We start from the raw sequence: 144,179 nt of genomic DNA on the forward strand, positions 1-144,179 counted from the left end.
GCAATCACAACTTTAGGTGGTCACAAGAATTAATTAGACGATAATGTATGTGGCAAAATCTATTAGCTCTAGTTGCCTACAAAATATAATCTTCTCCGAGTGTCAATAGTAATACTTTAGCTAACCACTATAAGTAATTTGATGTGTATGTCAAAATAAATACCTACCTACTTGAGCTGAACACAAAAAGTAACCATCTAATCTGAGAAACAAGAGAAATAAATATTCTTTAGCCGAACACCAAAGTAATTTGATCTCAAGTAGAAGCAATATGGGATGACAACATGGAATAGATTACTTTTGATGACTTCTACTTACACATGACTGATTTAAAGCGTTAAGAACAGTCTTTTACTGCTTGGAAGTCATAGAACCTTATTTCAGTAGACTATAACTGTTAAAAACATTAAAACTCGTCTTTGCTAAATAACTGAATAAAAATTTATCCAACCATAGTATTTTGTATTGATAAAAGTTGCCCTTGATTTGAATAGGTATGGTTAGAGAAATCCATAATCTTTAAAAATGTTTGTATTCCAAACTGTTAAAGAAATAAATTTGAGCTTTTCGAATTTACAGTCTAATTATTTCTTCATTAATTCTTTCTATTTTACTCTGGAAAGATGCTTGTTGGCTAGGCCCAGCGCACACGGTGTGACTGTTTTACAACAACTGTTGCAAACCAGTTGCGTCTGGAACCAGTTTGCAACTGAAACAAAACTTCTGTCCGCACACGGTGTGACTGTTTTACAACTACAGTTGCGTCTATTGTGCAATCAGTGGAGTGCAAATTTAGTGCAGTTACGTTGTTTTAAGGCCTTAAGTGCGCTTACTACATCGGACTCAGACGAAGAAGACGTTATTAGCTATTATCAATACCGAAGACAGCGAAGGGTACTGAGAGAGCATTGGGTTGACCCTTATTTGAGCAAGAATGTTAGTACTGTACTAGGCTGTTTGTAGCAGCTAGAGGTATTCAGATAGGAAATTTAAATTATAAACACTAAAAACACTATACGGCCGTCAAAATTTCACCAAAATACCACAAAAACACCCCGTGGTCTCGTGCAACTGAAGTCTGCAACGCAACTGCAACGTCGAGCCCACGGTTGTATGTGACTGGTTTCAAACTTTTTTTGAAATCGCATACAACCAGTTACGTCGTGTGCGCCTCCCCATTGCAATACATTACCGAGGTCTCAAAACAGTTGCACACGCAACTGGTTTGCAACGAAAGTTGTAAAACAGTCACACCGTGTGTGCTGGGCCTTAGGCAACCATGCTGCCATATTTCCTTGTTTAATTCAAACATCAAACCTCTAACAGTTGAGAATGTCTCTTAACCCTTTTGAGTTTCACAGGCAGATGTATCAGCCATCATCAAACTTTCACTTAACTATACAGGGTGTTTTTTTAACAACTTGCATCTTTATTTATGTAAAAACCGCAATAGATAGAAAAATGCAGTTTGCGGGAATCATCTATTGACGTAGGGGGCCCAATTTTTTTTTAATTCAACGTTACATTTACATTCCCCCCTTTCCCCCCTGCCCCCAACTTACTTTTTTTAAATAGCAAGTTGCCCCTTGTGACATATCAAATGAAAGAGCATAAAAAAAGAAAATGTGTGATGAAAAAAAAATTAAAATCAATAAAATTAAAATCTAAATTAAAATCAATCGCATAAAGTTAGTGAGACTCACAAATTTATGAACCAATTTTAATTTTTTTTTCACTAAATATCTTTCTTGGGTGAACATTTTGGTGACTAACTAGGACACTACACTGAGTAAAATTAAAGCGGCCAGCGACACCAAGAACGGACTGAACTGCTCCTGCTGTCTTGCTCCTGGTGGAGTTGTGTGTAAATACGTTTGTCTAAAGATTATGCAGACAATTATGATGAAGACATTTTTTCAAAATGGGTAGCCTCCGGATTATCGAGATACAATTAAAGTGGTTTAAATACCTGTAATGTCGACAATCCCAAGTGGTTGTGAAACAACTAGTTTCGGCTCATAACGGAGCCATCTTCAGGTTTTCCAAGGACATTATCACTTCTTCCGAAGGTCGTCAAAGTTCACAAATAATTTACATACATTAAAAACATTTAAAACACGTAATACGCATGCCTAGGCCTAAGCCTATGTCTAGACGTAAACTCCCGCCGGTCACGTCGTTAAAGCTAGGCCTAGGCATGCGTATTACGTGTTTTTAAATGTTTTTAATGTATGTAAATTATTTGTGAACTTTGACGACCTTCGGAAGAAGTGATAATGTCCTTGGAAAACCTGAAGATGGCTCCGTTATGAGCCGAAACTAGTTGTTTCACAACCACTTGGGATTGTCGACATTACAGGTATTTAAACCACTTTAATGATGAAGACGTTTAAAATTAATTTAAAAATTATTTAATTGTATTTCTCCTTGCAAAGGTGATCTGGATGATAGGAATTTAGATAGTTGGAGTCCTGATAGATTCAGTTTGGAAATAAGAGTTAATGTAAAACAAAACATTATAAAATATTTAGAACATATATGCGTAGGATATCAAGGGTCACAAATTAGACAAATATTTAATGTAACTTTACTGTAAATATGTCTTCTTAGATAAAAATGTTTTATATACAATATATTCAATTAAAGTTTATTAATGAGTACAAATGAATGGTGGTGACTTGGTGGCAGCCAAAGATATCTGGAGAGACTACTTTATGGCTGAATTAAAAATGGAGTTGCTCTTTTGGGAGTTGCAGATGACACAGCTGACCTGTAAATGGGAGGAAACTATAAAATGTCATTGATGAGTTGAGCAACTTTTGGGATACTTCAGAATGTCATCATGACGTCATAAAATAGTGCAACTATCGATCAATATAAACCAGATGGGCGGTTGTAGTCGTACTCGTAAGTTGTTTTTGTTTTGTCAAACGATTGAAAGAAGCAGTTTGTGGTTCGCCCGTTGGTTGCTGATACTGCTATTGCTGTGTAGATTGTATCGGAATAACTATAAACCTATCTATGGCACGGAATTCCCATGCAATATTCAGTAAAATTGATAGAACTTTTTAAGTCTAACAAATGTCTTTAACATAAAATATTTGAAAACTGGCTGAACTTAATCATCCAATCACCAACTGAATGGACTTACTTCAGGTCAAGTGTTTTTCAATGTTATTAAGTGGCTGGTAACCGCACTGAATTGGTGTATTGAGCTTTGTCAGTACTGACAATAGTAGCCTATACATTTGTGAAAATTGTTTCAGTCGGCTATTAGTTGCAGCAGGGTACACTAACCTACAGCACTTAGTTTAAATGGTTCAAAAAAGAGTTCTAATTGTCTAAAAACTTAGGTCTATCGTTATATTAAGTTATATCGTTAAGGCAAATGCCAGAATAGTTTTTCAAAAAGGTTACTTTACTTGAAAAATAACATAGGCAAATCGTCCTGGTATTTAAAAATCTGCAATAAAATCCCATTTTTGGGAAACTAGTATTTTGTTCCCAAATAGGCCTTAAGTATAAAAAAACTATGGACTTTTTTATAAGTTTTAGGTCTTTCCTATTGCTCTATTTCCTAAAGTGAAGAAGTGAAGAACTTCTTATAAACTTTATCCAATCTTTTGGCCACTACCTCTGTCATAGCCTAGGTCTATAATAAAAAATAATTTGTAATTACATTTTAACTAGTGGCTTGTAGGGGCAATAGCCCCTATATATATATTCTAGTAAATATTTTGTACAAATTATTAGTCTCGTGGGTTACCCTACCTTGAATTATCGTTTAAAATTTTTGTATATTATAATATGTATAAAAGTTATTACATACCTGCATAATGCAATTTTTTGATGTCTGTTCTGTTTAAAATATAGATTCCAAAGGACTGTTCATGTAGTGTGTTAATAATACAAACTTTCTAATCATTATATACATCTAAGGAAGATTTTCAATAATAATCTTCATGACTATTAATTAAATATTTATCAATTCCTTTGAATATAGACAAATTCACTTAAATAAAACACATAGAGATAATGTCATCCTCCAAATTGTATAATGCTAATTATAACAAAATCTCTCTGAAAACAACAGAGTATAGTATCCATTTTAATCGAACCCTTGGTCTTTATTTTGTTCTAGTACTATTTTAACATCATCTGGCAACTTTAACCGGCTAAAAGCTACATAAAGTTGACCATGGGTAAACACGGGTTTTTTTCAAATAAATGCCAACTTTTTGAAGGTTTGGCCTTGCGCTTTATTTATAGTAATATCGAAAGCTAATCGCAATAGGAATTGAATTCCTAAACTTAAACGGCATATTAGGATCTTTTGATGTTAGTTTTATTTTTGGCATGAAAAATATGTTCCCTTTGCCTACTCCAGTAATTACTTCTAACTTTACACTTTTTTCAGACATACCTAACACAACTAATCTTATTCCATTAACTAATCCAGACCCTGGAAAAAGTCTATATTTCAGCTTTATAATAGTATACATATTACAGTACATATTACCATATGATTTAAATTAAATAAACCACATGTTTTTAAGTAACCAAAGCAGACATGACCTGGATTCCCATGTTATTTAAATGTAAATTATTTTATTACGTAACGACCTTTTGGTGCATAATTAAGAAAAATGAATAATTTTCCCCAAAACTTCATGCCCAGACCTTTAAAATGAGACCTCTCCCAGCTTTCTACGGCCTCCCGTTCGCTCACAATTTCATTGTAAAATTTTGGGCTTACGGAATTAGATATATAGATTAAAATTAGCTAATTTAGTTATAACACAATCAAAAACAAAATTAGCCTATAACGTCAGAATCCATAGCTATAACCTGCATGCACATAACTTCCAAATTAATTATCATAGAATGATTCTCAATATTATTTATTTCCTTAGAAATAACAAAAGTTTTTAAACTCATAAAGGTCACTTAATAACTTAATGGTGTTTTGAAGGAACTAAACATTTCAAGTAGGCCTACATAGGGGGTTATATTTGACTTTAACCTTCCATCGGGCGCATCACGGAACTTACCTCTGGGTCACTACATTTTTTGTTTTAAAAACGGGTCGCCGAAAGACTGCCCCCCGGAAAACTACCCCCCCAAGCAGGTTCCTACGTCATATTGACGTCAGAGACCGGGGGGGGGGGGGCAGTTTTCCAGTCACGGACACTCAAATTTAGTTGCCAAACAGTTCTAATCTAACCTAACTTAACCAACCAAACTTGTTGTAACATTTCGAAAATCTGTTTTATATTCACCACATGCCTTTTCTATTATCCAACGGAATTACTCAAATTAAAATTAAAATTACATAGCATGGTTTGTCTAGGGGGGATAGTATTCCAGTCGCGGACACGACTTCCATATTGGTTAGTTAGCAGATTTTGTGACGTCACGTTTCACCTGGGGGGGTAGTTTTCCGGGGGATAGTATTCCGCATCCCCTTAAAAACCATAGTTTGCGTGTTGATTTTTTTCAGTTATCCTTGTATAAAATTATTTGTTTTCATAAGACCGTACGTGTTTTAATCTCATACACTAGTACAGTACAATTTCTTTCCAAGAGCTCTTTAGACCATAGTTTTTTTTATGCCATACACTATTGCAATTTTTTTCTAATTTTATACGATAGTTCTGTAAGCCTTTAGGTACAATACCTCCCCCGCAGCAAACCTGCAGAATAAGCGAATTTCTATTCACCTGATTGGATTTACACTAAAATGTCTCCTTAAAAATATCACATTTATTCTCTACTTAAATAGAACTAGAGTCTAGTTTAACGAGTACTTAGGTTTGCTGTAACAGAGAGGGTAAGTGTTTTTTTTTTTTTTAATGTTAATAGTTTAGTATGAAATAAATGCATTTTCCAAAGTCGATCAACATATCAAGCAAACTACAACAGTTTACTTATCCTCCATAAAAATAACCTGGGAGTATTAAATTTACAATTTTTTGGAGTTTTCATTGTAACTATTAGGCGCATAATAACGCTTCAATATACTAAATTATTTGTTTTTAAGCTCTACAAAATGGTTTGGAAAGAAATTGCTAAATTTTATGTTTTTTGCATAAAACCCACCATAAACCCCCGTTCCCATAGCCCGATCATGCTGGTTAGTGAACTTTTTTCGAATACGAACGGGGGTCTTATAGTAGGTAGTCAGTTGAAACCTTATTGTATAAAGAACAGCAGTTGGTTTGCATATTTTCAGATGTGCTGGCAAAACTATTATATATAAACCTAATATAATGACATATAAAGGAAAAGCAAAACGTATATCCGCTATGTAAAGAAAAAAAATCAAAAAGACACAGTAACCTTATTTAGTTAATAATTCTTCATTCAGGTGGAAAAAAGTCACATCGCGAGAGTTTTACAATCGATAATCCTGCGGCGATACGATAGTCAAGTGACGTCATGATCACATCCTGAGGTACCCCAAAAGTTGCTCCCCCAATGAGGAAGGCTGGCGGATACTTGCACACATATTTGTTTCTCCTATGATTTGTTTGGATTATTTTTAAAACAGTAAACCATGACTAATCTAAATATAGTTGACTTTGATAATCAGACAATTAATTGTGGTGTCAAGAGTGTTTCCCATTACAAAAAACTTACCAAAACAAAAAATGCAGTACTGATCAACCTAAAACCTAAAAAGGTCAATTGATCTAGATAATTACCAACCCCTGGACACAGCTGTAACAAGTAAGCCTGAATAACATTAAGAGTAACCTCTATTAGCCTACCATAAGTTTAAATGTACCTAAACTCACTTGCAACATATGCTGAACTGACAATCAAGCAAAACATAGTGTGTATATGACATGGTTCTTCATATCATATACTGTGTACTTATGAAACCCTACTGACAACCCCAATTACAAATCTGTGGGACTGCAGTTTTAACACAATTTTAGTTTTAGAATTGAGCATAGATTGGCCATGACATATTTAAGGAAGTGTTGGATTACCTAATGTGGCAGATTCTCAACGTCTGGTGTATTTATGAATGTAGTCTTTTGAGCTGTTGACATTCTGGTAGTGGAAAATCATTTATCTACAACTACGATAAATAAATTCACATATAAGTACCGATATGTTTGTTTACAATTTCTTATACGCAAATTTACCACTTACCACAACTTGTAAGGGAGGAAGACACTCCTCATGGAACAGATGATGACAGTAGAATATCACTATGTTGTTAGTCTGACTAGTGTCTGCAAAAGGACCATATTACTAAATTATGTAAAATCAACAATACTTGGAGTGGTTTTAAACAATAGCTGATTCTAAAAAGTAATCAGGTCATATTTTGGTCTAAAAATGCTAACTGTTCATAACACTGCAAGTTCATTTGCTTAGTATTTGCATAAAAAACATATTTCATGGCCCTCCAAACTTGATTTCACATATTAATAAACTAAATAAAAGGTTTATTTATCACACAAAATAAAAAAATAAAAATAAAAAAACTGAGTGAGATTATTATTGAACTAGTGAATAAGACAAAACTCACCTTTAACAATTATCTTTCTATGACAAGCTCCACAGAAGTAGTCATCTGCAAAAAAATATTCATCAGGCTCCTAACATTTTGTTCATCTGTTCAAGAACCAATGAAATTAAGTCCTTTTCAAAATCAAACTTAATTTTAATCAGTTTTCTTCAAGGAAATGCTCCAGGCCAGGATTTTGAACTGTAGAACACAGGATAGCTAATTAGAAGTACAAGTAGGCCAGAACTTTATCAAGTGTAGAGAGAGAGTTTGTTAAGTTAAATCAGGTACAAGGGTCGGTAATGGGTTTAAACCATAACAGTGAAGAAATCAATGTTTATTGATAAAACATTAAATCTAAAAAATACTGAAATAACTTCAAATGTTGAAAACTCCTGTATTTAAATTTAAGCACGGTTTAGATTATAACCAAGTATTGGATGTTTGTTATTCATAGGTTAAGTTTGGTTTTGAGACAAGTTTTTTTTAAGGTGGTGCAAGGTGCAAGCCTTTTTAAGTTTAGGATGTGATGGTTTCAAGATAGAATATGTAACAACACAGTCAGTATCAACATTTGTATAAATTGTTTATCAAGAGTAACACAACCAGAGTTAACTTACAACTATCTATTTGAGCATAACTCAATAAAAATAACTGTGGTGGGTGAGGACCAACAGTTGACATCTCGGCTGGGTTCTATGAGAGATGCAACTAAAATAAGGCGTTCTGTTCAAGCTTGGTGGTGGTTATCTCTAGAAACTTGTGTTAAAATACAAAGGTTTTTGTGTTCATAAGATGAGGAACAACATGATAAATAGGCTAGTTTAGTTACTGAATGGGAGCATAATGGGTTAGTTCTCTTTGCCATAAACAATACAATTCATCACATGTCAAAGACTCACCGTCAATAAGTACTCCGCGTTGCTGCATAGAGACAAGGCGTTCATGTAAGTTGAAATAGTCAGAAACTAATATTTTCTTACAACCTTCTTGTACTGACACCTAGAAAAAATAGATGAATTTAAGGATAAATAGAGAATTTCAGGGCTGAAATCAAAAGAAGATTAACAGTTCCGTTGAACTTACCTTTGATATTTATCATCAAGTTTGAAATTCACGGCTGTTCTAGATTAACAAACTTTGCAGGAAGTAAAAAATAATATATGAATTGTTGGTTAATAAAACAAAATTATAAACTCTTATAACTCACCAAAAAGGCATACCGAGTCTATGAAGGAAATTGTTTTAAATTGGACCAACAACAATTTAAAAAAGGTTGGCGGCCTCTTTTAACCTTGCATTTGCCTGTCGACATCGGCTATTGACCTATGCCTGGATTGTATCCAGCAAAGCCAGGGGTGAGCCGGTACAGTACAAGGGTGAACTCTACTGATAAAAAGTACCCATAGCAGCAGTGAACAGGATCCAAACCCCAAGACATTGCTGCCTTTGGGCCTGATGTCCGTGACGCTACCAACTCACATAATCATTTAACTCAATCATATCAACTAGTATAATGGTTTAAATACTAGGGATGGACGGGTCGGAAAATTATTTGGAAAAAAATATTCCTGATTTTTGGGACGGGATTACATTTGATTCGGGAATCTTTTGGGACGGGATTTGATCTGATTGTCGGCGATCTTGCCGCTATGGCGCCATGACCGCTAGTCATTTTGACGATTGCGGCGTGACCATGGAGTCATACCGACGATCCCGCCATGACCGCGGAGTCATACCGACAATCACGCCGTGACCGCAGAGTCATTTCGACAATTGCACCTTGACTGCGAGTCGCAAGTTTCTATACCTGTAAATTTTTACCCATTTTTGATTTTATAGATCAGAGCCACAAACGGTAAAAATTGATTTTGTTTGTCTTTTTTGGTAACTGCAATACTCAAGACTTTTTTTTTTAGTCACAGGAAAATATCCTGTCCTGGAAATCAGGAAGGAAATAAAAATCCTGTCCCGTCCCGTCCTGAACTAAAAATTCAATCCCATCCATCCCTATTAAATACCTTCAGTCACCAGTTCAAATTATGTCGGCTGGTGCAACCTAGGTTTCGGCACGAAGTTGTACCATCATCAGGCCCAGGGCTGGTTTAACCCATACGCGAACTACGCGGTCGCATATGGCGCCACAAAAAAGTGGCGCCAACGGGACAAAATTTTTTTCAGAAGACAAAATTGGAAACACGTTTACTGACAAGTGAACAACTAAATTTTGTTTTTTTTTTGCTCAGAGTTCAAGTATCCAAAGCACCACACCAAAGGAATTTATTCTGTTTTGTACCAACAGCACCTGAAAAATGCGTTCAATTCAAATGTAAAGCACTTCAACTCAAGGACACTTTGCACTTTACAAAGGACACACTTTGTAACTTACTTCTTAATTTGACAACTGCTCTGCATGAAAAATGTTTGACTCTTCCAATACATTTATAATATGTCTACTGGAAATAAACATGTCTTATGTCTTATGTCTTAAGGACTCAAGGCATTGATTTGCACTATTTACAGTTTCGATTTGTAGTGAGCTGACGCTCGGCAGTGTACAGCGCGGCGCCTGTGGGTTTCATTTCTTGACTCATGCTCGAGATAAGCGCGCAGCGCCACTTGTCACAGCAAGAAACTTCCCCCTCCCTTCTTTCCCTTATTACTCACCCCTGTTATTCATTGTAATAGGCTTTATAAAAACGGTACTTTCCTGTTAAAGGGAACATTTCATTATTATTGATGATTTTTTTCTCGATATATCGATATTAACAAATTGAAACATATCAGCTGACAACTACAATAAATATTGTTCAGTATCAACAAACAATAATGAAATGAAACTGTTATAAAAAAAACCTAACATAACTAACCAAACTTGCTGTGTAACATTTAAAAATTCTGTGTTTAACTTGCCTTTTCTATTATCAAACGGAATTTTTAAATGGTACAGGAAGTTTGGTTGGTTATGTAAGGTTAGCTTAGAACAGTTTCATTTCTTAATCCATATAATCGAGTATTTTAGCCTAAACAAGATCAGTTGTCTATTTTTAATGGATCGGAAAACATAAAAAATATCGATATATCGAGAAAAAAATCATCGATAATAATGAATGTTCCTTTTAACAGGAAAGTACCATAAAAACTTATATCGTATCCAAGTAATCCTGTGAAAATTGACTTCACATTTAGAAATAAATTGTTAACTTTGGGTTTTGCTAAAGTGTACATATGATAAGTAAAAGTGTAAAACTGTTAAATTTTTGTGAATAATAAACAGTAGTTGAAAAAAAGTCTTTTATTGCAAGTATTCTTCTAACCTAAACTTATAAAATAGTGCTTCCCAAAATTTTTGGGGAAACAATTTTACAAATCAAATAGGGTTAAGTTATGTTCATGGGTGATGGGGTGGGGGGGAATTCTAGGTGGCGCTGATTCGGGTGTTTGCTTAACTATGAAAAATTCCTAGAACCGGCCCTGAGCGGGCCAGTTTGAAATATTCAGTCCAATGGAGATCACTTGGTTAAAACTACTAACAGTTCACGACACAAACATATATACATTTAAACAATGGTACCGGTATTTACAGAAAGACGACAACATTTTGGTAGGTTCACCGGCCCCGACAGGTGACATCCAAGCCATAACTAGAATGATGGTAAACTTAAACTTCTAGAACGATCTAACTAGTTGTGGCTTGATATGGATAGGCAGACGGATGGATTCCTGTGTGTGTGTTGCCAGTTGCCACGTTTGATAACATGGGGAGCAAATTTTAGTCCATCTGTCTCTGTGTACCCCTGCCTTAAGTCACCTAATAGGTTCAAAACATCATATTTTTAAAATTTCAAACATTATAACAAACACTTTGAAATACCTGTAAGTTATAGTCTTGCATAAGTTTTACAAGAGAATTCTTCAGACCAGGAATGGCAAGACTGTTGTCTATCCTTTGAACTAGAAGACGAGGGTCTATATAAGTTCCGATTCGCTGGAGTAAAAACGTTATGAAATCTGTAAATGAAAAATAAAAAAAACATTACACAACAATATTACCAAGTTTAAGGCAGGTCTACACGCAAGGATTTACCATACGTTTTACCAAATCGGGAATAAATGTTATATTTTTAAGTATGGTTAGACACTTTATGGTCGCCATTTCAAAGAAAAGTATAAAAGTTATTAAGTATTTCAGTGTAAATCCAATCAGTCAAATGGAAATTTGCTTAGTCTGCAGGTTTGCTGCGGCGGGGGTATTTTGTTTAAATATTTGTTTTTGTTGTTTGTTTACAACATTTTACAAGTAAGGACACTTTAAGCCCTAAGCCTATTTTGATATTTTTCTCTGTTAATATACTTTTGTAGGTTATATCCTTTTATGTCTTTTACAATATATTAGTTTTAATCGTCATTTCCATATTTAACTAAATAAAAACAAAAAAAGAAAAATGTGTGTCCTCCTTCTCTATACTAATGTCAAAAGTAGCAAAACAGGTGTTGTGTGCAATCCCTACTAAACTCAATAATGCTGTCAACTCCTATCCAAGCCATACACCGTTTATTTAAGGTGGGCCTCTTGCGCCAGCAAAGCATTATTGACACATTATTAACAGCATGAACATTGTAGAGCTTAGTATGTATTGCAAATGTACGGGATTTGAATCTGTGCATGTAGAAATACCTCAACGCTACACTTGTCAGTAGGGATGGACGGGATTGAATTTTTAGTTCGGGACGGGACGGGACGGGATTTTTTTCTGTGCATAAAAAAAAGTACTGTACTGCAGTTACCAAAAAAGACATACGAAATCAATTTTTACCGTTTGTGGCACTGATCTATAAAAACCAAAAAATGGGTAACAATTTACAGGTACCTATAGAAACTTGTGACTCGCGGGTCACGGGGTGATCGTCTGAATGACTCACGGTCATGGCGCGATCGTCGTCATGACTCGCGGTCACGGCGCGATCGTCGTCATGACTCGCGGTCACGGCACGATCGTCGGTATGACTCGCGGTCACGGCACGATCGTCGGTATGACTCGCGGTCACGGCGCGATCGTCGGTATGACTCCGCGGTCACGGGGTTAACGTCGGTATGACTCCACGGTCACGGCGCGATCGTCGTCATGACTCGCGGTCACGGCGAGATTGTCGTCATGACTCGCGGTCACGGGGTTATCGTCGGTATGACTCCACGGTCACGGCGCGATCGTCGTCATGACTCGCGGTCACGGCGCGATCGTCGGTAGAACTCCGCGGTCACGGCACGATCGTCGGTATGACTCGCGGTCACGGCGCGATCGTTGGTAGGACTCCGCGGTCACGGCGCGATCGTCGGTATGACTCGCGGTCACGGCGCGGTCGTCGGTAGGACTCCGCGGTCACGGCGTAATCGTCGAAATGACTTCGTCTCCTGCGTTCGCGGACCTATCGCTCGCAATAACGGCGTTATCGGCACTCGCGAAGTGGAAAAGTCGCCGACGATCGGACCAAATCCCGTCCCGAAAAATTCCCGAGTCAAATGTAATCCCGTCCCGATAATCGGGAATATTTTTTTCCCGAAAAATTCCCGAAATTTCGGGACCCGTCCATCCCTACTTGTCAGTGTAACGCCTTAGCCAACTGAGCTACTATGCCACCAATACCACAGTCAGCCGAATGCTACTAGTGCAGCTACAGTACGCTCTTGATTATCCGAGCCCTGGTTATCCGCAGTCGTTTGAGGTCTGTATATATGTACGTATACGTATATATTGTATTTTGACTGTAGTAAATGTATATATTTATACAACAAAAGGTTTAAGTTACCTTGTTACCTGTATCCGTCAAGTGATCCTCAATTGTAGTTGTTTGACTACAACTGTTTCGTGTTTATAAACACATCTTCAGGTCAATGTTGCATTGATTTATCCCAACATTGACCTGAAGATGTGTTTATAAACACAAAACAGCTGTAGTCAAGCAACTACAATCGAGGATCACTTGAAGGATACAGGTAATTTAAACCTTTTGTTGTAAAAATCAGTGATCCAAAGGTTATACCATAAAAATAGATATTTATGTTTGTCTCTTTAGGGTTAATAACAATTTTAATGATTTTAAACTTAGAAGAGATGGCCACCACCACAACACAAGGCACAAGTGGCAGATAGAAAACCGGACAGAACTAACAATAAAATTGGCTTCAGTTGTTCCATAAGGATGGGAAATCTACTAAGGGACTATGTTTTATCTATGGCAGTAGTGGACAAAGTTCTGTATTGAAAACAAATTTAAGTGAACAAAATACAACTTTGTACGACAACTGTAGACAAAGTTTTTTCCCACTTATGAAGACTACAGTACCAGGTCGCTTGAGAGAGCAGTTGATGAGGTCCTCCCAGAGATCAGGGTCGTCATGTTCCTTACAGAAGCTTATGGCTTGCTCTATATCTCCCAGCTGTTGTGTGATGAGCTCCAGAGCTTCCTTGGTATTGCCTATCCTCCCTACAGAACACCAAGTAAGAGATACATTTTCAAACAATATGAAGTGGTTTCAGTCTATATATTCAGAGTTATTGATGTAGTATGAGGTGTGGCTATAAAAAAACGAGACTTGTTTTCTACGAGACAAACGGTGTGAGCAGAAAGGCCAAACACCATATTGCTTCATAAGGAAATTTCAGAGTCAAGTTTTGGCTTCGTGGAGATTATACTATATAGGGCCACTTCCACAAATCTACCTTGTTTGCGAAGTATTCAAGTTTTGAAGAATCAAGTCTTAAAAAAGTTACAATCAACACAGTTGTTTTAATGAACGTAAGAAAACTGTGAGAGCTGACGGATATAGACAGGACAAATTGTTTGCTTTTTCACAGAATAGTTTTGTAGACCAATAAAACCTTGCATCATTATATCATGTTTACTCTATACATCTGTGTTGGATTGACTGTAAGGCAAGTGATTGGATAGTCAGTTACCTAGCAAGTAGACCATTTCCGGGTAGAAGCAGCGATCCTTGCAGATGGTCAGTGCCTCCTGTATTGGATAGTGGTCACTGCGGCGCAGCAACGCCAGCAGTTTTTCTCTGGCAAAGTCTGCGTACAGACTGACAAGTAGCCCATGGTACTTCCTACCTGCAGATCTTATATCCTTCCTCTGGTCCAGGGCATCCAAGTACTAGGACAAATTCACTTCGCATTGTTAACACTTAGTGGTTATAGTAATACAATATATTTTTTTTTAATTTGTCGGGCTTGTAGTTGCATTAGATTGAAAACAAAAATTTTTCAATGAGTCCTGTTAAAAGGTAGAATTCCGCATTTCTCATTACTAAGCGGTTGTAGTAACAGGATAGGATAAATTAAATTTCATATTGAGCAAATGGCATGCATGTAACTGCATTTTATGGCAAGAATTCCAAGTAACTCAACTGGTATTAGGGCAATAAATAGTTTTAAAGACCTGTTAAAAGATACTGTTGAAAAGTCTAAGGTTTTAAGATTTTAATTCAAACTAATGAATCTATTGTTATATGTAAATTTAATCAAACTATTAAAGACATTTTGAGGTAAAACATAAGTGAAGAATGGAAAACGGTGCGATAAAAATACATGTGATTTTCTAACGTTACATTTAATATTTAGAAGCACTTAAGTGTTAAATGGCCAAATGCATGTACAAAGTCCATTTTTTAACACGTTCGCTACTGATGCGACGCCGCGGTCATTGCCACAGACCGAGGTATACATTTGAATCTTACGCATAGACCGGCTGTCACTTGGTTAACAGTACACACGGGCGAAAACCTGTAAAACAGCAATCATTTACATTGTAATACGCTACAATCGTGTTTGTAAATAATTTATTCTTGTTTTTTTGTATTTTGTATAACCTTTTATAATGTTACATATTTGCGACGCCCAGTCTTCAGCGAAGACAATAGTAAAAATTATCATAGTTTTCTTGAAATAGACCAAACGTCGCATATATGCGACAGTCCATTTTTGTTTGTGTTTTGAGGTGAAAGTAAGTAAACAAAATAGATTATTCAAGAACAGTTATAAAACTGAACAAATATAAAAGCTACATAGGATAATGCAGCATACATACTGCATACATACATACAGTAATGCAGAAAAGTAAAGACCAGTTTTTTCAACTATCATTATGACGTCACCAATCATCATATACACAGACCGAGCGACGCAGTTGTGCGTCAGACATCTCTGTAGACCACTGCAGGGAATTCAGTGCCTTCAAATAGACCGTTACAAAGATATAAGCATTTTAATAACATTATAACCCCTACGCAAATATGCGACGGCAGTCTATTTTAATGTGACTAGCCGTCGCATATATGCGACGACAGTCTATGAGTGGAAACCGGCCGTCGCATATGTGCGTCGCTGGTCCATGTGAATGGAAAATTTCGTACTATTGCAGTAGCGAACGTGTTAAAAACCAAATTTAATCTTTCATCAAATGGTATTTGGGTCACAGCACAAGAGAAAAATAATTATTTTGGACCAATTAAAACCCATCCTCACTTATAAATTTTTAGCAAGTTTAAAAACAAAGGCCACAAGTAAGTACCTGATAAAGCCTCTGTTTGTTGTGTTGGAGTCGCTTGACCACAACATCAGGTGTTACATGGTCCAACAACAACGCTACAGTCTGGTCTGCATCTAGCTCCATCAGATCCTCTATCATACTGTGGATGACACTGTATAAACTGTGTTTGGCAATCAACTCAAACACCCCTCTGTGCTTCAGCCTACACAAAACACAACACTACTGTAATTCTGTGTCTAGCTCCATCAGGTCCTCTATCATACTGTGGATGGTACTGTATGAACTGTGTTTGACAATCAACTCAAACACCCCTCTGTGCTTCAGCCTACACAAAACACAACACTACTGTAATTCTGTGTCTAGCTCCATCAGGTCCTCTATTATACTGTGGATGACACTGTATAAACTGTGTTTGACAATCAACTCAAACACCCCTCTGTGCTTCAGCCTACACAAAACACAACACTACTGTAATACTGTGTCTAGCTCCATCAGATCCTCTATCATACTGTGGATGACACTGTATAAACTGTGTTTGACAATCAACTCAAACACCCCTCTGTGCTTCAGCCTACACAAAGCATAACACAACTGTAATACTGTGTCTAGCTCCATCAGGTCCTCTATCATACTGTGGATGACACTGTATAAACTGTGTTTGACAATCAACTCAAACACCCCTCTGTGCTTCAGCCTACACAAAACACAACACTACTGTAATTCTGTGTCTAGCTCCATCAGGTCCTCTATCATACTGTGGATGGTACTGTATGAACTGTGTTTGACAATCAACTCAAACACCCCTCTGTGCTTCAGCCTACACAAAACACAGCACTACTGTAATACTGTGTCTAGCTCCATCAGGTCCTCTATCATACTGTGGATGACACTGTATAAACTGTGTTTGGCAATCAACTCAAACACCTCTCTGTGCTTCAGCCTACACAAAACACAGCACTACTGTAATACTGTGTCTAGCTCCATCAGTTCCTCTATCATACTGTGGATGACACTGTATAAACTGTGTTTGGCAATCAACTCAAACACCTCTCTGTGCTTCAGCCTACACAAAACACAGCACTACTGTAATACTGTGTCTAGCTCCATCAGTTCAAACCTACTCTGGCCTAGAGCCCAGAAGAATACCAAACAGTAAACAGTTTATTTTAGTAAGTACAAAGCTACAAAAGGCATCTCACTCCTTTTTGTAAACACATCTTTCACTCATATTCAGATTCAAATTAGTCGCGTTGTGTCTCCATTGCCGTATTGATTCCCCAATATACTGTCAGGGCTAGCGAGAGCCCTCACTTACCACGGCTGAGCTATCTTGGACCACCTATTTTGCTAAATTATTATTTAATTTTTTTCACCATACAATATACAAGACAAGGCTTATAAAATATAAACTGATTGATTTATATACACTTGAGATTAATATAAATTGTTTTTAATAATCACTTTTAATATTGACTTAAGCATCCAGTGACTGACTGACAGCTAAAACAAAACATGCAGTAGTTTACCGTGCATCAGCGAATATCAATCGTCTATCAGTAGTTGTGCACCACAGTGTGCCAGCCCGTCAGCCGTGGTCATGTCCAGCCACCTCCGTGTCGTTTTGTTATACGAATAACAATACATTTCTAAAATGCCTGCTGGTTTGATTAATTCACACACTTTCATTTGCAACTTTATTCAAGTCAAAAATTAAATTAATACTTAGTGAACTGGAAAACCATACTAAACTTTTTAACTTTAGCAGATTATAAGCATCTTACATCTGACCGGGCCGGGCCCTCTTTGGAGCCCTGGACCCCAGGGCTCTGGCCCCCCTGCTCCACCCTCTAGCCGGCCCTGTATGCTGTAGTGACATCTCTAAAAGTCAATTATGAATGAGATAGGCCTAATGACAAATTAATGCATGGGAGGGATTTTTTGGTACTCACTTGAGGTACATCTGTAGGGACTTGTCATATTTCTTGTCGTAAGAGTACAACAATGCCAAGGCCTCCAGCAGGGTGGACTTGAAGTCTGATTGGTTGACCACCAACAGATGTTCCAGGGTGGCATTGACGACTGCAGGCAACTTGTACAGTGTCGGCGGCCATTCCTTGATCTTCTCCAAAAAACCCTACACATTTAAACAGAAACTAATAGAACCGCCAACCGGTAGGCAATTGATTCCAAATGTCTAAATTTCCTATACAAATTTTATTGTGCTCCACTAGAACTTGAGTTCTGATTAAGGTAAGCAAAGTTAAGGTATGTTTTGTGATTAAGATCCTGTAAAACAGCATGTTTTTAAAATAGTTAAGAATTTAAAACACAGTCCCATAAAGGTGGCAACCGAAAACAACCAGTTTGGATTTACTAGCTAACTCATAATTAGTACTTAAGTTGCACAGTACCCTATGCCAGTGTCATTTACAACCCTTTTGGTGAACTATAGTACTCATTAGCTTCTATAGTTTGCGTAACTATACATTGCCTTTTTCATGTTGATGTGGCACTACTTTCAGACATTAAGTGATGCATACCTGACAACCGGAGCGATAGCTAATAGCCAAGCCGCTAGCCAGGCAGTCAGCACAATGATATAGTTAATAATTTTAAAGTTTTCGTCAAGAAGTTGAATTTATGTACTTCAGTGGCATGGTGTTCTAAATGTATTGTCCATATGAGAATGAAGAGAAAAATCTATCTATATATTAATTACGTAAGCCGATTCTTTGCGTCAAAATTGTGGGCGACTGGGAAGTCATAGAACGACGGGAGAGGGCTAAAATTAAAGGTCTCAACCCCGTGACGGTGGGAAAAATAGTTAAATTCCCAAAAGTTTAACACAAAATTAGATATAACGTAAAATATTCTCCATAAGAATAGCATTAGAAGCCATTTACTGCTGATTTTTGTTTACTTCAATACAGCTGATCGTGATTTATCACTAAGCCGGCACGCAATATTGACATTTGGATGACTTAATTGCCAGTCAATTCTGCAATTTAGGCTACTGTATACTATATAAAACTAGGGATTACGTTACCTATAATAATCAAGACTTTTTAGTTACGTATTAGAAAGTTGAAATAAATTATTTTACTGTGAAACCTTTCAAATTTGTGTATTTTTAAGCGTATGATAAGTAGTAGAATCATGGGAGCTGGCTCAAATCAAAAGAATTGAACGTAGAATATTGAATGAACTTTCTAATTTGAAGATAATTTTGTGTGTTGAAGGAATGTTTAACATGAAATTACCACATTGACTAAATAATTAACGATTCAAGATTAAAAGGTCAACTTCTGCTTTGTTTTTTTTAAAACAGTAGCCGTTGAGGTTATTCCACTTCATGCAAAATATTGATTAAACACTACAATAAATCTCAAATTAAAAATGTTAGTAGATTTACAAAGAAAGTGTAGATTAAATCTTGAACATATAAAACATATGTTCAAGATTTAATCTACACTTTCTTTGTAAATCTACTAACCTTTTTAATTTGAGATTTATTGTAGTGTTTAATCAATATTTTGCATGAAGTGGAATAACCTCAACGGCTACTCTTAGAAAATAACATGGGAATAAAGATGAAATAGGTTCGTACAAGCAATATATTTGTTAATTAATAATTTAATTCTATGACAGGTTCCATTGGGTGGAAAAACAATGTTGTTTGGATGAGATTTTAAACAGGTACTGTTACTGTTGCTCTAAGAAAAAACAAAAAAAAAAAGGTTTAAACAATATAGCATAGCATGAATAGTATATATGGTAAAGAGAGCATCCGTACATAACAGTAAAACCTAGAGATAGTTTCCATTTCTTTACGTTTCTTAAACTAACTAAAAATATGCAAGACAATGCTGATGAAAAGTAGGCTAATTACGTTAAGCCATTGGTTTCGATAACTGTGTAATGTAACCCTAACCAGTCGCAAAAGAGTTAGGAATCAGTCGATGATTAGGCCTATTTTGATAAAATATAGTCAAACGCATCTTTAAGAGGAATACCACCACATAAACTTACACTAATTGTTTTTTTTTTTTTTTATGTTGACCAGAAACAGATCTAGGGTTAAGTTTGGTCAATGGGATGCCTTCACTTTACACCAATTTTGTTAAACCTTTACAAAAGGAGCATAAACTTAGAAATATTAACTGGGAAGAGATGCTAAATAAGCGGTTTTGACCTAGAACTAAGCTTACCTCAACATACATTTATTTGCCTTTTCATATTTGACGAATACAATTCCAAAAATTCCAATCAGGGAAGCCATTTTTGGCATTTTTACCACCATTAACCACAAGACCAAAGCTACCTTAATAAACCAGTATTTATTTACAATCATTCTGAGTTTGTTAAATATTAGAATAATTTGTTTTACATTTGAGCTTTTTAGGGACTAATGTCCTCACAAGCCACTAGTGTAATATTATATGCCTTAGTTTTATTTTTTTCCCCAAGACGTGGCGTGGCGTTTTTCCAATTCAGCACTTTTTGGTCAACATTATGCCAATTTCTTTTGTACTGTAATATACTATGGAATACTTAAAGCAAGAAACCTGAGGGTCCATTTTGAGAAATTCATAAAGAACCATCTCGTAGATGTAGGGGTCGAGGCAGTTGCTATGGATAGGCAGGTAAGGACTGACTGTGCGTAGCTGGTGAACTCTGGCAAACTTAAACACCTCCTCCTCCCATAGTCTCTTGTTTGTACCTTAAACAAACATTTAATGTTAGGTTTAGATGTGTAGAAAAAATACCTCTCAAATAATGCAGGTAATGAGAACTGTTATTAAAGAAGGCAAAAACTTTGATCCTGACATAATCTAAAACCTCTCCTGCGGTCATGAAGACGCAATTGTCTTCTCCCTCGGTTACTCGTTTTTTGCGATTATGGCCAAATCTTGCACATCTTCCGCAGTCTTGTAGACATCATCATTGTCTCTCACAGTCACAGAAATATCATCATCGTTTTCGGTGATCACAGCAAAATGTCAATTGGGGTTAACATATCGCTCGGTCCCATATACATCATTATTGTCTCCTGCGGTCATGGAAATGGAAACATCGTCATAATTTTTTTTTTCATAATTTTTCTGTGATGGCAGCAAAATCTTGAAAATTTTCCGCAGTCTTGTAGACATAATTTTGTCTCCCACAGAAAATCATAATGAACTTCGTGATCCCAGCAAAAGCGTGAATTTTTCAACTGTAAAAACTTATCAGACGCGTTCTGCGATCCCAATAGTAATAACTTGGGCTATTTCCTGTAAAATACCCCATATTTTGGTAAAATCCAAATATCCGAAAGTAAGTATGATCCCAATTGATTCGGATAGTTGAAGTTCTACTGTATTTCAAGATGGACACAACTAAGTTTTTTTATTTACCCAGGTATGAATGAAATATGAGTGAGGTGCCTTATTTGGCTTTGTTACTAAGATCAGATGCTACTTAAGCTAAGATTGTTTATTATAAGCCCAATAAGCAAGGACAGTTAGGTCCAGTGTCGAACAATTAAAAAAGTTAATGACTTTTATCAGGATCAAACCACAGACTTTCCGATTATTAGGGGTGCACTATAACTACTCTAACTACTATAACTACTTTTAGCTACCAAGGTAAAAATGAATTCCATTGGAAAGGGATAGAGAGCTAGCATATGTAACAAATAAGAGTCAAGGGACTAATAAGATAACACAATAGCCTATAAGGTAAAGGTCAAATAACACCTATATTTCGTTTCAACATAGGACTTCATCAAATACAAAAACTTATGAATCAACTCTAAGAATAAGTTTTATATTTTAGGACAATAAATTGTTATGTGATGTTACCATATTTATTTGTATCTATTAGCCCTAGACTTTATTTTTCTCACGAAAGCTAGCTGAACTACAGGGTGGCCCAAAATAAGGTACTCATAATTTCACGCCTCACGGCAATTAATTATTATTTATTAGTTGTACAAACTTACTCTATCGTAAAACTAAGATTCCACCATTGACACATTCCATTCGTCTTTGCATGTTTTTAACCATTCCTGAACATTGTTGTGGAGTGATGTTCATTAAAACAGAAGTTAAATTATAATAAGCAGTCCAGTTTTGATAAGAACCTTTTTTGGGCCGACCTTCAAAAAAAAAAAAAAAAAAAACTCCTTAATTAGGCACATAACTTTCCTTAAAAGTACCAATCATCAGATTCTTTAAAATGGACTATGAGACGAAAGATAACTATCATATACTATTATATATTGTGATTATGGTTTCACGTACATTAAACAGACTAAATTTGCACACAATGAGCTTCATTAAGTCTCACAAAGCTTGATGTGTTTTCATGGTGTGAGATGGTGTCTGATAGTTACCCAGGATGTTCTGGCACAACTGGGCAGCTTTCTCATATTCCTCCAGCAACAACAGATGATCCAGATAAGCTTGTCCAATGCTCAGCTTGGTGTAGCGTTGGACTTCCTTCTCGTTGCTCTCAACTGCTACCATTGCCTCCTCAAACTTCCTGTAAGCATTTTCAAGCTATACAATACTGTTAGCTAGGTAGCTGAGTGTAATAGTGTTTGCCTACTAATCAAAGTTTTGATCCTCAGAATGTCAGCAGATTAAATTAAATTAAATTGTTCAAAACTAAGGTGAGCTGTCTTTGATTGTTGCGCTTTTAAATAATGGTACATATGGTCTTAGTCAGTAAAAAGCTGCTCAGGGCATCTCATTCCATCCACTCGCCTTCCATTCATATTTTGCGTTAAAATACATCCAGGCGTGTCTCAATACTGATTTTGTAATAGTTGGTGATATTATTCAAGCCAAAAGCGGCTTTGAACCATAAAAAATCTATAAACTTTATGAGAATTGAGCCAGCAGTAAATTTAATTATCAGGTGAGCATCCATGCAATTTTCTTGCTACACTTCATCAAAGTGTAAGAAAATTATTTTGTGTTTTTTACAAATCTTGTAATGTGTTTCTTAAATATTCTAACAAAATAAAAGGAAATTAGACATTGAGTTAGGAAAGAAAATTTTTTGTCTAGTGGAAATACAAGCTTTTATGAGACACTATATTTGCCAAATTTCACAAAATTGGATCAATGGTGTGGCTTTAGTCTCTGTATACATAACTGACAAACACAAACATACATACTCAGGGAGACATCACTCTTAAAACCGCAATAAATATTTCCAACATAAACTCAAACTCAGTGGCGGCTGGTAGGTTAAAGTAGTATATATCGAGGGAAGGATAAATGTTTAAAAAATTGAGTTATTTAACACGTTCACTGCAGGCGTATCCGATCGGATACGGGCCGAGCGGGTGTTAGGGTGCTACCGTAATCGATAGGATACGCTCGGCAATGCCTTTAGTTTATTTTCGTTTTTGCTCTAGTGTCGCTCGTAGGTGGACCTATACCACGTTAGTGTGTAGTGTGTGGCTTGCTTTTTATTGTGGTGTAGGTTGGTAGTAAATTTTCCCGTAAAATCCCCATCTGGCAAGCTTAAAAATCAACTTTTTGTCCCGTCTTTCTACCTCCAATTGGCAATACAATGGGACCGGCTAGGTTCCAAGCAGTGCTGCTATCGTTTGGTGTTTTAGCGAACTACGTTGACTCTCGTCGTAAGACATCACTGCACGTTATTTGCTATTTGTGAGACCAAAATTTGAAAGTTAATCACCCGGCAATCGGGTTATTTCGACGCTGCGGGCTGCGCCACACTGGGGCTTCGCCTGCCATTTGATGGGCCGCACCGAACGTGTTAAATATCAGTTTAGGCCCCTTTTAGCAAATTTCCCATATAGGGAATAAACTATTACAGTAGTACTCATGGTAAGACCTGGACCTGGGACCGATATAATTTTTCGTTTTGAAGTCCCTAGAGGCCAAAAACGCCATCCATTCAAATTCATATATATATATGTGTGTCCGTTAGCGCGATAACTCGAGCAAAAATGATTCAATTTAGATGAAATTTGGTACAAACATGTAAACCTACGTTTAAATGAACTTGTTCGCGAAGCAGCATAATTGGACCATGGGAACGAGGGTTTATGGGGCGTTTTATGGGGTAAAAATGGGTTTTTCCCATTTTTGACCCTAAAAACAAAAAAAGTTGCAATTTCTTTTTAAAGAATTTTTAGAGCTTAAAAAAAGAAACAATTTAGTATATTTAAGCTCTGTTGTATGCCTAACGGTCACGGAGAAAATTAAAAAATAATGTTATTTAAAATTCCCATGTTATTCCTATGGAGAAAATGAAAACTGTTGTAGTTTACTTGTTTATTATGTTGATTATATTGGTTGTTGTTTATATGTTGATAAAATTTGGCAAATTTATTTATTTCATCCTATAGGCCCTACTGTTGACGTATGGTCAAAAAACACTTTTTACCTTCCCGGTATCAGCAAACCTAAGCACTCCTTAAATCTAATGTTTTTTTTAAATAATTGGGAATAAATATGTCTTATTTATGGAAATATTGTAGTAATAATGTAATCAGACAAGTTGAAATTCGCTTAGTCTGCAGGTTTGCTGCGGCGGGGGTATTTGGATATAGACTGTTTTATTTATACTGTTATTGTTTTCATCGTCTCTTTGTTTATAATTGTCCTCACCAGTTGCATACTTTGCAGAAAGATTTTTAATAGAATTCATAATTCATTAGCATTACTGAACAACACATCTAGAGAAACAATAGTTGTTACATTAACTAACACCTCGAATACCGGAGGTATGATGAACATAACCTCTACAAATCACTAACTACTGCATTTCACTTATTTGACAGATATTGACAGTCGACAGATTGTAGCGCTCACCGCTTGTTGTGGCAATACAGTAGTTAAAACTACTTTTTCGACAGAGTCCCAAACGCCCTATACTTATTGCATTAAAGCCTGACGCAGTGCTATGATTGGTCCAATTTTTCCATGCAGTTTATATGGAAGTTCGGACTCATATCTACTAAATCCCAGTGTACTACCTGTTGCAAAAACATGCTGCTTCCATTATCACCTATCCTAAAAACATTCACCCTGCTAATGTTTATGTATATTCAAATGGAGGAATAAAAATTATATTTATATGTTTATTATTATTAATCTTACTATTGTCTAGAAAATATAGGAGGACTCCGTCCCAGTATCCTTATGGACCAGCCGCCACTGCTCAAATCTTGACAAAATACTTTCTTCAAAGGGAAGAGAAAGTAATAAACAAACGTAATGTGACAGATATTTAAGCCTGCATACCAGTGGTCCATAAGCCAGCTGATTCTGTCGTCTGCGTCGACTGGCGTCGCCACGACCACATCTTTGGGACACATCACCAGATAGCAATTCTCTTCCACCAGACATTCTAAGTCAGGCCAGTTTAGTTAGTTAGTTATAAACTTTTGAGTTCTCAATAAGTAGTACTCAATAATGAGAATCAAGTATTATTCCAGTACACATTCTCTTAACTGACTCTCACAGGACCCAGGTTGGATGGTTGGATAACTTCAAAGGTTGTGAATGGGGGAACTATGTACACAAGTAAAATGCAGGAGAAATAAATTTACAGTGGAGTCCCGATAATCCGAACTTTGGTAATCCGAAAGTCCGCTTAATCCGAAACCGAAAAAGAATTTTTTAATTTTTTTTGTGAATTTTTTTCAGTAGGGCTACGTGCTGTCACTTATCGGGGAAAGTCAAAACTACTAGCACACCATCGCGTGATGACATTAATGCAATTTATTGTAGACACAAAAAGTGATGACCCAGTGCGTGCTGTCACATATTGGGAAAAGCCGAGACTGTAGTACTGTCTTGTAACGACAGTTAGTTGTACCGCCTTGAAGTATTCTGTAGCGGTCGGGCGAGGTAGACTTGTTGTATAGACTATTTTAGTTAACATTTTGCTTGAGGGAGCGAGCTGGTCTAGTGGTTAGAGCATGGGGCTTTGGCCCCAGAGGTACCAGGTTCAAATCCCGCCAAATCACAAATGGATTTTCATTTTATCTAAGTGATAATGCCGCAACCCCAAGTCTAGCCTAATGTAAAAAATGAAATGTGAAAAACAATCCCGGGCTCGTGCCTAACGTCATAGGAAAAATTTTTTTTTAACATTTAGGCGAGCTTAATCTGAAATATTCGGTAATCCTAAATGGGCCCAGTCCTAACCATTTCGGACTATTGGGACTCTACTGTATAATTGATGATGTTGAAATGAACAACTCAGCTGCATGGTGTTTGGTTTTACAACGTTCAGGATGGAGTACAGGAACTACAGAGTTCAGGAACTTTTACTAAATGTCCGTTAAAAAATCTTCTAGCTATAACTGACCAAGAAAATAGTCGTTGCAGGTATACTCCGTGTAACCACGCAGGCTAAGATTGTCAGTACACACTGAGCCGTAGTCCCCAGGTCTAGGCTCCAGCACATGTAGCTGTGGCCGCTGGGCTCCGTCGTCTGCACGCCAGTAACCCAGCACAACCAGCTGACTATCCAGAGGTCCCACACCACAGATCAAGAAGTCCGTTTGGAATGACAGCACTGCGGTTGCAAACATTCTAGATTAAATTTAAGCTTTTTTTATGAAGTTTCCTTGTATTCTACCACATGTAGGCTACACTCCTCTGTATCTAGTCTCTAAACACCCAGTGAATGTGTTAAAGACAAAACATATTCTTAATATCTTTAAGTATAATAGGTAGTGGCGGTCAAAACCAGAAAATTCAAATCCAAACCTCAAAACCAAAACCAACTAAAAATACCCCCGCCTCGGCAAACCTGCAGACTGTAAACGACGAAAAATAATAATAATAACAATTATAAATCGTCAGAACTTGTATTTCTTCCCTATAAAATGTTTTATGTGTTGTGTCCTTAACATAGTGGGTTTGATATGTGTTTGTTAATGTGCTTCATAGTATTATGATCGTTTCCTAACAAAGCCTTAGCCTAATTGAAATCCTGGGTTTTGTCCATCATTACATAATTAATTCTAACACCAATATCATAACTTATTATGCCATATCTTTTTCCACTATGCGATATGGCATTGAGTTATGGGGCTCAACATAATATGCCTCAACTATTTTTAAGATTCAAAAGAAGTTTTAAGAATTTTATCATTCACACACAAATAAATATCATGTAAACCGCTTTATTAAACAAACCTATGTAATTTTAACAATACCTTTACTTTACATTTATAAAATTCTTGTATACTCCAAGAGTAATCCGCAATTATTTATAAACAATCAATTTATTCATCAATACCCAACACGTTCAAAAAATAATTTGCAGTATCAAAGACATCAGCTATGACTTTACCAAAGATCGCCATACCACATGGGTCTGAGGCTTAAAAACAGTCTAGAGTTTGTGTGTTTCTTCGTGACGCCTGGGTGTGAGGGGCTGTAGTGGCAAGTAGGGGGAGCCGAGAGCGAGAGGGGAAGTTGACATTATCTTCCTATTCTGCTACTAGTCTGAATAGACACATGTTAGTATTTTTCGGAGTTCGGACCGCGTTGCGGAGGCGGTTCAGGTTGCTCGCATGAGTTGTGTAGATCATATTAATGTAGGCTAATTAAGGGTTCCAAAACAAAAATGAGTATTTTCAATAAATATATAATTTTTTCCTCATTAAGAGAAATATGAAAATGTGCCTAAAGATGGATTATTTGGTATCTGCACGTTTACCAAGTGTAGAAAGTGTCGTCGAAGTACTAAGCCGGGTTTAGTCTTAGCTTGCCAAACACATTGCTGGTGAGTTAATATGCTTTTTAAAACTCTGTAAGGTTTATTTCACACTAATACAGAATTAAAACTCTGCCTATCATAGATAGTGAAGTTATAACTAAGATTAGCTTTCAAACATATAACCTTAGTTAGGGATTGTAGGCTTTACCTTGGGTTAGGCCAGACAACTAAAAAGGCTAGTTACCCCCCCCCCCCCACTTCCCCTCAAAATAGGCACGTTACAGTATATAAAATCCTATTGTTACTATTCCATTTCATACTTTGCCTAAAAGATTCAGGTATTGAATACTTTGGCAGTAACATGTTGGTATCATTGAACATTAAACCCAAATATTTATTTGTCTATTTACCTACCGATCTCAACCACAAACTGAGGCCAGTCTGGAGTGAGAGCCATCTCCGTGTGAGTGCGACGTCGCACATTCAGTATCCTGACGGTGTCTACCCAGCCTACCAGCAGAGTGGTGGCGTCCTTCCAGCAGAGGTTGCACCGAGACTTCTCACCTTCAAAACTGTTAACAATAAGGCATAGTTTAAGGCAGCTGGTGTCTCCAAAATTTTTTACGCAAGGGCCAGATTGTAAAATCTTGGTGGCCAGGCAGGCAAAAATTCCAAATAGGCATTCAGTTATTCTTGTATTGGTAAAAAAATTCCTTCATATGGATCATTCCAAAACTTAAAACAATACCCATTATTACTAATCAAACAAATATTTTATTTTTTTAATGTATGACAATACATAAAAAAATCTATATTGTTAAAAAAACCGTACCGTACAAAAACCCCTTGCAGGAACGTGAGCCGTAGCTTGGAGACGCCTGGTTTAAGGAATCAGTGTTTGGTACAGTACAGTTCTACAAACTCTGATAAGTGTCTGCTAAGTTCGCTTAGTTCAAATAATAAGACAATGTACTGAGTGACTTCTCAGTTCTGTATCACAGATTCATATAACTAACACCAATGCAGGGTTATGTGGAACTTACGTTATAATGTTTTTGGGACTGACAAGAAATCTAGGTTGCCGGGTTAATATACGGTGCAGGACTTTACTGTACTAAAAAGACGCAACACTCAAGTCAAGATGTAAATTCCCACCCGTAAAGCTATAAATTCTTTTCATGTGAGTTGAGTATTTCTTTTATTAATGCATGTCAAATATGACGACCTTCAGAAGACGTGATTTTTCCGACCCTATGATGCGTAATGATTGTTTTGTATAGACCAAAACTAGTTGCCACCACAAGTGGCATCAAATAGGATTACCAATAATACATGTATTTAACTACTTATAGTGTTTAATATAACATTAATTTTGGCTGTAAGCTAAATCAAATCAATCATTCAATCCTACTGCAAATTCAGGGTTGCCACCAAAGTGAAATAAAAAAATTCATGCATAATTCAAGGTTTTCATTGGTAGTTTTGAAAAATTCATGGGGTATATGCTCGCACAATTTCACCATAAAAGAGTGTTGCCTAGTTCAGAATTGTACATTAATTTATCGACAATATATAGTTTTGTGTGCTACTATCAAATAAAACACATTTCATGTGTTTATTTTAGAGTTAAAAATAAGAATTTAATATAATTTATCCAGTCTAAAAAAGTAAAATCACAGAAGAAAAAGGATTAATAAAAATCTTGTGTGTGATAATAAGATGTAATTATTAAAAAAAAATTGAAACATCTGATTTAACAACATCATAGGCCTAATGATAAATTCAAACGTTAGAAGAAATAATAAATAAAAAAATAAGTCGGATTGGTAGTTAGGTCTAGGCCTAACCTAAAAAACATTGCATCCAAACATAAAAGGTTTAACTTAGTTAATCCAGCAATGGCCTAGAACTTCACTGTCTAAACATCAAATTAAGATAATAGGCTACTATAAAAACAAATGTTAAGAACATGATCAAGAAATGGTTAACTTGGTAATGAATGGGCCATATCTAGGCCTACTAAAACGCACATGCAATTTATTACTTTATACTGTAACACAGTAGGCTAGCCTACATTGTAATCCAAAACTGAATCTTGGCTAAGTTAGGCCTGAACCAACTTTTATTTATTGAGAAGATTAAAGGTTACCGACTGACTGATAAAAACACTCTAAAAAGGTAAGATTATGTAAATAAATATTTAGTTAAAGCTAAGAACGAAACAAAAGTAATGGAATGTATGTAAGTTTAGACATAGGCTAACTTACATTAAGTAATAAAAAAATAATTAATTACATTACAGAAAAGGTTAAAATAAACTTAGTTAGGAGGATGTTTCTTCAGATTGGATCAGTTTATATATTATTATTTGCCTACACAGGTTTAAATCACAGTTAAAACAATTATTTAATTAAATTTACATCTCATTAAAAACTTAGTTAGATTCGTATTGACTGAAAACACCTAGTTATATGCTTCAACAAAACATTTACATTTAAGTTACCTTCCTCAGAACGAAATCACCATTTTTCAGCACAACATTGACTTCTTGCAACTTAGGCCTAAATAAATAAACTTAATCTCACGTTGTAACACATTTACTCAACACTGACAGTAGTTTGAAATGACGACATATTTGACCAAAACAAACACAGAAGACGATTAAGTTCCAGCCGGCGCAAGCCATTTTGACCTTTATGGCAAGGCAAGGTACTTCTTATTTTAACGTTGTAAAGTATCGGAAGTATAATATATCAGTAATAAAAAATATTTAATCTGAACACTTGTTCCACTGAGTGTTGGGTAATCAATTATAAGAAGCACAAAACTGAATCACGAGTGCAACAAGTGATCTTACTGTCCAGTGTCCACCACCGGTCCACCACTACTTCAATCAAACTTCAAACGTTTGACTCGTTTCTAAGTTTCAGATCAGTTTAAAACTTTTAGGTTATGGTTACTCTGTATTTCATTCCACACAAACACTAGAGTAGAGAGTAGAGAATGAGAGCGAGCATCAATTCCGATTGTCGATGTTTTCGAAACATCGATGTCTTTTCTATCGATGTTCGAAGTTATTTGTTTACATCGATGGTAGATTACCGAACCGATGATTTGGTTTGTTACATCGGTCTTTTAGGCCAACAAAAGTAATGAAATATGAAATATTGATGTTTTCCGGAACTGAATTGTATTGGTTTTAGGTTAATTGGCTGTTACAGTGCAGAGAACAGACAACAGACGAGAAACTCGGAACAAACATCGATGTGATCGATGTTTTAGCTCCGAAAGCATCGATTTTATCGGTAGATCGGTACTCGCACAGACAATAACTCGGTGGTAGAGATGGGCGTTATAACATAACAGGAATAACAGGATGAATAACAGTGTTGCGGCCACGGCAACGTTATCGCGGCAACACGTTGCAGAGAACTCCCTGTTATTATAATACCGTATCTATCTACACAATGTTGCAGGAAAGCCGCGCGACAACGAAAACGAAAACATGCATTGCCATTAGTGCCGTTGCCGCAACGCTACCAGAGCAAGAGCAACGATAACTTCTGAAACGAACTAGAATAACGCATCCTGTCTGGACAACGCGGCAACGCCCGACTCCCGACTACAACTGAAAACTGAACTGATCAACCGACAATGATAACTGAACGCCGCAACAGCAACACCGACCGGCGGACAACGGTTTATAGCGGCAACGAGTTGGCAATCGTTATTGAAATAACAGGTTGCCGCAATACGTTATTGGGCAGCTGCGTTATCGTTATAACCGTTGCCGGAAAACAACGATAATTCCCATCTCTAGACTACTCGGCTGACGTCGGTTGCGATCGGATTTGACCTTGAACTACGCAATCGTTTCTGTTCGTGCCATGGCAACAAAACTTTTTATCTCGACACTCCCACTTTGACGTTTTATCTCGGTGTTCATTTCGAGAATGGTTTTAATACGGAGTATTTGATTCAGCACATTTAGGGGTTTTGGCTGAATTGTTAATAATGATTTTGAGAATTCATGGTCCAATGACGAAATTCACGCATAATTCACGCACTTTTTCATGGTCACCTAAATTCACGCATAATTCACGCTTTTCAAGGTTTTCATGGCTGGTGGCAACCCTGAAATTTGACTGAACAGTTGAGGATAACAGTGATTGACTGACTTGGTAGACTTGGTCCACTTGACAAGTCCAAGAGAGCACTTGTTGGTGATGTCGTAGACTCGCACGCCCTGCTGTGTGGCCCATGCGATGTGTTGTCCCGCCTCACTCCACCGTACGTTCTGCACTCCCCCCTCCACTCCCATGTCAAACAACACGGTCGAGCGGATCCGAGAGAGGAACGTCTTCTCGTGCAGGACTAAGCGCTCGTCACCTGACGACATTCAAACCTCACTTTCACTCTGAGCTTGGAACCAACTATTTATACCAATATTTTCCTCAACTTTACTTGCCCAAGGGATGTGTCATTAATATTTTTGCCAATTTATTTGGTGTCCCCTCATGTTAAAGACACAAAAATCCAAATTATATTTAGTGAAATATAAGTGGACTGTATACACACACAAACAGTAAGAAGGTCAAGTAACAAAGGTCTGAACTGACGTGCATCTCGCAAATAATTGACCCATTCTGTAAACTTCCGCTGTTCAATAGGTTTTTTATGTGGACTTATTCAGTTAATCTCTGCTATAGACAGGTTAACTACACATGCTGCACACCTGACCTAGCCAAAACAGCATTCAGACCCTCCAATCTCCAGCTTTGGCTGAATTTATGAACTGTCACGCGTATGTTTTAGGTATCCACCTAATGATGGGATCAGCATCCACATCCCCAAACCTCCTGAAAACTTCTTTATACTAATCGCGATGTAAAATGTTAACAATAATCCCTTATGCTCACCAGTGACAAATCTACGTCCAGTCCCTGGCTTGGAGTAGTTGGGGTCGATAGCTACACACTTGACTAGTCTGCCTAACATGAGTGTCTGGTTGTGTTCTGAAGTGTAGAAACCATGGACCAGCACCTGGGACAAGCACATAAACATGCTAAAACTGATTCATAAAAACAGCACATAAATAGATTGCTTTTCAGCTGAATCCATAAGAGTATATTTTTGACATACATTTTTATAGGCAAAAATTCACTTAAATGGATTGGTAGGAATGCAGTTAATTGGGATACAACATGCACAGTACACAGTGCCATCATTGTGGGAAACGAAACATTACATTTTTGCATAGAACGTTTGGTGTACCTCAAGACAGCTGTCTTGGACCGATATTGTTTACTTTATATGTGAAAAGAAAGCATTGCACTGTTAATATGTATGTTGATGCCAGCCAGATGCAATTTTATAGCTACCCTAACTAGTACAGTTACGTAGGCGATATTATTAATTTCATAAATGATGATCTATGTGCTACATTAAATCATAGGTTCTTTTCTGACCATACCAATAATTGTTATTAGACTTCAGCTTAGGTTTTCAATAATCAATTATTAATTATTTGAGATAAGGACTAGTTGGTTAGTTATGGTTAAATCATCCTGATAAATCACATGTTTGTTGTAATACCGTTGAATAGAACTTGATGCTAGTTCTTAAAAGAAGAGTAAACCAAAAACCTTTTAACACTAAAAACATTTGAATTAATATATCCATGTATATTGTAAGAATTAAATAGAAAAACCGAATGAAAAAGAATTAAGGAAATAAAATAAACCTCCAAGTAGGGTGATTTTAAGATTTTTGTTTGAATTTAAAATTCATTTGGAATTTAAGCTTAAGTTATAAATGTACATGACAATCCAAGATCAATATAACGTTCAGTATATGGAAGAAACACATAAAAAAAACTTAAAAAATTGCATAGGCCACAAACCAATGACAATCTTAAAAGAAACAAAGAAAAGTAATTATTGACCTTGCCATCGTCTGAGCAGCTGGCTATAAAGTCTCCGTTGACATCGACGCTAATCATGTTGACAGAGACAGTGTGAGCGTTGAACCCCTGAGAAGCATTGTCTTTATATCGTACACTGTTGCCTTGGTGGTCTAGCATGTAAATCCAACCGAATTGTGTTCCGATACAGATAAACTGAAAATCAACCAATAAAATTTTATTCAAATTAAAGATTATTGCTGACATCCTTCACTTATAAGAAAAATTGAAGATTCACTATAAAGTGAATGTCCTTTGAACAATGTAAACTGAGTATCACCCAAAAGAATTTCAAACAATCAATTTTAGCTAAGTATAAACTAGGTAGCCTATGGGTAAAAACTTGAAAACAGGACAATTGCTGTCCCCAGCTATTTATACCTCTTCTGCTATCTATTCCTGCTCCAAATAGTTTTAAAATAATTTATTATACATTCCTTCGAATAAATATGTTTATGTTTCTAGATTTTAATACCATGTAGTAAAGAAAAGTGTGTTTGAAAAGTTGCAAAATGGGTATATTTAGTAAAAAAACCCTGTCCCCTAGGTTAGAAGTTGGATCCATAAGCTTATATTTTCAGTGATATTAAGGCAATAAATTTTAAGTATTTGGTTTGAATTAATTTATAGTGTTAAAATATTGACAAAAATTACCAAACAGGCTTTTTAATGAAATTATACTGGCAATAACGATCGTTAAAAGTCGCGTCCCTGGCCGTGAATGTAATGCTGGGTTCGAGGGTCGGAACCAGTTCTCGTCAGGTCTTTCAACCCTATTGACTACGGGCGGATCGATATTTTGGCCTCTCTCAGTTCGTTGTTGACTGTGGGTGAAGTAGGTGAGGCGTAATGTTATGCCAGGCTTTCCGGTTTATTCGGAAAGTCTTTATTTAAAATCCGTTTTGTAAGAGTTAAGTTTTTGTGTAATGGTCGGTACTGGTAATAAATGTTACAATAAGGCAAATAACTGATTTAAAACTAAGAAAATATACGTCAAACGCATACTTAACCAAACTTATGGCCAGCAAAGGGGACCATGGCCTCTATGTTCCATTTTAGTAAATGACGAGAGTGATGCTAATGTCGGTCACTGTAATTTGGGTCACAAAATCTGAGGATCTGATGTGTGACCTACATTACTTTTGGTGAATTGTGTGACCCAAATTACTTCTCTTATGAGTTTTCAATGTAGAGAATTATTTGTTGGTAACCCACAATATGATTGAAAATTATTCCTGTTTACTTTCTTTACTTGACCTATTCTGATGATGGGCGGGATTGTACAACAATGTGGGCGGCAAATAGATTTTGATGGAATCTTGTACAGAGACCCTAAGTTGTATTTTTAATGACTTTTTTAATAGCTATGTTAATTCATCAATTATGCCTCAGCTAGCTCAAAATGATAGTTTGCATGGGGGTGAGGCTTGTCCAAGCTTTCAGTGTCCTCCAACGGCTAAATTTAAATTGAATGCTGTATGTGATAATGATATATTAAGTATTCTAAACTCTTTCGATAATACTGTAAACTATCAACCGGTTACGATTAAATACCTATGACAGTATTAAAATATGCTGGCAAACAATTGGTCAAACCACTTGTTCATAATAATAAATTCCTCTTTCTTGAGTGGAATTTTCCCTGAAAAATTAAAAGTTACCAAAGTTAGTCCTCCCTATAAAAATGGAGATCCAAAAAATATAACAAATTATCGACCATTATCTTTACTGTCATCATTTTCTAAATTATATGAAAAAGTTGTTTATAAAAAATTAGTAACTTATCTAGAAGAAAACCATTTGCATGATGATGAACAACATGGATTCAGACCAGGTAGATCTGTTATAACTGCAGCAGTAGATTTTATTGATTCAATAATAAACTCAGTGGATAAAGGGAATAAAACAGTACGCATATTTTTGGACCTGACTAAGGCTTTTGACAGTGTCTCACACCAGCTTCTTTTGGGGAAGATCCGAGATTTGGGTGCCGACAGTAGGTCATTGAAGTGGTTTCGATCCTATTTAACTCAGAGATCTCAGTATGTTGAAATGAAGCAATTAAAAAATAACGTTTTTTCAACCTCCTGCTCAAAGTTATCTACTATTCAACATGGGGTCCCACAGGGTTCGATTTTGGGACCTGTTTTATTTCTTTGTTACATCAAAGGAATGCCCGGGTCATTTCAAAACAATATATCTAATAAAATAAGTTTGTATGTAGACGATGCAAGTTTAAAAGAAAGCAGTACATCTGTTTCCGGTTTGGAATTTAACTCTTTGAATTGCCTAAAAACAATAGATGCTTTCTTAAACTATCATCAATTACTTTTAAATTCCAGTAAAACCAACTTTATAGTATTTTTAACAGGTAAACAAAAAAATCCAATTGATCCAGTGATTAATTTTAAAAATTCTAATCTTAATCAAGTTACTACAACTAAATTTTTGGGCTTAGTAGTTGATGATAATCTTTCATGGAACTCCCATGTTGACCATGTTGTCAGCAAAATCACATTTGGAATTTATGCAATTTAGCCTATAGAATGTCTAAATTTTGTTCAGCAGATATTTTGAAAAAGCTTTATTTTGCTATCATTGAATCCCCAATATCATTTGGCATAAGTGTTTATGGTGCAACATCAAAGAAAAATTTAGATAGAATTTTAATTTTGCAGAAAAGAGTGATAAGACTAATGTTAAATTTAAACTGGGATGTTTCCGTACGTGATCATTTCTTAGCCATGGGTATAATGACTGTGTACGGCATTTATGTTTTCCCGTTCTTTTAACTCAAAATCTTTTGTCTGAAAGTATGTTACCTAACAAGGGGATAACCATGAATATGGCACCCGGCATAGAAACAAAATTGCTGTTGGTGCCGATAGATTGGAATTTTATAACAAAAAACCGTCATGTGCTGGAAGAAAATTTTTGGAAGGGCTACCAGAGTGGTTGAGGAAAATTGAGGATTGTAAAAAATTTCAAAACCCAGCTTAAAATATACTTAACACAAAAAGTACTGTATAATTTTGATGAACTGTACAGCTGATATTATGTTGTAAGTTTAAGTAGGCTAGTTAAAGAATTTTGACGCCATTCAATGTACATACTTGTATGATTTATGAATAAAGTAATTTTCAATTCAATTCAATACAATTCAATTCAAGTTCAGGGGCAAGCCACAACAATGAGTAAAGTAAAATTACGTTGTTTGGACCACAACAACGTATATTGCATATGTGATGCAATACAAAATGTATATCCAGCTACAACAGTCCTCCATCCACATGCTTAACTAGATGACCCTAAGGGGGGAGGTTACACCCGGGGGTTTGGGGGGTGTGGAATACCCCTCAGAGAAGGGGTGGGAGGTCATTTAAACCTTTGAAAATTAGCCACTGCCTCCATCTACTGTTTATTGTCATTAGACAACTTGCCATTCTAAATTCTGCCACCAGTCTTCTCTAAGTTATGAGGGAGAAAATTATTCAAACCTCAAGGTTGAAATTGAAGCATTAAAAAAGAAATTAACTAAGAAGTGTACCTACATATTTAACTCACCTTAGGATGAACAGCAATACAGCTTGCAGCATCTTTCTTAAGTATATTAACAAGATCATTTGTCATTCTCATATATTTCAATTTCGGCTCAATTTCCTCCGACTGTACGCTTTCCCTATCACAGCTGTTGTCTTTTTCATTCTACAATCCCAAAACAAGATGAATTAAGTGGTAATATGGCATCTCCTCACAAAGTCAAGCAGTTTAGTGTGGGACCACACTACAGAAAGGCTGGATTGTGATCTTCAATGTAGTGTAACAAAATACTTACCAAGGGATCAATTTTTTCTTTGCAGGGGGAACCCATTTTTTCCCAGACGATATTCCTTTATTCAGCAGTAAATGCTCAGAAACCAACTTGTCAAGATTATAGGAAAATTTAACAGTTTATTTATCATTGCTTCTAGGATTTATTTTTAACAGTATAAATAGGATTAAATACCTTGAACCTTCAATCCTAGTTTAGTCTTGGGCAACTAGTTTTGAAACAACAGTATCATTTTTGAGCCTCTCATCTTCATAAAAATGATTGAAACACATTGACGTTGTCAATAGACACAAAATTTAACATACACAAACACAGATAAATTATGAACAAAAACAAATGTGATTTCAGCCATGAGAAGTACAATGCTGAACATCGATGTTTCTAAAACATCAACTATTGATGATCATTCCTTGTTGGGCACAGTGACCATAACTAATTTATTATTGTTAACTTAAGTTAGTATTAGGCCTACTATCTTAGTAGGCCTACTTATATTATTTATAATAAACATTATATTACTGTAAAGTGGCTATACCGATGGGGAATCAATAAATAAATTAAAATAATAGGAAATAAAGTTTAAATAGCCTAGACATAAAGGCTAGTCCTTAAATATTTAAAAAAAATAAATGGTTGAAAACAAGACAACTATGTACGAGGACCAAAATAGAGTGAAAATTTGAGTCATTTGAATCAAGTAGAAAAAACCCCTTTAGGATGGATTAGGCCTTTTGTCTTGACTAATTTGAGTCACACACAACAGCTGTAAGCTCTACAAACTAACTGCCACTGCCATAATTAAACAAACTAGCCAATGATGAGCCAATTCCATTTCAGTTTAGTGAATGTCTTATTTCAATTAATGTGTTTTATAACACTGAAGAGTGACTTACATTTTCATTCTCTGGTTTTATTGCTGATTCCATTTATAAAAGAAATCCTCAAATAACAATATTATCAACTGGAGAAAAACCTGTGATTCATTGGGAAAATGTACAACAACCAAAACATAACCTGACTTATGATGAGCAGTATTTTGACATTACCTACTAAAACGACATTACTCTATACTGTACTGAGTGAGTACTGAACTGAACTGAGAACTAACAGACTGACAGTGCCAGTGCCTCCACTACAAACAAAACAACGGGTCTGACTTAGGGGAGGTACGAATGAGGCATTTAGTTCAAAACTCCTCCGTGAACAGCGCTGTAGTAGAGAGCACTTTGGCAATGAAGGTTTACTAATCGCAAAAATAGTTCTGTTCATAAAATAAAATTATAAATGTCTCAAATTCAATTTTATTATTTTTTAATTATAAAATTTAACTATCATAACCTAACCGAACTAACCAAACTTGCTGATAAAGAAATAATATAACAAAAGTTTAGTAATCGGAAAAATAATTCTGTTTATTAAATAAAACTAGAATTTGCTCAATTAAAATTTTGTAATCTAATATATAAAATTCTCGTGTCACAGTGTTTGTCTGCAAACTCCTCCGGAACGACTTCACCGATCGTTATGAAATTTGGTGTGTAAATTCTGTAGGTATGCGAATCGGACGTAAACTATTTCCCGTTTCGAAATTCTTAAAAGGGCTCCGCCCCAGTGGCTCTGGAGTTTCCCATGTTAACCTTGTGAGAAATGGAATTAATGAATCTTAACAGCTGTTTCAATTAAACAAGTTGGTTCTGTTCTATGATGTTCAATAGCATTAAAGTTACAAGTATTACCAACAGGGTGCAGCACTATTATTTCTTTTACATTTATGACAACAGCTAATTTGCAACCAAAAGGTGAGTGAGCGTAGCGAACGAACTTCAACCTGGAGGCGAGTTAGCGTAGCGAACGAGCTAACCTGAAGGCAAGTGAGCGCAGCGAACGAGCTCCAATCCAAAGGTGAGTGAGCGTAGCGAACGAGCTCCAACCCAAAGGTGAGTGAGCGTAGCGAACGAACTTCAACCTGGAGGCGAGTTAGCGTAGCGAACGAGCTAACCTGAAGGCAAGTGAGCGCAGCGAACGAGCTCCAACCTAAAGGTGAGTGAGCGTAGCGAACGAGCTCCAACCCAAAGGTGAGTGAGCGTAGCGAACGAACTTCAACCAGGACGTGATTGAGCGATGCGAACGAGATCATCTTGAAAATTAAACGTAACGGTACTTTCTTTCCATCGGTCTGTCTTAGGGGAAACCTATAACTTAGGCGATACGAAGTTCGCCGGGTCAGCTAGTGACTTAATAATAAAATTAAACTGTAATAACCGAACCAAACCAACCAAACTTGCTGATAATAAAAAATTCTTGGACAAAAAGTTAATGCCACCAGCAGGATTCGAACCCGGGACCTACAGTATATCAGCCCGGCACGCTAACCACTAGACCACCGAGGCCGCTGGCTACCGATCGTTTTGTTACGGTAATGGCGTTCCCTCAGCTAATAAGAAGCCCACAGCTGTCGTCGTAGCCTCTTCTATACCTCCCCTGAGTAAATACCACAAAACAACCAACCGTGACCGTGTCTCAATCTCAATCTCAAAGATTATACTTTGAGCTTCTTGATCAGCATTGTATGTGTTTTACCGAAAGTAAATAAAAGATATGTCTCAAAGATTTTAGATCCATATAATATGAATCCCAAGTACCCATAAACTTTTGAGAAAACTACAAGTCACACCCCCATAAACCATATACTTAAAATGTTCGTCATGACGAGAAACCTTGCGCAAAACTGTCCATTCATTAACTGCCCTATAATGTCGTCATTTCTTTCTAAAGGTAACTTTCCATATACCTAGAGTTAAAAATACATCAGCTGTAAAGGCCGGATCATAGTTCTAGGTGTCTGGCTGACGCATGCATAATAACGAATTTGCATTTAATCATATGTTAGCCCAAGTTTTGACAGATGGGGAATTAACACAGCAAATTAATGCGCATGCGTCAGCCAGACACCTAGAACTATGGTCCAGCCTTTACTTATTTGTTACTTTCTCCCCCTATACCATAGTATATGGAGAAAGTATTGTTTTCGTCAAAATTTTTGAGATTTGAGTGGATATATCCGTTTTGGGCCCTCCCTGAGCCCAAAAAAGTGGTTTTCGAACTTATGTCTGTCTGTGTCTGTGGGTCTGGATGTGTACAGAGCTACAGACCACACCTGTAGTCCGATTTTGATGAAATTTGGTGTGTAGGGTTCTATTCCATTATAATTATCTCCAGGCGTTTTTTTTTTCATTTTTTTTCAAATTTTGATTTTTAATTGGGATTTTCCCATAAAGCCCATAAAATAACGGAAAAATCAACATTTCTGAAAAATGGCCCGAACGATTTTGATTAAAATTTAGTTGTAGCCCATTAAATTCTGAACAAAATCCAATGCTACGTTTTGGTTACTGCGTTATCCACCACCATTATACACCACGGACAAGTTGTCGTTTTAAAGAAAGGAGATCTTGACAGAGGTTCTAGATACATTATAAAAAGGTCATTTTGTAGCCGTAATGTGGAAGTCTTTAAATATCTTTTGTAACGTGAACAATGGAGTGATGTATTTAGTGCCACCACAATAGACGCAAAGATGGAAACTTTTATATCCACGGTAAAGTTTGCTTTTGACCTGGAATTTCCAGAAAGGAAAATAAAACTAAAGAGCAAAAATAAATCGTCCACTTACAGGGTACCTAGCTCTCGTGGAGCTAGAAATGAGTAATCTGATGAGACGGTGGCACCTTACTCGAGACTTGGATGGATATCACGAGGAGACACAGCATTATTTATTTGTCACTGAAGAAGGAGATACAGGTCCATTATAAGGCGTACCAAGTCATCGACTGTTCTTGACAGACTTAACCTTTCTTCAAATACACTGTAAATCGAAAACGGCTTGGCAAATTATAAACGAGCACAGGAACACAGAGAGATCACCAGGGTTGACTGTCAAGTGCGTCAAAAATAAAGATGGCTTAAGAGATCCAAAGTTGGTTTCAGATCTGTTCTTGTCAACGTACACAACGCACACAATAAATCAGAAGCCAGAGTGATGGTTGATGACCCCCAAATCAGACATTCTACATATGTAGCGTCATCTTTTTTTCCTTACTCGTATCATCAACTGAAGTGGCTGATGTAATAAGATTCTTAAAATCAAAGTCATCCAGACTGTTCCTGTATCCATAAAAATGACACGTTGTTTTCAAATCAGTTTGGTTTCATGAAGAATAAATCCACGGTTGATGCAATGTTTGATTTAACCAACAGAACAGTTGAATCCTTGGATAAAAGGAGAATCCGCTGCAGGTATTTTCTTTGATCTTCCGAAGGCATTTTTTGACAGTGTTTCTCGAAAAACTCGAAGAGATTGGTGTTAGAGGGGTGGCCAACAAATGGGTTCGCTCCTTTTTAGCTGCACGTCGTCAGACCGTTAAATTTTCGTTCGAAAAATGTGGGATATTGAAGAAATGTAGCTATATTGTCAAATTAAGGCAGGTGTACCCCAGGTTCAATTTTAGGTCCCTTTTATCTTGTTAAATTATATTCCAAAAAGCGTGTCTGATGCTGAGATATTTTTATTTTCTGATGACATATCGTTTGTTAAATATAAAATGTCGGAAGAACTTGGAGATTAAAGCGGTTCTTCAGTCCAATGCCGCTCTTCAATGGGTTTTAGACAATAATCTAATTTTATTGTAAATAAAAAAAGACTAGTTTAGTTGATTTTACGATTTCATCTCACCTTTCCGAGGAAATTAGTTTGCACGTAGATGACATGGTGGTCGAGTCAGATCGTTATGTCAAATGTCTAGGCATTTCCATCAATAGGAATCTGAACTATTTCTCACTGATTGTGTGACTCCGAAGTTAGGATTTTCACTTTGTTCTTCGCAGACTTTTAAAATTTATGAGCAGACATGTTTTGCTAACTGTATGTTTTGCCCTCGTCTAACCACATTTGTCCTATGCCATTGGCGTTTGGGGATCCGAAAACGTCAAAAACTTTAGGATGTAAGAAAGCCACAGAGTCTTAGGTCATCTCAAGCTAATACAATCACGCAAGCGCTTTTTTCTGAAACGGGTCTTCTCACTTTTCCGTGTATTTATATTTTTCATACACACTGCTTTAAGAAAAACTCTGAACTTAATCAAACAAGATCTATTAATACTTTGAACATTCCCAGACATAAAACGTCATTTTAAAACAATTAAATGTATTATAATTCGCTCATTTTTTATTGCCCTCCCAAATGTTCTCTAGTGAAATGGACTTTCGTAAATTTAAGAGACAGCTTAAAGAGTGTTTAATTTGTAATTGTTTTTATAGTATTAAGGATTTGATTTGTTAGGGGAAACAATGAAACATTTTTTTGTATACTTATTGTGACGCTTGCCAATACCTGTATTTGAGTTTAATGGCAATAAAACATAATTTAATTTCAGATGCTATTTACCATAAGAAATAACTCAATAACTCATTTATTCAGCTAGATTAACATTACAAAATGCATTAAAAGAGAGTACTTTTATTTACCCCACGAAAGTAGACAGTTCCCCCATCGTTTGATATTGAAATTTACATGGGGTGTCCAAATAAGTCATCGTTTTTAGATATTAACATTTCAACTAAATTTGAAGTTTAAATTTATTAGATCACATAAATTACGGTTTGACTAATACCATAGGAGCATTTTTCTATGGTTCTATGCACAAAAGTAGTAGCTATATCAAATTATGATAAAACTACATTTTTATATAATAACATCCTTTTTCATTTTGGTTAGTTTTCATCTAGACTTAGCAGCCCTTGAGTTTCGCATTCGCGGTAAATCTCTTATTCTCAACTCAACTCAAACTCAAACTACAAAAACGAAACTACTCAAAGTCAAAACAAAACCTATTACCTAAAGTTTAGTGAAGTGAGAAGTGAAGTGCAAGTGATTCAGTCATTCAGTGATTGATTGGGATTTCTGCTAAAACTGTTTATGCCGTCTCTGTCGGATTATTATTATTACCTTTCTGATAAGTGAATAAGTTACTTCAAAATGTGATTCACAAGTGACTTAATTTGTAGGCTAATATGTTGTGTTAGTCAAATTCGTTTCATAGGGCTTAGCTTATTTGTTAGGCCTAGCCTACCGAATTTTTTTGCAAGTTTTAGTAATCCTTGCCCTTGTGTTTGTTAGCTGAAAAGTTAATAACTTAAGTGGCAGTTTGTGTTAGTCCATGTTGTAGCCTTATTATTGGGCCTATTAAGTTAATAGGCCTATCTCTGTTAATTCCATTTCCCTTTGTTAACTGGAATAAATAGAGTAACTTAATATTTATAGGCCTATTCAATCAAAATGTACAAGCGGAGGACAAAATCTGGGAGTTTGGGGATTGTTAGGATGGTTTCTAAGACCCAACAAAATGTACCAGACTCAGAGGAGGCTAAAAATAATGTTTCATCTTCGCATTCAAACAAAGAAACTTCTAAAGCAATCATTACGAATGACGATCCATCGTTGTCCATGGATAAAGATAGTAATAGAAAGCGCCAGGTAAAAACCCCTGAACCTGAAGACTCTGATGAAGTTTTATCAGATTCAGAACCGTCTCCCAAGAAGACTCGTAGATTTTTTAATAGTACCTCTACTGTTTTGAGGGATCATACACTTTCCAATAAGCTGAACCAATCAAAAGTTGAAAGTTCTGCTTCAAAAACACCTAGTCCTACGCATAAGCGCAAATGTTCTGAAAAGCAATTAAGATCAATTGATCCTGCTGACACCATTAGTAAAACAACCAAAGTTAACAAAAAACTCACTCAAGTGCCACTAAATTCGAGTAACAATTATAATAGAACAGCAAAGGAAACAAAAAACCCCACATCATCAATCTTTATTGCAAATGATGAACATAAAACCAAGGCTCACGAAAAATTGAAAGAAGACTTGAGAAAGGATCGAAAACTATCATATTTAGAAGAGGTATTTGAACAAGCAGGATTAATACTATCTGATGGCTCTTCTGCCAACGTATTAAGTGAGTAAAAGTCAATTACTTTCCTCAATAAAGTCAATTAATTGTCAATTACAATGTGTGTGGGCAAGACCCAATATGTAGCCTACAGGATAGCATTTAATTTGTGTTTAAATGTTCAAACTCTGATAAGAGATTTGAGTACCGGTACCTTGAATGGTCACATTTTGCTCTTCAATAACCAAACTATAAGAGATGAAGGATATTTCAAGTAATACATTTTCAGATAATTTCATCCTGAAAATTAGGTTTACCTTTGACCATTTTTAAACCCTTTTAAATTCAGTTTTAATAATTAAAAAGATTCCCTTTAACAGCATTGTTTACTTAGGCTACTTCACAGCCTTGCCTTTTTTACTTTACAACAATAGTAACGGAGCGAGGTTCAAGGATTGAAAGAAAAAAAGCAAAATTGTAATCTTTAAAACGCCAACTTCAGCTGTTGAGACCAATTCAATTGTTCATGAGTGGTGTCCATTAAGTGGTTGGTACAATGAGTCATTGCATCATTATCAGTGTGGCAATGAGAGGTTATAAACGAAAACATAGCCTAACCTCTTTTAGAAGTTAAAGTACTGATTACTGGTAAAAAACAGTTAAGTAGGTACCTGAAGTAAGTAGTGCTCACAACTCGCTTAAATAGTCACTGAATGTGTGCTCATAGCCTATAGTTAACTGGACCCAGCTGTCCTTGATCACGAGGGATTATAATAATTGATCATAGTTTAATAACCACATTATCTTAGTCAGTATTAAAGCTGTCTTCTCATTGTTTCAACATTTAAATTCATTGTTAAGCTCCTGAGCTGTAGATAAACTGTAGGCCTACTTATGTCAATAGCTCAAAATAGGCCTACTGGATGGTGAATTTCAGAACATGTTTCGACACAACTGGACGAGTACAGGCCTAAAGTCGCGCCGAGGGTTGGGGACACACTCTCTGTCTGTGTTCAACTGTATGCTCGTCCAAGCAGGCCTGCAACGTCGCCATACGTGTTTTAATAACAAACCAATTTTTGTTTTAATGTCTAAATGTTGTGTCGTTTTACGTGTTTTATGTGTTAATTTACTGAACTATGAGGAAGCCATTTGGTGGGACACACTTCACTAGTAGGCTACTCAGCTGATGATGAGCAGGTTCAGTTGTGTTGAAACATGTTCTGAAATTCACCATCCAGTATTTTTCGCTATTGACATAACTTAAGTAATATTTCTTACAATAATTGACCCAACAGTCATCTTTGTCTTAAAAATACACACCCTGATGAGTCTGCATCATAAGAATGTGGTGAGTCAGCACCCTAGTGACTGTACCAACTTGCCACTAGCTCAACTAAAATACACGCACAGTCCCGAGGCCTATGTGGACGGGCAAATGAAGGTCAAAAGAGGTTGGCCAATCTCTTAAAATTTATCTCTTTAAAGCTTTTGATTAGTTTTAGAAAACACCTTCCAACCCCCTCCCCCCTTCAATGACATAATTCCCCAATTGATGCTGTTGATGAAGTGTCCATTCTTATTCCATCATCTGATACCAACATATTTAAATACTGTTTAACTTAGGCATTTTATTTTAACTTACGAATTGTGATTTTCAGGCCTACTTACAGTGTTAATAAGAAATTTGTTCTGTTTTAATTTCTCAAATTTTTATTTCTACCAGGAACAGATCAAGCAGTTTTTGTCAGAGACATTAAGAATGCTATCTGTAGCAATGAGGAGGAATCAAAAAGAAACGTGAAACAAATTATGAAAGATTTAGAAGAATATTGTTCTGATGACAAATGTTTGAAATATGCCATTTCCTCTACAGAGGTAAGTGTTTAAGATTTTCATTCACATTATTTTACATACGTAGGAGCACAGAAAACGTACTACTATACCCAGAATGCCAACCGCATGGTAAAAAGCATTAAGCGGTTTGAGAGAGCTTTGCCTGTCAATCCGTAGGCAGCGCCACCAGCGTTGCCATGCAATAGCATAGCAACGCTGGTGGCGCTGCCTACGGATTGACAGGCAAAGCTCTCTCAAACCGCTTAATGCTTTTTACCATGAGGTTGGCATTCTGGGTTATAGTAGTACGTTTTCTGTGGTAGGAGTTAAAAGATTAAAATCTTGTAATTTTGAATGTAACATTAGACCAGATTTTTAAACTGCTGTTCAAAGAATTAAGCTATAAAATTAAATGTAAGAGATTATTTTTTGTCTTCATACTACTTTTGGAGACACACACACCTTTTAAGGTAGGCCAATTCCTGAGCGTCTCTCAGTAGAATTAAACTATTTTACAGAGTAACTCAGGTCAAAATACTAACTTAAAATAAAATACAACTATTATACTGTAATAAAAGACATTGTGTGAATAAATACAAATATTAGCCTAAATATTACTGTAGCCTATTGAGGATTTTTAAGAGGATTAGAAAAAAGTAGTTTTAGGTAACTAAAACCATTATTATTGAACCCATCTAAACATTACACATACCGTACATGCAATAATAACAACTAAGCTTTACTAATGCTCAAAGATTTACAAATTTTACTTAGGTACCTAACTTAGTTAGTAGTTAGTAAAAGGTAAAGGTTATCATCAACATTTTTTGATTCATCATTTCTTAAGGCTACAGTATAGACCTCTATCATTTGCCATGTTAAAAACCTAGCACTTGACTTTGATTTGACCAGTTTTGATTTTTGCAGACAGCCGAGGATTGCGATGTCTCTCGTGGAGCAACACAGGACAGTGTCATGCGGCTCCTATTGCACATTGATTGCTTACAAGCTCCAGTCACTGAGCTACTGCTTATGGATAAACTTGCCAAATTCATAATGGATGAACCCAGGTAACTTTATAACTGAAACCTTTGGCCATTATAGATACAGGCTACCACAACTATTCAAAATATTTAGTGAGTTTCTTAGGTACTCAAGTCAAGTCTGCATTCACCGTGCAGCACATCTCTTATGAGAGATAGTTGTGTCATTAACATAACATCAGATTTATTTTCACGTGGGTTGTGTTAACAACTGTACTCACAACCCTCATGAAAGTGCTAAAGTACATACCGGTAGTAGTCTACTTATTAACTGTACTAGATTCAAGATTGCAATTTAATTTAATCAAAATTAGTACAAAATTAGTTAAAAGTTATAGAGTGTTTTACGGGTCCCGATGTTTTTACGCCGGCTAGAGTTATTGACAATCAAAATTAATTAAGTAAAAGACAATCATACAATAATTGTTTTAAATATTTTCTAATCAACATACTTATCAATCCACTTCCTATTTCATGATGAAATTGACTTTATAATAAAAAAAAATCTAAAACAGTTGTCCGCTCTTTTATTTGAATGACTCCATATATGCCTTGTTTTTAATACTTTGCTTCTGTTTTCAGTGGTGACCTAGCCGTAATCACTTGGGTTAGAATGATCCTTCAGTGCTTTAGATTCTTGGAAAGGATGAATAACGGAAAAGCAGTAAATGATCAGCTTCTAGAGATTGTTCTTGTTTCAACTGACACTTTGGTTTGTACATCTTAGTTTTGAATACAGTAGAAGTTCCAGTAGTGGTACTGTTAGAAGTTCTTTGAATCATACTCAAGAGTGGATTGATTAAGTCCTCCAACTCTGATAAGTTTATTTTGATCAAGAAACGGAGTGAAATTGCGGAGATTACTCAACTTATTGAAGGACCAATAATGTTGATGATAGATTGTAAGATTGATAAGATTTACTCAATAAAAGAGATGAAAAACAATAGATGGTTTATGAACAATATAATAAAACATATGATTTGTGCACAAAAGGCAGGCAGTATATAGTATTCAGAGAACTTCTAACAGGTACGGATATGGATTTCTTTCTGCTCTTCTTTAAGGTTCACATGAGCGACAGATCTAGCTGCCAAGCTGTGACTATACTGAACTGCATGTCAGAGTGAGGCAGAACCAGGGTTGAACCAGTCAACCGCACTAATAGTCTTATCCCTTGAGTCTATTGTGCGTTCTTGGAGCTGCTCGGGCAGCCGGTGACCTGGCCAGTGAGTCATACTTCCAGCTCCACTATCTCTGAGCAATATTTCTTAATTGAAGAAAATGTACAAATCTGATCGTATAAATGGATGTATTTTAGTCTACTGATCATTTTGATACCAAATTTGAAGCTATTTTTTGTTATTATCTAATATTGTGCCTTATTTTATAAGGGTCATAAAAAATCATATATTCCTATCAAATTTGGTATCAAAATAATCAGTAGATTAAAATACATCTATTAATACCATCAGATGTGTATATTATTTTCTTAAATTAAGAAATATTGCTCAGAGATAGTGGAGCTAGAAGTATGACTCACTGGCCAGGTCACCGGCTGCCCGAGCAGCTCCAAGAACGCACAATGGACTCAAGGGATAAGACTATTAGTGCGGTTTACTGGTGCACCCCTGGTTCTGCCTCACTCTGGCATGCAGTTCAGTATAGAATAATTGCCGCGGCTTGGTGACATACCATTTCACACAAGTGATAACTGATAACTCCACTGACTAGATCGCAGGCATAATAAACTAATGAGCATTGATAACTGATGTTTTTTATACATTATTGTCAGGTTGTACTGGTCTTACTTCAGACAGTTCAAACATTCAACAACCTTAATTTTTGTTTGAAATATTTTTCAGATTCAACAAGAAGTGATCCTGTCCCTGCCAGACATCATACAAGATACAGAACATCATTATACAGCTTTGGAGTTGAGGTAGAACCTTTTAATTTTTCTAATAACTTTAATTTTTCTTTAGTGTAACTTGACATTTATTTTATACAGTAAACCCTCATTAATTCGTCGTCTACAATTTCAAAACAATATGGTTGTGATTCTTTATGAGCCATTATATTTGAGTTTTTACAGTGTATTTTAAAAGTGTGTGACTAAACTACAGTTTTAAATTATAGGTAAAGTATCTTTATCCAAGTGAAGTTATAAAATTTCAAAAAGCTTTTAAAATTGTACAGCTAAAAGGACTTATAAAAATACTCACATTTCTCCTAGCCAATAGCACATGTTTTAAACACCAACCAAATATATTGTTGAAAAGGACACTGGGAGCACAATCTTTTAACTTTCATTATTATTTACCAGTTATCAATAATTTTACAACTTGACCACTGTTTTAAAATGAATAAAAATGGCTAATTACAAAGTAAAGAACTTAATCACATCAAGATAAACAGGAAACAACTTACAGACTACTTGACACAAACAGTATTTTCCTGTTTGGATCCCCACCCTACCCCCTGCCCACCTGATACATCTGACCCAAAGCGTATTTGCAGCTGACCAGCTTATCACCAAGCAAGACCTGACCTTTGGAGCAATAACAATATTGGAGCAACAAACCCAGATATTACACCTGTTGAGATCATATTTGTGAAGAATATAATATTTTATCTGTTTACACATTGAAGAGATTCATTATCATTATCATAATCATTCATTCATTATTATCTTCGTTATATATTTTCATACCTGTCATACTTTTATTTTAACCAATGCATGTTTTGTTTACGACTTATATTTTTGTTGTATAGAAAAACATTGTCTTGACTACAAAGATGGAGTTTAAAATTGAGGAATCAAAAAGTGGAAAGGATAATCTCATTTTTAACAATTATAAATATAGACAAAATTATGTGGCGAAAAATGGTGATTTGACATGGCGTTGCCTTGGAAGAAACTGTAATGCAGTTATTAAAACTGACTCAGCTAAGTCAGCAATTATTGCATCTAACATTAAACACTCTGGGCCTCATCCTGTCACTATGAGATCACTGTTATCTCCAAAAACCTCATCTACCCAGGAGTCCCCTGCCCGTATAGTATCTAATGAAAAGAATTTCTTCGAGACATCCACTCCTCAGTTTTTCATTACACCATCTGAGTCCCCCCTGGATATTACTGATAAATCACAAGAATTAGCATCCCCTACAGTTTTGGAATTACAAGGAAAAAACATGCATTTAGTTAAACAAAATGAAACTTTAAAAGAGCAATTAAAATGTGTGCTTGATCACTCCATTGAGTCGGATACTCGTCTGATGAAATACACAAATGAGATTTTTCCCGTCCCAGACTATCTTCCGAAAAAAATAGTACCAGATATGACAGATTTTTCTGTACAGTGTGTACCTGATACATCTGAATATGCAACTTCAACCGATGATCTTGTTTCACATGTGCAAGAGAGTATAAAAAATAGCGAATCGAAGGGAGCCCAAACTGACAGTCTGTTGCTAAATAAAACAATGATTATGACAGAGTTATTAGGCACCAACTGGCTCTCAGATCTGTCTCTCCAACCATACTTCGATATGCTAAGTAATAAATTCCTAATTCCAAACTCATGTATTATAATAAACCCGTTGATAGTGCATGCGGTAAAGAATAGCCAAGACTTTCATACTTTTTTAGATCCTCTAAAAGTTACAGAAAGAAAGATAACTATCATGCCAATAAATGACTCGGAGGAAGTAAGTAGAGAAGGCAGTGGATCACACTGGAGTGTTTTGATCTTCGACAGAGATGAAAATAAATTTTACCATGCAGACTCTCTTGGTAACTACAATCTTCATTCAGCAAAAAAAGTTGCTCAGAGACTGTCAGAGTATGTGGGTGGTAAAGCACCAACAGCTAGCTTTCTGTCATTAAAAAGCCCACAACAGCCTAATAGTTATGATTGTGGTATCTACTGTTGTTGGGTTGTTGAGTCAATAGTAAATGACGTAGTTACTACTGGATTCTTGAACATTAATTCCATTCAGAATAAGAAGCTGACAGAACAGGAAGTAATTCAAAAGCGTGCACAATTAGCATATATTCTTCTTAGCCCCTCAACAGTTAGTGACAAATTACTTTTTTCTCTAATGATTCAGAAGGACACAAAATTAAATACCTTGGTCATTGAAAAAAGCAACACAGAAATCAAAAATGCTTTGTCGCAAAATAGCTGGACTCAAGTACAAACTAAATCAAAACATCTCAGTTTCGAAACAAACCATAATCCTACTTTACCTATAAAAAACAGATATGATATCCTCCATACACTTGAACAAGAAAATAAAACTCCAATGAACTGTACACAGAAGCCCACTGTCCCTCCTGCTAACATGAAGAGAAGAAGAAATCATGAGAGTACACTAGGAAAGCAAAATACCCTACAATATGTAAATAAAGCACACAACACAAAAACCACGATATCTGAAACTGATATTTGCCCAAATGTCAAAACAACACTTTGTGCAGACAGCCAGGGTAAACATATAGCCTGGAAAATTCAAAAATTCAGTTCTGAAAAAATAAATACTTTTGGCTATGTCAGAGCTAACACCACTCTTCTACAAGTACTCGAGTCAACTACTATTGATAAAGACAACCCTCTGATTATATTAGGGGGCACCAATGATAGTCTGAACGGCACCTTACCAACTTTGTATAAAGAACTAGAAGAAAAATTACAATCAGTCTGCAAACATAGGCCAGTTTTCCTTTGTACAATCCCTATTAGATATGACAAAGCACAAAATGATCCGGACAACTTAGATATACTGCTAATGAATAAATATTTTAGAGAGTTGAGTTACAAAATGGACAATCTCTCTGTAATAGATCTGGATGATTTTCGGCGCTTCCATTTTACAACGCACGGACTGCACCTTAATGGCCGTGGCAAGTCAAAAATTGCGTTTCTCATAATAAATGCCCTAAAAAATTGGTATCACGGAGATAAAAAACTACCAATGGTTCCTGGAGATCCCACAGCAGAACCACAGCAACCACAGCAGAATGCAACTTCATATTCAGCACCACCTTGTCTACCAAATTCTGACAATGCAGTTTCAATCACTAGTGATCCTACAATTAAACTACTGGAAGCAGACATGACAAATGTTATTAAAGATCATATAAATAATAAGGACATAGTTTTCGCCCATTGCATATCAGCTGATCTTGATCACGACAAAAATATGAGTGCTGGAGTGGCGGTTCCGTTCAAGGAGCTTTTTGGGAAGCCAACAACTGCTGACTACTGCAACTCAAACTTAACGCTACAAAAACATAAAAGTGGAGCTAGTGTATTTGGTTTGGTTACAAAGTCAAAATTCTACGGAAAACCCAGCGACACCAATTATGAGCTCTATAATAAAGCATTTCAGCAGTTGATACAAGAATTTAAAAAACAAAATTTCAAGACCCTCATCTGTTCTCCATGGGGATGCTCAAGAGACCGTGTCTTACCACAACACTTTGCAAAATATATAGTTGAATTCCAAAGCTCCACTGCTGCATCAGTTATTATTGTCATCTCAAAGAAGTACATTTCAAGTAAACAGAAGAACACAAAGCCATATTCTGAGTTTGTAAGGAACCTCACACAGGCCATTGCAACGGAATCATTTCACCATAAAACCAACAAATCATCCGAGACTCAGTCTGTGAACAAAACATCCTCTGCATCATTCCCTCTGAACCCGAAGCAGGCACAACCTCAACCACGGACTGTTACAGAAGGAAGAATATCGACGCAGGACAACCAGCAACAAGACAAGGGTGATCTACTCAACACTACAGCATACCAGGTGACTCAACTTACTTCCTCGACCTCTGACTCCGCAACACAGTGTAGTGAAAATTCAAATAAGGCCTCTAGTGGTGATGAAAAAAGTGAAGATTTTGTAAATAGTATACTAAGTGGTAGAATAGCTGGTCACAACAACAATTTTTTACAGAATATAAAGCCTCAACTGATAGCTCGATAAACAAAATTCTTAATAACCATCCTAAAATAAATGACATCCCAAGTTGTGATAGAAATGATCTCATGTTGTTACACATTAATATAAGATCAATTCAAAACAAATTAAATGAGCTGCAATATTGTTTGGATATGTTAAACTGCTCCATATTATGTGTTAATGAGCACTGGTTGAAAGATTTTAATGTTGACTTGTCTGTTCCCTTTAATTTTAGGTTAGCAGTTGCTTACTGTAGAGTTAACACAATTAGAGGAGGCACTGCCATATATTTAAAAAAAAGCTTAGATTTGGAATATGAAACAATTGATTTAAGTAAAATTTGTATTGAAACAGTTTTTGAAGCATGTGGAATAATCTTAAAACAGTATAGAACTATAATTATTTCTGTATATAGGATTCCAGCTACTAGTGAAGAAATGTTTATTGATAAGTTTGAATGTATGTTATTGGAACTATCAAAATACAAACACTGTAAAATAATTATCACAGGAGACATAAATTTTGACATTAGAGAAAAGAAAAAAAATGTAAATGAGTTTTTAAATATGTTAAAGTCATTTAATTGTTGTTGTCACAACTCAAAACCGACTAGATATGAAGCATGTCTAGACAATATAATTAGTAACTTAACAAACACAGACTTTACTTTTGATTGTATTAACTTAGGTCTATCTGATCATGATGGATTATGGTTAAAGATGAGTAGTTTTTTCAATAAGAGCAGGAAAGAGGTTAAATTTCGTATATTAAGTGACAAAGCTATTAATTCATTTCAAAATGATTTAAATATGGTTGACTGGTCATATGAATTGTATCCCTTTAATAATAATATAAATGCATGTTTTGATTATTTTATTAACAATTTAAAATTAATTTTTGAATCAAACTGTCCCATTGTTACTAAAATAAACAATAAAGACAATATCAAGCAAGCATCTCAACATAGCTCTAAGTGGTACACTGATCGCCTCCAAAGGATAAGAATAATGCTTTTAATATATAAGGACAAGTCTCACTTGAGTGAACAAAATAGATTAAATTATTTAAGACTGAGAAAAATGTATAGACATGAAATAAAATTGTCTAAGCGCAAGGTTAATGATGAGTACATTGCAAATTCAAAAAATAAAGTTAGGGCTGCTTGGAATGTAATAAAGAATGAAATCAATGATTCTAAGATGGAAAATTCTGTTCCAGTTGATATAAATGTTTTAAATTATAGTTTTGTAAATTCTGCTTGTTTACCACTGAATAATAACAGTTCACTTAACAGACAAAGTGCAAGGGACCCTATTGCTCTACTCTCAGCTTCAAGAAAGGTTGATACTAAATTCCAATGGTCACCAATCTCCCAATTAAATATTATAGAGTCCATTAATAGACTAAGTAGTTCTAAGGCTGAAGACTATTATGGCTTCTCCAATTATGTAATCAAAAAGATAGGCCCTCTTTTGATATATCCACTTACCATTCTATATAATATGATGATTGAACAAGAAATTTTTCCAGAATGTCTTAAAATATCAGTTACAATACCAATCTTCAAAAAAGGGGAAAAAACTGATCCAAATAATTACAGACCGATATCTCTAATCCCAATTCTTTCTAAAATATTAGAACACTGTCTACACCAACAAATTTATTCATATTTTGAAAAAAATAACTTGTTCTGTGATAGTCAGTTTGGTTTTAGATCAAATTTGTCCACAATCAAGGCCTTGGAAAATATAATCACAGATATTTTTAACGGTTGTGATGGTAAAATTAATATGTCTGCAACATTAATTGATTTGGCTAAAGCTTTTGACTCAGTCTCTCATGAAATTCTAATTAAAAAATTGGCTTTTTACGGAGTAGTTGAAAAATCATTAAATCTGTTAAGCTCATATTTAGTGAACCGTTTCCAGCTGGTGCAGGTAAATAATTCAAGATCTAATATGTTAAAAATCAAAATTGGCATACCTCAAGGATCAGTCCTTGGGCCTCTACTTTTTATTGTTTTTATTAATGATTTGCCTTGTTTTGTTCCCTGTAAAACCACTCTTTATGCTGATGATACTACATTCCTCACAAGTGGTCAAAATCTGAACAAAGCACTTGAAGAACGGGATGGGGTGTTAAAGTTGGCTGAAGAGTGGTTTCGGGGAAATGAATTAAGGATTAACAACTCAAAAACAGAAGAAATTCATTTTAACCTTAGAATAAATTCTAATGACAATAAATCAGTAAAATTGCTAGGAATCCATATTGATCAGAAGCTGAATTGGATTGAGCATACAAACTTTTTATGTAGTAAATTGGCTAGAACTGTATTTTTATTTAACAAATTAAAGAACAATGTAAGTGAACAAATTATTCTAAATTGTTACTATGCATTTTTCCATTCTCACCTACAATATGGTGTTCTCTTATGGGGTAACTCTGTAGGAGCCAAAACCGTTTTCAAATGGCAAAGGAAAGCAGTCAGGTGCATTAGAGGAACAATGCCCAGGGAAGATTGCAAAGCAGATTTTAAGGCCCTAAATATCCTAACCCTTCCATCTTTATACATTTTAAATTGCTTATTATACGTAAAAGAGAATATAGACCAGTATAGCATCCGATCTGACATACATAAACATTACACAAGAAATAGCCATCATCTCAACTTACCAATTACAAGACTTACACTTACACACAATAGCTACAAATATCTTAGTATACAATTTTTTAATAAATTGCCCCCTTCTGCAGTAACGATTCCAATAAAAAAATTCAAAACAGTCCTTGATTCATGGTTAAAATTAAAATGTTTTTACTCTGTAGATAAGTTCTTGTCCTTGGAGGTTTTAGATATAAGTTTTTAAATAATTTATTTAAGATCAAGCTTCCTGTTATTTATTATGACTATGTTTAATGCTTTAATGATAAGATGCTATTTGACAATGTCAATTGCTTTTGTAGAGCTGAAAGACAATAAAAAGATTTGATTTGATTTGATTTGATTAAACTCGACCCCACCAATACAGACTTATCTTAATTTAATTGCCCATTTGATAGCAGTTAATACAAATGCCATTCTGCTTAGTCAGAAATACATTACTTTTAGAAGTGCATGTTAGTTGTGTGTAGCATGCATTTTAGTAGCACAGGATCGTCTCTGGCTATTTTCTTGTCATTATAATGGCTCTATCCCTTATTCTTTACCCAGGAGTTTTGGCTCCAAAATGTTGTTGTGTTCAAACTGTAGGTTGGAAAGTGATAAATGTGATCTGTCATGAGCCTGTAGTAGTGTCTGCACTATTGATTGCTCTTGTAGGCTGTATTGCATCTGTTATCTCATCTTATCTAGAAGAGGATGTCCGAAGTTTCACAGGGCCTAATCCGTATTTATCGAATTATTGCGCTCTTCAATCAGTAGATTTATTAAGAGACCTTCAATATCCAAGCACCTGATGAATGCTGCATTCTACAGCCTTAGGAAAGTGACTCCTTCTTACCAGATTGCTGATAGTTGTCCTTCTTACCTCAGAAAGCTCCTCAGAGTCGAAAAGCTGATTAGCAGTTTCCTTTGACATGCCACATTTCCTACATAGTGGGGCACCATAATGCAAACCAATTCTATGCAGATGGTTTCTGAAGTGCCCATGCTTGTATTCGGTCCTATTGTTTGTCTCATTCCAACACCTATCCAACCTCAGATAGTGACCGAGGCAACTCGTGTTGAAGGCATGTGAAGAGTGTGCTTACGGGGAGGCGATTTCCTACAATATGTTTCAATGGCCCGATCAAAAGGAATTGGAAGTAGCTTACACTTTCCCACCAAAACTTTATAAAATTTTTGAAGATAAGGATAAGATTTATAGTGCATCTGTATAGCTGTGCTAACATAAATTGAAAATTTGAAGACCCTTCATTCCTGCTTTCTAGCAGTTAAACACTTAAACTTCTCAATTTAGTAATGATGGACACTGTGATAACAGACCTGAAATAACACATTTCTTTATTTTAAGATTATTTAATTTAATCAGACTTTTAATCCAGACAATCTTGTGGATCAATGACAGTTCACTGTTTTAGAAAATGCCAGGATAATGTAACAATGTCACAAAGTCTAAGAACATCAGAATAGGTTAGTCTAAAAGAGTGGATGTTTGTTTGACAGCAAGCTAGTACGCAAAAGCAACCCACAGGTGATGACCAGTGCCCTGGAGGCTCTCACCAACCTGTCACTACAGCCAGAGGTCCGCACACAAATACAACCAACACTGTTGAGGGCAATCAACAAGATACCTCACGACTACTTACCCACCATGCTCAAGTTCCTGTTTGCTGATGGAGACGCTGCCTCGGTTGACGAGGTAAGCTAACCAAGATCTCCCCCCTCCTTAGAAAAGACTTGATATAAAATTAATAAAGTGTTGTAAGGTTTAAGATAGGCCTAGCTCAAAGTGTTCAAAATAAATCCGTATTGATGTATGACCTGAAAAAACAAAAAGATATACGTCTTATAACACTTGTTATAATATATTTACAACCTGTTGACTCACAAGACGGTAAATACATATGAAAGGTGGTAAGTGGTGATCGATTTTCATTGGGCACTCCTATCATCATCAGACAAAATAGGCAAATCTGATGATGATTGGAGTGTCCAATCGAAATCGATCACCACTTACCATCTTTTATATGTATTTACCATGTTGTGATTAAACAGTTTAAGTGTAATAATTTATTATAAGTGTTATTTGACATATTTTTGTGCTGTCAGGTAATTTAATAACACGTACGATGCTGATCAAGAAGTTATTTAATCTGTAAGTTACTAATTCAACTATGTTCTCTTGCCATATAAAAGAGGCAAGAGACAAAAAAAAAAAAAAATAGATGCAGCTGGTCCTTATTATATGTTAATACTTAATACTTTAATACTTTTTATTAAAATGGCGACCATACAAAGTAGGTATTTTAAGCCAAGTATGAATGGAGATGAGTGTAGGATGAGTGGCACGACCTTGTAGTCTTGTTACTGACTAAGGCCGACATATTCCTTAGACACGGCTGTTAATTAATAGCCCATACAGCTAAAGGCAACTAAAGGACCTACAGTTTTTATAGTGGAATCCGAACCACATTTTTGCCTTGGTATTAACAAATTGGTCTAATTATCAGGATAGTACTGCGGATGGTCGTTGTACTTACTAGTGTGGACGTTAATCCACACCAGGGAGTATCGCATCCACAGTGCATGCCTATAAATATCCACAATTTGTAACATCCTAGTAGCTGGATTACAGGACGACGCCACCGTCCCAGTTCATTTTAGTATCCAATAGTCAATGGTTTTATTTTCATAGGAAGTTTCAAAACAGGGTAGAAGCTGTATCAGATATAGTCAATAACATACTCAGGTATTGGGCTTGTTTCTCAGGTGATCACTTTTCTGCGAAATGAGTTAGACTTAGAAGAGACCAGTGGTAACTCAGCCAGTGTGCAAGTGCTGGTGTTTATGACTCTGAGAGACGCTCTGTTGGTGTCTCGCACTCTGCCTACAATCTGGCTGAAAAACATCTCTTCCGTCAAGACTCAGGCTGAACATAAGTAAGTAGCCTTTTTGAGTGATCTTAAACGTATAAACTTAAGTACAGTAGACTACCTCTTGTACGGACTCCTTAGGACTAGGGTCAGTACAGATTACAGTTTTCCGGTAAAACTGACGCTCCTTAGGACTCATTAAATTAGAAATATACTATACTTAAAAATTCAGTACAAACGTTCACAAACCACAATTTTGAGTACACACTGTATACGCGACTAACAATACACGTTCCTGCTGATCCACTCCGGTCAAATCGATGTGCTGATAGAAATTGTCCGGTCAAAGAGATATCACTTCTGCCGAGTGTAGTCTGGTAAAACCAAAGTCCGATTAAAAGTTGTTTGAATAAGAATTAGTCTACTGGAAGTCTAAAAGGATGAAAATAGATAATTGCGAATGGAGACCAGATCGTGGGGAAGATGTGTAAACAATGAGCGTTGAATGAATTGACAACTTTGTTACTGACTAAAATCAGCTGGTTATGTAGCCTGGTACATTGATTAAAAATTATCAAAGACAGCAGGGTCCGGGTCCAGTTTCAAACCTTCAAAGAGCTACTGACTTGTCTAGGACCAAACCAGTGATGTTAGCACTAGGCGGGCACTATTTCCACTAAGCCATCCAGTAATCTCCCTGTGTCAGAAAATACTATCTTTGATTATTGATAGAACTAGATATTCCATCCCCATGTTAAGGTTCTCACCAGTTTTAGAATAAAAATTGACATAGTAGAGTTGAGCCACTGACAGAGTGTGCTGATTAAAACGACTGATGTCTGTAGAATACGCCAATTTTCTAATCAAGTCAAACTAGGACAACCTATTTTCAGCTAAAGCATCTTATTTGTTACATCAACTTTCTCAGTGACAAGAACTAAGGGAGAAAATAGAATAATTGCAGACTGTAGCACATTCTGTGAGTGGCCCATTCAATTCAGTTGATTTAATTTCTTTTTTAATTGGCTACATTTGGTCCATAATTAACAGGCCTAGATGGGATGTCCACTTCAGTAACCAAAAGTCAATTGTACTACTTACATATAGCGAGGGTTAAAGAGAAGTACGAGATAAGTAAAAATTTGCATCCAAAACGCAGTTGGTACAAATTTTGATTTCAGGCTGCTGTAGGGTCGATTAGTAAAGAATCTCTCCTGTCCAACCAAAACCTGATTCAATGTGTATTGTGTACATGATACTACTGGGTTGAATGATACTATTTTGGTTTGATGCTTCTATTTAGCTGTTATTTGTAGAATTAAGGATGTTTTGTTAGGGTAGCAGACCTACCTGAATGGGAAAGAGTGTACTGTGCTACAAGAGACACATAATACCCCCGCCGCATCAAACCTGCAGACTAAGCGAATTTCCATTTGCCTGATTAGGTTTACACTAAAATGTCTCCTTAAAAATATCACTTTTATTCCCTATTTAAATAGAATCAGTTTAACACATACGTAGGTTTGCTGCAACAGGGAGGGTAAAACTGTTTTTTTATGTAAAATTTTAATAGTTAGTAAGAAATAAAAACATTTTCCAAATTTGGGCAAAATATGTTAATAAACAAGCAAATTACAACAGTTTACTTATTCTCCATAAGAATAACATGGGAATTTTAAATTAACAATTTTTTGGAATTTTCTCCGTAACCATTAGGCGCATTATAACGCTTCAATATACTAAATTATTTGTTTTTTTAAGCTCTACAAAATAGTTTGGAAAGAAATTGCAACATTTTATGTTTTTTGGGTCAAAAATTGGAAAAACCCATTTTTGCCCCATAAAAGCCCCCATAAACCCCCGTTCCTATGGTCCGATCATGCTGGTTTGCGAACTCGTTCGAATAAACGTAGGTTTACACGTTTGTACCGAATTTCATCAAAATCGGATCATTTTTGCTCGAGTTATCGCGCTAACGGACACATATATATATATATATATAAATATCTATATATATATATATATATATATAAATATATATATATATATATATATGAATTTGAACGGATGGTGTTTTTGGCCTCTAGGGACCTCAAAACGAAGAAAAAAAATCTGTCCCGGGTCCAGGTCTTACCATGAGTACTACGGTAATAGCTTATTCCCTATATGGGAAATTCGCTAACACAGTAACTTATTACATTACACAGTATCAGAATATTTCACCACCACTGACAGCATTTTCACTCAAGAAAGGCTTAAGATTGGAAGAAGGTTTGTGTATACTTTAGTTTCAAGTTTTTTTTCTTGTGCCAGAGGCATAATCTTTCTCATTCAGGTAAGCCTGCTGACCTACCAAAATTGTTAAATCCTAGGCCTGTGCTTTATGTTACATGCTAAAATTAGTTGTTGATGCTGTTGGCACTGCTGTCACTGTAAGCTATATGATGTTCCAGACCAATTGACATAGTGATGCTTTTGGTACTCCTGTCAGTGTCCAGTGATAATACTCGTCATCGCGCCATTGAAGCTGTGTTCAGAAGCAAGATCAGAGCTGAAATGTTTACTGAAACCTTAATCAATGAAACTCTCAAAGCCTACATTCCTGTAAGTACCCCTATGTATCAAAACATTAGTTTTTCATCACTAATTGATTCATGATATATTGACTAAAAATCGGTTATGTTGAGCATAATTTGTACAACTCAATTCTTAATAATTGATCTGGCAAATATATTCATTTAATTTATATTCTAGCCGCCTGTTTGGTATTGTTGAAAGTAAACAAATGCAGGGCTGATTATGTGTGTTTGTGTGAGGGGCAAGGGTGTTGTATGTAGGGAAGTGTGAATGATTACGTATGAATAGTTTCAATTCCCTCGTAGAATACCTTCATAAGTATTTATTTAGGTCTTCTAAACTATTCGGGACATTGCTTAAAATGATGTAATTATTATTAGTTTTTCAATTTAAGTTTTTCTGTAACTCACTAATGCAGTTTAAGTTTGCAAATCACTTGGTGTTTCAGGTTATAAAGGAACATTTTCAAGTTACAATTAAACTTGCTGGAGCTTTGTTAAAATCCCCAGAACCAGCTGTTGTCGAATTTGCTTCAAAAATATACATGTAAGTAGGCTAGTTAAAGACAACTATAATTATTCATGGAAATTATGAATTTTCTTAACACATTGACATTAAATGAAACTATTGCATGTTTATCATAACTAGCTGTACCAGCGGGCTTTGCCCCGTTTAACTTCATAAGTGAGCTTGTTCGCATGGCTCAATCACGTCCTGGTTGAAGTTCGTTCGCTACGCTCACTCACCTTTATGTTGGAGCTCGTTCGCTGCGTTTACTTGCCTTCAGGTTAGCTCGTTCGCTACGCTCACTCACCTTTTGTTTGCAAATTAGCTGTTGTCATAAATTAAAAAAAATAATAGTGCTGCACCCTGTTGGTAATCCTTGTAACTTTAATGCTATTGAACATCATAGAACAGAACCAACTTGTTTAATTGAAACAGCTGTTAAGATTCATTAATTCCATTTAAATATGAGTACTCATAAGGTTAACATGGGAAACTCCAGAGCCACTGGGGTGGAGCCCGAGAGTCCTATCAGAATGAAAACAACTCAGTTTTCCTATTTAATGCCTAAAGAATCAGTGTAGCAAATTTCAGCCTCCTAGATAAATGGGAAGTGGGAGAATTAGTGATGAGTGAGTGAGTGAGTCAGTGAGTGAGTGAGTGAGTCAGTCAGTCAGTGAGGGCTTTGCCTTTTATATATTTAGATCACTAATCAGTTGTTTCTCCTACAGAGGCATGTTTGTCAACATGGAGGGGTTGTGGTGCAAGTGGGTATTGTCTGATCTACAACAAGGCGTTGGTACTGGAGACACAGGCATGGCTAGAGCTGCTCTGTCTGTCATACAACATCTCACCAACAACCATCACCACAAGGTCAAGCCACTGGGTGTCATACTGATGGTGAGTAGGGGTCTGTGGGTCACACTTTTATTTCAGGTGCTTTGGCCATTGGAGCTTTGGCTAGAATTGGGATTGTTTCTGTAATAACTGTACTTCAATACTTAGTAAGATTAAAAGAACCCGATACTTGGGACAACTTACTAATCAGCATGTTATTGGTTTAATGCGAATGGTTTTTTGCTTAATGAAGAAAAAACCCAAAACATGATTTTTACACTAAAACAAATCCCCACTATGAGTGATCTAAATAATAGCACAGCTGTAAAATTTTTGGGCCTTCAAATTGATAATCAACTCACATGGAATGCTCACATAGATTATTTATCTTCAAGATTGTCTCGTGTGGTGCATCTTTTAGATCGTCTTGTAAATCAGGTTCCTAAGAAATATGTAAGGACGGCCTATTTTGCGTACTTCCAGTCAGTCATGAGATACGGATTGGTGCTTTGGGGTGGTAGTGGTAGAATAAAAGAAATTTTGATTCTCCAAAAAAGGGCTTTAAGAGCTATGACAGGGACGCACCCTGATCATTGCAAACCTCTTTTTATAGATCTGCAAATTCAAACTGCAGTTAATTTGTTCATTTATGATCTGATTGTTTATATATTAAAAAACCCTGAATATCTTCAATTTAATAATCACAGTCACAACACTCGTTTTAAAAATACTGCGCTGTTAGAATCCCATCGTCTTAGTAAAACTAGTAATTGCCACATAATTTTATCAATTAAAGTATATAATTCAGTAAAAAATAATCTAAATTTTCATTCAATTAACAAATTTAAGGCTATGTTTTATAATTATCTACTTCAGAACCCTTTTTATAGTCTGGATGATTATTTTAAACTGGGAGAAATTGTCCTTTAGTTTGGTTTTAATTTCAGTTAAGAATGTGAATGGAGTTGAATGTTAATTGTAATATTCAATAGTATGTTTATTTTAAGACTTGGTTTGAAAACTGCAAATAGACTTTGTCAATGATATGTAAATGTATCCTTATGGCAAATAAAGATTGATTGATTGATTGATTGAACTCCGACTGCCGTTCCACTCCGCTTCGTGCCATCGTTCCTAGTTGGTGACGTCACTCAGCAGTGCAGCCAACCACACACACGAACTCAATAATCTTCTGGCAATGTAATATAGCCTTATATATTACACTCGCCCAAACTTAAAATAAAACTCTTCTCTAACGGCCTAACCTTTTTCTTCTAGGCTAAGCCAAATCAACAATTTTTTTTTTCTTCTTTTACAATTTTTTTTGTTTGTTTATAAGCTTCACAAAATACTTCAGTAATACTAAATAAACTTTTCTTCTTCAAATAAAATAAACATAAAATCTTCTCTCTCTAACTCGGCCTTTTAACTTAAAGGTCGAGCCGCTTCGGCTTTTGCACAGTCCTTTGAGATCTCCGAAGTGATGGCGGGCTGCACTGCTGGCTGGGCTGCACTTCGGGATGCTCGTCTGTAGTGTGCGTAGCTGGAGATTTTGGTAGGCCTACACTCCGTTGTTGTCTTGGTGAAGTATTCCGAGTTTCCATAACTCGAGGTGATCGCTCTGGCGGAGTTTGTATTCCCACAGCAGACTTGTTCTCAGGGGATTTGATCGGAGATTGCACTACCGGCCTATTGACTGTAACTTCCTCTTCCTCAGTCAACTTACTAGATCTCAAATGATCTGCGTGGCAGAAACGTATTTTACCTCCCAGGACGCTCACCACATAAGTAGACGGACTTTTCCGCTCCAAAATTCTCCCAGGAATCCAAGAAATGATCTCCTGCCGTACTGACTTCACAAGCACCCTTTCTCCCTCCACAAAGGATCTGAAACTTCCCCGATGGTTATCGGCTGCTTCCTTCTGCGCCTCTCTCTTCTTATCAATGGCTGACAATAAACAGGGTTTAAGCATTGTCAACTTAGTTCTCGGTTTCCATTGAAGGAACAATTCCGCAGGGGTAACACCAGTGACAGTACTGGGTGTGTTGCGAAATGCAAAGAGGAAATTATCCAATTTATGTTGTAAAGAAATGGTCTCAGAACCACTAGCCATAACCTGTCTTTTAAGGTTCTTCTTGACTTCCTGTACAAATCTTTCTGCAGCCCCATTCGAGGCAGGATGGTAAGGAGGTGAGAGCGTAAACTTAATACCGTTGTTGCTCAGAAATTCTCTGAATTCCCCACTAGCAAAATTGGGACCATTATCACTGACCAATTCTTCGGGTAGGCCAAAAGACGCAAACAGCGTACGCAGTTTTTCAATGGTTTTAAACGATGTAGTAGATTTCATGATAAACACTTCTAGCCATTTGCTAAAACTATCAACAACTATGAGCATTTGTTGTCTTGTTAGTGGGTCTTCCGCATAATCCACGTGGATGCGCTGCCACCTACTTGAAGCTCTAGGCCACTGACATAATGGCACCTTAGCCACAGCATTCCTTGTACACTGACACACATGACATGAGAGAACAGTCTCTTCAATGGTTTTATCAATCCCCGGCCACCAAACAAAGCTTCGGGCTAACATTTTCATCCTATTTATTCCGGGATGCTGATCATGCAGCAATTTGATAACGGCACTCCTCAGTTTCTCTGGCACCACTACTCGACTACCCCATAAAACACACTGGTTCTCTACGGACAACTCATCCCTTCTTCGAAAATAAGCAACCAGCTCAGAATCTTGACTATCACGCCATCCATGCCAAATGAAATCTCTGACCTTTGTCAAAACAGGATTAGTATCAGTAAGTCGAGCGATATCCTTAGCAGTAATAGGATTGAGATCACTCACCAATTTGAAACAGTCAAAGGCCTCTACCAGGGAAGAAACATGAGAGATGTAGTTGGAATCCAGCTCCACTTGGTCGTCATCAGGTAACGGTAATCTCGAAAGAGCGTCCGCATGTGGCAAGTCCAAGCCACGGCGGTACTTAACTTCAAAACTGTAGGCGGAGAGGATCAGGGCCCATCGTTGAAGACGCGCAGCGGCGACACAGGGAACTCCCCGCTTATTTCCAAAGATTGTCACTAAAGGAGCATGGTCAGTCTTGACTCCATAACTTTGAAGACGTTGAAGAACACTCTCCAAGCGTGACAACGCTTCCTCTTGCGAAGATCCACCCACCAGTACGTCATCCAAATATGCCACTGACCCAGGTAGGCCACCAATAATTTTGTCCATGGCCGCTTGGAAGAGAGCCGGAGCCGAAGACAAACCATACGGCAGACGTCGCAAACGCACTAAGCCTTTGTGCGTAGTTAGAGTCAAGAGTGGTTGGGACTCCTCCGCCACAGGAAGTTGGAGATACGCTGCCTCCAAGTCCAAAACTGAAAACCAGCTACAACCTGCTAGAGTAGCAAAAATGTCCTCCGGTTGAGGCAAGGGATAGTGTTCCGACTGGATCACTTGATTAAGGGTTACTTTAAAGTCCCCGCAGAGTCGCACCCCACTTTTCTTCTGAATCACCACAATAGGAGTAGCCCACTGAGAGCTGGTAACGGGATAAGCAATACCTTCAGCAATCATCCTATCAATCTCATCTTCTACTGATTTACGCAACGCGTAAGGAACAGGGCGATATTTACAAAATTTTGACACAGCATCCTCTTTTAACACAATACGTGCCTCAACATCCTTAATTTCACCAGGACCTCCTTTGAACACAGAGGCATACTTTTGTTTCAAACCAGAAACGACTTTAGGCTCATCGGCCTTACCTAGGGTTAGGTTAGGTTCACCACCCTTAGATTTAACACTGCCTTATAGGCTATTAAAATTACAAGTAAAAATAGATTTCCAGTCAAAAGCGATATGTTGTAGCCAACTACGGCCTAGAAGCATAGGCTGGTTCGTACGATCAATCTTAACGACTATCATAGGTAAATGATAAGTCTGGTCCATGTAGGCTACTTTGACTAAAGCTTGTCCAATAACATTGACTTCATTGCCTGAATATGTAAGCAACTTGATATCTACAGTACTCAATTGTACATTAGGGAAATATTTGTTAAACAATTCTTGAGGGCACACAGTTAGTGCCGAGCCAGTATCAATTTCCATTAATACGGATACATTCTCTATTTCTAGGCTTACCTTAAAGGCAGAAACATTATCACCAGAATTCATACTGTACAAAGACAAACTTTCAAACTCCACTTCATCTGGACCACCACTAGGCCTAGGCCTATTTTCCTCTTCCATCTGATGGATTTTAAATTTACCACTTTTTATGGAATTTTTCACTGGATTTTCTGATTTGAACCTGCAAACCTTACTGATATGACCCAACTTTTTACACCCATAGCACTTGTAATTACTATACGGGCAATTATTAGCCCTATGCTCTGGATTGCCACAACGAAAACACTTATTTATCTGAGACATATCTCCCTTCACATCACTTGAATTTGATTTAGATCCCGCACTGTGAAAATTTGAACCTCGGTTGGAAACACGTGCATTCTTCTTGACCTGAAACCTGGAAATTTCCTGAACACTTGTATTCGAGAATAGACCTGTTTGTTTCTCGGCCTGTTCAAGCCTGAGTGCAAGAGCCAACGTTTTATTCAAATCCATTTCTTCGGAAAGTAATTTTTGACGAATTGCTTCATTTTTAATTCCTGAAACTAACTTGTCTCTCAGTGCATCCGATAAGAATGTTCCAAATTCACACGTCGAAGCCAAATGCTTCACTGCCACTACGAACTCGGCAATACTTTCAGATTGTTTCTGGCATCGACTATAAAAAGTATAACGCTCAGCGACCACAAGGCGTTTAGGAGAATAATGATCTTCCAAGATTTTGCTCAAATTATCGTAAGATTCTTCATCAATCTTCTTAGGAGAAATAAGATCGGTGAGGACGGCTAATATTTTAGGGCCTATTACAGTAATCAAGATGGAGACCTGCTTCACGTCCTTGACCTCGTTGGCCTTGAAAAAGTGTTTCAAACGTAACAAATACGAACTAATATCTTCTTCGTACGGATTAAACTCCGATATCCGACCGATACTAGACATTTTACGCACACGCGGATTTAATTTCGTCGCCAAATGTAATAACTGTACTTCAATACTTAGTAAGATTAAAAGAACCCGATACTTGGGACAACTTATCAACTAATCAGCATGTTAACTCCGACCGCCGTTCCACTCCGCTTCGTGCCATCGTTCCTAGTTGGTGACGTCACTCAGCAGTGCAGCCAACCACACACACGAACTCAATAATCTTCTGGCAATGTAATATAGCCTTATATATTACAGTTTCTTAATTGTTGATTTAAAAATTATTAATTTTAATATTACGGTTGTTTAGTACAATATTGTAAATAATCTTCTCTTTACTGCGGATAAACTGGGAACATCTGTGGTCACAGGGAAATCAAGAACATCTGCAGTCATGGCAAAATCATAAACATCTGCGGTCACGGAAAAATCATGAACACCTTCAACAGTCGTGGTAAAATCTTGAATGTCTTCTGCGGCCTTGACAAAATCATGAACATCTTCTGTGGTCATTGGGAAATCAATAACGTGTTCCGTAGTCATGGAAAAATCGTCATCGTCACCCACAAACCGCAGGATGTAAACATCACCTGCAATCTTGGTGAAACCAATCAATTTTAGATCGCACATCTATTTGACTTGTCCTGATCCGAGATTGACCAGCAAATCATTTTTGGCCCAACTGTTTACCTGACCCGACCCTCGCAGGCCAATAAAATTGATACAACATGGCAAGTAGATTAGTTTTATGGCACTGCTGATGTTGAGCAAGTTGTGTTATTTTTGCAGCTGCTGCTGAACAAGTTGAATGACTTGGCATTGAGTGAGGTGTGTCAATTGATGGACATCCTGTGTCACATTGCCTACTCTGAGGATGATGAAAGCTCAGAGAACTGTACAATGCTGCAAGACGAGATCAACATCTTGGTCCAGAAACAGCTCGCTAGCTCACAACTCAGGTAGGTAAAGCTTATTTTTTGCCGTGTATCCTGTAGATTTTTGAGCGGAGCGAAGCGAGAGAAGCTCTTATACTACACTCCTGCTTTTGTTTTACAAATACTCCTCCTGAACGGCTGTAGCGATCTGCACGAAATTTAGCACAATCATAGTAACCAACCATGGGAAGGTATGAATCTGAAATAGTACAAATCAGACACAGGGCTTTTCCCTACGTGAATTTAAACTTTTGGAAATTTAACATGGGCCTTATGGCCTTATTGGTTGCCATTGCATTATTAGCGAGATAACAATAAAAAGGTAAACAAGAGTCGCAACATATGTTAGTCAACTAATCATCTAAATAGCACATTGTACAGAGAAAAAGGTAAGAACAATCCAACTAATATCATTGAGCATAATTTGCTATTAAGTGAATAACCAATAATTATGGTCGCCTGAATAAGGCTGTTGTACCATTGACTTTAAATAATCCAAATAGCCGTAATAAAATCAGGGAATAAATATTCTCTAGGTAGATATTATAGTATGACACTCCTACCAAAATATTAAGGAAAGTCGTCACTCACCACTAGTAGCACCCAACTTGAACTCCGACACTCACCGTTCACCACACCACCAACGTACACCAGTACACTCATCGTCTACACCAGACACAACACTCTACTCCTCACTGTCCGGGATCCACTACTCGAATGTCTGTCTTAGACTGTCCTGAAGTTACAGGATACCCTAGGCTTATCGGAACTGATAAGCCGGGTCAAAGGGCGCTAGCTAGCTTCACCGCCGCTGCTTGCTTACCCCAACAATCGGTGTGCAGCCAAACAAAAATCTACCCCACTAGGAAAAATAACTCGTTACAACATCAATCTTTTAAATAATGAAGTAGTAACCTATCCCTGTAGGGTGCAATAAAAGATTAATTTTGTGTTTCAGTGTGAAACGTAATGGAATAATTGGATGTGTAATGACAATCAAACATGTCACCACTGTTTCTGAATGTACAACTGACTCTCTTGCTTCAGAGAAAAATCATACATCAGATAAAGCTGCAAAGGCGTCACAACTCCTTGGTAAGTTTGTTTTGATGATTTAAATTCTTGTGAGTAACATGACTAACCTTCCATTTACAAAAGATAACGAATAACTCAACAAAAAATTCTAAAAAATTACAATTTACATCAACGCTTTTAAAACTGTTCTTTTTTTTTTAACTAATATTACGTTTTCTCATATTTATGTATTGGTTGAATAAATAAATAAATAAACATAACGGCGCCTATTTCGCCACCGCCTAGTTACGGCCCTGATTCACCTTTAGGTCTGTATAATGTCTGGGCGGCCTCAAGGTTTGGAGATAGTACTGAACAGTGAACACTAGGGTTTGAATCCTGTCTCGATCTGGTCTGATGTGCAACTCATGAGGAGTTCACCTGAGGTAACACAGGCCATCAATGTAAAGTCTAACTGGATTGTGCACGGCAGGTAAGCGAAAACAGTCCTCCGCCGCACCACTGGGTGGGCAACAGCAACATTTTTAGTTGTGATTTAACTTTAATTTATCTAATAAACATTAAAACTCAATATAATATGATATAAATTACATACTATATAATATTATAAAATTAAAGTCCTGAAACAAAATGACTGAATAGAATGATCCATAGCAATGGATAAATACCACAAAACCTTCGTTATATATTGATGGCTACATACAAAATTAATGTTAAAAAACTGTTCTGGGTGTTTATATAATAGTTTTGATATTGCACTGAAGAGATAAAATATAAAATACATATTTAATATTTAACTAAAAGAAATAAACAAATTCGAAACGTTCTGCTTACAAAGCAGAGGTTAAAAACTGTGATATTTCTGCGGGTACAATGCTACTTCAATGTGGGGCCGCCCTGTTGCCCACCCAGCGGCGTGGTGGCGGACTGTCTTCAGTGCAGTATTCTCGTGCCAGAGCGCGCAGTTAGACGAAACACGTCGATGACACAGGCTAACAGTGACAGCTCGGGCGGAAGCTGACGGGATAGGTGGATTCTTTGTGATGTGCTCTTTATTTCAGGCATTATATTACTTTTTACCAAGTGTCTCACTGGAGGTCCACAGAAAACTAGTTTTAAAACTATTTAGATTTCTGTGTTATAGATAAGGAGAAATGCGGTGAAAAAGGTTTAATTAAATTTAAAAATTTCTGAGTAATAAGTGGAGTTGAAAGGGTTAATACTTGTGGCTACTGTTTGCAGAGCTCCTGTTGAGCAGCACTAAGGACTGTGTAGAAGCCCAGGGTCTAGCACTGGACCAACTGTCTCATCTCCTCATCTCCGGCAAAGCATTGGACCCAACATTTGTGGTGTGTAGATCCTATATGTATTCAATATTAATGATTTATTAGATTTCCACTAGGTTTTTCTTGTTTTTCACTTAGAAACTGGTAGTGTTAACAATTCGCCTGCTTCTGAGGGTACTTTACCTCATTACCCTTTTGGTAAAGTATACCTTTGATAGGATTTAGATTTAATTTACTTACTTACTGCTGTGGCCACTGGTACCCTAGATTCTTGGCCTCCCCAACACACTGCCTCCAAGGGTCTCTGCTTCTTGCATATTCCTTCCTTCTCCCTAGCTTCCTCAGGTCTTTCTCCACTTGGTCGAACCATCTAAGTTTCGGTCTTCCAAGGGGTCTTCTACCTTCTGGGTTATTCCTCAAGATGTTCTTTGATAGGGAGTTGTCATCTTTTCTTAGAATATGCCCTGCCCATCTCAGTCTTCTGCTCCATACCTCAGCGACAATATCCGGATCCTTAAATAATTCTCTAAGTTCCCAATTATGTCTCGATCTCCATTGTCCATCCTCAAAAATCGGTCCGTACACTTTCCTCAAAATCTTGTTCTCAAATACAATAGCTTTTCTTTCTGATTTCTTGCTTAAGATCCAATTTTCTGAACCATACAGGAGAACTGGTCTGATGATTGTCTTATAAATCCTGAGTTTGATGGTGAAGGATATCATTTTTGAAGTTAATTTATTTAATTTATAAGGATTTCATTTATCTTATTTTATTTCAATACAAGTAGATACATGGTTTTTTGTATTAAAAATATAATCAGGTCTTGGTGTAATGTTTATTTAAACAATTGAGTTAGCATTACAGGTTTTGAGCACAAACAACCACTAGACTTTACTGCCAACTAGATCGGCAATTTTGCACTGTGCACAGTGATTGTAATCTGTTACCTCCAGAACTATCTTCACTACTTTTCTTACCTCCTGCATTGGTTACTCTGCTAGCTGATTGTGTCATCATAATTTTACTATTTTGACAGGCTCCTTGATCCAACTGTAGAATTTTAATACATACTACTAACGCTATCTATTAAGCACAAAATGAAATCAAAGTAAATTAGATCACCGCTAATTGTTAGTAGAAGTCAGCTCCTTGCTTTTCAAGTCTCCAACCTGGTATTGTTGACGTTCAGCTAGCCTGAACTAGTAACTACTAGTAACTAACTACAGTAGAGTCCCGCAAACTCGGCACTCGATAAGCCGGCAGTCTGGATAACTCGGCCATTACATGGCTCAGGAAATTAGTGATTTTTTGAGTCCGAATTCAACATAGACTCAAGCCATCTCAAGTCAAATCATTCGCAACTCGTAAAAAGGATTTGTTGTACTATATCTGATGACTTAATACTGACTTGTATTATAAATATAAATAAAGAAGGCAGGTAAAAGATAAAAAAATGTTATTGTTCTTATTTTTAACCCTAGTTCCCGATAACCTGGCATTTCACAAACTTGGCACCCTTCCAGTCCACATTACGCCGAGTTTGCGGGACTCTATTGTACATTTTCCCTCCTCTCCCTAAAAAAAAAAAAAAAAAAATTGTACTAGTAACTAGTAACTACTGTTACTAGTAGTTAACACATTAAATACAAGTAGAGCACAGTCAGGTGATTTAAGTTTTCTTTGGACAACCAAGTGTTTAAAACCTTAGGATTCATATTCATCTCTAATACCATGCCATTAAATCTTCTTCATCGTTGTCATGATTCATCTGTTAGCAACACCACGCACCCAGACCAGTTCTATTTCTACTTCATGCCAAATTTGTAGGCCTACCTACATTTTTTTTGTCATGTCTTTGTGTGGATTCTTAAGATTGGACATCATCAACATAACAAAACTGGTTTTTTAACCTTTCTTCGAAAGTGGTTAAAATGCTAAAATTGATTGAGTGTTACTTTTTGCTTTTCAAACCTACCTTTTGTCATTTTTGACACTCTTCCACAGTTTTTCACCATGAAGTCCATGTCACGATCTTAGGTTTTGCTGAGAAATTTTAAAATTAAATACACACATCTATTTTTACTATTATTTATTTATCAACAATTCTAACACTTTTAAAAACCTTTGCCATCTAACTTCTTACTATTCAAACATTCTTATCATTTTATATCGCCATTCTTTCTTCACATACATTAAATAAACATATCTATCTATCTATCTATCTATCTATCTATACTATTATAAAGAAGAGGTGGTGTCTGTGTGTGTGTTTGTATGAGCTAATCTCAAAAACTACTGGTCGGATCGGGCTGAAATTTGGCATGATGATAGCTCACATTCCCGATTAACATATAGGCATATTTTTATCCCAAAAAATCCTTCGGGGCTCCGCCCCAGTGGCTCTGGAGTTTCCCATGTTAACCTTATGAGAAATGGAATTAATGAATCTTAACAGCTGTTTCAATTAAACAAGTTGGTTATGTTCTATGATGTTCAATAGCTTTAAAAGTTACAAGGATTACCAACAGGGTGCAGCACTAGCACTATTATTTCTTTTACATTTATGACAACAGCAAAAGGTGAGTGAGCGTAGCGAACGAACTTCAACCTGGAGGCGAGTGAGCGTAGCGAACGAGCTAACCTGAAGGCAAGTGAGCGTAGCGAACGAGCTAACCTGAAGGAAAGTGAGCGCAGCGAACGAGCTCCAACCTAAAGGTGAGTGAGCGTAGCGAACGAACTTCAAAAAGAACCGAAATTTCTTAAACCATCTCCTCACTCATAACTGCTATAAGCATTTGATACTTATATGCCAACCCCGTACGAAGGACGGGTACTCTGCTAGTATTAAATAAACTTGTTCAACATTAGCTTTATCCTCTCTCAAAGACCAGGGACTTAAATAGCTCTCTTGAAATATTTTTTTTATTTTATCCTCTATTGTTTTCAGACAAAACTCTCTAGTCTGATGAGGGACAAACTTCAAGATGACTTTTTGATTTCTGCTTCGGATTTTGTATCAAAGTAAGTATACTCTAAAACTCTCCTTTTGTTTTCTTAATAATTTTCAAATACGTTACCGGTACATAGTAAGAAATTTATAAAATAGGTTGCTCAATGGAATTACTTAATGAAATGTGTCCCAACCCAAACATTTCATTAGGGGCTTCTCACACACAATTTGTATCCTCTGTTTTGTAAAGGCCGACAGCAAACAAAAGTGTTAGTGCTGTGTTCATGTGCCTAAAGTGTACAGCATCTTAAAATTAAAATAAAATTATATATGAATAAAAAAAAACAGTTAAATTATAAAGCATCATTTCATTGAATTGAAATAAAGTGTTGAAAATGAATACTTCAGATATGTATTACAGATGTCAGTTCAATAACTCCTCTTAAAAAGATAATGTGAGGAAATTACACTTGACCTGTAATCACTCTACTTCTAGTTACAGTAGAGTCCCGCAAACTCGGCGTAATGTGGATTGGAAGGGTGCCAAGTTTGTGAAATGCCGGATTATTGGGAACTAGGGTTAAAAATCAGATCAATACAATTTTAAAGCTTTTTAACTGCCTTTTTTATATAACAAGCCAGTATTAAGTGATCAGATATAGTACAAAAAATCCTTGGTACAGAGTTGTGAATTATATGACTTGACCTGGCTTGAGTCAATGTTTAACTCGGACACAAAAAATCACTAATTATCTTAGCCAGGTGAAGGCCGAGTTTTCCAGACTGCCGGGTTATCGAGTGCCGAGTTTGCGGGATTCTACTGTACCTAGTTTTTCATTTAAATACTCGTCTATCCAAATGGGACAGTAACATGGTTGTTATCTTCAATTGTAAAATCCCACACATAGTAGACAAATAAAGCTAAGTGGATTAGCCAGTCTGCTAAGAGTTTTGTCTAAATAAAAATGAAAAAAATAAATATCAAGAGTTCACAGTTTAAATGTAATTTTCTTACCTTATATAATTAGAAGGGGTTTAAATTTGTATCTGTAATATTTCCAGTATTCGTTTTCAATACTGTGTTTAAATTTGTATGGACTAAATTCATTTAATGATCCTATACAGTAGAACCCCGTTTAACCGAATTCGGGTTAAACAAGACGGTTCTATAAAATAATACAGGACTAAAATATAAGTAATACGTAATGTAAAATGCTTTAGTAACTTCAGTTGTATAGTTGAAGGTATTTTCTAACCCATTGTAACATTTCTGTAGCTAAAATAAAATACTGTATTATATAGACATTATTTTAAATCCATTTTTCCAACTCACCAAGGTAATATATAGGCTATTTTTAGCAAATGAGGAATTTACCAAAAAATTGGTTATTCGAAACGGCTTTCCCCCCTTTATTTCTAATAACCGGGGTTCTATTGTACTTTTATAAGACTAAGAGATGATTGTTGATAGTCAATAACTCCATGTACAGTATTAATAAACAATTAACTGATGTACACTTAGTCATGGTTTATGGATGTTTTAATTTAATAATTTATTAAAGAAATGTTACATGTTTCAGGGGCGATGTTATCGAAACCTCCCTTCAGTTTTATTTGGATGATGATCCAGAGGGGTCTATAGCTCTTAACTTGGCAGACTTGGTTGTAAACGAACAAAACTCAGAAAGGATGTAAGTACTGTCTTGCAATTAAAGTTCTATCATTTTCTTTACTATAGTATACAGGGTGAGGCAATGAGAACACTGCAAATTGAAATCATATAGGCCTACCTATAGTATAGTACACATTTAATACCATCAGTAATAATTAACCCTATAAACTATCGCATGAAAACAAAGCTCATCTTATGGCATTTTAACTTAGTAGTTTAATTTTTTAATTTCTTGTTGTAAGGTGTTAATTTTGGGAAGGGTAAATTTTACACCTTAAGCCTCAGATGTGCTTAGTCGGGCGTGGCCAGGGTTCAATTATGATTTATAATTTGGCTGGGTTTAAACCATACAGATTAATCATTCAATAATTTATTGACACTATCATGGCTCAAATAAAAGCCAATCAACTCCCGATTTAGTATTGATAACGTTGACGGCTTTTTTTACCTTGCATTTGCCTGTCCGTATGGGCCACAGAGGCCTGAGTGTGGAACATATGCAGCAAAGCAATGGATGAGCCTTTACAGTACAAGGGTGAACTGTACTGATAAAAAGTAGATGGCTGGTACCAGGACCCAAACCCACGACATTGCTGCATTGGGCCCCTAAGTCCGTGGCGCTACCGACTCACTAAATTTTGTTTAGGTTGAGTAACAAACGCCTCCTAAAATAACCTGAGGTTAGTTGTTGTGAACTGCAGATCACTGAAGGGGTGATATTTACTCTCATACTGTAATGAAAGGTTGCTATTTCTTTCTTGTAAGAAGCTTCTAAAATCATTTAAAGGATAATAAATGTAAAAGGAAATTTATAATGGATTACATACCTTTTTGTCCGTCTTCAGTCTTTAATATCGTCAAGGGTGACTAATTCTGGCCAATGACCCATTTTCAAATCCACATCAAATTGGATGGTCCAGGTATCCGATGGAAGTCTTTGTTATAATAAATAGATACACTTTGACACATAAAGTTCACATTTTAACACAAAGAGTATTTAATGATGGTAGGCCGGCCACTTTTATACGAGGGACACACCGATGCAGTTAGCACGGGCGGGCTCAACAAAATTAGCCGTTGTCGAAGCGGGTGGAGTGGGGGTACGTCAGCTGGTAATGGTATGTAATGGGGAGCGATAATGGTACGTAACCATTATAGCATTAGATCTATTGTTGACAATTTCTGTCCTATCGAATAAAGTATTCGAGCCAGAATTTAGTTTTTTGCTCAGGACGTCAAGAGGGGATTTTTCTGTGGCTTTATGAATTTCAAAGTTATCTAAAACGTTCATGAGGGGACCTTTACTGGATTTGTATAAAATCTGTAAAATAAATTGACAACTAATCAATAGTTACGGTTGGCATTTCATAAATGGGGAGCGAGCTGGTCTAGTGGTAGAGCGTGGGACTTCGGTCCCTGAGATTCCGGGTTCAAATCCCGCCTGATACCTAATGGATTTTATCTAAGTGATAATGCCGCAACCCTAGCCTGAAGTAATGTGAAAACCAATCCCAGGCTTGTGCCTAGCGTCCTACGAAAAATGAAAAAAATGTTTGGCATTTGGTAAGTGTTCTGCGAATTTGGAACGTTGTTGCGACAGTTTTTATCTTACGGAGATGTTCCTTAAATTTGGTTTTGAAAGAGCGTCCTATATACATAAATACATACATATATACAGCGATTGGCCTATGTACAATTTAGTGAGAATGACGCACAGCTGGGCTGACACATCTTGCTGTACACAGAGTTGTAATATTGTTATTTGGTACAGGAGGTCTAATCTGGGAGTGAGTTGTCTACACCCATTGTTGAGGCTGCTGAGAGGACTGGAGATGAGTGACCTGAGTGAGAATGACGCACTGCTTAGCTGTTACATCTCTCTGTACACAGAGTTGTAATTGTGATTTGGTACAGGAGGTCTACTGTGGGAGTGAGTTGTCTGCACCCGTTGTTGAGGCTGCTGAGATGACTGGAGATGAGTGACCTGAGTGAGAATGACGCACTGCTTAGCTGTTACATCTCTCTGTACACAGAGTTGTAATTGTGATTTGGTATAGGAGGTCTACTGTGGGAGTGAGTTGTCTGCACCCGTTGTTGAGGCTGCTGAGAGGACTGGAGATGAGTGACCTGAGTGAGAATGACACACTGCTTAGCTGTCACATCTCTCTGTACACAGAGTTGTAATTGTGATTTGGTACAGGAGGTCTACTGTGGGAGTGAGTTGTCTGCACCCGTTGTTGAGGCTGCTGAGAGGACTGGAGATGAGTGACCTGAGTGAGAATGACGCACTGCTTAGCTGTTACATCTCTCTGTACACAGAGTTGTAATTGTGATTTGGTACAGGAGGTCTACTGTGGGAGTGAGTTGTCTACACCCGTTGTTGAGGCTGCTGAGAGGACTGGAGATGAGTGACCTGAGTGAGAATGACGCACTGCTTAGCTGTCACATCTCTCTGTACACAGAGTTGTAATTGTGATTTGGTACAGGAGGTCTACTGTGGGAGTGAGTTGTCTACACCCGTTGTTGAGGCTGCTGAGAGGACTGGAGATGAGTGACCTGAGTGAGATAGACGCACTGCTGGGTTGTCACATATGTCTTCCGGCGCCTCAGGTGTATACAGAGTTTGGACAGGTCACTGATTACCAGCAACATGTCTCACTGCATTGCCTCTTCCATTGTGTCAACTGGCTCATTGAAATCGTCAACTGCTTCTCCTATCTGATCAAGAAAAACGAACCCGAAAAGGTACAATTATTGTTCTACTTGCAGTTTGCAGTCTATTGATGTTTGTATGTTTGATTGATTTTTCCATATTATTTTTTGATTGTTGAAAATACCTCCCTTTTTAGAGGTTTTATCTGAACTGAAATATTTCTGTTCAAACTTAAGTGTTAGTTGATCATTATTGGAATAATGCAATACAACTTGCAGTCCTCGTATAGTTTGCTATAGACAGTGGGGAAAAAACCCAACTAAGCTTTGAAGTTTTTTGATAGAACAAAAAAGATGCTTCCAGATTTAATAAGCAACATGACGGTCACAAAAGATGACCCACTCAACTTAAAAAATAATCATTAGCAATACAACTGCCACAAACACACAAAAACCACAAGTCCACTACCACAATCATTTGCAACTGACCACCACAAAACTAGCAACCAGCAACATCACTGGCCAGTTAAATTACTGACATTGCAACCTCAAACATATTTAGTATTGCTAATGCTGTTAACCACAAATACAAGGTCCAACATGTGTTTGTGTGTGTAGGTGGTAATGCGTGTACGACTGATTGTGTGGTTAAGAGGACTTTTGTCACGCTGTCTGCCTCTGGCCATGCAGTATACTCCTCCAGTCTGCTACTTCCAGGCATTACCCAGACCCAAGGCCAGCAGTAGTCAGGAGAAACCAGCCAAGTAAGATATATGTCTTTTCAACACTATTGAGGTTCAAGACTGTAATTTAAGAATATCTTCGAGAAAACGTTTAATCAATTTGCACCTCAAGAGGACATAATTTTATATTTAGCATATCTTCAAAACTTAAGTAAACATTTTCTTTTTAAAACCTAAGTTATAAGTAAATTCAGTGGACTTGGACATCAACATTTTATTTAATTATTGGAATATTTTAGATTAAACTTTAATTATTTGGACATATTTTATTAATTTAATCATTGCATTCAAGCCAGCACGACACCCTACCCTGAGAAAGAGACCCTTGTCAAATTAGACTTTTAGAAATATAAATTTAATTGGTCTAATTTTTTAAAACTAATCTTTCCACTTTACTGTAGGCCCACATTTAAAAGTAGAAATTCGGTTAGTCTGCAGGTTTGCTGAGGTGGGAGTATTTTATGCTTAGTATAGTTTGTCTTTTAAACAGGCTATGTTTTAGTTTTAATAGATCAAAGGTTTTCCTTAATAAGTGTTAATTGAAATACGAAATAATATGTACATAGCATGCCATGATTATATATCTGCCACATTTTTATAACAATATAATTTAATTGACGAGACACCAGTTACTGTTATTTGTGTCAATAAATTGATTTGATTTGATTTTAATATATTTCTGATCATGCATATTGCTAAGTGCAGTTTTTCTATGTAAAATGTTGTATTCGTCTCTCTTAATGAGTGTTGCTTTCTGGCCTTCGTCATTTATAATGCTCCTCATATAACCTGTTTGTTTTCTCCCCCAGACTTGGGGTAGAACGAACAAATATTAGGGGTTCTCTCTTTTTTTATAAATATTTTCATTTTCACTATTTTTAGAAAGAAAACCAAAAGGAAAGGGAAGAAGAAAAGCAAAAAGAATCAGGAGGATCAACCTTTGACAGGAACGGTGGCGGAGATGAGTCATGTGAGTGAGGAAGAGGAAGAAGAAGTGACAGAAGAGCGGTTGGCAGATCTTACCAAATACAGGGTATACTTCAGAGAGCTCGACATTGATGTGTGGTTAGTGTTGACTCAGCCGTTGACACTCGCTCCTACGCCAGAGAAGGTAACTAACTAGTGGAGCAGACCTTGACATTTGGTAGTAGAACTAAAAAATACAGTCAAGTCTCATTTGAGAATTCAAATGATCTTCAGCAGATGAGGTGCCATTGAATTGGAAAAAGTATTACCTGGTTGGATAGTTTACAGTTATTTGTTTACCCTTTGTTATACAGTAGTGTTATTTTATTTTCATTCTCTGACCTGTTGATTAAGTGTTTAAACCAAAACTCAAATCCTATGACCTTTTCCTCTAAACATTTGGAAATGAAATGTACATAAAGCCTATCAAGAGGTAGAAAACAGGAATTATACTAGTACCATTTACTATTTACACTATTTACACTTTGTGTGTACTATATTTATATATTCTTGTACCATCTGGCAACATCACCCTCGATCTGATAAAAAGGTGGCAAGTGATAAGCCTCTATAATTAAACTAGTATCAACTAGTATTCAACTAGTAGTTAGTTGAACAAGTTATTTGTTGAGAAATGCAAAGGTACACTATTTTGGATCATAAAACGAACAATGATATAATAAACTTGCAATAATTTATATTAGCCGACTTTAGAGTGTTCCAAATAAACTATGATGTGGCACTCCTTACAATCTTCAACGTCAGTAGAGTTTTGCATCATAATTAACCTCACTTTTCAGAATCAGTATCGAGTACACTGGAGTGAAGTATTGAATATCGGCGATTTTTTTTTAACACCACCGGTATCGAGAATCGGTATCGGCCCAAGAGTAGTTATTTAACTGGTCAAAGTAACAACTTGTATTTTTCATATTATGAACCAGCAAGTAAAAAGTGTTTTACGATCAAAGATATTTGAAATTTAATATACTGTATTTGAGATCTGTTATTGACCATATTCTCCCTTTCTACCTACTTGTTTTTCCAGGATGGACAGTTCACCGCAGAGCTGGGCCCGTCAGAGCTGCTATATCTGCTGGACGACTATGTCTCCAAGTTGTCTCATTCTCTCACAGCCTCTCACAAGCGCATCTCCTTCCTCAAAACTGCCAACAGTAACAATGTGGTTGGATTTGAAAACTTGGACAAATTCCCCCCGCTACATATCGCAAAGAACACAATCAAGCTGTTGTCGTTCTTGTGTGGCTTCTTGGAGAAAACCGTCGAGTTTACTCAGGTTTGTCTTGTTTTTTGGTGACTTTATCTTTTAACTTATTAATTATTTTCATGTTTTCTATCAATCTTTTAAACACACACTCTTTAGTTAGCTTAACACATATGATAGTTCCAATAGTTGTGGAGAGCAAAATAGTGGAAAGTGTGATTATGTTCAAGATACACTACTAATAGTATTTCCTGATATTACTGGTATTCAAACCTAACCTGACCAACTTGGCCAAGTGGGACGAGTGTTGAGTGCCAGTACAAGCACATGGTGGCACTAGTGCTTGCAGGGTTGTAGGTTAGATTGGACAAACTACAGTACTTATGGGACAGTGTGTTAGCAGTATTGCTACCTTCTTGCAAAATGTGGTGATGAGCTACATAGTGTCAATGGGTTGAACCCACAATAATAATAATGTCATGTATTCTTTTCTAGAACCTGGTTAAAGTCAATGATGGGATCCTAGACTCAACAGGAATGTTCATGGAAGGCTCAGCAGAAATCAAGACGTGTCAAGCAAGATTGTTGAGGATCCTGGCAATACTGTTCTCCTGGGTTGGCTTACAAAATCCTGCAAATAGCAACTACCTATTAGGTAAGATAAAAGCACCATTATTTAACTTGGTATGATGATATAGTCGACTGCAGTTTCTCACCACACGCACCAGAAACATAGCCTAGGAGCCTGATAATCAAGGCTACACGCAACAGCCTGTGACCAGGGCTGTCAGCTGCCACTAACATCAAAGGTGATGCATTTTCTCTCCTGTCCTGCCATGGTCATTGGTCAACCTACATAGGAAGATAGAAAACTGCATGGTCAATAAGTAGCCTGTCTGAACAGATTACGGTCAGGAAACAGCAGAATTTTGGGCCAAAAATCTATATATACAGAGTGTTCATTAAAAACGTTTTAGGACTTTGGGATATTGATCCTCATACCAAAAGAAATAAAAGGTTTATGTAAGTAAAGCCATGTCCGAAAATACATTTTTACCCTGATATCCACCATTCAGTTTTTTATACATAATCATTTTTATTATTGAAGTTTTTCAACCGATCTTTAGTAAACTTAGTATGTATGTAAATAATAAATAAATAACTTCTTGATCAGCATTGTACGTGTTATTAAATTTACGGAAAGTAAATAAAAGAAACGTCTTATAACACTTAAAACATATATTTACGCTTACACTGTTACTTACAAGACGGTAAATATACCACTTACCACCTTTTTTGTATATTTACCGTCTTGTGAGTAACAGTATATGCGTAAATATATGTTTTAAGTGTTATAAGACTTTTCTTTTATTTACTTTCCGTAAATAATAAATATAAACTTTTTGCTAACCCTAGAGCAGCGCCACCAGAAAAACAGGAACAGGCGTATACAGAGTTTTATTCTTCCGCAACACTAAATTTAACCCATATTATTGGTTTTTATAACACAATATTGTATTTAAATATTGAATAACTTAATAGGAACTTATTATTATTAAAAATTACTTTTAATGGCCATTGTCTTAACCATTTTTAGCTGCCATTTTGTTATTAGTGGTCCGATTTCTATTTTATTCATGTTGATTGTTTAGTTTTGTTAAGACCTGAAAATGATACCAAACTCGACCATACTTCTATTTGAAAATGTTGAGCTCATTCGATCTTTTAGCAAACTTCCCTATAGGGAAGTAGCTACTACTGTAGGTGGCACGCTAAGACCTAGGCCTGGGACCGATTTACTTTTTTATTTTGATGTCCCCAGAGACCGAAAACACAATTCCTTCAAATTTGTATGCATATACATATATATATATATGTATATGCATGTATGTATATATATATGTGTGTGTCCGTGAACACGATAACTTGAGTATTTTTTGTCTAATTCCTGATTGTGATGAAATTTGGTTTCAAGGTGTAATGCGGGATAAACTTGAATGAGTTCGCGAATCAGCATGATCGGACCATGGGAACGGGGTTTTACGGGAGGTTTTGTGGGGTAAAAATTGGTTTTTCTCATTTTTTACCCTCAAAACAAAAAAATTCCCAATGTCTCCCTATCCCTTTTTAAAGAGCTTGAAAAACAAATAGTTTAGTTTATCGAAGTGTTTTTGTACAGTTATTGGTAACGGAGAAAATTCAAAAAATTGTATATTTAAAATTTCCATGTTATTCTTATGGAGAATATTGTAAAATGTTGTAGTTTTCTTTTTAATGGATACTAGCTGTTGTACCCGTGTTTGGCAACGGAGAGGACATTGAAGTGAAAAATTTGATCTTGAATTCTGTTGTATGAAATAGTTACACATTCCCCTTTGTTTTCTGGAACATAACTCAATTGAAACTCTAAGTTTAAAAAAGTATCTTTCTTTAAGGCTAGGCTAACTTATAAGGCTAGGAATGATATGAGGCGCTGATGGAAATAATGTACCCTTACGATTCAATTTTCAAATGATAAGCTTACTTAAAAATTTATTTCGTTGAAAAACGTACATATAAATTAAATAAGGAAAAATAATCGTACAACTTAAGGCACTGTAGTAAAGAAAAAAACAGTTTATAATGATTTAACCACATATAATTGATATGTTTTACCATAGCAGCTGAGCTTTTTCAAAGTTCAATTTTTACCTGCAGATCAGTGTGTATATATCACAATAATAAGAAAATACCCCCGCCGCAGCAAACCTGCAGACTAAGCGAATTTCCATTTGACTGATTGGATTTACACTGAAATGTCTACTTAAAAATATAACATTTATTCCCGATTTAAATAGAATTAGTTTAACAAGTACTTAGGTTTGCTGCATCAGGGAGGGTAAAATTGTTTTTTTTTAAATGTTAATAGTTAGTAAGAAATAAAAACATTTTCCAAATTTGATCAAAATATGTTCATAAACAAGCAAACTACAACCGTTTACTTATTCTCCATAAAAATAACATGGGAATTTTAAATTTACAATTTTTTTGCATTTTCTCCGTAACCGTTAGGCGCATAATAACGCTTCAATATACTAAATTATTTGTTTTTTTAAGCTCTACAAAATGGTTTGGAAATAAATTGCAAAATTTTAAGTTTTTTGGGTCAAAAATGGGAAAAACCTATTTTTACCCCATAAAACCCCCCGTAAACACCCGTTCCCATGGTCCGATCATGCTGGATCGCGAACTCGTTCGAATAAACGTAGGTTTACACGTTTGTACCAAATTTCATCAAAATCGGATCATTTTTGCTTGAGTTATCGTGCTGACGGACACATATATATATATATATATATATAAATATATAAATATATATATATATATGAATTTGAACGGATGGTGTTTTTGGCCTCTAGGGACCTCAAAACGAAAAAAAAAATCGGTCCCGCATCCAGGTCTTACCATGAGTACTACGGTAATAGCTTATTCCCTATATGGGAAATTCGCTAAAATAAACTAATGGAAAACTTGTATTACCTTTTGTTTGAAAGCCAACCACTATTATTGTTAATCAGGCACAAATATCATCAATTTAAGTATAAATCAACAACATAATACAAATTAGTTATTATTTTAACTCGTTCCATAGTTCAAAACGTGTATGTATTTGTATTTACATCATCGTTGAAAACATTGACTAAAGAAACATAGTTATGTTACAGATATTGAATTGATTTTAGAAACAAAAGTGAATTGCGTGCAGCATAGTTTTGTGATATTCTCCATTGTCAAATTAAAGCAGGGTTGTAAAACCACAACTACGAAGGAGGTTTCTGTAAATGTAAAAAAAAGCAAATGTGAAGTAGATGATAGAAGTAAATATAAGTAGTAGCTACCTCTGGACAGAATAAAAGTAGGTTTAGTTGAAATTTAGTTTGTAAATTTAATTAAAACACAAATAGGTGTAAACATTGAGTCAGTTAAATTTTATAAACTGTACCAGTATATATACATTATACGGTATCTCTTAGTTTTTAAAACCTATTAAAATCCTGATCCAAACATTTGTTTATCAGATCAAATTCGTAAACAAAAAGCTACCATATCAAAATTATTCCAAAAATGTATACATTGTAATGAATAAAATCCTTCTGTTTCCTTGAAAATAAGTATATTTTCAATTTTCATAAATATTTTAATCAAACTATTCTCATAATCATAAAGCTTTAGAATCTTGGGAGCAGAACCTGTACCTCTTAACAACCTATTTGAAGTGTACCTATTTGAACTGTCAAATTATAGTATTTACAGCTGACTTCAATTAATATTTTTTACTATTTACATTTTTCCAAAATATAATCATTGAAACTTTGGAAGCCCATGGGGCGTAGCCCAAGGAGAATATGATAAAAGGAATAGGCCTATATGTTAACCAGGTATATAAGCTACCTTCATACAAAATTTTATTTCAATCGGTTCAGTGGTTTTTGCGTTATAAAGTAGCAGACAGACACACAAACACACACCATCTCATTTTTATATATTAGTATGGATTTTGATCAAACTTGGCAAATTTATTTTATACTAAGCTAATAATATTATACTAAAAACACACTTTACTAGTTTCCTTGTAGCAGCAAACCTATGTACTCGTTAAACCTAATGCTATTTGAATGACGCTGAAATGAATGAATGAATGGGTATTCACCTACTGTTAGGCACATAAAAAATCATTGACATCTGATTGCAGATAATCAAAAAATTTATAGGATTCTATATTCTATGTTATCTGTTGTCAGCTGCACTACAGAAGGTGGCTGGTCGTGTGAGTGGTGAGCAGGCCAAGACCAAGTCCAGACCTCAGCTGGTGAGAGACTGTGTACAGTACCTCACACAGTGTCATGAGCATGTCCTAGATCTGACCTCGGCCTGCACTCTCGTTGACACTATCAAAGCATTTATGCATCATGCAGAACAAGACAACAGCATCCGAAGCCAGATAGGTGAGATTAAAAGCTCTCTTATTTAACTAGTTTTTGTTTCTAGTAGGAGCTGTGAGCCAGACTTTTAGTTTCCATTTGAGTCAGGTGAGGTGAAAAAACCAGGAGGGGCCAAAATCAGGTTGCTTTGGAAAATACAAATTTAAAAAATATTTGAATAGTAATACTACAATTGGCTTGAACAATATTGAACATGATCTCCCCTATATCGCAGTGAAACTTGAACATCTTCTGAAGTGACGACAAAATCAAGATAATTTTTTTGCGGTCAGGGCAAAATCGTGAATGTCTTTTGTGGTCACAGGAAAATAGCATAGGTCTTCTGTTATCACGGAGACACCATGAACATCTTCCGCGCGGTTATGGAAAATTCAAAAACATTCAGACGAAATCGTGAACCTATTCTGTGGCCACCCCAACCTGAGAACATATGGTGGTCAACCTAACGTGAACCCAATCCGGAACCATGGGGACATCACCATTGTCTCCTAGGATAGATAAAACTGTGAACATCACCTGCGATCGAAGACAAATTTTTAATTTTAGATTGGGCTACAATTGCAAAAATAAAAGCTTAATTGGACCTAGAAATGGCCACCTGAAACATACAACATGGCAAAATCATGTTTAAAGCCACAAAATACAGATGGGGTATTTACATTTTTTTGTTCACATGTCTTACAGTACTATGAAGGCCGGCGCACACAGAGACAGACAGACTCCTGCAGGCAGACAGATTTTTTGTAACACCGCAGGAGTTCGCTAGCAGGCGGACTATTTCTTCTCCCTTCTACCTTGTGTTTTCACTAGTTTGGTGTTTTAAAATGGCGTGTAACAACGTAGTGTGGTGCAGTAATGATTTTCATAAATGCATTACGAAGTTAGGGGAGGACGACGATTCCAGGATGATGATTTGGACTTGGTGCTGTTGTACTCATTACCTAATATCAAACATTTGGTGCATCCCATTAACAAAAAAACTAAATTGAATGGTGAATACCATCACCTTATGAAGTATTTAGAACAGGATGAGGATAAGTGAAGAGGATATTTCCGATTATCTAAGGAAGAGTTTGATGAAGTATTTGGTTACGTTGAAGAGCACATAACAAAAAAAAATAACTAACCGGAGGGAAAAAATATCTCTCAAAGAATGTCTTACTGTATGCTTGAGGTAAACAGTTTTTTTTAAGTAGGTATGAGAATGAGAATGAGAATGAATGAGTGAATGAGAATGAATGAGAATGAGATGAATGAATGAGAATGAGATTTTTATTTGCCAGTTAATATTCCATACAAATACATTGGCACGTCAAATTAGTCATAAGATATAACATTAATTAAAATCTAGTGGAGTCAGTGTTCTTGACATATAATCTTCTATTGAATATAATGGCTGATTACAAAGAAAGTTATTTATTTTAATCTTGAAATCCTTATCATTAAGTAATCTTATGGCTATTGGTAACTTATTATAAAATTTACTGCTTAAAATTAATGGTTTTTTATCAGTTTTAGCAAGTCTAACATAAGGAAGATTTATATTACATTTATGGCGAGTATTATGGCAGTGTATATCTCTCCTATAATCTAACTTATCTAATTGTGGTCTTAAGTATAACAGGCATTGCTTAATAAATAGAGAAAACAGTGTTAATATTTGGTATTCTTTAAAAAATTCAGTGCAATCATGGTGCCTATCTACAGCAGCTATTACCCTTATTGCCTTTTGCTGCAAATTGAAAATTTCTTTTGCATGAGCAGAAGACCCCCAAACAAGCAACCCATAGCTTATATGGCTATGAAAAAGTCCATAGTATGCCTGTATGAGAGAAGGCCGTTCTAGTTCGCCACATAATTGTTTAAGAGCAAATATACTTGAACTCAGTTTATTTTTTAAAACTATAACATGGTCATGCCAGGTCAAAGTAGAATCAAAAGTTAATCCTAAAAATTTTGGATTTCTCTCATCCATTGGCCTACTGTGTACTTCACGAAGGTTAAACAAAACAGTTTTTGTCTTATCATTATTTAGAACAAGATTATTAGAAATTAACCAGTTTTCAGCTAGCTTTAGATTATGCATAGAGTCAACCAAAAGTTGTTCATGATCTGCATGTCTAGTAATGATGGTTGTGTCGTCGGCATATAATACAATATTTGCAGGGATATTAACACTTAAATCATTAACTACTACCAAAAACAACAGAGGCCCAAGCACAGATCCTTGGGGAACTCCACAATACACAGGCTTAATAGATGATGCATCCTCTCCCAAAACTACATACTGTGTTCTGTTTGACAAATAAGATCTAAATAAATCTAACACTTTACCTTTAATGTTATAATATTCTAATTTTTTTAACAAAATTTCATGTGATACTCGATCGAAAGCTTTACTAAGATCACAGAATGTAATTGCAGCAAAATCCTTATTTTCATAACAGTCGAGAATTTCATCAACCAAGGAAGTAATGGCATGTGTCGTTGAAAGCCCTTTACGAAATCCAAACTGTTTTGTACAAAGGAGTTGATTTGATTCTAAGTATTGCATTAACTGTTTACCAATAACTATTTCAAGAACTTTAGACAGAACAGGAACAATGGCAACAGGCCTATAGTTACCTATTTCATCTTTTTTTCCTTTTTTGTAAATAGGATGAACTTTACTTATTTTAATGATATCAGGAAACACACCTTGAGCCATACAGTTGTTAATCAAAATTGTTAATGGGGTTACTAAGTAAGGTATGGTCTCCTTAATGAGAGCATTTGTCATTCCAAAATGATCCGTGCTTTTTTTTGGAGCTAACTGTTTTACTACATCTAAAACATCATTTTCCGTCACATATTTAAAAACTAAATCTCTAACACTATCAGGTACTACTTTTTTCCTTAAATAATGAGTAAAGTTACAACAATTACTTATTCCTACATTTTGACTAGAATTTACATTATCACAGGCAGTATTCACAAAATATTCATTAAATTCATCTGACTTAAAATAATTATCTACTCTACATTTGCTTGACTTATTTTTATGTTTATTTACAATATTCCATAAAGCTTTTGTTTTATTTTTGGCGTTTTCTATGGCATTAGCATTTTCCCTTTTTTTGGCATTTTTAATCTTACATCTATACACATTTTTAAGTTTTCTGTACTCATTTCTATACCAAACAACATTTGTGTCTTTATATAAATGGTAGAGAGAATCCAATCTTTCTTTAAGTTTTTGTAGCTCTGAATTATACCAAGAACATTTGTTGGAGGTCTTCTTTTTCCTTTGACATTTTTTTACATGTTTTACAAAACTAAGGTTAAAATAAAAACACAAAATATTTATAAAACTACTAAATGCTAAGTTAACATCGTTAATGTAAAATACCTCTTTCCAATTTTCTTTTCTTAAATAATACTTGAGTTCTCTTATACCAGCCTCAGTTATTTTTGTGACCGTTTTACCTTTACATACAGGAAAGTAATCCTTCTCTTCCACCCTATAATTATAAGTAAAAACTTGAGCAAGGTGATCACTAACATGTTTATTAACCACAGAGGCTGTATAATTATTTTCTAATGAGGTGAATATGTTGTCCAAACAATTATTACCTCGCGTAGGCTCATAAATTGTCATATGCAACCCATACATACTAAAAAGGTTTAAAAGGTTTACAGAGTCACTATCATTACTAAGAAAGTTAATGTTAAAGTCGCCACATACAATTGACTGTTTTTTCTGCCGATTGATTTGGCTTAGTAACTTTTCTAAGATGGTAAAAAAATGTTGCACATTTCCATTAGGACTACGATATATGGTTACTAGCAATAAATTCATGTTTATTATTTCAACAGCTGCTATTTCACAGTCTAAATCAACAGATAATTTATTCATATCATCCATTACTTTGATACATGATGGGTCATAGCGAGAAAAAATTGCTGAGCCCCCATGAATTCTAGAAGTTCGGCAATAGCTAGTTACATGATGAAGGTCGCTAATTGAACATATGTTAATTTCATTAACTTTTAACCAGTGTTCAGTTACACAAAGAAAATCTAAATTCATTTCTTTTGCTATCAATTCCAATGTATTGACTTTATTCAGAAGGCTTTGACAATTTTGGTGATAAATTGTTACAGTGTTTTTTGTGTGAACATTATTATAACTTTTATTACCTGTAAAACTATTGATTTTTTTCTTGTTTGTGGTTCTACCATTTATTAAAACATTATTACATTTGCTGGACTTACTTAAGCTAATTTCATCACAACTAGTAAAATTTATTAAATCTATGGGTGGGTCAGAGGGTCTAGTTGTTGTCGATGAACCGTTGAAGCCGGTGGGGTGGAGTTTCCCGACAGCAACTCTGTTCCTGGAGGAGGTGGTTGACTCGTATCTCCTGGTCTCTGAGGGCATCTTGACATCACTGGTACAGACACACCAGGCTCTTCTGTGTTAGATTTTCTTACTAATGGTTCCGGCAGTGTTTCCTCCAGTGGATGGTTGGGCTCAGGAATATGTACAGCAGCCATGTTAGGAACTTCTGACAATGGATTATGGGTCTGAAGATCGATCTTCTCCATGGGAGCGTAAAAAGACTTTGCTACCCCACAGATTTTTTGGGATAACCATAGTTTACCTTTGTTGTTCAGGTGCAAGCCATGGTGGGTATGAAGGTGCCTCCCTGCTTCATATGCATTTACCATCTTTACGTTGGAGTAATTACAGCTCAGTTCACTCAGGATTCTATTTGTTTTCCGAATTTCCTCATTAACACACGACCACTCTGCAAGATCATATCTATGAGGAATATTCACCAGAATTATATGTTTATTAACGTGTTCGTCAAGAGCATCCTTTATTATACTTATAGCTTCATGTGCTTCATTACGTGAAACATCATTAGTCCCGCACAAAACTACTAATACATCTTCCTCTGTCAGCTTCTCACCCCTCAGGTTTGCTGGGTTAAGAACAAGCTTCGCCCCCCCACCAGGAGCTACAAAGGCCACCGTTTCGTGGGACTGAAGAATATTATTTATGTTCCGAGATAACTCACGTCCATGACTATCAGCGCACACCAACATCCTATAATCAGGCTTTTTTGGATTGTCTTCTGCTTTTTTGTAGGCCTGATTCGAATGGGTATCTTTGAAAGCTGTCAGTTTAGATGATGTTTTCCTTCCAGAAATCTTTTTCTTCACAGGCTTACTAATAAACTTATTTGGTGACTTCAGGTGCGGAAGAGTCAGGTCCAATAGCACAAATATCGCTCCTGTCATCGTTTTCTGCTACATTAGCATCATGTGCTGTAAGAATATCAAAACGATTTCTACATGGAATATTAAATGATAGACTTTCATTTTGAGTTGGAATTGGCCTTTGTAATACCCTCCTATCATTACTCTGAACGTTTTTTAAAACTGGGTAACAGTGCAAACACAGATTGGAGTTCTGAGAACGGAGATTTGATACCTCACTTTCTAGGGTATTTTTATCTTGCTCTAACACTTTAATAATAGCATTAAGATTTTTTACTTCCTGTTTTTTTAGATTTAATTCTTGTAGAATAATTTGTGTTTGATAGTCTTTAGATATAGGTTTAGTTTTAGTACATTTGTTCGATTCATCATGTTTTATAAGCTCTTCCCTAAGCTGAAACTCGGTTCTTAACTTATTCTCAAGAGTTTCAATCAGTGCATTTTTTTTCCTCTATTCTCTCATTGTGAGTTGAAGTCATTGTTTTTATGTCAACTTCTTTTTGCTGCAACTTATCTTCAAGTTCCATTTCATAGAAAGACTTTTTATTCTTCATTTCATGCAACTGTTGTTTCAAGTTTTCATTTTCTTGGAGGATAGCGCCACCAATTTCTGCAGCGAGGGAAAGGTTTAATTCAGATTCAACAAACTCATTTTCCACATTGATATTAGATGTTTCAGTAACCAAACCGTTTATACATGAAGGACAATTCCATTTACCTAATTCTAATTTGGACATTGTTTTTACATCAGAGTATGTCAAATTTATGCATCTGAAATGGATCCATTTACCACATGGACCTGTGCAAAGTATGGCACTACTTTTAGCGTTCTTGTTGCAGACTCCACAACTGTACACTCTAGGTCTATCCATTATCTACCCTTTACTAACACTTAAGTAAAGGGTAAATTGTGCAAGATTTTTGGGTTGACTGTTCAATAATATACTGGATTGGTTTTGCTGCAATGAAAAAAATGAGACTTAGATGCTATGAGGTCTATTCTGTTGAGAAACTACTTCCCAAGTTGAAAGTTGTAAGCCAACTATTGGTTGAAGGTCTATTGGCTGAGGATGAGGTCCATTATGTTTTGATCTGACTACACAAGTTGAAGGTCGTAAGCCAACTCTTGGATGAGGTCTATTATGTTGAGAACTGACTACACAAGTAAAAGGTCGTAAGCCAACTCTTGGTCGAGGATGAGGTCTATTATGTTTAGAACTGACTGCACAAGCTGAAGGTTGTAAGCCAAACTCTTGGACAGATGACAAATGTGATTCTGTTGACAGCACTGACAGTGGGTAGTGTGTTTTGTGGTTATGAAATGTCAGATGCGAAATTGGCGGTTATTTTAATGTTCTAACATGAAATGATTAAATTTGAAGGCAAACTTAGACAGCCCTAATCCAAGCACATTAAAACTAAAACTGGATGGATTGTAAGTATTAATATGAAAAGATAGAGTCCCTAGCTGTTATATGACTCACTGTAACTTGTAGGTTAAGTTCGTATCACTCAGAAATCACAAAATACTAATGAAACTTTATAAAACTAGTTTAAATGAGGAGCAAACTACTGGTAGATCTTAATGTAGCCTATTACATGTTAACTTAGTACATTTCATTTGGATGATAAGATAATACTGGGTTAAACAAACTTGAAAATATCAGAGAAAACAAGTTTAATCAATTGGTAACACTTGCAATAGTGACATAATTAATAGTAGGCTTACAAATTTACAAAACTAATAAAACCAGATTTGCCATCATAATGGTTGTTTGGTTGCAGAACTACACAACTGTTTTGGGACGAGCTGCTGTTCTGGCCGAAGGGGTTTTTGATTGTTTGGTTGTAGTTGGGGTGGGAATTTGTTCCCATGTCATTTCTATTAGCTACCATCCGTTCATGTTGCCGGTTAGTTTAACTGGAACTTAACATTCCAGCACTTTTATTTTTTCCATCGCTGTAAAATTTCAAATTAAAAAAAATCAAAACCCCACCAGTAAACATTTTAAGCTACCCCTATTCGGTTGGTGGGGGGGGGGGTGGATTTCAATATACCACCAAAAATAACTTTACATTACCCTAGTAACTGTTATCGAAGCGTGTTTGAATTTATGCAGCCGTTCAAGAATAACCAGGGGGGGGAGTATTATGGGACACCCCGTATAGTATAGTTGTGGGATTAGTGATTGCCTCTGTATAATTCACATAACGTTTTTAAACAGCGAATCTCTGTGGTGAGTTCCTGGAGAGACGGTGGTATGACATGAAAGGAAATCGTGAGAAAGGAGCGGCACTCAACAGCCAGGTGGGGGAACTGCTGTCCAACTATCTTACACACTCGGCTGACCAGCTCAAGACTGTCACGGACATCCTGGGCTGGCTGTCCACCCAACACCAGCAGCTGGCTGAAAAAGATGGAGCTCTCTCTACGTTTCCTTCATTCTCTAGGTTAGATTTTGGCCTGTGTACCATAAAGAAGCTTGGAAATATATACCATTGGTAAATTAGATAACTACTGATTTTTGTTTCTTCAATCAAAATCCTTAAAACCTAGACATATTATTCATCCTTTTTTGTGTTCTAGGACGCTAGGCACGAGCCTGGGATTGTTTTTCACATTACTTCAAGCTAGAACTAGGGGTTGCAACATTATCACTTAGATCAAATCAATTTGTGATTTGAACCCAGGACCTCATGGACCTAAGTCCCACGCTCTAACCACTAGACCAGCTCGGTTTTTCCAAATTGTTCATCCTTAGATTACTACTGAGTTATAGTACTTTGTATGTAGTCTTGGAAAAGTAAACTATTTTATTTGTTTTTTCCAAGTAATTCATGCTACTGCTACTATGTTTGATCTAAAAATGGTGACTTGTTTTGACAATATTTACTGGCCTCAACACATAGTTTCGAGTTGGTTTTAGGATGGTAAGTATTATTTACACCCAAAATTGAACTGATACCGTTAGAGAATTTCTTTACTGCTGCAATAAACAGTTTAGTAGAAAATAAGTTTAAAAAATTTTAAATGTCTTTCAGAAAGTAGAAGCTTTGCGTTTACGTTAAAAAATTATTGAGGTGTTTCATGTTTGTAACAGGTTGAACCTGCATGTGTTGATCACTGGTCTACTGAAGGGACTGGAGAGTGCTGTGAGGCAGAGATTGGAAGACCAGTCCAGTGACAGAGACCAGCTACAGTTGTGGTCATCTCTTACACAGGGACTGGAGACTTTGGTAGCTGTTGTCAAGGCTAACGACAGCAAACCTAACCTCAGGGCTTTCATGAAGGTAAACAAATATTCATTAATGACTTACCTCGAAATGTATCGTCTAACCTTATCTTATATGCTGATGACACTACAGCAATAGTTAAATCAAATAATTTGCAAAATCTTAAACAAGAAATCAGTCTTTCTATTCTTAATTTATCTAATTGGTTTACTTACAGCCAACGGGCTAAAACTTAATAATTCTAAAACACAGGTGATGTTATTTCAAACAATTCAGAATAGGCAAAACTCCACTGTTGAATTATCTTATGATAATAATATTATATCCTTTACTGAAAATGCAAAATTTTTGGGTTTAGATATCGATAAGAATTTAACATGGAAAACACACATAAAAATGGTAGTTGGTAAATTAAATACGGCTTGCTTTCAAATATATGTTTTGAGAAATGTAATAGATTTAAAAACTAAACTCACAGTGTACTATGCAATGTTCTTTTCTGTCTTGCAATACGGGATTGAATTATGGTGAGCAACTTCTTTTTCTAAAGCAGTTTTCAAAATTCAGAAGAAATTTATAAGGATTTTATCATTTATGCCTAAAAGAACCTCATGCAGAGCTTTATTTGCTAAATATGAGATATTAACTTTGCCTTCACTTTATATATTTAAAATGATGGTGAATTTTAAAATTAATTATCAAATGTACAATGATAAACAAATCAGTCATCCATATCTTACACGCTCAAAAAATTTTCAATATCCAAGACATCGCCTTTGTTTATATGAAAGATATCCTTTTTTTATGGGATTAAGGCTTTACAACAGTCTACCCACTAATTTCAAAGAAATTAACAGTATTTCAAAATTTAAAAATGATTTCAAACGATACCTATTACAGAAAAATTATTATAATATTTCCGATTATTTAAATAATAAGTAGATATATTTTAGTTTAAGCTATGTGGATTTTAGTTTTGTTATGTAACTTAGTGTTTAAGATCTCTGACAATATCACCTGTTTCACCAGCTAACGCTGGATCTGTGAAATGTTTTTGTGATAATAAAGTAATATTTAATTTCATTTCATTTAAAAAAAAAAAAAAAAAAAACAATGAACAATAATTGAAAATATCGGGGACCCGCAGACTCCTAGTATTAATTATTCATTATTAATAATAGGGGTCTGATATTTTTGGGTCAGGTCAAGGAAACAGTTAGATTGATTTGATTCAAATCCAAGGGATCAGGTTGGGTCCAACTCTGGCCAGTTGGAGCCATGTTTTTGTTTTTGGGATCGAAGATAACATCTGCGGAGATTAGCCATTGAAAATTGACGATTTCATCATGATTGTGTGTTCACGGTATTTCTGCGAGTGCGAGTTCATGATTTCTTGGTGGCAGAAGATGTTCTAGATGTTACCGTGACTTAAGATGTTCACGGTTTTGCTGTGAACATGGAAGAAGTTCATAATTTTACCGCAATATGGGGAAGATCATGTACAATATTATTTTTAAATTGATATTGTATGACAATTAATATTTGGAAAAATCAATACGTTTTCAAAAATGTTTGACCCAACTCAACCTGAAGTAAAAAAGTCAGGCCGACAAACCTCTGAATACTATACACAACAAAACAGAGTGTATCTTACAATTTCCCGTCAAGGTTCTGTAGTTGTTTTTTTTTTCTAAATCAGTTTTATGATTTGATTGCTGATGATGAAATTATTTGATTAGACTATGTGGTACTGTTGTTTGTTTTTTTTTTACGATGTAACAAATCTGTCTTAAATGAGTAGAATGAGCCTTCCTTAAAGACTTATTCTTACCAACTGCAGCCAGGTAATCTATGCAATTGTATGTCAATCAGATGAAACTATCTTACAAACAACCCGATCTGCACATATTGTGTTTTTAGGGCTGCACAGCAGTGTTGAAGCTTTTCCTGTCTCAAGGAATGTCTACATGCAGATTCATGTTCAAACACGAACCTGCCACTGTGTCTCAGGTGCTCAAGAAGCTTCAAGTCACTACAAGATACTTACAGACAATATGCAACTATGTGAAGGTAGGCTATCAATGTGATCCACTGTAAAAATTGTTACTACAGTAAAGTCCTGCAGACTTGGCACCTAATAACCAGACAGTTTAGATTTCTCCGCAAATCCATAGTGAGTTTTTTTTTGTTGGTGTTTAACTTTATTTAGCACCCTGCAAGCGACCCTATAGTGGTCAACTGTAAAACTCAGTAGCTTCAAAAGTTACATAGCTACTAGCTAGAGCATATGTCTTTTGCCATTTAAACCTACTACTTGCGGACATAGAGACCAGTATACCTTAGAGCCTAGCCAGTCATTTAGAGCCATAACAATGAATTTTGGGAAAAATTATTTTCTTTACTAAGTTAAATTTATATGTTTTATTGTTATGGTGTAAATTTAGTAGCTATGTATGAAAAATAAAAGCGGAATGTTTTCATTGTTAGGTCCTTTATATGTAAAATAAAGACACATTTCATTTAATTTCTTTATTATGTCTCAGTTTTTTTAACTGTTGGTACTTTTTGCTGATGGCCGGGCATTTTCCAAACACAGTCCTCTTCCAAGTCACACTACGCCCGGGTTTATGGAACTTTTAACCACATGTAATGAACGATTCTCTTTAGTGAAAGAGTTTCATAGCAAAAGATTTATTCATAGTATAGTCTCTTAGTGAGTTGTATTTTATCATAGTTTTGTGTCCTAGGTGAGTAAAGACACTGGACTGACACAGTATCTGCCTCCCATCAGAGCTGTGCTGGAGTCCATCCTTCTACAGGTCAGGAGCATCATAGTTATCAACAATTGCACCGACGCATTCTTCATGGGCAGCATGAAAAACAGGGACCTCAAAGGCCAAGAGATACCTTCTCAGGTAAGCACACCATGTCTATTTGAGAGAATTAGAATTTAGTGTTCCACTATGGTTTACTGACTGGATTTTTATTATGGTGAATACAAAATGCTAAACAGTAAACTGTTCTGTGAAATGTAAATAAAACATAAAGAAAATTATTTTCAGTGTCCAATAAATAAGTGTCCATTCCATTCAGTGACCTGGCATTCTTAGGACCTACAAAACGACGATGACATTTTCGTGACCGCGGGAGACGACGATGATTGTTTTCGTGACCGCGGGTAACGACGATGTCGTTTCCGTGACCACGGGAGAAGACAATGACGTTTTCGTGACCGCGGGAGACGACGACGACGTTTTCGTATAATGTTTCTGTTACCGCTGAAAAATATCAGGATTTTGTCACGACCACGAAAGACAGTGGTGATGTTTCTGTTACTGAGTGAGATATTCATTATTTTTCAGTTATCGCAGAAAACGATGATGGTGTCTCTACGACAGTGTTAGATGATCACGATATATAACCTCGAGTTTGGCTTGACCAAAAATTTCAAAATGGCACACTTCTAGAAAGTTTTATCTTTTATATTTTGTAATATCTTCATTTACCTTTAACGTGGTATTTATTTAATGTGTTTAGAAGGGTTTAAAATTTAAATTGGCTACGTGAAATTTTTCTAGTTTCTGCATAAATTATTTCTGTAGGTCACTTGAGAAACAACCTATAACTCTAAAATTATATACTATGAAAGTACATAAAGACAGGGTTGGTGTAGTAATCATTACAGAAAATTTGGTAAAATTGAAATTATAATATATAAAAATTGAATACTTGTGTAAGGCAATATTACAGTACAGTAATCATAAATTTTGTTTCTTTAACTGAGAATGCTCTTTCCAATAACTAAAATAGTGAGTTGTGTTAGCGCTAAAACAGCATTGCTGGAGTTGGCGCAAAACACGTTGGAAATTTTAGTATGAAAAGTACGAACTGTAATTCCTGGAATTTTTTTTACTCATGAATTTTTCCTGGTTGGCCTGGTGGACACCCTGTTATAGTACCCCTGCCGCAGCTAACCTGCAGGCTAAGCGAATCTCCATTTCCCTGGTTGAATTTTCACTAAAATATTTGCTTAAAATTGTCATATTTGTTTTATATTTAAATAACATTAGGTTTTATGAGTACTTGGGTTTGATGATACAGGAAAGGCAATAGTAACATTTTTTATTGAAATTTGTTTAAATTGAAATAGTCTAAATTTAATATACAAATTTACCTAATTTGACCAAAATATATCCCTTAATAAACAAACTCTATCTTTTTTTTCTCAGTAAGAATAAATAGAATTTTTAAACTTACATTTTTTTTAATTTTCTCTGTAACCATTAGGTGCACAACAACGGTTCAATCATTTATATATAAGGATACTATACTATTTTCTTGTTTAGCTCTATAAAATAGTTTTTAAAGAAATTCCAAAAGATTTTTTTTCTGGGGGTCAAAAATGGGAAAAATAATTTTTTACTCCATAAAACCATGTTCCTATGGTTTTATAATGCTGGTTTTCTGGTTCATAAACGTGTTCAAAAATGTAGGTTTAGACATTTGTACCAAATATCAACAAAATCGTATGATTTTGACTCGAGTTATCCAACAAAACCTTTGTGCTTTAGAATAGACAAACTTTAAAAATACTATCTGAAGTATGAGAGTAGCCTAGATAGGTTGTATGAAAGGTTGCATATTTTTTTATGGAATAAATGATTTTTGATTAGATTTCATTCGACCCTACCTAAATGTAAATTGAATGAAGGGATGATATGTGGGGGTCAAGTGTGAGTTAGGTTGATGCAAATTATAGATCTGAAAATGATATAGAATGTCATTTCATATAGAAGTGTGCATATTAAGTAGGACAGATACATGGATAGAGTATTCTTATCTCTTTGGCTAAAAGTCATAGTTGTTTAAGGGGATGACACTAATTACCGGTAATTTATTGGGAATTTTGTCTTAGATTGAAGTTGAGGAAGAAGGACTAAATAGTCTACACAATGGATCGGATTCAGAACAAGAAAAGGAAAAGGATGACGGAGAAAGCTCTGCTATTGAAACAGACATAGAAGGTGAAGAGGACGATGCCAGTAACTCAATCAGCATTTAGTGTCTGTCTGAAGATGAAGTTGCATTCTCAAGAACAAGTTTAAGCCAAGAATTGGGCTAATTTGTTTACTAATTTGTTTTTTATATTTTGAAAAGTGTTTTGCTACTCTCATGGTTATCACAATAGTATATAAGTTTATCTGTGGATATTTTAGTTCTGTTGTACAGTAAGATATTGAACAATGTCACAACTATGTTTTACAATACAACCTTTTTAATTATTAATCGTTTGAATAGATCCTTAGTCTAAAAGATAATAATAAACCAAAACATTGTTTATGATATAAACCAATTGTTCTATGGGTTTAGTCTCAGTTAGTTGTTTTTTATTAGATGTAATATTTGAGTTATTAGATTCTTCAGGTTTAAAATTGTGTTACTGACAAATTCTTTCATCTGAGATAATGTGTTAAAACAAAATAAATTGTTTATCTTATGGTGACAGTGATGGAATTATTTTACCCTTTTACTCTAATGTTATTTTTAATTACTATTGGGCAAAAATCCTATTTAATCAATTTCTTACAAATGCAAATTGTTATTTCCAAGGCAATTTAAAAAAATGGGCCACTTTATTCACTGCCGTAAATAATCTATTGGACAGAAAATATATTAGCCAGCAAATTCAACAATAAACACAAGTATCTTCATTCTGCCTCTAATGGGTTCGAGTAGGGTGTTGAGTGGATTAATGTTGAAACTTGCAAATAAATTGGTACCTTAACATTTTAATGTCCATTACACAATTACTATTACGTCATAATTTGTTTGAGTTTGAACATTGGTTACCATACCATACTATTTGAGTTATTGATTTTTCATTTGTAAAATCAAAGTATTATAAATCAGAAAATGGGATGTTTATACGAGATATTTACAAACCAATAATATCTAAAAAAAACTAAACTTTAACAATAAAAACTAAACTTTAGGCCAAAGTAACGGGAGACCGAGCTTTGCTTGGATTGAATAAAACATTTATTTATTAAGTTAATTAGCTAAATTTTAAAATATTTACTATGTAATCAATGTGAACAGATTTATTTTAATACACCTTTATAAATACATTGCAATTCACATAATGTTACATGTGGGGGGGGGGACGTTTCAACTTCTATATTGATTGGGTTGTCGTATGATGGGATTGGGTCGTATGACTCTTGACTCTTTCTAGTGTTTTATTTAAATTTCAAATTAAATGCCACCTAGAAGACGAAGAACTGTGAGTGGCCGGAGGGAACGAGAACCTTGACCCCTAGCATCACCCTCCCAATGGAACATGGATACAGAGCGAAAGTGGCTTACAGTTTAAGCAAGAAAAGACTGGCCGAGACAGTTCAATTTTTACACTTTTTTGCCATTGAGGAAAAGTTTGTTTCGCTCATTTGCGGAATTCACCATACATTCAGGATTGGAAACTCCCAATCTGAAAACAGGACTGCAAGACTTAAATCTAGAAATTATTTAAATCTAGAAATTATTTGGATAACATTCGTCAATTCAATTTACTTTGCCATGGTCAGCTCCGAAAAGGTCGTGATCCTAGATATATTTAGATATTTATATGTACAAAGTTGACACTGGACTCCAAAAGTGCATGAAACAAAAATGCAAACAAAAAATCTAATGAAAATCTTATGCGGGAAATAGGGTTACACATTGAAAACACCAACCCATTTGTCCAATCTCTTATCACTATGGCAGACATTTGTAGGAACGAAAGCTCCGAGGAGTCAAGTGAGATTCCTATTTTATTCTTTTATTACTGTACAAGTTGCAGTTTTGCTCAATTTCGAGCATAATTTAAAATGGTACCCAGCTGTTGAAAATTATTATGCTTTTAAATTTTAAATGACCTTGACTAAAGAAACGGATGCACTTTTAGCAACTTAGCTACAAAAGGATCCCTCTATACGCTACACACATCTTTCATTCTTATTCAGGTAAAAAAAAAAACTTTTTGTCCCTGTCTCAACGTTAAAATATAACAATTACAATATTTTTTTCCAAAACATAGGAAGACTTGCAGCTTTAAAACTAAAATTGATTTGCAAAATAATGGTCACTGGTTGTATAGCAGCAATAAAACATTATGTGTGAGGCTGCTGTTTTGTATGCTTTTGTAATGTAATTTTGTTTAATGTACTTCTAAATTGTTAAACAAAATTAAGCAAGTCAATGATATTAAATATTTATGAGGTACTTAGTTTTGTCGATTTAGTCTTTAACCATTTATCCTGACAGTCCATTTAAGGACATATAATTTCCTATTATACACATCACTTAGGAATTTAGCATAATAATGTTATTTATTTATCCATCCAATGATATTTAACAACATAATCATCATGATTTGATCCAACTGGCTTTATCATTATCAGCAGTATTAGTGTTTTGAAAGACTAATGGACCCTTTACATTTTTACTAAAGAAAAGAGTTTTGAAAACATTCTGAATACAGTTGTATATTTTCCAAAAATGCAAGTAAAGCCAAAATGGGTCGGTAAGGAGCCTGAATATTCAAAGTTCAACTCCATCCCGAGTCAGGCAGACCCCCCTGTTCTCTATGACGACTTTAGGCCTCTAGCAATCATGGCAAAAATCAGCTTGGTTTTGCCAATTAAAAACATAATCTTTAAAAGAAATAAATTGGATTTCAAATGGTTTAGTCTTGAAATCATATCCGTACCTTTTTTGAATCTGCTGATAGGCTACTTCTTGCCCAGCAGAATTATGTCATTTGACAGTGGGAAAAAAATATTCCCTTGGAAAGAAGCCGGGGGTTGCCTGTTGTCCAACCTGTGGTTCATGTACGGACAACACCATCTGTTGTCTCTGGTGGAAAAGATGAACACATTTGATCACTCAATGTTGTTCAACTCTAAAGCATTCTACTACAAGAAGCTCAGCAAGTACGCCTGGGTCTTAGCATCCTACCTGTATCCGATGTTGCTGCTAGCCAAGGTGGGGATTGCGACATACAACGGTGAAACTTGTAACAAAAAAAAGTGTGCAAAGCTAGAGCTTATCAGAGGGTTCTTCGTCTACCAGAGCCAACTGCAGTTGTTCATATACACTTTCTTCTGTTACGAGCTTAAGCACAGATTCAAAACTATGAATGTTGTATTTTACGATTTCATACAGTCCTCTTACCTCAGGAGACGAGTGGTGGGAAACAACCACGCGGAGTTTGAAAACCATCGCTTACAATACATCCATCTCAACCAGTGCGCCAAAACCTTGAATGATCTTTTTGGCATCCGATTTGCCTTCATCTTCGGAGCTTACATTTTGCAGCTCCTCTGGATCCTTTTCTACTTCTACACTGTGAAAGGTTATGTCATCACAGGCTATGATGTCTTGGCAATCGTCTACAATTTCATCCTCTTGTTTTTTGTTACTCTCAACACAGACCTACTGGTTATTGAGGTAAGTATGACATTTCATATCGTGTGTATCCATTTTTAGAACACATATTTGATGTGCACACACTTGGTATGCTGCCTTTGAAATCGCTTGTACAAAACTCCGTTAGACAAGTTCTCTTCATCTTAGATGCGCATACCTTTAGATGCGCATCTATTACGCGTCTAGGAAACCTTACTGTGACTGAGGCCGTAGAGCAGTCGGGGGATTTAGGTATTATATCTTACGCCTATTCTAATGTTTTAAGTAGTGATGTGTCAAAACCGTCATAAACTTTGGTTAAGTTTTGGTTTTGAGATTTTGTGATTTTCCCATAAAATCTATAAATAACAGGTGATTTTCTTATAAATAACAGAAAAACAAAATTTTCTCGAAAACAGACCAAACGATTTTGATCAAACTTTAGTATGTTGTAGCCCTTAAAATTCTGAACGAAATGGGTTCCTGTAAAAATTATGATTCAAAAGTTATTGTAACTTATGTTATTTCCCCATAAAAAACCATAATTTAAGAGTAAATCGGATTTTTGAAAAAAAACCCGGATTTGATTGAAATCAGTATGTGATGATGGTCCTTTCAATTTCCTAACAACATGCAGCAACCCCCATTGCTGTAAAAATTACGATTCAAAAGTTATTGTAACTTATGTTATTTTTCCATAAAGAACCACAAAAAGGCCGAAAAATGGGATTTTTTGAAAAAAATCTGGTTCTGATTGAAATTTGTCTGGTGTGTTGTTTCGTCTCTTACAATTCTAAACAAAATAGTGCAACCTCCCATTCCTGTAAAAATTACAGTTCATGTATTGAATGAAACTTTTGTGATTTTACCTAATCTAGTCACTCTCATCACTTACCTATGATACAGGTAGTTGACAAGCTAAAGGGAGAAAGTATGTATCATATTGCTAATACAATTTATTTTTATGTTTCAATTCATAAGTTTAATTTGACTTCTACAGTAGGATCTTATCTTAAATATTTTACAGAGCCAACAAATGGAAAACTATCTGAACTTGATACCGACACAAGAGCTTAGTTGGAACACACAATTTCAGGTCTGTAGTAGATTTTTAGTTATTATAATCCCATTGGGCGCCTTCTGGGAACATGTATCGGTGCACCGGTGCAGATGAACCAGTGACTTGCTCACCGTTACCGTCCTGGGGCAAGAGTCTTTGTATCCCAGAACGGTTAGTCACCGGTTTACGTTACACATCGAATTATAATTTACAAATCTACCTACCCTCACGGGATAAAATATTTGAAAATTATTCACTTATTATAATCCATCAAACTAATGAATGAACATTATTTTATGGACCCGCCATCTTGCCATAGCTGCATACTATTGTCCAAAAAACCGGTGTATTATGTATGCTCCGTACAATTTCTCCGGTGCATAAATCTTGCACCGGTGGAGGAAGTATCTGTCTGCTAGCTTAACTCACCGGTCTCCCAGAACTCGTTTTATGCACCGGTCCTACACTGGTGCACGGGTCAGTGTTCCCAGAACGTGCTCATTAACAATAAGAAAATAAAAACTAACGGCAATAAAATTATTAAAAGTATGTTATCGTTTTGGTTTTCCATAATTCACCATTTTCAGCTAACATCTCTTGAGAGCATTTCTATTTAAAATTAATGGCTTCAAGCATTGATTATACACAGAACTCTGTGTATAGTCAATGCTACAAGTCACACAATACAATACAAACATTTATATTAACTATATAAAATGTATTGAATTATTAGGATTAAATGCTCATGTTTGCATGTCGGTATAGTCAAACGCGATGAAGACTAACATTTGTGTACAATGTATTTTTACTGATTTGATCCTACCAGGCCTAGATAAACTGTACACTGTTTCAAAACATTTTAAATGACTTCTTGATTAGCATTTTACGTGTTTGCACTAATATAGGAATTTAATAAAAAGAAATTGTCTTCCAACAATTTGTACAAGCGGAGATTTAATATTTCTTGGTAACAAAAATATTTTAATCTTAATTTTGAAAGCTGATTGTGTAGGATTTGCAAATTCTAGGAACTTAATGCATAATATATCTATGTACTGGGGATGTGCCAAATTATGGATTTTACAGCACATTTGCAGCATAGAATATAGTTCTTGCAGTTTTCCAAGGAAAAACAATCCTTATAAATACACAATGTTGTCTAAGGGATGTAAGATACCAGCTTTTCTGAGACGTAACAGTCCGTCATCTTCTAGGTAGGGTAACGCTGTATAGCTACTGATCACGCCACCACTACTTCCTTATATCGCTCAGACAACACAGCGCTATTCAGAAGTCTCAGAGGGATTTTCGTTGCACAATTACTTTTTGTATCATAAATTATTCGACTAAACCCAGGTGAAATTTTATAACAGAGCATAATATTTAAGAAACTCAATTACAGTAGAACCCCGTTTAACCGAAATAAAGGGGGAGAGCCGTTTCGGATAACCAATTTTTTGGTTAACCCATCATATGGTAAAAATAGCCTACCACGGTGTGTGGGAAAAATGAATTTAAAACAGTGTCTATATAATACAGTGTTTTATTTCAGCTACAGAAATGTTACAATGGTTAGAAAATACTTTAAACTAAACAAATGAAGTTACTAAAGCATTTTACAGTACTTATATTTTAGCCTTGTATTATTTTATGGAACCGTTTTTTGGTTAACCCGAATTCGGTTTACCAGGGTTCTACTGTAGTTGGGTTTTCAACTTCATATGAATCTTGATGATTTCATGTCTAGCTGGATCATACTCTTCACCAATGTGAGATGTTTAGAGTCAACATCTCTGCGTGTGGAATGGTAGATGTGGACCGTTCTCTTTTACTGAGTGTAAGTTGACGTTAATTAAGTTAAAGAAACTTCTAAACAACTTTGTTGAGAAAACTACTAAACTGACAAAGAAAAGATTGAATTTGCCAAAATATACTGTTAAATCCACCTTGTCTATCTATCAAGGTAAAATTTTAAAAATATCGCATATGGTCCAAATGTAAGAAAAGAAAATTATACAGAGATAATTTAGGGGGTTTGCACTATTTTAATAGAACGGTTAATTGACCATTGTTATATCCATAATTTCATAAATAATAAATTCAGTGATGGTATTCACAAGATATTCTACAATTATATTCAGCTTAAAATATTTACACAAAGAGCATCACTGTCCATTTAAGCGATGGTATTATCTAGTGATGGTCAAAACCAGAAATTTTGAATCTCGAAACCAAAACCGAAACTTAAACAATCGAATCCAGAATCTCAAAACTCAAAATCTGACGCAAAACTTTTTAGTTAAGGAACCTGGTCAAGGTTGCTAAAAAATAAAAATACATACATGGTAATGATAACATTTTAATTATGACAAGCTGCTATACCCGTGCTTTGCAACGGGAAGAAAATGTGACCTAGAGAGCTATTAAAGTGGTGCTGATGTGTGTTTTAAAATACAGCAACTCCATCATTTAGTTTGAAAATATAAACTGATTTAAAAGTTAAACCTACTTACTTTCAAACCCCTACTTTTGATGTTAATAGATCCATAAGAATATGACAACATACCTTAGTGTAGCATTAGCATCAATTGCTTCATATTGATGCATCATGTCATGTTTTACCATAATCCTTCAATTTTAGTCAAGCTTTTTTCACATGTAGCTTAGGCTTACTATATAAATGAAACTATATAGGTAAAAAATGAAACTTTGAGCAATACTTAAACCAAACATAACCCTCCTCAATCTACATAAAGCGTCACAAACATCTTTTTCGAGTAAATAAACAAATACCAGTTCATTGTACATGATTGTACTGACCAGCTGCTTCATTAACTAAATTAAAATAAATCATTTAAACAATGGAAGCATGCCAGGCGTAGCCCTTTGGAAATCATCCTGTGGGGCAGAGCTCTTAGGAAATTCGTCCATATATAAATACTTTTCGGCAAATCTACACACTCTAAGCTTCATTTTGATGTGCCATATGCCTATATTTTTACTTTGTAAGTGACCTTAACCGTTTACATAAAATTTGATTGTATCACTTTAATAATATAATAGATTATGCGATCAAAACTGAAAGAGATTGACTCCTGATCCAGACATAATAACATAAATGTGACAGATAAACTTCAAATCCAAAATAACATATTTTTTTAATAAATAACTAACATTAAAACAATGAAACTCCTGACATTGAAATAAACATGAATATTACATTAATTAGAACATTTAGTGGTCAATATTTCTTTGTGTTTAACAAATATCGAATATCGATATACAAAACTGAATTGTCAGTTGTTCCAGTATTTAAGATGCCTGTTGCAGTTCAGAATACAATTTACTTGTTTCATAAGTGTTAATGGAGTTGTGTTTGCTCCATCGCTACCAACTCGTGTGTAAACAATGTTGTTAACAATAATAATGACACAAAAAATGTCATCATTTTCAAAAATATAATAGCCAAAACTTCCTATTTCGAAACTTTTGAATCTCGAACCTCACCTAACGAATCTCGAAACCGAAACTTTTCCAAAGTTTTGATGGTTTGATGGTTTTGATTTGAGATTTGGTTTTGACACATCACTAGTATTATCATCAGGAAAGCCCAGGGCATAAAATAACATGTTGTCGCCCAGTGACTATGGATGGTGCCGGCATATTTTTTTTATGATTCACATTTTAAATGTATAGGAATTTAAAATAACATTATGTAAATATTTTAGAGTATTGAGCTATGTATGATTTTGGCCCAAGATACCATTTACAAGATAGCCTAATCTAAAAATGCACTAAAAGATGCGTAGAAATGTGTGATTTTCACTTAAGTTTATGCAAAAATTACCAGGGGGCCTCAGACCCCCCTTTTTGATGGGGGTATGAATACCCCCCAGGCCCCCCGGTAAGTCGCTTTGTCGCTTTTCTTGTCGCCCAGTGGAAATCCCTTAAAATATGCTCCGGGAAAGCCATGAATGTCAAAAACCCAACATACTGCAATAATAGGCAACTCGTGTTTTTACGAGTTTCAACTCAACAATGGCTGAATAGGTTTGAGCAATTTTGAATATCATTCAAATAAGTTATGTGTTTCCAATGATGTCGGAGGAGCAATAGTAAAAATTTGCTATGGTAACGGGGCACGGCAAAAAATCTCCTGTGGTCATGGAGAAATCATAAATAACCTCTTTGGTAGAGTCATGCAATTGCAGAGACAACATTTTTTTCTGCAAAATCAAGTAACTCTTTGAATTAACCTAAATACTTTGTACTTTTCAATTCCACAATGCAAAAAAAAAAAAAAACAGCTCTAACCTATTGCAGAATCGGTGTCACGTCATCACAAAAGCCTACACTGTACCGGTACTACAGTATTTGATGAGTCAATGAAGTAATGTTACTTGCAATGACTTTACTTAGGACATTAGGAATGAATACAAACCCTTTAAGAAGCTAAATGTTCATGTAGAATTGTCAGCCTGGAATTTTGCCGCCGAAATGAGCTTTGCACGGTCGCCACACTATTCTCTCTCTCTCTAAACAGGTTCTTAGTCTCTCTCTCTCTCTCACTCAGTCAGCTGACTTGGCTGCACACTCGCGATAGTATCGCCTTCGCTACCTAGTGGCCGCCGCAGGAACTATCCGAAATTCAAATATTCCCAGACTGAATTTTTAACAAAGGCATTGCGCTTCTCATAAGGTTTGTATTCATTGACATTAGTTAGCTGTCAAATTCAATCCTCGACTACTTGAATCCAGTAAACATTTGTTTCAGTTTATAATTAGTCTGATTTTTGCCACACAAACACATTTTTAATCGTAGAAGGAAAACACAACAATAAATTTTAAGAAAAATGTCTCAAAGATAGAAAAGATAGTTTGCAGTCAACAATTATTTGTTAATATGGCAAAATTGCATTGAAGTAAGCCTACAGTTTGGTTTTGACTATTCAACCAAGCATTTTTATCTAAACCAAATGATAGTATTTATAATTTTTACAAAATGGTTTATTAATCATAAGTTAATTAGATTCGTCAACAAGCATTCTTTATATTTGAGTATTATTTTGATATGATATTTAATAATATAGTTTCCATAACTATAAATTGCTTAATTACTATTTTTTCCAGATGGCTGGGGCAATAGCTATGTATTTTATTGCAATTCTACAAATGACCACAACTGTTGGTTCTTTCAGCTGGTAGACTACAATGAGACAAATCTACGTAAATATTGCTATTTCAGCTTTGTTGATTGTACACAATTTTGAACCAGCACAACATTTTAATAAAATGAGATTAGTTGATACATTGTGTACCCAGAAATTGTTTAACAACTTTACTCCTTTAAATTATTATTTAAATTCAATTGATTACAAACTTTAGACAAACTATTACATCTTTTACAGTTGCTTTGCTACACATTTAGTAAGAATCCCATTGTACTAAAATTGCCGATAATTTAATAATCGTAATACATTTAATTTGTATTGCTTCAGAAATTTTAGGAAAAAAAGGCAAACCTTTTTTCAAAGTCTTTGTAACCTTGCAATGTTACATTAGTTAAATAACTTTGATAAACACACAGTTAGCATATGAAATGTTCTGGGTTTGAGTTCAATTTAAGTTCCGAATCAATTGTTTTTATTTTATCATTTAAAAAATACATCTATATGGTATGCTGGAGAAAAATTGAATGCTTGGACGAACTTTGAAAAACTAGGGTAAATTCTTTACTGTCTTAAACTAACTTAAAAAGATAAATTTTCAATGATGGTTTACGTACCGTAGTTCTGTTCACAAAATGATTTCAAACTTTTCATAGGATTTAACTGGCAACTATTATAAGTTTATTATCAGCACTTTAAACCGTTCAGCTACTCAGTCAATTTATCTGCGATTCAATTTTGATATATTTATTCACAATTTAACAGCAGCATGGCATCACCAAGTCCAAAAATTGTTTGAAAAAAATATTTAAAAATAAAAACCCAATAACAACAAGTAAGGCAACATAACATTATATCCATGGGTAACATTTTATACAAATTTATAAACAGAAGTATACATCATTTAACAAACAAATTTTTCAAAAATGCAGACCTATCTTCTTTACTTGCTTGCTGCTTCTTATTTCTAATTTCTTTGTCAGTTTTCCTCTGCTTGATTGTATTAGTATTCTGATGATTTTCCTCTGCATTCACATTCCCAGTTTTTCTATTTTTTGTTTTCTTCAATTTTTCACTCAGTTCCACCTGTTGAGCAAAGTGACTGGACTCTCGCTTGGCCAGTTCGATTTCAGTTCTAAGTTTTTGTTTCATAACTGCTCTTTCATATTCCAAACGTTCATTTAGATGAACCCACTTAAACCTAAACACATCGATAACTAATTAGTAATTAGTATGTGTAGAACTTAAAAAAAAACTGTTCCAGTAAAAAATTACTCAGATCAATTAGTCTTAGGACTAAAATACATTAACGTGTTTCCTAACGAATTCCTATGTTACAATTATTTCTATGAATGCATTAACATTTTAAAGAGGTGTACTGGGAGGCATTCACATCAACTCTGAAAAATAGCATCAGATTTATTCCACTGAATTGAAGAATTATGACTGATTTGATTTTTAATACCCTAGAGGATTGCAAAGGGTGTATAACAGGATGCAGCCAAGACCTTTTTAATGACAGTAAGTTATAGTTTTTACTAAACATATCTCCTAAATTTAAACCTGGACAAGGAAAGGAGAGAGCAAATTAAAAGCACTGTTAAAGACATCAACTTTACCCACCTCATCCAAAAAGCTTGTTCCCTCCTAAGGAAACTCTTAGCCAGCTTGTATTGCAAAGCCTAAAGAGATAACACTTACAGAGACAATGCATTTTTGATTTTGTACAAATTTAATACAGGTTAAATGACTAATTTATAAGCGACATGAAAGACAAAGGGGTCAGCAAGCAAAGAAAGCTTCTAGCTTTTTCACAATCTAGGATGATCTATGTAGCCGGGGGCCGTTTGTTGGGGTGATGATAGGGGGTTAATGGTTATGGTAATGGTATGGTATGGAGGAGGGAGAACGGTGGGAATTCGGGTAATCAGGAGGGAACAAATAGGGTAATTCTAACAGGTAAGGAATAGGAGTGTCTGGACCAAACTTAATGTAAGCGTGCTGAATCTGCTACCAATAAAATAGGAAGATTGCTGGGGACCAGAGGGACGGAGACCTTTTACCCAGATCAGAACACTTGCCTAGCCAGCCTTGATTTGCACTAATTGAACTAACTATTTAAATATTAACCTATCCTTCCAACTATGAACTGAACTTGGATAATCACTTACTAATACTGATGGAGTGAGTGAAATAATATGTAGGTAAATTGAATTCAGAATGGTTAACATGTATGAATTTGATTGATAATTGCTAAGCTACATTCTGTGAACATGTGGTTTAATATTTCATGTTTAAGAACGTTAACGGACTAAGTTGTAATTTCCTACATTTCAATTGTCGGGTGAGCCAGAAGGGCTCCGCACTTGTTACCTGACTTAGCCAAGCATTGTTTATACTTAATTCCTACTTATTAAACTATGGTCACTTATCCATAACATCGAGAGAAGGCCTGGAGATTTTCGGAGAGGTTTACTGTCCGGATGACGGTTGACGAAGAAGGAGGACAAGAGTATAGGGAGGTGGGAGAGAGCGTTGATGCAGTCGCGGCAGGCAACGAGATAAACATGCAACCCGGCTTCGCGAACTGCACACACTATAAAAAATATAGCGTGCCGCTATGCGTCACAGCTATAAGCGGCAATAGGCCTTGCCGGTATATAAAATTAATTTAATAATATCCGGTTCTTTCCACCTACCCATTTTTCTGGCTCTCTGTTTATTAGACATTATTTATGTAAGCTTTAATAGGCCTATCTATTTGTACTTCTAAGTCGTCTGACACTTACAATAGCACAGAATATTGTCATAAATCCGTAATGTCGGTTAAAACCAAAATCGCCCTCAAGGACATTAAATTCAAATTACTGCCACGCCAACATCACGAGAGCGACCAGCAGGAGCGCACGCGGTGCAACGCTTTGCACAAAACTCAGCGACACGGTGACAGCGCTAAAGTATCAAGTACACATAATCTCGCTTTGGGTCAGTGATTGTTGACAGTACGCTATAGCAAAGTCAACAAAACTAATATGTAGTATAACTGACATACTTAAAATACTAGATCGTCTGAAAAACGGTGGAAGTGGTTTAAGCTTAGCTCATGAGTTTGGTGTTGGGAACTCAACAATTACTAACATTAAAAATGACAGTGCATCTATATTGCAAAGTTTGCGTCTGTGCTGGACAGTGAGGACAGAAGTCTGTGCATTAACTTCAATGCTATACTATGCTTAATGCTTAGCTTAGTACCTGGGGACCGATCTTTGCTCGGGTAAAATCATGAGTATATCTAAGAGTGGTCTTTGGTCAATTTAATTTATCAAAATCTTTTCTAGTCTATCTTTTATCTGCTAAAACGGTCAATTGTAGTTGATACTTCATAAGCATAGTAATACCAAAAGGTAATTTTAAAACTTGTCTTTAACACAAAGGTAAAACCTTGTTTAAAAAGAGTCTTGGTGTTTTAGCTATAAAGTATGTTTAAAGCAAGGAATGTCTCGTTAAGAGGTGTGATAGTTCCAATAACATCATGGCTAAAACTGTACTTCTAGCAGGTGATTTCCAACAAATGCTTTTCCTGAATCATTGGGATAGAACATAGTAACTCCAGAATTATGTACGGTATGTATTTCATACCATTCGCAGTGCATCAGTGTGGAAGAAGATTTAAGAGGCTTAGGACGGGGCTGGATCGAGCAGTTCCCCTTATTATCTTAGGATTGGTAAAATCTGCCACCTAACGATACGTCCTAGGCCAAACGACTTCGCCAGCTCACCACCATGCCAAGAAGAGTTCCACGGGGGTCGTCATTGAGGTCCAGGATCAACCACAAGGTTGTCCGACAGCGGAGACCTGGACATCCAAAGGACCTCATTACGCGGGATCATCCACCCTCCAAATTCTCATCAGTATGTGGAAATTCAATTATAATTCCCAGGACTAAAAATTTAGAAGAGATAAGAAAAATTTAAATTAGAAAAAAGGGCAGAGATCATAATTTTAAATAAATAAATTAAACATAAATTAAGAACCTAAATAATCCATTATAGGCTATAAATAATAAATAAATAATTCCTGTTACATGAAAAAAAAACAACAAGAAAATAAACCTTAGAGGTTAAATCTGTAAAGTATTGTAGGTATGTAATATAAGTCAGTTTTTAATTAGGCCTAGTATTTCTTTTTCAAATGTGTTTCTTTTGTAGTTTCCTAAATGTTAATAGTCTTTGTTTGAAAAGTGTATTATTTTTCATAGGCCTAGATCATATTTGCTTTTTTTTTTAAGTTTTGTGAAATGGACTTTGACCAAACGGCAAAGAGGTAGATAGGGTAAGTAACATTTGATAATTAAAATGTAGGTTTACACCAAATTTCAACAAAATCAGATCATTTTTGCTCGAGTTATTGTCTAACGGACAAATATGAATTTGATCAGTTGGTGGGAACCTCAAAACAAAAAAGTAATTCGGTCCCGGGTCCAGGTCTTACCATGAGACTTATGGTAAAATCTAATTTCCTAAATGGGAAATTCGCTAAAAGTGGTGAATTGGCGGGGAAAAGACTATTAGGCTATTTAAGAATAGTTAATCCAATAAAAATAAGTTAAAAACCACACAGTACCTGGGGAGATATTTCAAGTTCCATATATAATCGTAAAATCTACTTTTCTTCCGTCCTCCAATGGTGGTGTTATTCAAATTCTCTGCTACTTCTTTGGCCACTCGTTTACTCAGAAACTCCACCCAACCTTCTGTGAAATGCTTAGAAGGCTTCTTCCCTAAACAGACAAAAAGAGATCAGACCTAGTAAATACAATTTTATTTGTAGATCTACCAACTGTTTAAACATACAATAGCACACACACCTTCTTCAGATTCAACAAATTTCTGGTTGTATAAAAACAAACTTGGATAACATTTTGGAAGGCATCTGATTTGAAAACAGGGAGGTAAATTAAAATTTAAACTAGAATGCATTTTGGCAACAACCGTGTTTTACCATCGGTCAGAAAACTTCATCTAAGTTATAACATAGATAAAACAATGGTTATAGTTATAACAAACATCAAGATAACAGAATTCTATTTCAAAACGTATTCAGTCTCCTATCTGTTTCTTTGTTTTTATTTCGCTTTTCTAATGTACCTACTAGAGGACCCGTGCTGCTCCGCAGCGTTGAGATAAATATCATAAAATGATAAAATAATACACTAAACTGAATATCAGTGATTACATAACCAAATTAACTAGGTGTACAAAGCAGTTGTCTGCCTGCAATATTGAGCGGAGGAAGCATATTAATCAAATACCAAAGTCATTCTGTTTTACGTAAATGAAATGTTTCTTTGTAGTATCCAACCAAAGTCAATGGTACGTTTGGCTCACATAAATGGAAAGTCTACTTGCAGTATCCAAAGTCAATAGTAGGCCTACATTTGGTTCACGTAAATGATGTATCTACTTTATATTTGCAGTAATTTATCCAAAGTCAATGGTTAATCTGGTTCTCATAATTTAAATGTCTGCTTGCAGTTGGTATCCAAATGGCAATGGTACATCTGGTTTACATAAATGAGATGTCTACTTGCAGTACCCAAAGTAAAGTCACCAATCAGTATCCAATCTTGTTCACTTAAATGGAATGCTTATTTAAAGTATCCAAAGTCACTTACGTCAAGTATGTCTGGTTCACTTGTCTACACAGTTTCTAAAGTCAATGGTGCCCAATAAAGTTTGGGCCTAATATTGTGTCATTAGGCCTAATTAGGTTATTAGTTTTGTCGTAAATTATGCTCAACGATTGTGGTAAATTATTAATCCGATTGTTTCCCCCTTTTGTTCATTTGTAATGTGCTAGTTTAAATGATTTGTTGATAGACGTTAAGCCTATTTTGCTTACCTTTTTATTGTCACTAGTGTACACGTTGCTCGAAATAAAGCAATTGCAAAGAAGTAAAGTAGTTATTTAAAAACAAATAAAAGCCATCATAATTTCAGATGAGTTTAAGACTGAACTCATATATTACGTACGGTACCTAACAGTTCCATATAATCAACAATTCTTGTAAATATTTGATCACTTTTCAAAAGCTTTCCTACAAAATAGTATTCGTCTAACATCCTTGTTCATTGTTTGTGGGAATCTTCATATTGTAGCTGTAGGTGTCTTCATTATATAATGAACAATTTCTCAGTCAAAACTGTCAGTCATTTGGTTGCAGTCATTCTATCGTCACTTTATTTACAGGGTTTGTTAAAGTCCAAAAAGGTTTAATTACAACACAACACAATATTCTATCAAATTTTGATCGTTCGTCTTGTTAATTGTTACAAGCATTACTTAAAATATAAAATCGATCATTTAATTAAAAATAGTACCATTTTCTAACCTGAAAAACGTCCGTCAGGCGTCCGAACAATCCAAAAATATCGGTGAAAAGAAATCTGAAACTGACTGACGGACGCCTGAAGAGCTACTCAAAGATTTATTTGCTGTTAAATATTTACAATCAATACAATATAGGTTGATAACAATAGTAATTTTTTTTAATCTCTATTTCCTCTACTTGGTGGCGTTCTATAACTTTGCTATGTTTCCATGGTTAACAAATCGGTTCTTTCAATGATTTCCCAAGAAATACAGTAGGCCTACTATGTCAATTCATTTTTCTTGTTCGGTAAAATGTATCAAACTGTCCAGGCTTTCTCTCGATTTTTTACATTGTAATATGTATTATGAATGTAAATAAAAATTGTACATATTTAATTTCAACAAAATCAGTAAATGTACCCAATGCGTTTCATTGAATTGAAAAGTAAATAACAGCAATTGAATTATACAGCTGATTAAAATGTAAACAATTATGTTCTTCATAAGGATAACATGGGAACTTTATCAGCCACTGGGGCAGAGCCCAAGGGACTTTTAAAAAAATGTAAGGTCAGTTTGCAAATCTAAGCGACACGCTCTTTCCAATGAGACGTCAAAGGATAAAATCGGTTAAGAAGTTCAACCGACAACGTTGCACGTAGCGTATTAATTATATAGATCTTGTAAACACTGTCATGGCGACCGATCAACCCATATGGCCCATGTTAAATTTAGAATAGTTTAAATTCATGTAGGGAAAATCCCTGTTGTCCGATTTGTACCATTTCAGATCGATACCTTCCCACAGTCACCACGACTGAGCTACATTTCGTAAGTAAGTTAAAAACACTAAATAGATTTAAAAAAATATATTTTATGAACAATTAGGTGAACAAATTAATTAAGTATTGTATAAATCTTCGTGTTGCCCTCCCCATCCCCTTAAATCTGCTACCTATCTCCTATCATACTTGAGTACATGGTAGTTCTATTAAATTGCATATCCGAAGGTGTAAAAAAACGTATAACTCAGTCATTTTCCATCTGATTTTAACGAACAAGGTTTCATTTGATTTGTATTAAAATTCTCTATCCTTTTGGTGAGGTGAAAAATTGTCTTAATATTTACGGTTTTCATGAAATTTGGTATTAAAGATTTTAAATATCCGCCATGAAACGGCTTGAGATATTGGAAAAAAATTTACACAGTTCTTTGTACCTTTAGAACTACACATTCATACCAAATTTTAAATCTCTATCTTGAAAAATGCCAAAGATATTAAATAATTTATACAAATCACAAACGGACCGACAGAGAGAAATCTAGGCGTTTTAGACCCATACTTCTATGGTGTTTTATGTTTGTCTTAGCCCAGGGAACAAGTCCACAAAATATGTCCAGACAATTCGGAAACACCCTGTATATCCATAAACAAGTAAACTACAGCAATTTTCATTTTCTCCATAAGAATAACATGGATATTTTAAATGCCTAAGTACACTATTTTTGAATTTTCTCCGTGACCGTTAGGCATACAACAGCGCTTTAATATACTAAATTATTTCTTTTTTAAGCTCTACAAAACAGTTTAAAAAGAAATTGCAAATTCTTTTGTTTTTAGGGTCAAAAATGGGAAAACCACATTTTTGCCCCATAAAACTCCGTTTCCATGGTCCGATTATACTGGATCGCGAACTCGTTCGAATAAACATCGGTTTACACGTTTGTACCAAATTTTGTCAAAATCGGATCATTTTTGCTCGAGTTATCGCACTAACGGACATATATATATATATCTATATATAAAGCCAAAAGTACCCATGAACTTTTGAGAAAACTACAAGTCACACCCCCATAAACCATATACTTAAAATGTTCGTCATGACGAGAAACCTTGCGCAAAATTATCCATTAGGCCTATGTCATAAATTGCCCTTTAAGGTCGTAATTCCTTTCTAAAGGGAACTTTTCATATACCTAATGTTAAAAATACCTCAGCTGTACTTATTTGTTTGTTATTCTTTCAATTTATTACCTTATTAAAATCAGGTGTGGATTATTTGTTTCTTTTACTGTATTTTGTTTATTTCAGGTTAACTTAACCAATCAATAATACTTATGATGTCAAACGGGGCGAAGCCCGTGGGTAACAGCTAGTATATATAATAAATAAAATAAATATAATATAAATAAATAAATATACGGTAATATAAATAAATAAATATATAATAAATAATATATAAAAAACATTTATATGAATAATAAATAATATATGTATATATAATATATATATGAATTTGAACGGATAGTGTTTTTGGCCTCTAGGGACCTCAAAATCAAAAATTAAATCGGTCCCGGGTCCAGGTCTTACCATGAGTACTATGGTAATAGCTTATTCATAGGTAATTTCGCTAAAAGGCGGTTAAAAATCTTAAAAATTTGATTGTTCTTATTTTTAACCCTAGTTCCCGATAACCTGGCATTTCACAAACTCGGCACTCTTCCAGTCTACATTTCACCAAGTTTGCGGGACTCTACTGTACATGTATCAGTTAGCGCGATAACTCGAGCAAAAATGATCTGATTTTGATGAAATTTGGTACAAATGTGTAAACCTACGTTTATTCGAACAACGCGAACCACCATAATCGGTTTATGGGAAGGGGGGTTTATGGGGGTTTTATGGGGTAAAAGTAGATTTTTCTCATTTTTGACCCTACAAACACGAAATTTCATTATTTCTCGTCAAACCATTTTGTAGAGCTTAAAAAAGTGAATAATTTTGTAAATTGAAGTGTTGTTGTATGCCCAACGGTTACGGTGATAGTTAAATAAATTTTAAATTCCCATGTTATTCTTATGGAGAATAAATAAACTGTTGTAGTTTTCTTTTTTATCAATATATTTTAATTAAATTTGGTAATCTTGTTTATTTCATACTAAGCTATCAACATTCCTGTAGATACACGTCTCAGTATCTTCCCTGTAGCAGCAAACCTAAGTACTCAAACTAAAATTAATGTTATTTAAATAAGAAATAAATCTGACGGTTTTTAGGGAATATTTTAGTAGAAATCCAGCCGGGTAAATTGTAATTCCGTTCGCTTAGTCAGCAGATTTGTTGAGGTGGGGTTAATTTTATTTATTTGCGTTGTCTAACTAAACAAAATATAGGCTACCAGTACTTATAATAATAAGCATTACTGGACGGAGCGAGCGAAGCTCTTAAACTACACTCCTGCTTTTGTTTTACAAATACTCCTCAACGGCTGAAGCCATTCACACAAAATTTAGCACAGTCGTAGTAACTGTGGAAGTTATAGATTTAAAATGGTACAAATCGGACAACAGGGCTTTTCCCTAGACGTGAATGTAAACTTATCTAAATTTAACATGGGTTGATCGGTTGCCATGACAGTATTTTTACAAGATAGGCCTAACAATAAAAAGGTCATCAACAAATCATTTAAACTAACTCTATTAGTACACCTTCATGCGGTTTTTTCACCATCAGCAAGTTTGGTTGGTTAGGTTAGGTTATGATAGTTTAATTTGATAATAGGCCTAGATATATTTTAATATATCAATTATTAATCAAAATTTTCAATTCGATAGTTTCAATCGATATTAGCGTAGCCCAGTTAAGAAACTGTACCCATTTTGGTTAAGGTGTGTAAGTTAGCCTATTACCTTTTGTTTTAGCAGGCTGAAGGAACACTCTTCCAACTTCTCCATATTGACTCATTATTTCAGTAATTTTTGTAACGTTCATGAATGGCGGAATGGTTGATAGAAAAATGATACCCTTCTTAATCTTTTTCCTTCTTAACCTGCTAACACTGGTGTTAGCAATATTTACATTTTTAACATTGCTGTTTGAAAAAATTAAATATTCTTCGCTACTGGAATCAGCATCCATAATCTTAGAATTGACAACCTCTCCAGAATTAGTCATATCTAATATACCCCACCTTCCTATAGACTATGAAATATTTATTGACTTCAGGATTAGCCTACTGTCTAGTGTAATTTGGATTAACATAATTGTCCATTGACATTGACACAAAACATTAATTAAAAAAATAACTATACAAGACTATCCGTCTGCGGCCCAGCTTGCTCTACTTCTTCATACTAACTTACTAACTAAATAAGTTTAGTAGTAACTTTTACTAAACTAACAGTAACTTGGTGGTAGCTTTGTAGGTTAGGTCTGCATTGTGAGAGTAAGTAACTAACTAACCTCAAAATCGAATGAGTGGTTATTATTACGGTGGGGCCCTCAGCGAGCGTTTCAGGGCAGGAATTGGACTAGCCAACTGCGCATGCGCAAACCGTAAAATTGAGCTGATCTCAAATGAACGACTCTCACACAATTGAAGCAAAAGAGTTGTTTACTGTTCTGTCGTTCTTTTATCTGTCTGCCGCTGCCCCTGCCGTGCCCCAGCGATTGTAGTTTTCAAAGTCTTTAAGCTGTGTTTTTTTAAAAATAATTTGAGGTTTTATCGAAGTATCGTATGTTTTGAAGTCGGATTTAAGTGTATAAAAGAGTGTTTATTGTTATGCGTTCTACCGTGCCATCCCCGTGCACCCTTGTAAGTTAAAGTTAGTTTTTATACAGTAGGCCTAATCTTTAAAAGTGTTTGTTGTGTTTTGTTCCAAGTGTTGTCCAAATAAAACAAGGATACAGTTTCTTAATTGGGCTACACTAATATCGATTGAAACTATCGATTCGATTAGTAAACTGCGATTTTTTCACCATCAACAAGTTTGGTTAGTTAGGTTAGGTTATGATAGATTAATTTTATAATAGACATTATATTTTAAAATATCGATTATTAATCAATATTTCAATTTGATAGTTCCAATCGATATTAGCGTAGCCCAGTTAAGAAACTGTTGTACCCCTGTAGGGTCACACAGTTAGGACTACCGACATTTCCCATAAACATTGCAAAAGGACGAATCTTATAATTATATAATTATTTGATATATCGTTTGGTTAGTTAGGTAAGGTTAACCTAACCTAACTAACCAAACGATATATCAAATTAAACAATCGAATAATCAATATTACTGATTCGGTTGTTTGTGCCAACAAATATGGAAGTGTACCCACTGTCTAGGCTGTGTGGTAAAAGGCACTTACAAAGTAAGTTACCAAGCGGTGTACCTTTCATATTAGAAACCCTTGGGCGAGTTGTATAGACCGTCAGCTGTGCTGCGGTTACCATAGGTTCTGGCGCACACCGCTTGGAGCACCACGGTAGTTACGGCGTACGCGCTACGTAAACTACAGCGGTGTGCGCCGGAACCTATGGTAACCATGGCAACCGCAGCACGCCTGGTAGTCTATATTTAATTCTTTTTGTCTATGATTATACTTGCTACTCATACACACATATAGTCTCTAACTTAATAAGAATGCTGTAACCTTTTGAACGAGGCATTTCCTCACGCTGTTGTAATAGTCAGAATATTAAAACATCGTTTGTTTAATTTAAATAGCGGTTTGTTTGAAATTATTTAGAGTAACATGGCCATGAGAAACATGCTATTTGAAACTCCAACGACAGGAAAATATACATTAAGTTTTATAAACGATTAAACTGTAGGCTAGTTATTTGTAGCGGCCAAAAACTGTTGTCCCGTTACCTACTTTTAGGAATAAACAATTTGTCCTCTACTTACTTAGTGATGTAAAAATCATTATACAGGTTGTTATGGTCATTATTATAAAGATCAAAATAACTAGGCCTACAATTTATTCTTTAGTTGGGGTAATTTTGATGAAACAAATAACAATACATTTACAGTCTTCATTTTATGCTAGAATGTTTTACTATAAACAATGTAGGCTATTAAGAACTGCAGTAAAGTCCTTTAGAGAACCTGCAATATCAGTACCTTCAATATAGGCCTATATTGGGTGAAATATCAGTTCGTTATACAAATAGTACTTTATATTATTCCCTGCGATATAAATTCCAAATTTTGTTTTGAGTATTAAAGGTACTGTATCGTGATATGAATATTTAAAGCCATAGATTCTTTTCAAATAGACTTTCACACTGTTCCGTGGTGGTTAAACAAGGTTAGTTCAGTTTGGTTTAGTTAATGTTAATAAAAACCAGGTAACACCTAAATAAATACAGTACAAATTGTTCCAATAGCATCATCATTGGGTTGGGTTAGTGTTGTACAGTTTTCTATCAAAACTGATTGTCAAAAGCGCCAAATTATACCTAGTCGTGTCTTTTCATGAGTAACTTAGCTTATAGAAAAAAGCTAAACATTTTGTTAATGATACCTTGTTTGTTTATAAACTATAGGCCTACCACTTTCAAAAGAACCTGCGCAGAACCATGGCTGTCTCGCGCATGTAGGGGTGAAGGGTGATGGTGGGGAAGGGCCTGGAGCAGTGGTGGGGATAAGTCGTTGGGGCGAGGTGTCTTTCCCCACCACTCTGACTCTCCTGCTGTCCTGCATGCACGACTCATACAGGTGCGTGGTTTTTTTCTATGTGGTAGGCCTATAAGCTAACATAACCTAAACGCCGCAATGGTCTGTAAAAGATTGGCGGGTGGTCCTCTTTTTAAAAAGACCCATAGGCTAACAGATTAATAAGCAGGCCTATTTCTTAATCAATATATTTTATATAAATTTGAAGCTCTTGTCAGTAGGCCTATTAATTTATAGAAACTGAAAATTTGATAGGATAGTATAATACATTAAAGTTTCTCTGCAGAACTTTACCCCATAACATTGCTGTTGCAGTGCAATGTAATTTTCAGAATCAGTCTTCTTCGCTTTGTATTTAGGCTAAGTAAAATTGATTTTCCTTGCTGCATATTAGGGAACATTATTACTATGTTTAATAGCCATGATAAGGTACAGTAGACTCCCTCTTATTCGGACACCTTTTAACCTGACATCGGTTAAACCAGACAACACTCGGTGGAAATTACATCTCTTAAGGCCTATTTTGCTTGGAGCGACTGTAGCGATAGTCGCACAGCGATTATCGCTCAGCTACTATAGCTGACAAGGCGGCCGTTTTGCTTAGAGCGATTGATCTTCGGTCGCACAGCGATTTTTCATAGTTAGTTAAATATCAGCACTCACAATGGTGAAGTCATGAGTGCGAATTGTAAGTCATTAAAGCGTCTCCTCTGTGAGGATTTAGGAGACGAGGCTCCACTCGACCCTAGTGGAAGTATCAATGGACGATCGATTGAAAATACATAGTGATACGTAGGATTAGGGATGGATACGTATCACTAGAGGTCACTAGATAGGACATAAATAGAAAACTGTAGTGATATCAATGAAAAAATATATTTATATAAATAAAAAAATAGTGATATCAATAAGAGTACATGAATGTCGGAAAATAAAACCTGGAGTCTAAATTAAAAAAAAAATATTCATACAAAAACTGACACAGTATTAACGCCCACACTACGTAAATAACACATAACAACTTGGAACAGTCAAGCATTTTATATTTAATAAATTTGAATAGACGTAAATTACCTTAACAAATTAAAACAAGTCGTCTGTTTCTACTAAAATTTAATTTAGAAAATGAAATTAATGTGTAATGAAATATAACCAAAACAGTAGAATCGTAACAGCACATGAATAGAAAAAATTATTTGAACAAAAAAGTAAATTATGGTTAATTTAACCCCTATTATGTGCCTACTGAGTGAAGTGCACTGTTTTGAGGTTCTGCGCATCAGTCGCGGCGCGATTATCGCTCAGACTGGTCCCCGGGGCAGTGGTCCACGACTCTTGCAATAGTCGCTCCAAGCAAAACAGGACAACGCAAACTCCGTCAGAGCAGTGCCCGGCTACTATCGCGGAGCGATTATCGCCATACGACTATCGCTGCAATCGCTCCAAGCAAAATAGGCCTTTAACCGGGCAATTTTTATCAGCACATCGGTTTAACCGGACTAGGTCGGCAGGAAGTGGGAGGTAAGCGTTACTGAAACGACTGTTCTTGTGTTAAGGATATGAGAACAGTGATTATGCTCTACTACATTTTAGTCAAATACTGTATATACAGTATGCATTTAAACGGTCAGTTTTAATGAGTTTGTGGGACGTCAGTTTAACGAGAAAACCCATTATCCGGACTGACCTCGGTCCCGAGAGTCTGGATAAGAGGGAGTCTATTGTACTGTACATTTTACTATGTTATAGTGACACGAAAAAAAAAAATAACAGCCAAAACTTCATGCAATAACCCCATAGTACCACATACAATAAGTTTACTAGTGTGAACTACGCTGTAGGCTTCACATTGAATGTGTTGCCCATGTTTATTAAATTAACCTAAAACAGAGTTTTTTTGTTACAGAGTCATTGATTGAGGTGCTGGTGAACTGATTGAAGACTTAAAAATGTTTTGTTATTAGTGTGAGGTGTGATAGTACGGACTGTTGTGATAAATTACCACTGTTTATGATTTACTTTATATGTTTTAAAAATAAATGTTCTACATAAACTATTAAAATTGAATGATCATTTACAATGCCACTATTTCCAGCTGTAATAATTTTTTTTATACTTCTTTTAATTATTTTTTACTTTGTTTCTAAACATAAGTTCTGATGTAGTCAATATTTGCATAATATGCACTTTAAAAATATAAAATAGTAAACACAACAGCTTTTTATATACCATTGTTATTATTTATTGGTGTTAGCGAATTTCCCATATAGGGAATAAGCTATTACCGTAGTACTCATGGTAAGACCTGGACGCGGGACCGATTTACTTTTTCATTTTGAGGTCCCTAGAGGCCAAAAACACCATCCGTTCAAATTCATATATATATATATATATATTTAAATATATATTTATATATATATATATGTGTCCGTTAGCGCGATAACTCGAACAAAAATGATACGATTTTGATGAAATTTGGTACAAACGTGTAAACCTACGTTTATTTGAACGAGTTCGCGATCCAGCATAATCGGACCATGGGAACAGGGGTTTATGGGGGGTTTTATGGGGTAAAAATGTGTTTTCCCCATTTTTTACCCGAAAAACAAAAAATTTTGCAATTTATTTGTAAACCGTTTTGTAGAGCTTAAAAAAAGAAATAATTTAGTATATTGAAGCGCTGTTGTATGCCTAACGGTCACGGAGAAAATTCAAAAATAGTTTAATTTTAAATTCCCATGTTATTCTTATGGAGAAAATAAAAATTGTTGTAGTTTACTTGTTTATGGATATATATTGATAAAATTTGGCAAATTTATTTATTTCATCCCATACTATTCACGTATGGTCAAAAAACACTTTTACCTTCCCCGTAGCAGCAAACCTAAGCACTTGTTAAATTTAATGTTATTTAAATAGGGAATAAATAATATGTCTTATTTATGGAAATATTTGAGTAAAAATGTAATCAGAAAAGTTGAAATTCGCTTAGTCTGCAGGTTTGCTGCGGCGGGGGTATTTTTGTATTGCAATCGTTAAGTTGCAAGCTTAGTTGGTCTGTTTAAATGTATAAAGGAACTAAAATAAAATCTGAAAATTCCAGACCAACATAAAGATTATTCAAACAAGGTTAAAGTATGTAAAAAATTCCAAAAACTTATTTTGAATTTGGTAAGTTTAATTTGATACCAAATATCGTTGACCTTATTTCCTATATTTTCTCTGGATGGTATTTCAATTTATTTTATAGTTGCAATGCAATGATTCTGCTCCACTCAAATTCCAGGGCATGGACTGCAATCAATATATGCCAACATCGAATTCGAGAAAATCTAAACATTTGTTAACTCACTTGTATATACCGTAACTTAAATACAACATGAAAAATAATAGGATTTCCTGGAATTTTTCTAAAATGTTTGAGATCATTCTCAACATCCCAGGCAATTTCCTTAAATATACTCAGATCATTCATAAAAAATATTCTAAGAAAATTTTTATATAGCCTAGAAATCTGGAGAACATTCTCAGAATATTCTGGAAAGTACTCTGGAATTTTCTTGGTATATTCTGAACATATTAAGTTTAAATTATTAATTTTGTCAAGTATGACAAAATAACTTGAAAAATACAAAAAACAATGTTTTTAGGGTAAAAAATGGGAAAACTCAATTTTTAGTCCATTCCCATAGTTAGTATTAAAGTACCGAATAGGTACTTAAAATGCAATGGATGATGGGGATGACAGAGATGACTGGTTCAAGTCGTCAACCGTCACGGTGGTAGCTAACAGCAGAACTGAATTACTGAAACTGAACTGAACTAGAACTAGTAAGTCATGACTCCTGAGTCGACTCGTTGAAGACCAAATACAACTGATTTGGTTCTTTCTGGCGCATGCGCAGTAGGCTAGTCCAATTCCTGCCCTGAAACGCTCGCCACACGGGAGGGACTAAGGCTAACATATCTTGTAGTGTCAGCGTTCGCCGCTAGAACTGCTAAGTTGAAAGAATTTAATTTTTTTTTTTTAATTTTTAGTTATAAAATTAAACTGTCATAACATAACCTAACCAACCAGACTTGCTGATAATATAAAAACTATATAAGATAAAAATCTAATTAATGATTACTTATAATTTTCAATTAATTATAAAATTAATTTTAAAATTTAGTATTATAAAATTAAACTGTCATAACCTAACCTAACCAACCAAACTTGCTGATATGAAAAATTTGTTGACAAAAAGATAGTGCTGCCAGCGGGATTTGAACCCGGGACCTCCTGAACACCAATCCGAAACGCTACCAACTATGCCACGAACGCCGCAGAAATCACATCGTTTCGTTACGGTAATCGTGCCGCCTCAAGAGAAGACATTAGCCACTAGAGATATGACGTCACTACACCTATAGCCTTAGTCCCTCCCGTGTGCCCATTCCGTTATCATTATAGCTCAGTGGTAGCAGTAGTCCAGTTCAATCAATCCACTAATCCACATCCATTCCGATTTAGTCCAGAGTCACCCAGTCCAGTCAGTCAATACAACACTTTTGTCATGGTGGAAGGAAAAAACATAGGTGTGCTATTCCCACATATTCTGACGTCACTCGGATTGCAAACAAAAGATCACCTGATTGTTATTCTAATTTGTATTCATTTAATTAATTATTTAGTTGCAAGTGGGGCTTTATTAATAAATATACAGATTTTACTGGTTCTACATAACTTTTATTAACTTCACACAATATCGATTTACAGATTACATGTTCTCTATTTGAAGGCCAAAATCAGAGAGAGCGAATTAACGGTTTCGCTCCAAAATCCATGAATAAGAAAAACAAAGAATAAACTCCACGTCATTGCTTTTAAAGTACAAAAGGAACAACATAGAGTAATGAGCTCTTACAATATAACACAACTTATAACACTTCCCTCTTTGACAAAAATAAAACTTATAACACTTCCTTCAAACAAAAAATAAAAAACTTTCCCCTTATATTATTTTTAACTTTTCCAAAATTAATATTTATACAGTGTTTATAAAAGTTATTCAATTCAAAAATTTAAATTACCAATTTATACATTGTTTATTGAAGTTATTCAATCTAACCCCTTACTAACAAAAACATAGTGACAATTTATTTACTCATTGAACATTGCTAAATGAAGTTATTCAATCTAACCCCTTAGTAACAAATCATGGAACAATGCTAAATGAAGTTATTCAATCTAACCTCTTACTAACATATACTGACAATTTATTTAGAGATAACACTGCAAATTGAAGTTATTCAATCTAACTCCTGTAAATACATCAATGTTCTGCTCAACAAATTCAGTTTTGTTGATAGGTTGTAGGCCTACTTCAACATTTTGGACTCTCATGATTAGATTTAATTTCATACAAGTCTGTAACCCCATTAAAGGAATACACTTAATGTTATCCACAACAATAAACTCCACCCTTGACATGAGATTGTTACAGGTACAAACTAAAGTTACTTTTCCTACGGGAACCAACTTGAAACCGCCATAGGATTCTAACTTTAAATCACATTTTTCAAGTTTACTATCAGGTGAACATTTCTTCAAGGTTTCTAATGGGAGTAAATTTATTTCCGCCCCCGTGTCCAACTTAAAAATAACATCTGTATTGTTGATTTTTGCTGTTTGTAACCAGCCTTTCACTTCCTCCTTAACATTTGGTTTAAGAGAATCGAGAGCATCAATTCGAAAGTTATGTGGGTCTGGATCAACTCCATACACTTCATTAACATGCTTTTGCATTCCTACAGGTTTATTTTTAGCTTTAGGCTTTGTACATCCCACTACAAAATGATTCAGTTCGCCACAATTAAGACATTGCCTTTTATAAGCTGGACAATTAAATCTAACATGATTTGTCCCACACTTTTTACACAGATACACATTATCTTCATTACTTTTAGCATTACCTCTGTAGCCTACCTTCGTACTAGGCTTAGGCCTATGGTACTGTTGCTGATGTCTTCCGCGACCACCCTCAACTGCATGCACAACTTCTTCTTTGATCTGACTCGGTTCATTTGAGGCTAAAGTTATTTCTGATTCTTGTTTAGGCCTTAATACCGGTACTGATGGTCTATCGCCATTGGACTGTAATAGATTAGGCCTACGATTTCCACATAGTGCCGAAAACTGCTCCCTACTTGCTTCGGACAGTTGGCAATGTTTGATAGCCTCATCGAGTTTAAGGTCCGGAACCCGGAGCAACCGTTCTTGCAAGTTCTCGTCCCTAATACACAAAACTAGTCTGTCCCTTATTAAACTATCCTCCTGCTCCCCAAAGTCACAAAAGGACGCAAGTTTTCTTAAGTCTGTAAGAAAATGTATGAAGGGCTCGGACTCTTTCTGGACTCTTTTAAAAAATAAAAACCTTTGGTATACAATGTTCTTACGAGGGTTAAAATACTTATCAAATGCTGTAAGGACATCGTTCAATTTAAGTTTATCAATGTCCCCCAACTTAAAAGTTTGAAAAATGGCCAATGCCTCCCTCCCAATCACATTCAACAACTGGGCAACTTTAATTTCATCACTTTTACTCCCAGCCTCTGTAGCTTTTAGAAAGAGAAGAAATTGTTGTTTAAATATAGTCCATTCATGAGCAACATTTTCTGTGATATTTAATGGTTCTGGCGGTTTAAAAAATCCGATGCTCGCCATGCTTTCATTGTACTTACCAAATAGGTTTAATTACTTACAAGACTTTTTCTTAACATCTTCACCCACTTGCAATGATTCTTAGACTGCGCCATATTCTAATTTGTATTCATTTACTTAATTATTTAGTTGCAAGTGGGGCTTTATTAATAAATATACAGATTTTACTGGTTCTACATAACTTTTATTAACTTCACACAATATCGATTTACAGATTACATGTTCTCTATTTGAAGGCCAAAATCAGAGAGAGCGAATTAACGGTTTCGCTCCAAAATCCATGAATAAGAAAAACAAAGAATAAACTCCACGTCATTGCTTTTAAAGTACAAAAGGAACAACATAGAGTAATGAGCTCTTACAATATAACACAACTTATAACAATTGTAACTGTCAAATTAGTCACTGATATCTCAATGAAATTAGTATGTATTTGTTTTGATTGGATTGTTATTGTTTTTATAATAATAAAAACAATAACAACCAAATCAAAACAAATGCATATACGAATTTGACAGTTACAATCAGGTGATCTTTTGTTTGCAATCCGAGTGACGTCAGAATATGTGTGAATAGCACACCTATGTTTTTTCCTTCCACCATGCACTTTTGTCGGTATAATGGGATTATTTCAGTGTCGATCAGATGGGAATAATTCAGTTTCGATCAGTTTTAATGGTTGTTGATCATTTGGAACCCACCCAGCATTAGTAAGTTCAAGTTTTATCTAGTTTTATCTAGTGAACAGGTTCACCGAGTTGTTGACGTGATACGTCAATGTATGGAAGATAAAAAGTTTTGTTCAGCTGCCTTCTTGGATTAGATTTCCCATCCTTATGGAACAGCTGAAGCCAATTTTATTGTTAGTTCTGTCCGTTTTTCTGTAGAGGTCGTGTTTTGTTTACAATTTGTTTCCCGTTATTACAGCCATTTAAAACCTCGTTTAACCAAATAATACGATCTAATCATAAACAATAACTTGTCCCCTAGTTATATAACCAAACAGTAAAGCACAAATCAAGAAATTAACCCTAAAATAATAGAAACAAAGTTTCGTCGACACTAGCGCCCAGTGTGGCGTACATGAACTAGACATGAAAAACGTGCTTCAAAATTTACAATGGGATGAGAAGTCTACTTGTGTTGGTTGGTCTATGATGTTAGCCAGGCATTCGATAAGGTCGTGGGGTCCCAGTTTATCGACATCCCAAAAGATCGACACTGAAATAGTCCCACTTTGTCGACAACTCAAAATGTCGATAGTGTCGGTAATATGGGATGTCTGTAAAGTGGGATGTCGGTTATGTGGGATGTCTGTTATGTGGGACGGTTGTGTAAATTTTCCCACTTTATCGACACGCAAAATGTCGACAAGCAAAACAGATCGACAAAGAGCGGGAGATTCAAATTGAAGGTGAACAGCTCTTGCTGAACAGATCGGTTGAGTATAATGAGAGTCGTTCTTTTTTTAACTCCGAACGACTTCTATTTACGGCGCTTGCAGTCTCCTTCAAATTTGTCAATGCTATATCAACTATCTTGTGTATATAATATGTGTTCTGCCGTTTGAAGGCTTTACAATAATTTGACATTTGTCACACTTGTATTATGATTCGTTATACTGTTTTTTTTTCGTGTAAGAAGGTACCTAGTTAAAACTTGCTACCTAGGCCAAACTTAGCTTGAGGATGAATATGGTATCCATCTAAAAAGTGTTTTCAATCATAAATTTATTTGAAATATACAGGTGTTCATTTGAAAACTTTCCATATCTCTTGTGTGCAAAGGTAAGGCGTTTAACACTTGTTTGTTCTCATTTCCCCCTAATTTGGACATGCAAAATCCAATAAAATAATTTTTAATTTTGAAAAATGCCCCAAAAGGGCCCAATTTGGGGGGTAGGGGTGCTTTTTGAGAAATTTTCAAATTTAAACATGGGTTGTGTGATACATCAATTTAAAGGTCTAATCACCCCGATCATTTTTGTGCAAAAAACTTAATTATCTTTAACCGTATTTACAGGGTGGATCAAAACGTTTTACAAAAGGTCTATGAAGTTAACTACCGTAATCCTAACTACTGAACGGAACAGCGCCAAATTTCTTTCCAATCTTATTCATGAGCTACTCTTTAAGATAACTTGTAGTAAGGGCATTTTCCATGTTATTTTCTAATTATAAAAAAAATCTCGAATTTGAAGAATAAAAGAAAGCTGAAAACTCAAAACTGTTAAATAGCAAGCTATGTTGTTGTATTTATGTTGAGGGAGTCGGTGGCTCAGTCGGTAGCGTCGCGGACTTCGGGCCCAAGGCAGCGATGTCGTGGGTTCGGATCCTGGTCACTGCCGATAACATTTTATCAGTACAGTTCACCTTTGTACTGTACCGGCTCACTCCTTGCTTTGCTGCAAACGATCCACGCACGGGCGCTTAGTCTATGTGGACGGGCAAATGCAAGGTTAAAAGAGGCCGCCAACCTCTTAAAAAAAAAAAAAAAAAATTGTGTCAGTTCATCTTGGACCGTTCATCCTGTCCCTTTGTCATTGGTAACTGAGAGTAACTGGAAAACTTCCTAATTTAATCATTTACAGCTATTATGACTTCAATAATCTCGTTTAAGTGACTAATTGAATGATATACGGTTTAACGAAAAATAAAAAGTGTTTGTCAAATAATGACTTAGAATAGGCGGCTATATGAGTTCCTGTTAGGAAATGTAAATTAATTAAAAGTGTTAATCTATTTCGATTATCTATATAAATAAAATTAGAGTTTTGTCTGTACATTGCTCAGAATCATACATTTTTAGGTTATTTTTACGTTTTATACATTAAAGAAGCCGAAACAAGTCTCATCTAAATTTCTGTCTTTCTGTCTGTCTGTCTGTCTGTCTGACACACTCAAGATGGCATTTTACGCAATCTTCTCCAGGAACTGTAATGCTATATATGATTTTAAAATATTACACCAAAACATAAGAAGTTATGGTAAAAACATTGACGAATTTCTAGTTTTATTACAAGGTATTAAATGTAGATTTAATTGTATTATTCTAACGGAAGCATGGTTGAATCATCAGGGTGATCTTATGCATGGTTATAATACTTTCAGAACCTAACAATCCGAATCAAAGTGACGGTATCGTTGTCTACATCGATGACTCGTTATCAGTGTCCTGCAATCAGCTGCTTGCTGGCGTGGCTACGAGCTTGTCCTTGACCTTCGACTGGGCCGGAGCTACATGTAACCTGCTTTGTGTATACCGTAGTCTGAATACATCTTTACAGATTTTTTAACAACTTGAAATAATTTTTAGAACTTAACACAACTAGGTGTTACCCACGGGCTCCACCCCGTTTTACTACATTAGTATTAATAAAACTATTGATTGGTTAAGTTAAGATGAAATAAACAAAACAGAATACAGTAATCTATAAGTATAAAAGAGGATGTTTGTATATATATATATATATATATATATATATGTTTGGCAGTGATAAACTCAGACACCGCTGAACCGATTGCCACGAAACTTGGTACATACGTGTATAATTTCATGGAATAGGTTTATAAACCATCAATTTCGTCCAAATTCATCCAATTGGAACAATAGGAATTAAATTCGGTAGACGTGGACGAAGTTTCAGAAATGTTTAATAAGATTATAGGGCAAATTTTAGATAAATATACAATTATTGAAAATAAATTAGCCAAAGCCTCTAAATTAAAACCATGGATAACTAAAAATGGGCTCCTAAAGTCAATACCGGTACGCTATCGAGATAAGTTAAGTAAGCAGCTCCGACATCTCCGACATCATCCTTTCAACACACATTGCGGACAAGGTTTACTAGATACCGGAACATATTAATATAATTGATAAAGAAAGCTAAATACAGGTTATATAACACTAAGATGAAGCTAACGGTGACTCAAGAAAGTTCTGGAACATTGTGAATGAGGTCGCGGGCCGCCCAAGTAGAAAGGAAAATTTCCCAGTTGAGGGGTTCTGCGCGCACGGTGACTCTGCTAAACCTGTTTTCGGTGACCTGACGCAATAAAAATTGTCAGCAATAATTTCAATAACTACCTTGCCTCAGTTGGCGCGCAACTTGCGAGTACAATTAAGACGGACGGGCCAGCCGAGGTCGATGTGTCGAGTTATGTCAGCGAGAACTCTGCGATGTTGTGAGAACCATAAAGAGGCAATTAAGCTGCCGGATGGGATGACATTCCATCGAAGCTTATTAAATATAATATTGAAACTTAAAATAAACCACTTTTACATATACTTTATACTTTTCTTTGAAATGGCGACCATACAACGAAGGTATTTTAAGCCAAGTATGAATGGAGATCGGAGATGAGTGTATGATGAGTGGCGCGATCTTGTAGTCTTGTTAGTGACTAAGGTCGACATATTCCTTAGACACAGCTGTTAATTAATAGCCTAAACAGCTAATGGCGACTAAGGGACCTACAGATTTATAGTGGAATCCGAACCACTTTTTTCCTTGGTTTATACGAATTGGTCTAATTATCAGGATAGTACTGCGGATAGTGCGTAGTCGCCCCCCTTCTCAGTCTATAGGTATATAGTAATACAGTAATAGGTACACTATAATACAGTATAATAATGGTGTTTTTGGCCTCTGGGGTCATCAAAATGAAAAAGTAGATCGGTCCCGGGCCTAGGTCTTACCATGAGACCTAAGGTAATAGCTACTTCCCTATAGGGAAATTCGCTAATATATACAAAATTCCTTATCCTGCATGCCATAAGCTATTTACATTTGGTTAACATTTTACATTTTGTTTGGAAATTCACTCATTATGCTCATGTAAAAATCTTTACCTCTTATTCTTATTACCTCCATAAACTCCCGTTCACATTCACGTATTCCAAATGTGTTGGTTCGCGGACTCATTCGTTGTAGGTTTTCACGACACGTTTGTACAAATTTCATCAAGATCGGATTATTTTTGCCATGAGACCATGAGAGATTTTTCGCATATGGTAATAGCGTATTACCTATATGGAACAGTCGCCAAAATGTTTTTTACAATATCTTTTAAAGAAACCACATTGAGAACTCAGAGCAGCCATTTTTGGCAAAGGGTATGGTATGGTAAAATGGAAAACTCTATTAAATTAATTTACATAGCTAATGTGTTTATCAAAATATATCCATTGACATTTAGTGGTATTTCTCATGGCTAAGTAGTTTATTTAATAATAATTAGTGAATCCGTTTGCTCAGAACAGTCTTCAATTTATCAAAGCTTGTCTCCTTGTATTACAAATCAAAATAAAATCAAATCAAATATCATTTAATCCATGAAAATTAAATGGTTACAGAAATTACAATAATTCTTAAAAATAATGGAAGATCCCCACATAGGCAAAGCCTGTGCGTGAGGAACGAGTACATCAGTCCATCCATATTCTATAGTCTATACATTGTTTCATAGACAAGTTGCATTTACAAAAGGAGGAGAAAAATAATTTTACCAGGAAGCCACAGCGGATAACGTTAACACTATGAAAAATAACTAGCAAATTTAAATAAAAATAAAAATAAAATTAAGAAAGTGCAAGGAAGTATATAGCTGGCAAAATCGGAAATAGGGAACATATGCTACAAGCTAAAATAGTACGATTTTATTAATGCAACAAGTTTCACAACTCCATTAACGCTCTATTATAAATACTCGAATAAATTATAGATTTGATTGGTTTAACCCATAATAAGCCTAACAAATATGCATGAAACATTTAGTTTCATTAAAAAATGTTTTAGAAATATAAGAGGTTACGTTAGATTAGAACGTTAACCAGAAACGTTTACCAATTCTTGGACATGAAAGTACATACAGTAGTTGTACAAATCCATTCCTGATGTTAGGCCCCATTTGATATGGATCCATATAATGTTCATTGCAGCAAGTGTTGCAAAAGTTGTAATACCGGTTAAGCGCATTTTGCTGCATAGTACAGTATTACATTTTGTGTAACAACAAATTTTTTCTTTCTACCACCTAGACTACTGCATAGGTACTGTTTTACCATGTTTGACAGAAAATGACCCGCCAGTCATTTATATACATGTCAACGATAAAATTATTTAAATTTATAAATACGTAGGTTAAGCCTATATTGACTATAATATTGTGGTATAATTACCTTTTATATTGCCCAAATAAACAACAAAATAATAAAATACATGCATATTTTATTTCGTGCAACATGGGGTCACCACATTTGATATACTTGTTAAAACGACGGATAGTTACTGAAAAATGTGGATTCCACTATAAACGGTGGGTCCCATAGTTGCCATTGGCTGTATGGGCTAGGTGTATGGTCAACAGCTGTGTCTTTAGGAACTGTTGTGAGAACAGTTTATTCCATAACACCTGTTAAATTCTGTTAATTATAATCATATGTTTTTCGTTATTCTATGTTTTGAAAAAAGGTAAATAAAGTGAGTTAGTTACATGATATGACTATTTATTTTTCCAAGATCTTTCACTGGGGAGATTCTTGGTCAAGTCATTTACTTATATTATGCCTTTTACTAATTGTTCACAGTTGTACTGAACAGATTGTAAAATAAAATAAAGTTAAAAAAAGAGTTTAAGTTATGACATAAAACAGTGCATCCACTTAATTCTTAGTAAAATATGGAGGTACAGGAACAAGTCGGCATTTTAGTCATTGACAAGACTACGAGATCGCGCCACTTCCTACACTCATATTTGGGTTAAATTAAAATACGCACAGTGACTTCCTCGTCTTAAATAATTGATCATCGATAATTGATAATTAAAGTTAGAATGTGCTTCAGCTTCACTGACCACTAAATGTGTATAGTTTTTTTAAACTTCTATCTTTACAAGTATAGTTAGTTAATCTTCCCCATAATTTGAGCCGGACTTCCAATTATAATCAAAACAGTTAGCGTTTTGTCATCGCATTGGAAGCCGGGCTCGAACGGGAAATTTCGTTCCAATATACTGACTACATCACTGCATTTACCTAGCAGTGTAGCCATGCTGCGGGAGGAAAGTTGAAATCAGGGGCGTAGTCTCGCTGAATTGAATTTAAAATCATTATTTAGCCTTAGCCAATCCATTACCGTCATCGTCCTACCGTCATTATAATCATCGTACCAAAGCTTACAAAAAAGGTTTCCACTCATTGACGGTTGTGTATTGACTTCAAGGACAGTTGTGTAGTGCAAAGTGTGCAAAGTAAAAAAATCACAACTGCAGTGGGTGATCGTGGATGCTGCTGCGATCTTGGAAGATCTTTCTGATTTCGCTGTGGTCGTAACAGAGGACAGATGTAGCTAAACTCGCTTTTCCAATGTGTCACTTTGGTTTCTACTTACGGTACTTACATTTCGACGACGATATCGGTACTTTTCCTACTTAAGAAGTAAAACTACAAACGTCCAAAACCCCAGATTTGTGCGTTTTTTGTCACATTTCCTCCAAATATTTGCTAGATATATGTACCGATTATCGTTTAGAGATTACATAATCTTTTAAATAAGAAACCTTTGTTTGGATAAAGGTGGTTTCTTCAAACTGTCATTAATATGTTAACATTAAAAGTTGCTTACAAATAATGCTATTAATGGGAAATAACTTTGATTTTCGAAAACTAAAAAAAAAAATGGATATTAATAACTTTGGTACTGCACCACATTAAGTGAACAGTGTGAGCAAACCATATAGTGAGTTAAAGCTTTACATTGTTAACGTTACATGTTACATGTTTTGTGGCCTGTGTATTTATTTATTTGCCAACGGATTAACACCTATAATACAGTTTGATTAGAAGGACAGTTTAAATTGGTTGTATGTACTAGCCTATAGTTCTTTTCTTAAATGTAAACGTTGGTTTTTGTACTGCTACTTTTCCTTAGAACCGGTGGTAGCATTAAGAATCATTTTTACGTACAAACACATCACTTTACAACTATAGTTATCGTTTGTGCTGCACCTTATTTCTTATTAAATTTAATTGATGTCTTACTGTATAATTTTTGCATTTTCTGTCTGGACCCCAAAATGTTAGTTTATACTATGAAAATGATAAAACATTAGTGAAAGATTTGTTTTAGCAAACCATCACTGAACAGGAACTGTACACTTACGTCACTAGACTGCGAGGTGGCTCAGCTCCAGGGTATGATTGTGTATCAGCTGAACTACTCAAAGACAACTGGGAGACACTTAAACAACCACTGCTACATATAACTAACACAAGTATCCAAAATGGTATATTCCCTAATGCCTACAAAATTGCCAAGGTAATTCCCCTCTTCAAGTCTGGTGACGTCACCAATATCTCAAATTTTAGGCCAATTTCTTTGCTAAGTGTGTTCACTAAGATTTTAGAAAAAATTATCAAAGATCAAGTTTGTCATTACCTTAATCAGCACGATATTTTGACACCCCGCCAGTTTGGTTTCAGAAAATCAAAAAACATCACAGATGCATTGTTCGAGGTTAATAAAGATATAAATTTGGCCATCAGTAAAGGTAGGCGTGTTATTCTGGTATTTTTTGACTTGGCCAAGGCTTTTGATTCAGTTGAGAGATCATTTCTTTTAAAAAAATTAGAACTGATGGGTGTTAAAGGCGTGGCTCTAAAATGGTTCCGATCTTATTTTGATGATAGAAAACAGTTTGTAAATATAAATGGAATCGATGGGAATCTTGGTAATGTAGATTTTGGTGTGGTCCAAGGTAGCACGTTAGGGCCTTTACAATTTTTGATATACATTAATAATCTTGTGAAATTGGACATTGAAAGTGAATTTTACCTCTTCGCAGATGACACCTTAGTTTTATTCCAAGGCGAAACTTGGGACTCAGGTTTTGCCAATGCCGAAAGAGGTGTATCGAAAATAAAAAAATGGTTTGATCAGAATATTTTAACGCTAAACGTCACCAAAACAAAATTCATTCCAATTTCCTTAAGAGCTCGAAGTGACACACTTCGCAACGAAATCAAAATTCATTCATGTGGTCAAGAAACCGGAAATAACTGTATTTGTCCAGTAATTAATAGAGTTCAAAATTATAAATATCTTGGAGTTGTATTTGATTCGAAACTGTCATGGACAGATCACGTGTCATATTTAAACAAAAAGTTAAGAAAGTTGATATTTGCTTTTCGTCAACTACACCAATTCCTTGAAAAAGATGAAATTAAAAATGCATATTTTGCTTATGTACAGTCGCTGCTTGAGGGGGGGATAATTGCCTGGGGTTGTGCCTACAGCGATGTTCTACAACCTCTCGTTGTAACACAAAAGGCAATCATAAAAGCGGCACTCGGCAGGTGTAGGCAATACCCTTCTGAAACTCTGTTCACTGAAATGAATGTGCTTGATGTAAGACAACTTTTCATCAGAACAGTTTCACTGTATATTTACAAACACCATGAGACACTCTTTGACCGTCCACAACATGACCATAATACTCGACGTGCACTAGGCCAAGGTATACGCTTACCCAGACTTACAAAGACATTTTCTACCACTAACTGTTATTACGTTGCACACATCATTTATTCTAACCTTCCACTAGACTTACGAGAATACGACAGACACTCAATTTCAACGTACAAAAAACACATTGTTCACTGGCTTAATCTCATTGGTAGGGATGGAGCTAATAGTTTATTAGTTTCTATATACAGACAATAGGTTGACAGCTGATACAGGTGTGCGTGACATTGCTGTGTGTGTGCGAGTGTGCGTGGGTGTGTGTGTGTGTATGTGTGTGCAGTTCTCGATTATGTGCCACAGGGACAGAGCATTGACGGCCCTAGAACCCTAGGGCTACCAGCCGCTTGTTGGTGTTGGGACCGAGGACGGCTGAGTGTATCAGGTGTGTGTTTGTGTGTGTGTATGTGGGGGGGAGGGTGGGGGGGGGGCCGATCGGGTTGGTTAGGGGTGGGGTAGGTCATTTGACACTGATAGTTGTTATCTACATGGTAGATTAAAAGTACATAGTGGGCCTAATCTACTATGTCATGACTCCGCTGGCGCTTTGGAGTCAAGCCCGCACAGTAATTATTAGAAGTACTTGTTTTTTGTTATCAAACCTTCTCAATTTTTTCTAATCAAACATCATACGACTCACTCCCACGCACGGGTTATCCCATGTAGGATTAATTTCGTTTATTTTTAGTTATACATTTTAAAACCTATTTCTATTGCATATATTACATTTTGTAAATCTTGTCTATTTTATACGAAATAAAGGATTTTGATTTGATTTGATTTGATCATGAATTTAACGTATCAACGTTTTGTAGACTGTGTATTTATTTACTTATTTATATATTTGCCAACGGATTTACAAACCAATTTTACAGTTTGATTAGGCCTAAAGACGATTATCATAAAATTTGATGACACTATCAAAACTTTCAAATAATTATTTTGTTTGTAATATGCTTTGGTTAAAGCGTAGCAAATCCCCTAATTCAATTTTGTATTTGTGTGTGTGTCTATTGGTAACGCATTAATGTCCTTATTTCTCAGTGTTTCGTGGAAAAGACAAGAAAATTTCAACCCGAATAAAGTGAGTCGGTGGCTCAGTCGGTAGCGTCGCGGACAGCGATGTCGTAGGTTCGGGTTCAGATCCTGGTCACTGCCACTAAAATTTATCAGTACAGTCCACCTTTGTACTGTACCACCTTGCTTTGCTGTAAACGTTCCAAGCACGGGCGGTTAGTCTATGTGGACGAGCAAATGCAAGGTTAAAAGAGGCCACCAACCTCTTTTTAAAAAGTAAAGTAAATGTGCAGTAGTGAGGTTGAGGTAGTATTTTAACTACTTTTAACCAGTGTCAAAAGTAACTTTCAATTACAGGCCTACCTTACCTTAGGGCTATGCCTCATAGATCTATAAAGCAATTCCTTTTGTTATTAGATATGGACTAACACGATCGGGGGACATTTAATTGCGAAGCATTCGTTTTGGCTTTGAAACTGTCAGATATTGTATTTGCGAAGGTTTATAGGTATTCCTATACAGTAATAGTTTTGTCAGCATATCTGGAAAAATGCACACTAAATATGCAAACCAACTCCTGTTCTGAATATAAGGTTTCAAAGATTCCCGTACGTAGAACGGGCAAACAGCTAGTTTATAATATTTAGTAAGATTATTTATATCATTTGCTTATTGTTCAACTTGAACAGATTGTAAATTAAATACAGTAAAAAACTGCATATGGGCCATAATATGGTTTGCCGTGCTGGTGACGAAATAACAACGAAATATAAACAGAAAATCAAAACAAATGGAAGAAATTTCAATCGCATGTTTTATTTACAGTGCGGGTGGAAATATAGAACTCTGTACCTTATATAGATTATTTTGGTCGAGTTTTTGGCCACTGAACGACCTCTCTCGTATATGGTATACATTATATGGTAGGATAGTTGTAAAGTTGAATTAACGTAACACCATCGACTATTTAACACTTAAGTTTTACTCAAATTATATTCATACTAGGTGAACCAGCGCGAATTCGCACGAATAATAAATTAGGATATTATAGCAACGTCGTTAGAAGCTGCGTCGTTGAATCGACGTTGGACTTGAGCTCGATCATTGGCTATATGCATTCTAAGTTATTTTTGCTGTTCAGTAGTGCCAATTGATTGATAAATTGTGTCGTACACCTTATACATAAAAGACCCTCCACTGTTATTTTCATCAGTTTTAGCTCGACCATTTCGAGCCCAGAGTTGTACGATCTAATGTTCTCTTTGTAGTTTCTGCTCAAATGATTTTAGGGCTCTGGATATAATAGCTTTCTCGGTATGGTGGTAGATTCACTTTCCCTTTATGGCAGCAGGATGAAAATCCTTCGCCTCGTCCTCTTTGTTCTTCTTTAAAATGTAGCGCACCACATTTCTGACATTTTAATGCCATTTCGCCTAGTGAAAGCGGCTGAATTTTCGTATTTGCGTCAGTGTAATTTTGTAAGTACACGTTGCCACTAACTGTTCCAGCTCCTCGTCTGGGCTCCTCACGTTTTGCATTGCGTGCTGTATGTTGACTCGCCGTGTCCGACCGGCAATATGTCGTCGGGTCCTTAAAATAAAATGTAAAACTTTTCTCCCGTCATGTTCTATAGGTAACATTTCTTTGACGGGTTTCTAAATATTTTTTTAAACATTCAAACTGTTTACATTTTAAAACCAAACAAAACAGCTGGGATTTTTAAACTTATATATTGACATCTGTTTCAGAATATAATAACATTAAAATCAATCACAATGTTATCCTTATGGAAGGAACTTTGAGGGCAGCCCACGCCCTTATAAAGATATATTTTGAAAATCTAAAGCCAGTTTGCACATCTACACACCTAGACGAACATTTTGGTATATAACATGTGGGGTTAAATCTTAAAACAAAAAAGCCTTATTGTTCACAAAGTTTCATGTCGCGTATTAAATATATAGATACTAGCTGTAACCCGCGGGCTTTGCCCCGTTTAACTTCTTAATTTTCAAGATTATCTCGTTCGCATGGCTCAATCACGTCCTGGTTGAAGTTTGTTCGCTACGCTCACTCACCTTTAGGTTGGAGCTCGTTCGCTACGCTCACTCACCTTTAGGTTGGAGCTCGTTCGCTACGCTCACTCACCTTTAGGTTGCAAATTAGCTGTTGTCATAAATGTAAAAGAAATAATAGTGCTGCACCCTGTTGGTAATCCTTGTAACTTTAATGCTATTGAACATCATAGAACAGAACCAACTTGTTTAATTGAAACAGCTGTTAAGATTCAATAATTCCATTTCTCATAAGGTTAACATGGGAAACTCCAGAGCCACTGGGGCGGAGCCCGAAAGGATTTTTGAAATAAGAATATGCCTATATGTTAATCGGGAATGTGAGCTATCATCATGCCAAATTTCAGCCCAATCCGACCAGTATTTTTCGAGTTTACTTTTCCCATACACACATACAGCAACCACCTATTTTTTATAATAGTATAGATAGATAGATTACGCGTTTTTCACAAAGGCCATTCAACTTATAGTTCTTGGACCAGAAGAAAAATTAGAAAGAAGCTCTCTGTTTACGTACGCCTGTATGTGGAGTCTGTGACTTACCCAAAATTCCCTGATGAAGGCCTTATTCAACCAAAAGGCCTTCAATTTTAATAAGGATAGGTACTAATTTTAATATTAGTTCATCTATGGCTATAGTTCGCTGACGCAGAATTTCCAGACATGTGTATAAGCTTGGTGTGTATTTGGCGAGAAGCAATTTAGGTTCTATGTATTTTTCATGCAATGTATAATCAACCTTGACAATGTTTGTTATTTAACAAATAAACAAAGTTTTACCGCGTTAGATAATTTAAATACCGTACTTAAAGATTAAAAGTATGCAAACATTAGTATTAACGGGTACCCCCAAAAAAGGGCTGTCGGTGCAATCGTAGGTACTAATCCCTGACCATAGGTGCAATCGGGCAACTACAGGAGGAATAGTACACACTATATATTGTTAAATGAAAGCAATACAGATTACGTTAACTGCGTGTTTTATTGATTTGGCGAATAAACCCATCCTCACCTTTTTACTGACACAATTCTTTATATGGAGCTTTAATTATATGTTGTAATTGATAATTGATAATTAATAATAATAATTGTATTGCTGTATTTTAAATGTACAATTATTAAGGGGTTTCGAAATTATATCACTCTTCTTTTCAGTTGGACAAAATATTTCATATTGTAGGGTGTAATATTAAATTTGTTCTTTACTGAAGTAGAGTTATTATTTCGACGCCACCATATGTGAGTATTTTAAGGAAAAGATGAAGGAACAAATATATATACAATACAATTGACTAGTCAATGACAATACATGCTCATATCCTGCAAAAACATGCTCATATACTGTACTAGTCGGGAAACGGTCCTTACTAGACCTAGACAATTTGAATAGTACAGTACTGAATATACATAATATACTGAATAGTACAGAAAAGTACAGTACGCCATTGGGAGGCTCACGCTCACATCGTTGGGCAAGCTTTTATGATATCAATGGTATTTCCGCTCGGGCATTGTAAAGTGCTGGAGAGATAGACAGCAATTGAGATAAGGCTTGTCTGAGTTGTTCCGGCTTCTCTAATGTATAAAATGTAAAAATAATCAAAAATATATAATTCTGAGCAATGTACAGACTAAACTCTAATTATATTTATGAAGATTTATTGTTTGTTTTGTTTAGGCCTACCTTTGACTCACGATATTTAATAGTGCTTTGAAATAATAAGCGCTTCTTGTAAAAATATTTTAGCATTTTTTGGACCCGGCCTTATTTTTTTGTGTTTTCCACAAATGTTTCCCGAATTAAAGCTGTTACCAGTAAACATTTCTTGCGCGTATTTATTTGATCTGACTTTAGGTAGGTTTAAAGATTACCTTGGTGACATATTGTTACCACTGTAACAACATGATGTGTATATTCATGTTTTTTTTTTTTAAGTTGCTTAATATATCTGGCAAAAATGATTCATCTCCCGAAGTATGATTGTGTACCTGGATTTACTGTGAGACCAGGCATCTCCTCTACTCATCTAATACGTATAATATTTCCTATTAATTGTCTCCTCCTCCTGTTTTCAATATTTCTCCTTTAAACTCCAGAAATTTTCTGTTCTTCCAGCAAAACTGATTTACTGTTTAGATTCGTCTATAACCGCAATCAAGAATCAAGAACTTTTATTTCCACAAAATGGCATTTTGAAAATGCAGTTAATTACTGGAAAACGTCAGTACAACTACAGCTAAAATAAAAACTAAAATAAGAGAATGGTACAAGGTTTCTTACCAATATCAATATCCTATCCTATATCCTATACTCTAATATGAACAATGTTTGCTTGTATGTATGTATGCATGTATGCTTGCACCAAGATCTCAAAAACGGCTCCGACGATTTTCTTCAAATGTTGTAAATAGTTTATTACTGGCCTAAAAACGAGTTTACTGCAGTTAGAACTGCCAACAAAAATCGTCTACGTAGAAAAATGAAACTGAAAGTCACATTTCG

At 35.6% G+C, this 144,179-nt stretch overlaps 3 protein-coding genes and 1 long non-coding RNA gene across 4 annotated transcripts; 2 read left to right on the forward strand and 2 right to left on the reverse strand.

Moving 5' to 3' along the window:
* Window positions 1-2,564: 2,564 nt before the first annotated feature.
* LOC128990841 (vacuolar protein sorting-associated protein 41 homolog) lies at window positions 2,565-38,593 on the reverse strand. The gene is made up of 19 exons (XM_054413455.1): window positions 38,466-38,593; window positions 37,305-37,445; window positions 33,723-33,896; window positions 32,698-32,821; window positions 31,957-32,167; window positions 28,193-28,350; window positions 26,417-26,626; window positions 25,345-25,450; window positions 22,452-22,600; window positions 20,641-20,795; window positions 18,025-18,209; window positions 16,097-16,277; window positions 14,482-14,680; window positions 13,868-14,008; window positions 11,397-11,533; window positions 8,425-8,524; window positions 7,544-7,588; window positions 7,162-7,244; window positions 2,565-2,770 (listed from the first exon to the last, which is right to left on the reverse strand). Exons 1-19 carry the CDS (start codon window positions 38,496-38,498, stop codon window positions 2,708-2,710), a joined length of 2,595 nt encoding a protein of 864 aa, XP_054269430.1. The 5' UTR covers window positions 38,499-38,593; the 3' UTR covers window positions 2,565-2,707.
* Window positions 38,594-43,760: 5,167 nt separating this feature from the next.
* Window positions 43,761-100,351, forward strand: LOC128988871 (Fanconi anemia group D2 protein-like). Its single transcript, XM_054410594.1, has 26 exons — window positions 43,761-44,589; window positions 46,250-46,401; window positions 47,287-47,429; window positions 47,985-48,114; window positions 49,265-49,341; window positions 57,541-57,736; window positions 58,807-58,976; window positions 61,364-61,514; window positions 61,936-62,033; window positions 62,723-62,891; window positions 68,690-68,859; window positions 69,794-69,930; window positions 71,113-71,219; window positions 74,105-74,178; window positions 75,688-75,798; window positions 78,266-78,524; window positions 79,050-79,195; window positions 80,057-80,285; window positions 81,189-81,437; window positions 81,861-82,020; window positions 86,147-86,350; window positions 93,838-94,063; window positions 94,714-94,903; window positions 96,767-96,916; window positions 97,594-97,761; window positions 99,762-100,351. The coding sequence occupies exons 1-26, from the start codon at window positions 43,908-43,910 to the stop codon at window positions 99,906-99,908; spliced, it is 4,695 nt and encodes a 1,564-aa protein (XP_054266569.1). The 5' UTR covers window positions 43,761-43,907; the 3' UTR covers window positions 99,909-100,351.
* A 9,652-nt stretch (window positions 100,352-110,003) lies between these two features.
* Window positions 110,004-120,109, reverse strand: LOC128989817 (uncharacterized). The gene is made up of 3 exons (XM_054411879.1): window positions 119,587-120,109; window positions 114,147-114,303; window positions 110,004-110,723 (listed from the first exon to the last, which is right to left on the reverse strand). The coding sequence occupies exons 1-3, from the start codon at window positions 119,849-119,851 to the stop codon at window positions 110,423-110,425; spliced, it is 723 nt and encodes a 240-aa protein (XP_054267854.1). The 5' UTR covers window positions 119,852-120,109; the 3' UTR covers window positions 110,004-110,422.
* Window positions 120,110-120,224: 115 nt separating this feature from the next.
* On the forward strand, window positions 120,225-124,420 carry LOC128990500 (uncharacterized). Its single transcript, XR_008490534.1, has 3 exons — window positions 120,225-120,491; window positions 122,229-122,400; window positions 124,265-124,420. It is a non-coding gene; the product is annotated as an uncharacterized LOC128990500 (long non-coding RNA).
* Window positions 124,421-144,179: the final 19,759 nt, after the last annotated feature.

The sequence above is a fragment of the Macrosteles quadrilineatus genome, unplaced genomic scaffold (assembly GCF_028750875.1).
Source record: "Macrosteles quadrilineatus isolate MER2022 unplaced genomic scaffold, UCM_ALF_1.0 Scaffold_3__2_contigs__length_128488019, whole genome shotgun sequence".
Taxonomy (NCBI): domain Eukaryota; kingdom Metazoa; phylum Arthropoda; class Insecta; order Hemiptera; family Cicadellidae; genus Macrosteles; species Macrosteles quadrilineatus.

Coding starts and splice junctions, on each gene's coding strand:
- LOC128988871 (XM_054410594.1), top strand. CDS start 43,908: ATGTACAAGCGGAGGACAAAATCTGGGAGTTTGGGGATTGTTAGGATG. Junction 48,115..49,264: donor TTGTTTCAACTGACACTTTG/GTTTGTACATCT, acceptor AATATTTTTCAG/ATTCAACAAGAAGTGATCCT. Junction 62,892..68,689: donor CACTGGGTGTCATACTGATG/GTGAGTAGGGGT, acceptor TTATTTTTGCAG/CTGCTGCTGAACAAGTTGAA.
- LOC128989817 (XM_054411879.1), bottom strand. CDS start 119,851: ATGACTAATTCTGGAGAGGTTGTCAATTCTAAGATTATGGATGCTGAT. Junction 114,304..119,586: donor TCAGCCTGCTAAAACAAAAG/GTAATAGGCTAA, acceptor TTGTCTGTTTAG/GGAAGAAGCCTTCTAAGCAT. Junction 110,724..114,146: donor AACTTGAAATATCTCCCCAG/GTACTGTGTGGT, acceptor CGATGTGTTTAG/GTTTAAGTGGGTTCATCTAA.
- LOC128990841 (XM_054413455.1), bottom strand. CDS start 38,498: ATGGAATCAGCAATAAAACCAGAGAATGAAAAT. Junction 16,278..18,024: donor TCCCTACAGATGTACCTCAA/GTGAGTACCAAA, acceptor TGTTTTGTGTAG/GCTGAAGCACAGAGGGGTGT. Junction 8,525..11,396: donor TGCAAGACTATAACTTACAG/GTATTTCAAAGT, acceptor TATTTTTTCTAG/GTGTCAGTACAAGAAGGTTG.